This window comes from Oncorhynchus masou, chromosome 13 (genome assembly GCF_036934945.1).
Source record: "Oncorhynchus masou masou isolate Uvic2021 chromosome 13, UVic_Omas_1.1, whole genome shotgun sequence".
NCBI classification, from domain to species: domain Eukaryota; kingdom Metazoa; phylum Chordata; class Actinopteri; order Salmoniformes; family Salmonidae; genus Oncorhynchus; species Oncorhynchus masou.
This window is the reverse complement of record NC_088224.1, coordinates 40,475,425-40,619,603: the sequence shown is the minus strand read 5'-3', so window position 1 is coordinate 40,619,603 and position 144,179 is coordinate 40,475,425. Positions and strand designations below refer to the sequence as shown.

Sequence of the window (144,179 nt, the reverse complement as noted above, 5' to 3'; positions counted from 1 at the left end):
CTCTATTGCACTCGTCATTGCACTCTCCCAATTTGGACAAAAGGAACTCCTACAGTGCCCTCAGAAAGCATTCATACATACCTCTTGACTTATTCCACATTTTTTGCGTTACTGGCTGAATTAAAAATATTAAAAATATTTGTGCTCTCACTCAACTAGACACAGCACCCCATAATGACAAACTAATAACATGTTTTTAGACATTTTATTGAAAATAATGTACAGAAATATCTCAATTTACATAAGTGTTCACACCCCTGAGTCATTACTTTTTAGATGCACCTTTTGGTGGAGATTACAGCTGTGACTCTTTTTGGATAAGTCTCTTTGAGCTTTGCACACCTGGATTGTACAATATTTGCACCATTATTAAGCCCTGTCAAGTTGATTATTGAACATTATTGATCATTTTTAGACAGCCATTTTGCAGACTTAGATTTTCTAGACGATTTAAGTCAAAACTGTCGCTAGGCCACTCAGTGTCGACTCAATTGATAAGCCACTATAATGTAGATTTGGCTTTCTGTTTTAAGTTATTGTCCCGCTGAAAGGTGAATTAATCTCAAAGTGTCTGTTGGATAGCAGACGGAACTAGGATTTCCTCTAGAATTCTGCCTTTGCTTAGAGCTGTAATATGATGCAGCACCACCATGCTTGAAAATGTGATACACATCACAGAGTGGTACTCAGTGATGTGTTCTGTTGGAATTCACAAAAACAAAATGCTTTGTATTCAAGACAAAAAAAGTGTATTTCTTTGTTCCATTTTTTGCAGTATTACTTAAGTGCAGTGTTGTTTTGGAAGATTTGTATTCTGTACAGGCTTCCTTATTTTCACTCTGTCATTTAGGTTAGTATTGTGGAGTAACTACAATGTTGTTGATCCATCATCAGGTGTCTCATATAGCAACCTTTGAACTCTGTAACTGTTTTAAAATCACCATTGGCCTCATGGTAAAATCCCTGAACATTTTCCATCCTCAACAGCAACTGAGTTAGGAAGGATGCCTGTATTTTTGTAGTGACTGGTTGTATTGATACACCACCCAAAACCTAAATAATTACTTCACTACGCTCAAAGAGATATTCAGCTTCTGTTTTTTTGTTTGTTTTTTACACATCTACCAATCGGTGCCATTTTTTGCGAGGCATTGAAAAATCTCCCTCCTCTTTGTGGTTGAATCTGTTCATGAAATTCACTACTCGATTGAGGGACCGTGTGTGGGGTACAGAGACTGGGTGGTCATTAAACAAAATCATGTTAACCACTATTATGTAACACAGAATTATTTAGGTTTGCCATAGAAAAAAGGGTTTGAATACTTATCGACTCAAGACATGTCAGCTTTACATTTTTAATTAACTTCTAAAATGTTCCCCAAACAAAATTCCACATTGACATAACGGAGTATTGTGTGTAGATCTGTCCCACAAAATCTACATGTATTAAATGTTTAATTCAGGCTGTAACACAACAAAATGTGGAAAAGGTCAAGGGCTGTGAATATTTTCTGAAGGCACTACTGTGTATTGATTAACATTCAGCTTTCAACACTATAGTGCCCTTCAAGCTCATGACTAAGATAAGGACCCTGGGATTGAACACCTCTCTCTGCAACTGGAACCTGGACTTCCTGACAGGCCGCTCCCAGGTGGTGAAGGTAGGCAACAACGCATCCGCCAAGCTGACCCCCAACACGGGGCCCCTCAGGGGTGCATGCTTAGTCCCCTCCTGTACTCCCTGTTCACCCACGAATGTGTGGCCACGCTCAACTCTCACTAGTGACTCCTGTGGTGGCCCGGGTGCAGTGCAAGCTGGCTAGGTGTACGGTGTTTCCTCTGACACATTGGTGTGGCTGGCTTCCGGGTTGGATGCGTGCTGTGTTAAGAAGCAGTGCAGCTTGGTTGGGTTGTGTTTCGGAGGATGCATGACCTTTGCCTCTCGTGAGCCCGTACGGGAGTTGTAGCGATGAGACAAGACAGTAACTACTAATAATTGGACACCATGAAATTGGGAAGAAAAAGGGGGTTAAAACAAATAAATCAATAATTGTTTAACTTGGGTCAAACATTTCGGGTAGCCTTCCACAAGATTCCCACAATAAGTTGGGTGAATTTTGGCCCATTCCTTCTGACAGAGCTGGTGTAACTGAGACAGGTTTGCAGGCCTCCTTGCTTGCACACACTTTTTCAGTTGTGCCCAAAAATGTTCTATAGGATTGAGGTGAGGACTTTGTAATGGCCACTCCAATACCTTGACTTTGTTGTCCTTAAGCCATTTTGCCACAAGTGTGGAAGTATGCTTGGGTTCATTGTCCATTTAGAAGACCCATTTGCAACCAAGCTTTAACTTCCTGACTGATGTCTTGACATGTTGCTTCAATATGTCCAAATAATTTGACTTCCTCATGATGCCATCTCTTTTGGGAAGTGCACCAGTCATACATGATGCTGCCACCCCCGTGCTTCACGGTTGGAATGGTGTTCTTTGGCCTGCAAGCCTCCCCTTTTCCTCCAAACAATAACAATGGTCATTATGGCCAAACAGTGCTATTTTTGTTTCATCAGACCAGAGGACATTTTTCCAAAAAGTATGATCTTTGTCCCCATGTCCAGTTGCAAACCGTAGTCTGGCTTTTTTATGGTGGTTTTGGAGCAGTGGCTTCTTCCTTGCTGAGCGGACTTTCAGGTTATGTCCATTTTTCTGTGGATAGGGATAATTTTGTACTTCTTCTGACTTCAACTGTACCAGGCGGTATTAGAAGAAAGCCCTCCAGCCACACAGGTCATAAACTGTTCTCTCTGCTACCGCATGGAAATCCGTAACAATGCACCAAGTCTGGAACCAACAGGACACTGAACAGCTTCTACCCCCAAGCCAAAAGACAGCTAAATAGTTAAATAGTTACCCAAATAGTTACCCGGGTTATCTGCATTGACCATTTTTGCACAAACTTTATTTTACTCATCACATACACTGCTGCTACTTTTTTATTATCTATCCTGTTGCCTAGTCACTTTATTCCTAGTTATATATACACATATCTACCACAATTACTTCATACCTCTGCACATTAACTATATGCTGGTACCCCGTGTATATAGCCAAGTTATCGTTCTCATTGTGCATTTATTCATACTTTTATTATTACATCTAATTACTTTTCTATTATTTCTATATTTTCTTTCTCTCTGCATTGTTGGGAAGGGCCCATATGTACGCATTGCACTTTTAGTCTACTTCTGTTGTATACAAAGCATGTGTCAAATACAATTGTATGATTTGATTTGACAATCACCCCTGTCGCTCTGCCACCTTCCATCACAGAAGGTCAACATCGGCGGTAGCAGAGAGAACAGTTTATGACTTGTGGTGAAATTAGATTTCTATGCGAGTGTGGACATCGAGTGTAACGGCGTTCTTCTTTAGTTGAAAGAGAGTCGGACCGAAATGCAGCGTGTAGGTTACTCATGTTTATTAGAAAGACAAACGAACGAACTATACACGAATAACTAATAAATACAAAAACAACAAACAGAAAGTGAAACCTATTACAGCCTGACTGGTGCACACTACACAGAGACAGGAACAATCACCCACAAAATACAAGCCGAAAACCAGGCTACCTAAATACGGTTCCCAATCAGCGACAACGAGAATCACCTGACTCTGATTGAGAACCGCCTCAGGCAGCCAACCTATTTAACACACACACACCCCTAATCAGCTACAATCCCAGACACTACAAACCCCAATACGAAAACACAATACATAATAACCCCATGTCACACCCTGGTCTGACTAACTAATAAACTAAAACACAAAATACTAAGACCAAGGCGTGACAGAACCCCCCCCCTAAGGTGCGGACTCCCGAACGCACCTCAAAACCATAGGGAGGGTCCGGGTGGGCGTCTGTCCATGGTGGCGGTTCCGGCTCCGGACGTGGACCCCACTTCATAAATGTCATTGATCCTCCCCTTCGCGTCCATGGATAATCCACCCTAACCGCCGACCATGGCCGAATAGTCCTCACCCAGAACCCTACATAACAGAGGAGCAGCTCGGGACTGAGGGGCAGCTCGGGACTGAGGGGCAGCTCGGGACTGATGGGCAGCTCGGGACTGAGGGGCAGCTCGGGACTGAGGGGCAGCTCGGGACTGAGGGGCAGCTCGGGACTGAGGGGCAGCCCGGGACTGAGGGGCAGCCCGGGACTGAGGGGCAGCCCGGGACTGAGGGGCAGCCCGGGACTGAGGGGCAGCCCGGCACTGAGGGGCAGCCCGGCACTGAGGGGCAGCCCAGCACTGAGATGAAGCCCAGCACTGAGAAGAAGCCCAGTACTGAGATGAAGGCCAGCCAGGCAGTTGAATCCGGCAGATCCAGGCTGACTGGCGGATCCTGGCTGACTGGCGGATCCTGGCTGACTGGCGGATCCTGGCTGACTGGCGGATCCTGGCTGACTGGCGGATCCTGGCTGACTGGCAGATCTGGCAGATCCTGGCTGACTGGAGGATCCTGGCTGACTAGCAGATCTGGCAGATCCTGGCTGACTGGCGGATCCTGGCTGACTGGCGGATCCTGGCTGACTGGCGGATCCTGGCTGACTAGCGGATCCTGGCTGACTAGCAGATCTGGCAGATCCTGGTTTACTAGCGGATCCTGGCTGACTAGCAGATCTGGAAGAGTCTGGCTGACTAGCAGATCTGGAAGAGTCTGGTTGACTGGCAGATCTGGAAGGGTCTGGTTGACTGGCAGATCTGGAAGGGTCTGGTTGACTGGCAGATCTGGAAGAGTCTGGTTGACTGGCAGATCTGGAAGAGTCTGGTTGACTGGCAGATCTGGAAGAGTCTGGTTGACTGGCAGATCTGGAAGAGTCTGGTTGACTGGCAGATCTGGAAGAGTCTGGTTGACTGGCAGATCTGGAAGAGTCTGGCTGGCTGGCAGATCTGGAAGAGTCTGGTTGACTGGAAGAGTCTGGCTGACTGGCAGATCTGGAAGAGTCTGGCTAACTGGCAGATCTGGCTGCTCCATGCAGACTAGCTGCTCCATGCAGACTAGCAGCTCAGGCTGCTCTATGCAAACTGACAGCTCTGGCTGCTCAATGTAGACTGACAGCTTAGGCTGCTCTATACAGACAGGAGGCTCCGGCAGCGCTGTAGAGGAGGAAGGCTCTAGAACCGCTGAACAGACGGGAGACTCCGACAGCGCAGGAGAGGGAGAAAGCGTTGGCTGCGCTGAACAGGCGAGGCGCACTGAAGGCCTGATGCGTGGTGCTGGCACTGGTGGTATTTGGCCGAGGACACGCACAGGAAGCCTAGTGCGGGGAGCTGCTACTGGAGGGCTGGGGTCTGGAGGTGGTTCTGTCCATTCTTCGAATAATTCCTCCTCCCTTTGCTGCTCCGGCTGTCGCTGCCTTTTAACACGCTGCTCCTGTTTGCGCTGCTCCTGCCTGTTGACACGCTGCTCGGTCCGAGTGTGGTGGGTGATTCTGTAACGGCGTTCTTCTTTAGTTGAAAGAGAGTCGGACCGAAATGCAGCGTGTAGGTTACTCATGTTTATTAGAAAGACAAACGAACGAACTATACACGAATAACTAATAAATACAAAAACAACAAACAGAACGTGAAACCTATTACAGCCTGACTGGTTTTTATAAAAATAATTTATTATCTTCAGTACCATTCATTCTTTACAAATCATAATTTACATACATACACAAATAATGATATTTTTAATTAAACTAATTAAATTAAACTAAACATAAACCCCAAACAAAACCTCAGGGGAGCATCTTCCCTCCCCGTCACCCTACAAAACACCTTTCCCTATCTCCCCGTCCCTAATCTATCCTCTTACAAATCTAAATGACACCCAGCCCTAAACCCCCCTTCCACCTCTCCCGAGCAGCATGCTGCCCCCACTTCCTCTCCTCCCTCTTCATCCTCCCCCTCAAATCTCCTTCCACTCTCCTCACTATCCCTTCCACCCCCAATCTCTCCCTGTCTTCACCATGTTCTGCCTGGCTTCCCACAGCCCCCGTTTAAAGAGACTCATGAGAAGCCAGAGCAGAAACCTGTCCCTATCCGTCCCTCTCACTCTCCCTACACCCCTCTCTAACCTGGCCCACGTCAATACAAAATCCCCCTTTACCAAACCTAACAACACCCGTGCCCTAGCCCATACTACTCCGGCAAAGGCACAGTCCCAAAAGACATGACGCACAGTCTCCTCCCTGCCACAAGAGGATCTTGGACAGGTGGGGGATTGCACTAAACTAAACCGGTACAAGATGGAACGTACCAGCAAACACTTATGAAGGCTCAACCAATTCAGGTCCTTGAGCCTGTTGTCCAGACCCCGCACCTGCACTCCCTCCCAGACCGCTTCCGAGATGCCTACTACAGGCGCCCGACTCTCTGCCTTTCTGACCTCCTCGTACAGGTGCCTATGATCTAAACCTACTCGGGCAACTTCAACCTCAGGGTGCGCACGCAGCCACTTGGCCGCATGACCAAAGTGCCACGGCAGCTGTTCCGCCCGAGGACCCGTGTTAGACCACACCATTATGCTTCTCGCCTGATACGAGAAAAACACCCGCAGGAAGTAACCGGACGGGTGTATCACTGGCTGAGCAAGCTCTGTTAACAAGAAAGAAACAAAAATTGTGTCCAGCTTGAGGGGGAAATGTGGTACCCCCCTACCTCCCTCCCTGATGGGACAGATCATACGTGCCCTGGCGACCCACTCATACCTGCCACTCCACATAAACTGAAACACAAGCTTCACTAGAGGCCTTCTCAGACAAACCGGCAATGGGTAGATGTATGCCAAATACAAAAGCGACGGCAACACATCCACCTTTAGGACCAGGACTTTGCCCATAAAAGACAAATACCTAGCTTTCCACATTGCTAGCTTCCTCTGTACCACTGCAATACGCATGTTCCAGTTTAGCGTCGCAGAGCCGGAGGTCTCAAAATGGACCCCGAGAATCCTCAGGGCCCCCTCACAGAGAGAGAACCCTCCAGGTACATCCGTTCTACCGCGCCATCTTCCGAAAAACTTGACGGAAGACTTTGCATGGTTCAGAACTGCTCCCGACGCTCGAGTGAAATCCCCAAAGATGGCAAGGGACCTTGTCAGGCACGAGTCCTTGCACAACAACAAGGAAGTGTCGTCTGGCATACTGCGTCATCTTAACACGCAGTCCACCACTTCCAGGGATCAGCAGACCTTCCACCCCTGTGTCTGCCCTAATGGCAGCCCCCAGAGGCTCCATGTACAGAACGAAGAGGAGAGCCGAGAGTGGGCACCCCTGCCTGACCCCAGACGAGAGGTCAAAAACGTCACCCAAGTGACTATTTACACTAACTCGGCACCCCGCTCCGACATATAATGTACGAATCCATCCTATAAACTTCTCCCCAAATCCTAATCGACCTAACACTCTGAATAAAAATGATCTATTCACGCGATCAAAGGCTTTCGCCTGATCTAGCGCTGCTACCATAAAAGGCAGTCCTCTATCTTCAACCCAAGCGATGGAGTCCCTGATTAACTGTAGGTTCCATCTAATAGAGCGGCCCTCTACCCCGCACGTCTGATCCTCATGAACGGCGTAGGGAAGGGCTGTGCGCAACCGGTCTGCTAAAACCTTTGCAAGTAGCTTGTAATCTACACACAGCATGGTCAACGGCCGCCAGTTGCCAAGGTCAATTACTTCCCCCTTCTTATATAAAAGTGACAGCACACCAACAGCCATTGATCCCCACGGGACCCCCGTCTCAAGGATGGCCTTCAAGACTTCGAGGACCACTGGTCCAAGTATACCCCAAAACTTGAGATAAAACTCAGCCGGCAGCCCATCCATCCCAGGCACCTTCCCTTTTCCCATCCTCCTAAGAGCGCTCTCAACCTCTTCTAGTGAAATCTGGGCCTCCATCACTTCTCTAATGTCCTCCGGCAACCGCCTGGACAAGTGTTCTAAAAACACATTTCCCTGCTCTACATCTATTTCCCTTTCCTTAAATAAACCTTGGAAATGATCAGTTGTCACCCTGACCATATCCTCTGGTTCTCTAACTATACTACCATTTTCTTCCCTAACACCATGCATTAACTTCCTACTCTGTCTTGCCCTAACCAACCTAAAGAACATAGCAGAACAAGTCTCATTATGTTCTAGAAAGCCGCTATGCGCACGCTCCAGGAAAGCTCGAGCCTTCCGCTCCTGCAACTCCCTGAGCTGCGCCTTTAGGGTTGAGGATCTCTCCCAGTCAAACGACCCGCCGAGGTTGCCTGCCTCGTATTCGAGTTCAATTAACCTTTGGATACGATCCACCTCCCTCCTCTCCTCCCCTTTTTTTCCTCTTGCAATACCCTATTATAAAAGCCCTAATCCTCACCTTAACTAACTCCCACCACTCTAACACCCCCTCGCACATGGACCGGAGACCCTCAAGCCTCCTAAAGAAAACATAAAACCCGTCAACAAAAGCCTGCTCCTCCAGCATATCCCGATCTAGCTTCCAGTACCCCTTACCAAAGAGGCAGACCGACGACCCCACCTGCAGGAGCACCCCGTCGTGATCTGAAAAGAAAACAGGCAACAGCCGCCCAGACAACTTTCCCAAAGACCTAGGTACAAAAATATAATCGAGCCTCCGCTCAACCCCCCTGTAGTTACGCCATGTAGGACCGTCCATTTTCGGAGTAGTGTGCATACCACCATCTACCAGACCATGGCAAGCCATTAGCCTAGCAATGGCGCCTGCACTGTCATCCCCCCCTCTTCCTAAATCTGTATTAAAATCCCCCTATCACTAATTTCCTATTTGTAACACACAGGGGCGTCAGACAGTCCACCATCTCCTTCCTGTCTGCCACCACCTGTGGCCCATACACCACCACTAATCTAAATTTACAATCCCTTATCGTGACATCCACCCCTATAACCCTCCCCTGCATTACAACAAAGGAATCTTCCACTTTTACCTCCCTGTGCCCACACAAAATCCCTACCCCAGATGAGTGCACCCCCCCCCTACACCCCAAACCGACTCTCCCTTGTCCCACTCCCTCTTAAATCTACTAACATCCCCTCCATCCCTCAGGTGAACCTCCTGTAAAAAAACAAAAATCAAAACCCACACCCTCCAAATAACTAAAAACCACCCTCCTCTTAACAATATCTCTTAAACCACCTAACATTTAAACTAACAAAAGTAAAATTAGACTCCATGAAAAAATTTAAAAAAAATAAAACATGTAATATACTCAAATACTAAACCCAGACAGAAAAAAAACTAAAACAGGAGACTCACCCGATGCTCCCCTGCTCCATATCTACCGGTGAGAACACCATCTGTAATCCCGACATCCTCCCCCTCTTCCTCCATCACACCATCCCAGGATGCAGGAATAGTGTTTGGCTTCGGGGTGCCCTGCACCCTGGGTCTACCCCCACAATCCTCCCCCTCCCCAGTGTTGCAGCTGGTTTGGAAGAAAATTGGGGAGGCTGAGTCCCCAAACAAAAAACTCCCCACCTCCTCCTGTACCCAGTCCTGAGTCTTGTTAGGTGTGTCCCCACCCAAATGAAGTTGAGAGTCTTGGGAAACCAGCAGCAACCCAGAGGTTTCTCCCACCCCCATCACTCTCTTGGCCATCCCCTCCCCCTCACTGTCGGCCAATCGCACCCTCCTCTTCATTCTCTTCTTTGGTGATGGCGGCAGTGGAGAGATACCACCCCCTCCCCCTGCAAGCTCCTCCACCATACCCCTCATCTCTTCCACCATGTCACTTTCCCCCAGTCCACTTGCTCTTCCACCGTCTTTTTCTCTACCATTCCTCCCTCACTTTCTTCTCTCTCATTCTCCTCCACTCGGTTGCCTTCTTCCACCGCTTTTCCTGGTTCTCCTACTCCCGTGCCTTCCGTTTCCTTCTCTCTTCCATCCACAGCTTCTTGCTCCTCTTCCTTCCTTGTGGCCTTCCCCTCTGGACTTGTAGTCTTGTCATGAGGCATGTTTCCTTCCCCTCCTCTTCTTCCCCCATCCCCCGCTCCTGCTCCCCCCCCAGCCGCAGACGCATATGACCTCTGACGGGCCGGGCACCCCCGCCACAGGTGTGCTGACGAGCCACACCCATGGCATGTCTTAGGCTTGTCACAATCCCTCGCCTCGTGATCCTCAGATCCACAAAATCTGCATTTTCTCATGCTGCACGAGGCGAAAATGTGTCCATAGGCCATACAGCGCCTGCAAAATGGGGGCTGACGTGCATAAAACAAAGTCCCCCTGTCAGCCCCAAGGGAGAACATAGCAGGAGGATGAAGGTATCCACCATGTCCCTTTGGGTCCTCCCTGAGGAGGACCTGGAAACCTCTCCTCCCATTCCAAAACCCAAGGGAGTCTTTGAGGTGCCTAGCTGAGGAAACGTTATCCATGTATCTCCCCAGAAAAGCCCTCACCTCTTCATCCTTAACGTAAGGGTTGTACATGTTAACAGTTACAACCCTAAAGTTATTCTTCGCCAGACTTGATATTTCATAGTGGCACATCGGCCTCTCACCTCCCACTGCTCTTGCCCTTCTAAGGATATCATCATGTTTTTCTTCCGTATATAGCGTGACGTCGTATGCTCCCTCCAACGAGTTGCCTTGGAAACAAAACACGTCCTTCACCGTCAGCTTTAGAATCCCCATCAATATAATTCTTCCAAAAGATTCTCGTCCTAACGGCTCCAACTCCTTTTCCTTCCAAGCAAAACAAATCGTGTTAGCCAGCCCAATCCCAGGGATCGACCGTGATGATGTATTTAGCACCATCTCCGCAAGGAGAATGGCGCTCGTTCTTTTCTCTTCCAATACAAGAAAAAACAAAAATCCAAAAGTGACCGCAACTGACTGGTGCACACTACACAGAGACAGGAACAATCACCCACAAAATACAAGGCGAAAACCAGGCTACCTAAATACGGTTCCCAATCAGCGACAACGAGAATCACCTGACTGATTGAGAACCGCCTCAGGCAGCCAACCTATTTAACACACACACACCCCTAATCAGCTACAATCCCAGACACTACAAACCCCAATACGAAAACACAATACATAATAACCCCATGTCACACCCTGGTCTGACTAACTAATAAACTAAAACACAAAATACTAAGACCAAGGCGTGACATCGAGCTTAGTGTCATTTCTTTTACATTCACAGTGATGTTATCCGACAGACGGCTATGTCATTTTCAACAGAAATGGTCTTCTTATTAGGTCTGAGTAAAATAGGTTCTGTCCTGATATTTTGCAGATTTTTACTGAGCAGATTAGGTGCTTTTAAATCCATGAATCTGCCCTGTGTCTTCAAGTTGGAAGGATATTGAATATGAAGGAGAGGTACAGTACGTCTGGATTTAAAAAGATAATTTGATTGATTTCAGAAACATTTGAATCAGGGGCCCTGTTAGAGCCCTGTAGAGACGGTGGTCCAATCCATACTGTATTACAGGATTTGGAGCACACACATACACCTCTGTTTGGCTGTCTGGAGGAAAACACTAATGACCAGCTCCTCCCAGGAGGGGAAAGGATCTGACACACACACAAACACACACAGTACAGACACACAAGAACACCCTCATACACACGCACACATGCAGGCACACACACACACTATTATCCTGCAGTGCTTTAGGCAGACATGTTGTGTTAGGAGTATGGGGTTTATGACAGCTCTATTGTTGACAGTCATCCCCTCGTCATGGCCACCCTCTTGTTAAAGCCCTGCAGCCTGAGTTTAAGAGCCCCAAAACCTGAGACGGCACCCCATGGAAAGTGCTGGGGTTGGACATTCTCCGATTTTTATCACTCTCCATTGTTAATGTTAGCGACTTGTGTCTAAGCCGGGTTCCAGACAGTGGGCCCCAATAAGCGCTTGTTCAGTATCAACACACCCACTTAAAATCTGCTCATATTGGTATGAATTGTGGGTTGTAGAGCTATAACTTAATGAACTCAAGAACCTGCCAGCATTCCTTATAGCGCTATAGAATATCCTTCTGCTTTAAAAGCCACAGTGCGCTCAGCAGTGATTTCAAAATTAATAAAATCAGTATATCTCTCAGTTAATATAAATGTACTTTAATCAAAATAAGACGCATTAAACCTCCGTCACAATACAGAAATCTGATAACGAAAAGCGCCCGGGTGGTGAGTCATGGGTCTGAAGGATTAGTGAGTGTTTCAGTATTGCTTCATAATCAGAGGGGATTACAAAAGGGTACATGAGAGCAATGTGTTATGGGTAAAAATGTACCCGCAGACAGTGTGTCCAGCCACATCTTTCCAATGTGAACCCTTAGTGCCTCATAAGTGTCACCTTCATGACTTCTGCTGTCTCCCCGGGTGATTTACACAAGCCAAGTATTCCACTGCTGATTCTCAGGTAGTGAAATTATATCCCTGGCTGCTACCCTGAACTTTCTGTTCAGCTCCTCTACAGTCAACCCCTCGCATGACCCAAACACCAAGCTCTTTCGAGATATAAGCAGCTTTCTGTGCAACTTATGCAACCCTGTGTGTGTCTGCTATTCAGATTAGCAGTGTTGCTAAATGTTCTATTTATTTTTGATTTGCCTCAATTCAGAGGGAGTTTACCGGTGAATGCTGAATGACCAGTTTAATTATCTATGAGGTCCATCATTGTGACACATACTAACTCTCTGTCCTCATCATACAATGAGGTAGTGTAACAAATGGGGTGGGAAAATGTGTTCCTCTGTCACCTGCTCTACTGAGGATTGAAAGAACCTTTCATATCACCATATAGGTTAGATAAATTCAGATGAATGAGATGATATATACTCAGGCCCCCAGTGTCTGGTCTGGATCGTGAAGTTACAAGCTCTGCTGGTCGGCTGCTGCATAGCAACCTGGTGGTACCAAAATACCTGGTCTGCCCTAGAAAGCCTATGTAAATTAGAATTGCTAGAACAGCCCACCAAAAATTTGTAGATGCACGTTTTTTCAGCTTGTCACGGTTTTCTATAGGTGAAAGAGAGTCAGACCAAAATGCGGCGTGGCTATTGCGATCCATGTTTAATGAAACTGGAGAAACACAAACCAAAACAATAAACATAACGAAAACCGAAACAGCCTAATACTGGTGCAAACTACCACACGACAGACATAAGGAGAGGAAAAGGAACAATCACCCACAAAACCCAATACCAAACAGGCTGCCTAAATATGGTTCCCAATCAGAGACAATGACTAACACCTGCCTCTGATTGAGAACCAAATCAGGCCAAACACAGAAACAGACAAACTAGACACACAACATAGAATGCCCACTCAGATCACACCCTGACCAAACAAAACATTTAAACATACAAAGCAAACTATGGTCAGGGTGTGACAGTACCCACCCCCAAGGTGCGGACTCCGGCCGCAAAACCTGAACCTATTGGGGAGGGTCTGGGTGGGCATCTGTCTGCGGTGGCGACTCTGGTGCTGGACGTGGCCCCCACTTCACCATAGTCTTAGTCCGCCACCTTGTCCGCTTCCTTGGCCTCCTAACTACGGCGACCCTACTACATAACCCCACTGGACAGAGGGGCAGCTCGGGACAGAGGGGCAGCTCGGGACAGAGGGGCAGCTCGGGACAGAGGGGCAGCTCGGGACAGAGGGGCAGCTCGGGACAGAGGGGCAGCTCGGGACAAAGGGGCTCTTCAGACTCCGGCAGCAGCGCCGGACAGGCGGGAGACTCCGGCAAAAGCGCCGGACAGGCGGGAGACTCCGGCAGCAGCGCCGGACAGGCGGGAGACTCCGGCAGCAGCGCCGGACAGGCGGGAGACTCCGGCAGCAGCGCCGGACAGGCGGGAGACTCCGGCAGCAGCGCCGGACAGGCGGGAGACTCCGGCAGCAGCGCCGGACAGGCGGGAGACTCCGGCAGCAGCGCCGGACAGGCGGGAGACTCAGCAGCACAGGAGAGGAGGAAGGCTCTGGCAGATCCTGGCTGACTGGCGGATCTGGAAGAGTCTGGCTGACTGGCGGTTCTGGCAGATCCTGGCTGACTGGCGGATCTGGAAGAGTCTGGCTGACTGGCGTATCCTGGCTGACTGACGGATCTGGAAGAGTCTGGCTGACTGGCGGATCTGGAAGAGTCTGGCTAACTGGCGGATCTGGAAGAGTCTGGCTGACTGGCGGATCCTGGCAGACTGATGGCTCTGGCTGCTCCATGCTGACTGACGGCTCTGGCAGCTTCTTGCAGACTGGCGGCTCTGGCGGCTTCTGGCAGACTGGCAGCTCTGGCGGCTTCTTGCAGACTGGCAGCTCTGGCTGCTCCATGCAGACTGGCAGCTCTGGCAGCTCCTTGCAGACTGGCAGCTCCTTTCAGACTGGCAGCTCCTTGCAGACTGGCAGCTCTGGCTGCTCCATGCAGACTGGCAGCTCTGGCTGCTCCATGCAGACTGGCAGCTCTGGCTGCTCCATGCAGACTGGCAGCTCTGGCTGCTCCATGCAGACTGGCAGCTCTGGCTGCTCCATGCAGACTGGCAGCTCTGGCTGCTCCATGCAGACTGGCAGCTCTGGCTGCTCCATGCAGACTGGCAGCTCTGGCTGCTCCATGCAGACTGGCAGCTCTGGCTGCTCCATGCAGACTGGCAGCTCTGGCTGCTCCTTGCAGACTGGCAGCTCTGGCTGCTCCATGCAGACTGGCAGCTCTGGCTGCTCCTTGCAGACTTGCAGCTCTGGCTGCTCCTTGCAGACTGGCAGCTTTGGCTGCTCCTTGCAGACTGGCAGGTCTGGCTGCTCCTTGCAGATTGGCAACTCCTTGCAGACTGGCAACTCCTTGCAGACTGGCAGCTCCATGCAGACTGGCAGCTCTGGCTGCTCCATGCAGACTGGCAGCTCTGGCCGCTCCATGCAGATTGGCAGCTCTGGCCGCTTCTTGCAGACTGGCAGCTCTGGTGGCTTCTTGCAGACTGGCAGCTCTGGCCGCTTCTTGCAGACTGGCAGTTCTGGCAGCTCCTTGCAGACTGGCAGCTCCTTGCAGACTGGCAGCTCCTTGCAGACTGGCAGCTCCTTGCAGACTGACAGCTCCATGCAGACTGGCAGCTCTGGCTGCTCCATGCAGACTGGCAGCTCTGGCTGCTCTATGCAGACTGGCAGCTCTGGCTGCTCCATGCAGACTGGCAGCTCTGGCCACTCCATGCAGATTGGCAGCTCTGGCCGCTCCATGCAGACTGGCATCTCTGGCTGCTCCATGCAGACTGGCAGCTCTGGCCAGGCAGGAGACTCCGGCAGCGCTGTAGAGGAGGAAGGCTCTGGCAGCGCTAAACAGGCGGGAGATTCCGGCAGCGCAGGAGAGGAGGAAGGGTCTGGCAGCGCTGGAGAGGCGAGGCGCACTGTAGGCCTGATGCGTGGTGCTGGCACTGGGCAGAGGACAAGCATAGGAAGCCTCGTGCGGGGAGCTGGCACCGGAGGGCTGGTGCGTGGAGGCGGTACTGGGTAGACCGGACCGTGCAGGCGCACTGGAGCTCTTGAGCACCGAGCCTGCCCAACCTTACCTGGTTGAATACTCCCGGTCGCTCTGCCAGTGCGGCGAGGTGGAATAGCCCGCACTGGGCTATGCAGGCGAACCGGGGACACCGTGTGCAAGGCTGGTGCCATGTAAGCTGGCCCAAGGAGACGCACTCGACGCTCACTCTAGCCCGGCCGATACGCGGAGCTGGAATGTACCGCACCGGGCTATGCACCCGCACTGGGGACACCGTGCGCACCACAGCATAACACGGTGCCTGCCCGGTCTCTCTAGCCCCCCGGTAACCACAGGAAGTTGACGCAGGTCTCCTACCTGGCTTCGCCATACTTCCTGTGAGCCACCCCCCCCCCCCAATACATTTTTGGGGCTGACTCTCAGGCTTCGTACCGCGCCACCGTGCTTGCTTCTCCAACTCCATTCTTCTATACACCTCTTCGCACTGCTCCAGCGAATCCCAGGCGGGCTCCGACACTCCTCCTGGGTCGACCGCCCACCTGTCTATTTCCTCCCAAGTAGTATAGTCCAGACATTGCTGCCTCTCCTGCTGTTGCCCGTTACCACGCCGCTTGGTCCTGTTGTGGTTTTCTATAGGTGAAAGAGAGTCAAAATGTGGTGTTGCTATTGCGATCCATGTTTAATGAAACTGAAGAAACACGAATCAATACAAAAAACAATAAACGTAACGAAAACCGAAACAGCCTAATACTGGGGCAAACTAACACACGACAGACATAAGGACAGGAAAAGGAACAATCACCCACAATCACCCACAAGATATTTAATTAAATAGTGATCCATTCTGACCACTACATTGGTCATCACACAGAACCACGTGCTTACACAGACCAATCGTGGGCCGGCAGGGGGGTGTGGTATCAACAAGCCTGTCAAGTGGAGATGGAGGGGCTGACCAATGTCTATATGGCTGACAGAGGATGACAGAGCGGAGAATAGACATGAAGACTGAGGATTGCAATCACATCATGTTTGAAATATCAATTTAGTGTGCAATTATAATTGAATGCATTTTGAATTCCAAACTACATTGTATGTCTGAATTTTTTAATGAAAAATAATGCAATTGCACAAATGATAAAGACAGTCTACAATCATATAAAAACACAGAATCGAGATAAAATAATTATATAATTTATGTATAGTCCCCTTTTTTCTCATAGGGTAATCGAATCCAGCCTAACCGAGTTGTGATCGGTTGATGTGATGGTAGCCCATTAACTTTTGGGTCATATGATATCTAGACTAGATAGGGTTCTCCCGCACACTTAACTTTGCGCAAATTTGAATGAGATTTTACATAGAAATTCACCATGCTCTGTATTTAACTGTGCTAATCATCACTCGAAAGAGTCCGGTAAATCAGTCATAATTCGGATTATCATAGTTCATATTTGCTGTCCATTTTGTCTTCCTATGTTGACCTGGCGAGGTTCTAGGTAATGCTGAGCTTTCAAATTAACATTCAAATCAAATCAAAGTTATTTGTCACACGCGCCAAATACAACAGGTGTAGTGTTAACACCTTAGTGTTAAGTATTTTTTTTTTAAAGTAACATAATCAAACAGAAGCAGTAAAATAACAACAACGAGGCTATATACAGGTGGTACCGGTACAGTCAACGTGCGGGGGGCACTGGTTAGTCGAGGTAATTGAGGTAATATGTACATGTAGGTAGAGTTAAAGTGACTATGCATAGATAATAAACAGAGTAGCAGCAGCATAAAAGAGGGGTCTGGGTAGCCCTTTGATTAGCTGTTCAGGAGTCTTATTGCTTGAGGGTAGAAGTTGTGAAGAAACCTTTTGGTACCGCTTGCCATGCGGTAGCAAAGAGAACTGTCCTTGACTAGGGTGGCTGGAGTCTTTGCCAATTTTTAGGGCCTTCCTCTGACACCGCCTGGTATAGAGGTCCTGGATGGCAGGAAACTTGTCCCCAGTGATGTACTGGGCCGTAGTGTCTTGCGGTCGGAGGCTGAGCAGTGCAACCAGGAAGTGACTGATGGAGAAAACCATGACAAGAGAGGAAAGTAAATTAAAATGTTTCATAGATTCACCAATAATCTATGTTCCAGGGAAAGCCAGTCGTTTTAGGATGATGCCATGACATTTTTCCATAAACTGCAGCGCTGAGCTGAATATAAATATACATCTGAAGAGCTCTCAGTGATGTCAGTTCCTGCCACAAAATTGTTGGCTTTATCTCCAGGAAGCCACAGTAAACAGTGAGCAATTCCTAGTGATGTTGACATTCTTACCCGCTGCAAGAATATGATATTATCACTTGACTGTGACAAGCTCTATGGTTTCCCTCTCAAGGCCATACTCCACAACGAATGGCTTATTGCAGTGTGAGAGTGGGAATAAAATCCTGTTAGGCATATAAAAACAGGGTGAAAAAAATTTCATATCAAGTCATGTCGGCCTTCACATAGCCTTCAGGAGCAGCAAAGAATGAAGAGATATGATCATACTTCTACAGATATTCTTTAACCCATAAGAGGCTAAGCCCTGTCTAAGCCGAGGGGCGGTTCTACAAAGCTATATGGAATTGTTTTAATAAGAAGGTCATGCCAATAATCATTTTGCTATTTGATTTTGAATTTTAAGACCCCTTGAAGTATCAATTATGAATAATTTTGTATTATTTGATTACATTTTTTATTTGGCCCATACAATCGCATTGAATAACAGATTCACTACATGGGACAGACAGTCCCCCTCCAGACAAATCTAAAGGAAGTTTGTTCTGATGTGTCTGTCCTATATCTGAGAAAAAAAAATTTGTTAGACAAAAAAGTATTTAGTCAGCCACCAATTGTGCAAGTTCTCCCACTTAAAAAGATGAGGCCTGTAATTTCCATCACAGGTACACTTCAACTATGACAGACAAAATGAGAAAAAAAATCCAGAAAATCACATTGTAGGATTTTTTATGAATTTATTTGCAAATTATGGTGGAAAATAAGTATTTGGTCAATAACAAACGTTTATCTCAATACTTTGTTATATACCCTTTGTTGGCAATGACAGAGGTCAACCCTTTTCTGTAAGTCTTCACAAGGTTTTCACACACTGTTGCTGGTATTTTGGCCCATTACTCCATGCAGATCTCCTCTAGAGCAGTGATGTTTTGGGGCTGTTGCTGGGCAACACAGACTTTCGACTCCCTCCAAAGATTTTCTATGGGGTTGAGATCTGGAGACTGGCTAGGCCACTCCAGGACCTTGAAATGCTTCTTACGAAGCCACTCCTTCGTTGCCCGGGCGGTGTGTTTGGGATCATTGTCATGCTGAAAGACCCAGCCACGTTTCATCTTCAATGCCCTTGCTGATGGAAGGAGGTTTTCACTCAATCTCACAATACATGGCCCCATTCATTCTTTCCTTTACACGGATCAGTCATCCTGGTCCCTTTGCAGAAAAACAGCCCCAAAGCATGATGTTTCCACCCCCATGCTTCACAGTATGTATGGTGTTCTTTGGATGAAACTCAGCATTCTTTGTCCTACAAACACAACAAGTTGAGTTTTTGCCAAAAAGTTATATTTTGGTTTCATCTGACCATATGACATTCTCCCAATCTTCTTCTGGATCATCCAAATGCTCTCTAGCAAACTTCAGACGAGCCTGGACATGTACTGGCTTAAGCAGGGGGACACGTCTGGCACTGCAGGATTTGAGTCCCTGGCGGCGTAGTGTGTTACTGATGGTAGGCTTTGTTACTTTGGTCCCAGCGCTCTGCAGGTCATTCACTAGGTCCCCCCGTGTGGTTCTGGGATTTTTGCTCACCGTTCGTGTGATCATTTTGACCCCATGGGGTGAGATCTTGCATGGAGCCCCAGATCGAGGGAGATTATCAGTGGTCTTGTATGTCTTCCATTTCCTAATAATTGCTCCCACAGTTGATTTCTTCCATCCAAGCTGCTTACCTATTGCAGATTCAGTCTCCCCAGCCTGGTGCAGGTCTATAATTTTGTTTCTGACAGCTCTTTGGTCTTGGCCATAGTGGAGTTTGGAGTGTGACTGTTTGAGGTTGTGGACAGGTGTCTTTTATACTGATAACAAGTTCAAACAGGTGCCATTAATAAAGGTAATGAGTGGAGGACAGAGGAGCCTCTTAAAGAAGAAATTACAGGTCTGTGAGAGCCAGAAATCTTGCTTGTTTGTAGGTGACCAAATACTTATTTTCCACCATAATTTGCAAATAAATTCATTAAAAATCCTACAATGTGATTTTCTGGATTTTTTTTCCTCATTTTGTCTGTCATAGTTGAAGTGTATCTATGATGATAATTACAGGCCTCTCTCATCTTTTTATATGGGAGAACTTGCACAATTGGTGGCTGACAAAATACTTTTTTGCCCCACTGTATTTAACACCTTATTTTTGGCACTAAACAGTCTCCATACAGTGCATTCGGAAAGTATTCAGCTTGACTTCTACCTTTGTTAGATTACAGCCTTATTCTAAAATTGATTAAATTAAACATTTTAATCAATCTACACACAATACCCCATAATAACAAAGTGAAAACAGGTTTAGAATTTCTTGAAAAGAAAAACACTAAAAGGAAATACCTTAATTACATACTCTAAGTATTCAGACCCTTTGCTATGAGACTAAAAATTGAGTTCAGGTGCATCCTGTTTCCATTAATAATCCTTGAGATGTTTCTACAACTTGATTGGAGTCCACCTGTGGGAAATTCAATTGATTGGGAAGGAGTTGGAAAGGCACACACCTGTCTATATAAGGTCCCACAGTTGGCGGTGCACGTCAGAGCATAAGCCAATCCTTGAGGTCGAAGGAATTGTCCGTAGAGCCCCGAGACAGGAATGTGTCAAGGCAGCCCATAACAAAGAGGAAGACAACGCAGAGATCAAGGAATAACAAAAATGTATTTTTTTAAATAAAGTAAACTATATACAAGTAATAATTGTGTGTGTAGTCAGTAGTGTAAGTGAGTGGATGCATGCATAGATAGTGATAATGAGGGGTGTTGAGAGGTGCCAAAAAAAAGAAGCCACAAAATGCGACAACGTAAAAAATACAGTATGTCTGCGTGGTGAGTCTCTTCGTTGTATGGGAGGGTGGAGGTGAGGACCCCGGAAACATACTTCCTGGTTAAAGATACCCCACTCCCGAGCCAACCTCATCCTCCCCAGAACTTAGCAACCTTTGTGCACAGGAAGAAACCTTTTAAGAGGAAAGGAAAAAAAACGAAGACAGCAGTGAACAGATGACAGAAGGAACAGGACAACACAAAACAGCCAAAAAATAAACAGTGCCCGGTCACATCTACACGCATACCCCACAAAACATGGGGACAACTCGCATGATAATACACATTTCCACCGATCAATAGGACCAGATACATTCAGGAACAGGTCGCACGAGAGAGAGTGTCAGCAATGACATTATCAGGCGCCCTGATGTGCCGCACATCGAGATGGTGTTTGTTCTTACAGGCAATCCATCTCATTATCCTCTGGTTAGGATACATCATAGACCTCAAGAAGATAAGTTGGTTATGGTCGGTGTAGACCACAATAGGTACTATACCCGAATAACAGGCCTCTCAACACCGGACACATCTTCTTGCAGCAGAACTACACCTGCCCCCACGTGACTTGCATCCACCTGCAGGGTGAGTGACAAATCAACGTGAGGAGCAGCAAGCACCGGAGTTGAGGTAAGCAACTTCTTTGCATCATCAAAAGCCTGCTGACTGAGAGGAGAGCAGACGTAAACTGCCTTAGCTTTCAGCAAATGTGTCAGGGGAACGCCTACGGTAGGGACGTTCCTACAAAAACTACAATAACCAATCATTCCCAAGAAATGCATCTGTTATTTTTTAGTGGTTGGTCGTGGAAAAGCACTAATAGCTGACCAAGATATAGGGAGAAGCCCCGCTGGAGAAAGAAGGCAATATCATTCTCCAGCATGTATCTGATCTAAGCATCCAGATGGCTCAGTTTCTCTGAAGAAACTCTATACAACTGCTGACGGATGGGGTCAGCATCCCCAATGTCAGTCTCGTGTTCTATTAAGTTTGTATGTGTAGGCGTATCAGAAAACGAAACTGGAGAGCTCAGAATCAGACCGACCAACTCACATCGCATAGGCAGGCAGGTAGGTGAGCGAGAAGGCTATTCAAAGCATCCAGTGACTCTGAGTTTTTCAATCTACCCTGCAGTACACAATCGTCGGGACCAGGAACATCCTCCTCACCATGCATGGACACAGCATGACAAAAAGAAAATCCCAGCGATGTAACAGTACCGGCCAAAACAACAAGATTAACATCCTCTGCGGACTCACACTGTTCAGCCCCAGAGGAATGTGCGCAATAGGGTTTTAGCAGATGTACACAGCACAGTTTGTGCGCTTTCCTCCATTCCGGAGTGGCAACTAAATAGTTTTGCTCAGTGCACTGGCACACAACCATATATGGACCTTGAACCTTGGCTTGAAATGGAGAACCAACAATTGGCAGCAGAGCAAGAACATGGACTAAATTGACGACGCTCAGCTCGCCGATCAAATATTCCTCTCATCCTCCCGTGAAGACTACAGCTTCTCTTTAGCCAAATCACACACATAAGATAACAATTACTGAGGTGGCTTGGGAGACTTCCAGTCATCCTGGAGCACTGCTAGAAGCCCACACACACTATGTCTGAATACTAGGTCATTTGGACTGAAACCTGTGCTCTCCTGTGAAACCTCCCTGGCGGCTAACAGTAACCATGGCAACCCCTCCTCCCAAACCTTATCCATCTCCGTACAATAAGCTCTCATCAAAGACGTAAGTGTTTGATGGAAAAGTTCCAGGGTTCCATGACTCCATGACCCAAATCGTGTTTAATAAGGAGCTGTTGGAGAACCTGACCAAACAGATTAGAGGTGAAATTAGAACCTTCGTCACTCTGAATAACCTTAGGGATTCCAAACAGTGAGACAAACTGAGTCAAAGCTTTTAGCAGGGACTTAGTTGTGATAGAACGGAGAGGATAGGCAGCAGGAAACCTAGCGGTCTGATACATCACAGTGAACAGGTTACTACCACCATTCTTAGACTGGGACTTTGGGACTTTCACATGCACCTGGGCATAAGATGGCGTGACAGGAGTGAACGGATGTGGGATCGGCGCTGCGAACGCCGTAGGTTAAGATTTAACGTTAAGCGCGAGTACTAAACTTACCTTTAGCACTGAGAACAGGACATTCGATTTTTTCCAATGACCTGAACCCTGACAGTAGTGACACTCTTGACTGAAGTTAGCTTTACCACGGTAGACAGGCTCAACCCTAGAAACTCTGCCGTGAAGCAGAGTGTCTTGGTGGGCGAGGCCTAAATCTCTCCGAAAACCACCACTCACTCTGAATACGGGGCTCTGCAAAGCCACTTTGGTGAGTCAAAACATACTCGTCTGCCAAAATCGCAACTTCACAGACAGTCTTTTCGTTCGTTAATGTACATGGCTATTCGATCAGGGATTCTGTCCATAAATTGATCTATTATAATGATCAGATCACACAGCGCCTGGGTCTTAAGCGCATAGGTGGAACACCAGCGATTAAACTGTGAAGATAATTCTGGTGCACACTCAATACGAGTCTGTTTATCAGACTATTCTAAAGTTCTAAATTGTTGGCGGTATTCTTTATGAACCAATTCGTAAATCTGTAACCGTAATTTTAACCTTAGCATAGCTGACTCTGTCGGCTACAGCAAGAGCTGATTATGCAACGAAAAGAAGGTCTCAGGGTCCTATCAAATGTGTCCGGGGCATGATCGAGTGAAGGGCGAACCCTAGGTAAATCAGGGTCACCTTCCCTAAGCAAAAACTCCCCCGAGAGCTTTCCATTCCTAACCAATTCTAGCCGCTCTTGTGGCAGCTTGATTTAAGCACACTCCAAATCCTGGTTAAATTCCGATTCCTTTTCATACTTAACACAATCATACTCTAGCTTAACGTGATCGTGTTCTAACTGTAACAGAAACCGTTCTTTCTGCTGTTCAAAAGGAAGACTACTAGGGCTAACAGACGGAGCTGGTGGGGGCAACGAGTCTTCGGCAGAGGCTGCCGCAGTGGTAACTACAAGTATACCACCCTCCATCAGATTGGCCTTCAATATCAACAGGATTTTTAAGACGATTATCCCTCATTCTAATCCGATAGTATTCAACAATCTTCAACAGCTGTTCCTTAGTACATAATTCTAACAGTTCCTCTGATGGAACGCGAATGAACCCGTCTGTCTACATTAGACAAAATAGTCAAAAATATCTGCAAAGAAAATCTTGCTCTTTACCTAGTTAGTGCCAGTTTGTGCTGTTCTGTGAAGGGAGTAGTACACAGTGTTGTACGAGATCTTCAGTTTTTTGGCAATTTCTCACATGGAATGGCCTTCATTTCTAAGAACAAGAATAGACTGAGGAGTTTCAGAAGAAAGTTGATGCTCCAGATACTCAACTAGTCTAAAGAAGGCCGGTTTTATTGCTTCTTTAATCAGGACAACAGTTTTCAGCTGTGCTATCATAATTGCAAAAGGTTTTTCTATTGATCAATTAGCCTTTTATAATTATAAGCTTGGATTAGCTAACACAACGTGCCATTGGAACACAATAATGATGGCTGCTGATAATAGGCCTCTGTATGCCTATGTAGATATTCCATTAAAAATATGCCGTTTCCAGTAAAAATAGTCATTTACAACAAGAATGTCTACACTGTATTTCTGATCAATTTGATGTTATTTTAATGGACAAAAAGTTGTATTTTCTGTCAAAAACAAGGACAATTCTAAGTGACCCCAACATTTTGAATGGTAGTGTATAAGGAGCTTCCCCAAATCCTACAGCAGCTCAAACATAGTCTTTGCGGCTTCACAGTGGGTAATTACGCACTGTAGCCCCCTGCCCCTAGCATGGACCCCCCCCAGCACGCTGGCAGATCCTCCTCCCCCCCCGCCCCGAGCCACGGATGTGCACCCAAGACAACTGCTCTGTCCACGGACACCAAAATAACCATGCCCAACGTATTCCAAAGTGGAACACACCTTGTACTCACCTCCTCTGACCAATGTCCCAACAACGAGTAGAGCAAGAGTTTCCATCCTGGGCAGGGGCCTGCAAACAAAGCACCTACAGAATTTATCAATACACTAACTCCACATTTTCTCCCAAACAAAATACACTTACTAGTTAGCTTAACGACACTAGTATTAGGCCTACTGGCATACTTTTCCAGGCAATGCACCTATAAGATGACATCAACGGACAACCAAAATCACTGATACGTCTCTAAGGCACTATACCGACAAGACTAGGCAGTGAATACCAACCAAAGCACATCCCAATTGGCAGTAATCCATCGTAATCCAAATAAATACTATACGCCAAATTGTCAAGGAACCAACCTTATATCCCAGACGAGCCCCCACTTGTTATGAACTGGCTCGAAGCCCGTAGTAAAGAGGGAGACAACGTGGAGATCAAAGAATAACTATATACAGGTTGCAATGGTGTGTGTAGTCAGTAGTGTAAGTGAGTGGATGCGTGCATAGATGGTGATAATGAGAGGTGCCAAAATAAATGAACAAAAAGAAATCCCAAAATGCCACTACAAAAAACCAACAGTGTGTCTGCGTGGAGAGAGTCTCCTCGATGTATGGGAGGAAGGTATATTTATTCATCTGGGGTTGGGTGTGTCCCATTTTGCTGATGACCATCCCAGCTCCACCCACTGATATCCTATTAAGGAAAACAATAGCAGAGAGAAACAATTTGTCAGACATAGTGGGAGGGTCGTCACAGATACCAAGACATTTATGCAGCATTGAAGGTCACCAAGAACACAGTGGCCTCCATAATCCTTAAATGAAAGAAGATTGGAACCACCAAGACCCAAACTGAGCAGTCCGGGGAGAAGGGCCTTCTTCAGGAAGGTGACCAAGAATCCGATGGTCACTCTGACAGAATTCAGAGGTCCACTGTGGAGATGGGAGAAACTTCCAGAAGGACAACCATCTTTGCCGCACACAACCAACCAGGTCTTTATGCTAGAGTGGCCAGACAGAAGCCACTCCTCAGTAAAAGACATTTGGCAGCCTGCTTAGAGTTTGCCAAAAGGCACCTCAGAGCATAAGAAGCCAGATTCTCTGGTCTGATAAAACCAAGATTGAACTATTTTGCCTGAATGACAAGTGTCACGTCTGGAGGAAACCTGGCACCATCCCGATGGTGAAGCATGGTAGGGGCAGCATCATGCTGTGACAATGTTTTTCAGCGACAGGGACTGAGAGACTAGTCAGGATCGAGGGAAAGATGAACAGTGGAAGGTACAGAGAAAAGTATAGTGTTTACAGTGCTGCAGTAGATGTTTATTTTGCTTTCTTCCTGTTCATTATGGAACGCCTGGACTTTCAATGTAAAAACTCTGTTGCAGAGGACTACAAGGTCAAAGTGGCTACTCTTAGAAAACAAGTAGCAAACATACAGAAGCTACTGGGGAATTCACACCTGGCTACTTGTTATTTCTCTTCTATCCCAGTAACCAGACGCCACTCTTGGCCTGATGGAAGTGTTGCCGCCGTGTCGGCTGTGGCCGGTGTTCTGCAGGGATCCCTCCCTGAAGGGGTCTCCACCTTCCCTGGAGAACGGAGCTAGTAGGATGCTCCTGGATGACTTGGTGAATATTCCTGTTCTCAATCCTACCAACTAGCCATGGAGACATGTCACTCGCCGTGGAAGTCGAAAACAGCGTCCTCTGGCAACGGGGGCTTCTACCTTGGGATCACATCCTCAGAGCTCCCATCCTCATCAGACCGTGAGGCTGTCTGAGACTCTGGCACATTCATCATCCATGATGTATACTACAGCTGGCTCGGGTGCATCGGGCCCCATTGCCCTTTGGTCCTCGAGGGGTTTGCAAAACCACTTGAGGCGAAAGAATGGCAGGACCTCCTCAACCATTGCACCAGCTGTCATCATTGGCAGTTCGACACCTTCTGGAAACAAAGATTCTCTACAGGAATGACAGAGTCCATCCAAATGATCTTGGCTTCAGGACATGCATTTCAAGGCTGCGTTGAAACAATGACTTATCAATGACCCGAGAACAGCTCAGTTAATCCCTACCATTGTGTCACTGAGTTGTCATAATGCTGCAGCAAATGTACATTATCCCAGGGGACACAATGTAATGAACTTAATTTTTGTCCCATTAACTTCTCTGGAAGAAAATGGTCCGCATTAACATACGTATATAGCCTAAGAAACAAGGTTCATGAAATGAATAACTTGCTAGTTATAGATTATTCATATTCTGACATTATATATCTGAAACACATTTAGATAATACCTTTGATGATGCAGTGGTAGCTGTATTGGTTGTAAAATCTACAGAAAAGATAGAAATGCCAATGGGGGTGGTGTTGCGGTCTATATTCAGAACCACATTCATGTAAGGCTTCGAGAGGATCTCATGTTAAATACTGTTGAAGTAATATGGCTACAGGTTCATCTGCCTCATCTAAAGCCCATTCTTGTGGGACACCGCTATACACCACCAAGTGCTAACAGTCAGTATCTGGATAATATGTGTGAAATGCTTGATAATGTATGTGATCAACAGAGAGGTATATTTTTGGAGTGATTTCAATATTGACTGGCTGTCGTCAAGCTGCCCACAAAGCTTCAAACTGTAACCAGTGCCTGCAACCTGGTTCAGGTTATCAGTCAACCTATCAGGCTAGTTACAAACAGAACAGGAATCATCAACATGTATTGATATCACATCTTTACTAATGCTGCAGAAATTTGCTTGAAAAGGAACTGACCATTTTTTTCAATTTTCGCCTCAAATGACATACCCAAATCTAACTGCCTGTAGCTCAGGCATTGAAGCAAGAAAATGCATTTTATTGACACCATTTGAAAGGAAACACTTTGAAGTTTGTGAAAATGTGAAATGAATGAAGGAGAATATAACACATTAGATTTGGTAAAATAAAATTTTGTTTTTTTGTACCATCCATCTTTCAAATGCAAGAGAAAGGCCATAATGTATTATTCCAGCCCAGGTGCAATTTATATTTTGGCCACTAGATGGAAGCAGTGTATGTGTAAAGTGTTAGACTGATCCAATGAACCATTGCATTATTGTTTAAAATATTGTATCAAGACTGCTCAAATGTGCCTAACTGGTTTATTAATACATTTTCAAGTTCATAACTGTGCACTCTACTCAAACAATAGCATGGTATTATTTCACTGTAATAGCTACTGTAAATTGGACAGTGCCGTTAGAATTAACAAGAATTTAAGCTTTCTGACAATATCAGATATGTCTATGTCCTGGGAAAGCATGCACCCACTAAGAAAATGACTGTAAAATTGGTTAAATCCCTTTGGATTGATAAGGAATTGTGTGGTTGAGAGGGATGAGGCAAACATAATGCAAAATGAGAAATGACGTGACTAAACTGAATACAAAGAATAAGAAACTACACTACAAACAAAGAAAAATTATATAAAGACTGATAATAAAAGCTTTGGAGCAAAAAGGCAAACTCAGCTCCATCATTCATTAAATTAGATGTCTAATTTATCACAAAACCCACTATTATTGCCAACTACCTGATTTTTTTTATTGGAGAGTATACAACGTATGACATTGCAGCTGGCTAGATGAGTTTCTGGAGTATACAACTAATTACCTTGCAGCTGGCTAGGTGAGTATCTGGAGTATACAACTAATGACCTTGCAGCTGGCGAGATGAGTTTCTGGAGTATACAACGTATGACTTTGCAGCTGGCTAGATGAGGATCTAGAGTATGCAACTTATGACTTTGTAGCTGGCTAGGTGAGTATCTGGAGTATACAACTAATGACCTTGCAGCTGGCTAGGTGAGTATCTGGAGTATACAGCTTATGACTTTGCAGCTGGCTAGAGCAGTTTCTAGTGTAAATAACTAATGATTACATAGCTAGATGTGGTATGACAGTGTTTCGATACACACGAATTTGGACATTATTGATCGATAGTCCCTATGGAAAGATCCCATCCTTAAGACAAATGTCCTTTAGTCCACGATGAACCAAGATGGCCCATATCCTCCTCCTCTCGAGGCGCCATGACAATCTCCCGCATGTAATGTTCAGAGCTTAAGTGGAGGTCACTGTAAGGTCATGACCTCAGGCCAGCAGGAGGTCGTCCCGCTATCCATCCATCTACATGTCCCTTTATGCAGGTTTTTATGCAGGTATGCAGGGGCCAGATGGAGATTGGGTTACCGCAGAGTGCTCATTAGGGTTGAATATTTTCCAGGTATTTTACAAATGTTCCATCCTGAGAATAAATCACTTTTCTCCCAGGTAACCCAGTATTTCCCGCCAAAACCAGAAGTGCCTAACGATGTGCGCCAAATGTCGGGAAGCAAGTTCAGTAAATGAGTGTTTTAATAAATAAACGGAATATAATAAAAAACAAAAAACAGCACACAGACATGAAACAGAAACAATGAAGCCTGGGGAAGGAACCAAAGGGAGTGACATATATAGGGAAGGTAATCAGGGAAGTGATGGAATCTATGTGAGTCTGACGACACATAGGTGCGCGTAATGATGGTGACAGGTGTGTGCCATAATGGACATCCTGGTGACCTAGAGGCCGGAGAGGGAGCACATGTGACAGTATCATTCAAAAGAATTATAAAGCATATAAATATCTGCATTCGACTATAGCTTTGATTAGAATGACAATTCAAAGCAGATGCTACCTGAGCTCAAACACCAACAAAGCCCAAATGATTGTGCCATTATCCAATACATACTGTTTATGATATAGGCTACTGCACATTATGCACTATAGAAAAACATAAAAGCCCATAGATATAGCTAGGTCTATGCTCTATTGGGTAAATAAATGAAACTAGCTCCAGTAGGTTAGTTTTGAGTATGTATTACTGTATTTGTGACGTTCTGACCTTAGTTACTTTTTAATGTCTCTATTTTAGTTTGGTCAGGGAGTGAGTTGGGGTTGGCATTCTATGATTTTGTTCTATGTTTTGTATTTCTGCTTTTGGCCTAGTATGGTTCCCAATAGGAGGCAGCTGTCAATCGTTGTCTCTGATTGAGAACCATACTTAGGCAGCCTGTGTTCCCACTATGATTGGTGGGTAGTTGTTTTCTGTCTCTGTGTCTGCACCAGACAGAACTGTTTTGTTTTCGTTCGTTCTCTTGTTATTTTGTTTTGTGTTCAGTTTAAATAAATATTAACATGGACACGTACCACTCTGCATATTGGTCCGATCCTTCCTACTCCTCCTCAGAAGAGGAGGAAAACCGTATTACTGTACTGTATTATACTCTATTATATGGACTGGAATTAAGCACATTGTTCAAACCAAGATAAAGCAGAAGAGAATGTGATTCTGGTGCAGCATATGTGGCCCACAAAGCTACAAGTATAGGTTAGCGACTTTGATTTAAATGTAGAAATATAATAGGGTCTATTTGTAAAGGCTGACCCATATAGGGCCTATCAAATCAAATGTTATTAGTCACATGCGCCGAATACAACAGGTGTAGGTAGACCTTACAGTGAAATGCTTACTTACAAGCCCCTAACCAACAATGCGGTTTAAAAAATATGAATAAGAAATCAAATTAAAGAGCAGAAGTAAAATAACAATAGCGAGACTATATACTCCGGTACAGAGTCAATGTGCTGGAGCACCGGTCAGTCGAGGTAATTGAGGTAATATGTACATGTAGGTAGAATTATTAAAGTGACTAGATAATAACAGCAAGTAGCAGCAGTGTATAAGACAAATGGAGGTGGGGGTCAGTGTTATAGTCCTGTGGCCATTTGATTAGTTGTTCAGCAGTCTTATGGCTTGGGGGTAGAAGCTGTTAAGGAGCCTTTTGTTCCTAGACTTGGCACTCCGGTACCGCTTGCTGTGCGGTAGTAGCTCAAACTGTCTATGACTTGGGTGACTGGAGTTTCTGACAATTTTTATGGGCTTTCCTCTGACACCACACAGTATAAAGGTCCTGGATTGTAGAAAGCTTGGCCCCAGTGATGTACTGGGCCGTACACACTACCCTCTGTAGCGTCTTACGGACAGATGCTGAGCAGTTGCCATACCAGGCAGTGATGCAACCAGTCAGGATGCTCTCTGTAACGGCGTTCTTCGTCGGACCGAAATGCAGCGTGTTGGTTACTCATGTTTTTAATGAAGAAAAAACGGAACTATACATGAAATAACTAATAAATACAAAACAACAAAACGGAACGTGAAACCTAATTACAGCCCATCTGGTGAAACTACACAGAGACAGGAACAATCACCCACGAAATACAAAGTGAAATCAGGCTACCTAAATACAGTTCCCGATCAGAGACAACGAGAATCACCTGACTCTGATTGAGAACCGCCTCAGGCAGCCAAACCTATGCAACACCCCTACTCAGCCGCAATCCCAATAACTAAAAAAAAAACACTACGAAATACAACAACACAAACCCATGTCACACCCTGGCCTGACCAACTAATTAACAAAAACACAAAATACTAAGACCAAGGCGTGACACTCTCAATGGGGCAGCTGTAAAACTTTTTGAGTATTGGGACCCAGGCCAAATCTTTTCAGTCACCTTAGGGGGAAAAGGCGTTGTCGTGCCCTCTTCACAAATTTCTTGGTGTGTTTGGACCATGATGGTTTGTTGGTGATGTAGACAACAAGGAACTTCCAACTCTCGACCTGTTCCACTACAGCCCCATCAATGTGAATGGGGGTGTGTTTGGCCCTCCTTTTCCTGTAGTCCATGATCATCTCCTTTGTGTTGCTCACATTGAGGGACAGGTTGTTGTCCTGGCACCACACTGCCAGGTTTCTGACCTCCTCTGATCTCATCGTTGTTGGTGATGAGGCCTACCAACATTGTGCTGTCAGAAAACTTAATGATGGTGTTGGAGTCGTGCTTGGCCACGCAGTCGTGGGTGAACAGGGAGTACAGGAGGGGACTAAGCACGCACCCATGAGGGGCCCTCATTTTGAGGATTAGCATGGCAGATGTGTTGTTGCCTACCCTTCACCTGAGGGCAGCCCGTTAGGAAGTCCATGATCCAGTTGCAGAGGGAGGTGTTTAGTCCCAGGGTCTTTAGCTTAGTGGTGAGCTTTATGGACACTATGGTGTTGAAAGCTGAGCTGTCGTCAATGAACAGCATTCTCACATACAGTGGGGAGAACATGTATTTGATAGACAGCCAATTATGCAGGTTTCCCTACTTACAAAGCATGTAGAGGTCTGTCATTTTTATCATAGGTACACTTCAACTGTGAGAGACGGAATCTAAAAAAAAAACATAAAATCACATTGTATTTGTAAGTAATTAATTTGCATTTTATTGCATGACATCATTATTTGATACATCAGAAAAGCAGAACTTAATATTTGGTACAGAAACCTTTGTTTGCAATTACAGAGATCATACGTTTCCTGTAGTTCTTGACCAGGTTTGCACATACTGCAGCAGGGATTTTGGCCAAGTCCTCCACACAGACCTTCTCCCGATCCTTCAGGTTTCGGGGCTGTCGCTGGGCAATATGGACTTTCAGCTCCGTCCAAAGATTTTCTATTGGGTTCAGGTCTGGAGACTGGCTAGGCCACTCCAGGACCTTGAGATGCTTCTTACGGAGCCACTCCTTAGTTTCCCTGGCTGTGTGTTTCAGGTCGTTGTCATGCTGGAGGACCCAGCCACGACCCATCTTCAATGCTCTTACTGAGGGAAGTAGGTTGTTGGCCAAGATCTCGTGATACATGGCCCCATCCATCCTCCCCTCAATACGGTGCAGTCGTCCTTTCCCCTTTGCACAAAAGCATCCCCAAAAAAGTATGTTTCCACGTCCATGCTTCACGGTTAGGATGGTGTTCTTGGGGTTGTACTCAACCTTCTTCTTCCTCCAAACACGGCGAGTGGAGTTTAGACCAAAAAGCATTTTTTTTGTCTCATCAGACCACATGACCTGCTCCCATTCCTCCTCTGGATCATCCAGATGGTCATTGGAAAATTTCAGACGGGCCTGGTCATGCGCTGGCTTGAGCAGGGGGACCTTGCGTGCGCTGCAGGATTTTAATCCATGACGGCATATTGTGTAACTAATGGTTTTCTTTGAGACTGTGGTCCCAGCTCTCTTCAGGTCATTGACCAGGTCCTGCCGTGTAGTTCTGGGCTTATCCCTCACCTTCCTCATGATCATTGATGCCCCACGAGGTGAGATCTTGCATGGAGCCCCAGACCGAGGGTGATTGACCGTCATATTGAACTTCTTCCATTTTCTAATAATTGTGCCAACAGTTGTTGCCTTCTCACCAAGCTGCTTGCCTATTGTGCTGTAGCCCATCCCAGCCTTGTGCAGGTCTACAATTTTATCCCTGATGTCCTTACACAACTCTCTGGTCTTGGCCATTGTGGAGAGGTTGGAGTCTGTTTGATTGAGTGTGTGGACAGGTGTCTTTTACACAGGTATCGAGTTCAAACAGGTTCAGTTAATACAGGTAATAAGTGGAGAACAGGAGGGGTTCTTAAAGAAAAACTAACAGGTCTGTGAGAGACGGAATTCTTACTGGTTGGTAGGTGATCAAATACTTATGTCATGCAATAAAATGCAAATTAATTACTTAAAAATCATACAATGTGATTTTCTGGATTTTTGTTTTAGATTCCGCCTCTCACAGTTGGAAGAGTACCTATGATAAAACAATTACAGACCTTTACATGCTTTGTATGTAGGAAAACCTGCAAAATCGGCAGTGTATCAAATACTTGTTCTCCCCACTGTATGTTTTCCTTTTGTCCAGGTGGGAAAGAGCAGCATGGCATGCGATTGAGAATGTGTCATCTGTGGATCTGTTTAGTCGGTATGCGACTTGGAGTGGGTCTAGGGTTTCCGGGATGATGGTGTTGATGTCAACAACGACCAGCCTTTCAAAGCACTTCATGGCTACCGACATGAGTGCTATGGGGCGGGCGGTAGTCATTTAGGCAGGTTACCTTCGCTATATTGGGCACAGACTACAATGGTCTGTAAACATATTGGTATTACAGAATCGGTCAGGGAGAGGTTGAGAATGTCAGTGAAGACACTTGCAAGTTGGTCCGTGCATGCTCTGAGTACACATCCTGGTAATCTGTTTGGCTCTGCGGCCTTGTGAATGTTGACCTGTTTAAAGGTCTTGTTGACATCGGCTACGGAGAGCGTGATCACACAGTTGTCCAGAACAGCTGATGCTCTCATGCATGCTTCAGTGTTGCTTGCCTTGAAGTGAGCATTAAAGGCATTTAGCCAGTCTGGTAGGCTCGCGTCTATGGGTGGGTTTCCCCTTGTAGTCCGTAATAGTTTGCATGCCCGGCCACATCCGACGAGCATCAGAGCTGTTGTTGTAGGATTCAATCTTAGTCCTGTATTGATGCTTGCCTGTTTGATGGTTCGTCTGAGGGCATAGCGGGATTCCTTGTAAGCATCTGGATTAGTGACCCAGTCCTTGAAAGCGGAAGCTCTAGCCTTTAGCTTGGTGCATATGTTGCCTTTAATCCATGGCTTCTGGTTGGGATATGTACATACAGTCACTGTGGGGACGACGTCCTCGATGCACTTATTAATAAAGCCAGTGACTGATGTGGTGTACTCCTCAATGCCATCAGAAGAATCCCGGAACATATTCCAGTCTGTGCTAGCAAAGCAATCCTGTAGTTTAGCATCTGCTTCATCTGACTACTTTTTCATAGACCGAGTCACTGTTGCTTCCACAGTGTGAAACTGCAACAAACACAAAGTACATGTTTTCAGTTACAGTCGTACAGAGCACAGAATGTCTTACACATAAATGTATGAAATAAGGAATACAAGTACTCAATCTAGAGTCAAATATATAATAAAGTTATTAGAATGCAATTGTATGCTTGATATTGCTAGACATTGCGTCTTACAAAGCTTATGAAGAAGGATGTCACACTTGCACATCTTACACAAAGCTTCACTTCTGAAATGGCTTCCTGTCACATGACACAAACAGGTAAATTCTACGTTGCTTCACTTAAACCACCACTAGGGGGTGCTAAACAACTAACAGGTCCAGAACAGATATCCAGGAGCTCTTATAGGTCATAAGAGACAATAACATCAACATTGTGTACAAAATAAGTTACAAACTATGTGAAAAAACACACAAAATAGAAACAATTGGTTAGGAGTCCATAAAACAGCAGCCATCCCCTCCGGCACCTTCTCAACTGAGAGAGAGTTCTAGTGAGTAATAGGCTGTTTTTAAACTCTGGAGCTGCAATTAAAAAAAAGTATAATCTTTACAATTGAAATAACAAGGTGACCCCCGAAAGCCAGATGGCGATGGGTAAATTAGACGCACATTCGGTCTTTATATTACTGTAACATAGGCTATGTTGCAGCAACCGTAGGCCATGATGAGATGATAGGTCTACTTGCATTGTGAACTGTGCTCCATACTGAGATGGGCTGTCTGTCCCCACACTGAGCATTGATTCATCATGCAGAGGCCATAGAGAAGCCAGATTTCGACATCGCAAATATACTGACAAAAATATAAACGCAACATGCAACGATTTTTAACGAATTACATTTCATATAAGGAAATCAGAATTTCAAGAAATTCATTAGGCTCTAATCTATGGATTTCACATGACCGGGCAGGGGTGCAGCTTTTAGGCCCACCCACTTGGGAGCCAGGCCCAGCCAATCAGAATTAGTTTTTCCCCAGAAAAGGGCTTAATTACAGACATAAATACTCCTCAGTTTCATCAGCTATCCAGGTGGCTGGTCTCAGAGGATCCCGCAGGTAAAGAAGCCGGATGTCCTGGGCTGGTGTGGTTACACATGGTCTGCGATTGTGAGGCCGGTAGGCCATACTGCCAAATTCTCTAAAAAGGAAGTTAGAGGCGGCTTACGGTAGAGAAAGTGACATTCAATTCTCTGGCAACAGTTCTGGTGGACATTCCTGTAGTCAGCATGCCAATTGCATGCTCCCTCAACTTGAGACATCTGTGGCATTGTGTTGTGTGACAAAACTGCACATTTTAGAGTGGCCTTATATTGTCCCCAGCACAAGAAAAGTACTCAACACAAGATTCACAGAAATGCGAATTATAGATCTTTCATTCTCATTGAAAACAAGTCTATGAAGCAGTAGATCTGTTCTATGTGTGCTGTGTAATGATCATGTTGTTGAATCAGCTTCTTGATATGCCATACCTGTCAGGTGGATGGAATATCTGGGCAAAGGAGAAATGCTCACTAACAGGGATGTAAACAAATGTGTGCACAAAATTTGAGAGAAATAAGCTTTTTGTGCATATGGAAAATTTCTGGGATCTTTTATTTCAGCTCATGAAACATGAGACCAACACTTTACATGTTGGGTTTATATATTTTTTTCAGTATAATTTAACAGTTCCTTTTCACGCCATGCTGTTCATATAAATCATTTATTATAATTTACCGGTTTATTTATCCTGGGAAAGGGGAGTGATTTTGGGTACTAAATCCTGGTACATCTCGGTAACCGGGTTTCCGCCATTCATCCCTAGTGCTCATTCATCAGGGCAATGAATAGAGCCACATGACAAACATCAGGAGACACCATTTATCAACCACAATACCAGGCTGATAAAGTCCCTGGGAGAAGCGGGAGAACTCAAACCAACCACATAAAAATATGGAGGAAGAGAAGAAGAGGAGGACACTGGATACCCAGCAGAACGAATGCCTGACCTAAGACTTATTGGAACAAATCAGTGCAGTCATCCCACTGCTAAACTTACCCAGGGGCCAGAAGCAGATTTATGGATTAGGAGTATAGCTTTTCCATGACCACAGAAGCCCCCTGCTCATCAAATCTTGCAGGAGGGGAAACTGTTTAGACAGAAATGTTATCATGGCATTAATTTACTGTCTTAAAAAACAAGATGCATTTCCCTAAGGCCAGGCTGTCTTTAACTCAGATTTTTGCACGCCCTTTCTATAAATAAGTAACACATTATATATAAGCCACATGCAGAGGAACGGTCTTTTATTATAAATGAAGGGTTTCTTTGTGGCCTTTTAAGGCTTAATTCAGTAACTGGGGTGTTATCTTTTGCTACCTGAAGCGCAGCTAAATTGTTCCTTCCTTGCATGCATTTTAAACTAATACTTAAAAGCTGTACTTCTATTTTTGCCTGGTAAGATATTTCATCCTCCAGTCAGATTTACATACAAATATGCAGACACAAAACAAAAGAAGCCAGTGAGTAATGAGTATGCTGAAGATATACAATACACTTCCTGATTCAGTAGTTCTGCCTATAGGGCAGATTCAGACAGCTTCCTTAGAGGACAATAGAGAGATTTACACACTGTTTACTTTTCTGGCTCTCTGCCCACCTCTGAATGGCTTCAGGGGCTCGGATTTAGAATCAAAGATAAAGCAAGAGAAAGGGGGGTAAATAGATAGAACTATAATTAGGTGAGAGAGTGAAATAGAGAGTGAAAGAGAGAGGAAATTGGTATTGGGTGCACGGGAAAGGGAGAGAAAGTTATCTAACACGAAGAGTTATCTATCAAAAACGGAGATGTATTGTAAACCACTTCTCCAATCTTTTTGGCTCTATAACAAGGAACAAACAGTAAAAACCATATATAGTACATAATCGAATACAGATCTTAAAATCATCTAATAAAGAATTCCAGAACCCACAGTATTCTTCAATTACATTGAGGTACAGGACAAAATACAAACCCTCCCACCCAAAAAGGCCTGTGGTGTTGACAGTATCCTAGATAAGAATATGTTATTTAACTGATTTGCCTAGTTAAATAAGGTTACATTTAAAATAAAAAATATATATATATATTGGCAAACTATATTGGCAAACTCTTCTCATCATTTGTTGATTTCAAAAAAGCTTTTGAATCATTTTGATATGAGGGTCTGCTATGCAAATAGATGGAAAGTAGTGTTGGGGGGGAAGAAATACAACATTATAAAATCTATGTACACAAACAACAAGTGTGGGGTAAAAAAAATACACACAGGGCTGTGGGGTGAGACAGGGATGCAAGCTTGAGCCCCACCCTCTTCAACATATACAGTGCATTAGGAAAGTATTCAGACCCCTTGACTTTTTCCACATTTTGTTACGTTACTGCCTTATTCTAAAATTGAGTAAATAGTTTTTTCCCTCATCAATCTACACACAATAGCTCATAATGACAAAGTAAAAAACTGTTTAAATTTTTTTGTGAATGGATGACATTTACATATCAATGAATTGATGAGGGCACTAGAACAGTCTGCAGAACCCTACTAAGAATCTGAAGTCAAATGTCTACTGTTTGCTGATGATCTGTTGCTTCTGTCCCCAACCAAGGAGGGCCTACAGCAGAAGCTAGATTGTTTGCACAGATTCTGTCAGACGTGGGCCCTAACAGTAAATCTTAGTAAGACAAAAATAATGGTGTTCCAAAAAAGGTCCAATTGCCAGGATCACAAATTCCATCAAGACACCGTTGCCCTAGAGTTCACAACAAACTACAGTATCAGTCAAAAGTTTGGACACACCTTCTCATTCAGGAGTTTTTCTTTATTTTTACTATTTCCTACATTGTATAATAGGAGTGAAGACAGAAAACTATGAAATAACACATGAAATCATGTAGTAACATGATTGTTAAACAAATCAAAACATATTTGAGATTTGAGATTCATCAACAGAAGATAGCTCTATTTGGTAAAAGACCAAGACCATATTATGGCAAGAACAGCTCAAATAAGCAAAATGAAACAACAGTCCATCATTACTTTAAGACAAGAACTTGGAAAATTTCTTCAAGTGCAGTTGCAAAAACCATCAAGCGCTATGAAGAAACTGGCTCTCATGAGGACCGCCACAAGAAAGGAAGACCCAGAGTTATCTCTGCTGCAGAGGATTAGTTCCGTTAGTTTAGTTAGTTACCAGCCTCAGAAATTGCATCCCAAATAAATGCTTCACGGAGTTCAAGTAACAGACACATCTCAACATCAACTGTTCAGAGGAGACTGCGTGAATCAGGCCTTCATGGTCAAATTCCTGCCAAGAAACCACTAATAAAGGACACCAATAATAATAAGAAACTTGCTTGGGCCAGGAAACACATGCAATGGACATTAGGCCGGTGTAAATCTGTCCTTTGGTCTGATGAGTCCAAATTTTAGATTTTTGGTTCCAACCTCTGTGTCTTTGTGAAACGCAGAGTAGGTGGTGAACGGATGATCTTCGCATGTGTGGTTTCCTAATGTGAAGCATGGAGGGGCAGGTGTGATGGTGTAGGTGTGCTTTGCTGGTGACACTGTCTATGATTATTTGGAATTTAGGGCATACTTAACTAACATGGCTACCACAGCATTCTGCAGCGATACGCCATCACATCTGGTTTGGGCTTAGTGGGACTATCATTTGTTTTTCAACAGGACAATGAGCCAACACACCTCCAGGCTATGTGAGTGCTATTTGACCAAGAAGGAGAGTGATGGAGTGCTGCATCAGATGTCCTGGTCTCCACAATCACCCAAACTCAACCCAATAGAGATGGTTTGGGATGAGTTGGACCACAGAGTGAAGGAAAAGCAGCCAAAAAGTGGTCAGCATTGATGGGAACTCCTTCAAGACTGTTGGAAAAGCATTCCGGGTGAAGCTGGTTGAGAGAATGCCAAGAGTGTGCAAAGCTGTCATCAAGGCAAAGGGTGGCTATTTGAAGAATCTAAAATCTAAAATATATTTTGATTTGTTTTTTGGTTACTACTTTTTTGGTTACTACATGATTCCATATGTGTTATTTCGTTGCTTTGATGTCTTCACTATTATTCTACAATGTAAAAAATAAAGATAAACCCTTGAATGAGTAGGTGTGTCCAAACTTTTGACTAGTACTGTATTTCCCTCAGATTACACAGACCCACAAAGAATTTGAAAACAAATCCAATTTTAATAATCTCTCATATCTATTGGGTGAAATACCACAGTGTGCCATCACAGCAGCAATATTTGTGACTTGTTGTCAAAAGAAAAGAGCAAAAAGTGAAGAACAAACACCATTGTAAATATAACCCATATTTATTAATTTTCCCTTTTGTACCTGAACTATTTGCACAATATTACCACACTGTATATAGCCATAACTTGAAATGTCTCTATTCCTTTGGAATCTTTTTGAGTGTAATGTTTACTACTCATTTTTCATTGTTTATTTCACTTACATTTATTATCTATTTCACTTGCTTTGGCAATGTAAACATATGTTTCCCATACCAATAAAGCCCTTTGAATTCAATTGAGAGAGAGAGAGCAAATAAGAGAGGGTGATCAAGGGGGGTGAGATTAGCAACCAACTAATGAAAGCTTGGGGAGGGACTGTAACATTGGGCCAGTTAAAAGGGTGCAGGGTTAACCCAAGCACCAAGTGCCCCCCCCTCCCCTCTACTCAATTGGCCACACATGCTCTTCATGGGTTAGTGGTGGGGGGGGGGGGAGAGAGAGAGAGAGAACGAAAGCTCACAAACCCCTATGCATGTTGACCACAGACATGTTACAGGGGCCAATGGCTTCATGACTGTACACATTCACACAATGACCAATGAGCATGGTACCAGCTGTTGCTGCGCATGTAACCACAGTCCTTTCTTGACATGCTTTGCACTTGGGTTTTGTTCACAATACTGTATGCATGAGTGTGTGTCCATACATGTGTACATGCATGCTGATGCTGTATGTATTGTGCTAAATACCCTATACTTCTACACATATATAGGATGACACTGTATAGTGTAGCTGCCAATATCACCTAAACTATGCACACGCTTCAATGGTGCAGAAAGCTAGCAACAGCAATGACATTAAGCTGCCATGTGGGGAGTTGTAGGTGACTCATTTCAGCTCGTTTTATCTTGTTCTTGACACCATGTCTTGAGTTGAGGTGTTTCCGACTGATGTCACGTCTATGCTAGAATTCGCTAGCTAGCTAACCAACAACTGTAACGATGCAATTGAGAGACACCAAGTGCTCATTGTCCAAATGGATTAATGTTTTTTCCGTAAACATTGGAGACGAAATCTAATTTCCATGTTGTGAACAATCTAAGCCAACCCTGTCTGTTTTGCCCCATTGTTGCGAACGCGTCGTTTTTGTTGCTTAACAACCAACCCATCTATTTAGACATGGGTGGGATTGTCGATGGGTGGGAGTGTGTCGGCTATGTGAGCATGTGTGTATATAGTGGGCCTGGGTAGTCTCCGGGCAGCAGTCCCAGCTAGCCTCATTAACTGTGGTCTCTGGCAGGGGGCTGTGCTCATTGCACTCTGGGTGTGGTGACTGGGAGAGAGCTAGGGTTTCAGCCATGATGCCATTCTCAGCTGTGAATGATCCCATAACCATATGCTAGCTCCCTCCGAAAACACGTACACCCAGGCTCCTATAACCAAACATACACGGGCCAGCTCTTTCCACAATGTGCCTGCTTACCGCTACTCCCAGATACGCCACATATTCTGTAGGTCTATGCACACACACACACACACACACACACACACACACTCGCACACAAATACAGGCATTCAAAAATACACTGCCCTGAAAACCTGGACACTGACCTAGAAATATAAAAAACATGCCAAGGCTATTTAAAGCCGGGTGTCTCACAAAAGCACGACAAAAGGAAAATATGTAATACAATTCTTTACCGAGTGTTGTTTTCCAGGTGGAGACATTCAAAGCCCCTCTCTTCTACTCTCCTCCCTCCTTCCTCCCTCCTTCCTCCCTCCTTCCCTTCTCCCAGGGTGGTTCCACCTCAAAAAGCACAATACACAGGACTTCCGATTTGTTCTGAAATCATTTCTGTAGGTAGTAACAGACACGATTAGCATTCCTGAAACATTATTTTGCGGAAATATTAAACTAATTGATTGCACCCAAATGGATATTTACTGAATATTACCTGAATCCCATATAGTAAAATGCCCAATTTTTGGTGCAATCAATAAGCTTAATTTCTCAGAGATAAAATTACATTTCAACAAAAGAATGTTTCAGGAATGCTAATCTGTTTCTAACTACAGAAAGAATTTCAGAAAAATTCGAGATGGGTGTCATGGCTTGCTAAAATGACATGGAACGGCCAGTTCACCTCAGTTCAGGAGAAGTTTGTATTTCGAGCGTAAGTGCAGAGACTGCCACTGTGGCGCTATTTGTTGGGATCGTTTGACAAAACGGAGCGCCCGTGGGTTGAGAGAGCTGTGATGAAGCAGCAGCATACAAAACACATCACCCTGTCACCGCAACCCACACACACACACACACACACACACACACACACACACACACACACACACACACACACACACACACACACACACACACACACACACACACACACACACACACACACACACACACACACACACAGGGTGGATGCAATTACAGAGAGCTTTGACAGGAGGAGCTCAAGATAAACTCTGACAATTTTTGTGGTGAAAAAAGTCACGCCTTTCATCTTTGAGTTGCTCCCTGCTATTTGAGAGAGACACTGAAGTGTCTTGTTTGACTTGGTGATATCCTCTGTGACATAAAGCTCCTAAGTGTGGGAGGAGAGATGGGTGTCTGGGAGAGGATGATGAGACAAAGTGAGGCAATTTAACACAACTGTAAAAAATCTCTCAAGGTCAATGGAAGCCCATTGCTTTTACAGTGACCTCTTGGTTTGAGAGTGAGGGAGGAGGAGAATGCAGGGTAGTGTGTAAGCACTGTATGCTGTACCGTATGCTGTGTACTTTATAGGCGGACCCTATCCTTACTGAAAGTGCGGCTCAGTGTGTACCGGACTTGATGAAACGCCTAATTTAAATAGACTATGTTCTGCTGAAGCTAAAGTAAATATTCATACATTTAAATGTGTATCCATTTAAAGTCAATGATGTATAATCATGGCACCATCACCACCATGTGCACCAGGGCTCAGTGAAAACATACATTGTCCAGGTGTTCTCAGTTGACACATGGTGATAATACCATGTATGACTAATAGACAGACCTTGGCAGAGGAGAATAGGGGCTCGTTTGCCTAGATGGAGGCCTTCATTAAAGGAAAGGTTCACCCATTTTTTATGTTATTGTAATGAAACGGCAGGGAGCAGGTCTCAAACCCTTGACCTTCTAGCCCGAGGTCTGGCGTGCCGCAAAATCATGCTCAAACGGCAGAGTCGATTTCCACGCTTATAAAGGGTTGTGACGTTATATTGTTTTTGTGCATCTCTGAGTGATGTTCTATCGATTCCTTGGGTTATTTCGTGTTTTCATGTGTATTTGAGTTATTGGTGATCAAGCAGGCAGAAATCCGGACGGTATGATGTAGCATTGTGATAAAGTCGCTGTCACTACACTGGAAGATACAACTTTTAGATCGAGAAAACGTCTATCGTACACTTCAATACCGACCGATGTCATAACTCAGGAGAATGTCTTCTCTCGAATGAGCCATTGATCATATTCCTACCTCCAGAAATGTGTAATTTAATGGAAGGTTTACAACATTTTTTCCTATTTGTCTGCCTCTTTAGTCCATGGTGAATTGCATGGTGCCATTGCCAGAGATATTATAGAAAGGAGATAGGAATCCAATGAATGAAGGAACGTATAATGCCCCACAAAGCAGACTGTAGACCAATCGCGTTCACATTGTCATGCTGTGTCACATGGTTGATAAGATAATCTTCACGCAATACCTTCTCAAAGTCAGTGTATATATTGAGAAATGTGCCTATTTTCCTATAAAGTACATAATTAAATGATTCCAAAACAATACAATATTACAGACAGCAAGTTAATTATCTCACATCTCAGAAAAGATTTGCAATGTTGTACTTCTTTTTGGTCGAAATCCGTAAAGAGAGCAATGCATTGTGGATTTTGGAGTCGACTTCAGCTGCAACAGATTTCCACAACAATTTTCCATGTTGCTACCAACCTTATTATAACGCCATCATTAAACATTTGTTCACTAAAAAAATATTGTTCTCACATATGAGTTATGTATTTAACACTGTAAATTAAAGGAGCGTGTTGTTTTTGTTGGACTTTTCCTTTAACACCTAGCTAACAATATTCTGCTTCCTCTCACAGCGAAGAAATCCATGGCTTTGGTAACTATGTTGACGCCTGCCGAGGAGTGGAGTTCTAGGCATCTGAATACATTTGAGACCGCCATTTTCTCTCAGTTCTTCAACAAGCACATTGTGAACCAATAGAGGAAAACATAGATAGAGAAGGTGAAGAAAAAAGGTGTCACATGATCCTAAGGGCATGCTCATTCATCACTGGCCCCATCCCGAGGAATCGTTGCCGAGTGAATAGTTCTTGATAGATGTCGTCCCAATTTCCAGCTCAATTTCCAGCCTTCTTAGGTTCCCTCTTTCATTCTGCCGATCCATGGGATGGAGGATAGATCTAAGGGCTAGTTAAAGAGGCTGGTGGGCGAGCACCCTATATAGAGTAGCCTACATTGACACCCAGATGTTGTCTGTATCATGTGCGGTTAGAGGAGGCATGTACAGGTCTAAAAAGGGCCTAAAATGGACACCTCCATCATGAACGTCTCACAAATGGTTTGTAATACAAATATCAAGAGCATATTAAACACATTCCCTCCCAATTAAATATTTATGTGAAAATAGTCACAACAATCTGAGTTACCAAAAATATTTCCGGGCCTTCCTGGTGTGGAATCGCCCTGCTGTCATTTCCTGAGCAGGCCAGCTTGGATCACTCTAGGTTGCACCAACAGAACAGCGTAGGCCTCACGCAGCTCGATAGCCAGGACAAGGGCACTTTGATCCGCAGTGTATAACGTGAAGAACCTTGAGCTTGTCATTAACTTTGAGTATCTTGTATGCAGGAGTTTTCCTATAAGGTTCAATTCCTGGAAAATGTGTGTCATAGCTAAGAGCTGTATAATCCATTGGTTGATGTATGGAGAATTGTAAAACACACTCAATTACTTTAATTTGCAGTCATTTATGGCCGATATATTCACATACCGGTATATCGTAAGTTACGGGTATGTTGAGCACACAAGGGAAAAGTAAGGGATGGCACTTTTGGATAGGAATCCATGATATCCATGATATTGTGGGTGGAATCATAACCTTTGGCCCTACGTAAATTGAAGTTATACATGCAAGACCTCAAGTCAGAATTGTGCCTTCACTGCCCTGTAAGCAGAGGAAGTAAAAGTACCGAAGCATACTGTATCAATCGCCTCGTATGGTCTTCATAACATCGCATGATGTACTGAACTATTTCACGTTCATCAAGTTGGCATTCACTTAGCCTTCAGGTTATTAATCCCTTTTGTGAGTCAAGCTTCACTGTTTGTCTATTGGTCTCTGTTGATCTGCCTGTACGTAGCTATAAGTTTTGTCACAGTAATTTAATAGCGCAGGTCACTCGTTCCCAACGAGACCACAGTTACCGACCCTGAAGAGGTAACTATGCTAACAGTTAACGTTGTCCCTCATGCGCTTTGTTAGCCAATTTAGGCAAATGAAATCAATCTTAGTGCTCTTCTCTTAGTACTCTCAGTTTTGCTGTCTGTGTTGCACTTGTATGACTAACCACGTCATTTAAAAAAAAAACGGGGTCAAACGAATGTATTTTCATCAAATGATTAGGATTAAGACGGAAAATGGTAAAACAGATAGATTTCCGTCCGTTGTTTAGGTTTAAAGAGTATTTCCAATAGGTAGAGGAATTATGTTTGCTGCAGATTTATATGATTGCCGGGAAACTAGATTAATGATGTAATTTAATAGAGGATTCAGCTCGTTACCGTGGCTGTGTCTAATCCAAGATTCCACTAATGAAGTCATAACTATTTTGATTGCTTGTTTCGAATTACTAATGACAGAACGCCACAGCCACAGTAGCAATAGAGGCGCAATAGGGTACCGCGTGGCAACTCACATTCAATATCCAAGTCCACATTATGATATATCAAATCAAATACATCAAAAGGGAAGACGGGGTTCATAAAACTACATGTGCTCACTCTCTCTCACACTGTCAACACGTTTCCCATTGTGGAGAAAAAGTCTTATGGAGAAATAGAAATAGGAGAGAATTAGATCATGAGATGAGAGAGACAGAGAAAGAGACAGAGAGAGAGAGAGAAACAGAGAAAGTGAGAATATGTTTGTTGGGAGAAAGTCACGGTGTTCTTTGTGGTGGTTGTGAAAGAGGAGCGTAGTGACATGCCAGGTCTGGAGATGATGCCTTCATGGTCCATGGGGTGAGCTAGCTAGCTAGAGATCGCAGCGGGAGGTAGGGTTCATTGGAGCGCCTGACTGTCCCCCATTGTTGGGATGCCTGCCTGCTCACAGATGTGCTTCAAAAGACGACAGGGGGGAAGGAAGGAAGGAACGTCACATTCTGCAAAGCTATCTCTAAATCTCCACCCGCAGCTGCTGCTACCAACCAACATCTCTCTACCCTACCTCCCTCAGCCCCCCCATCTGTCCCACATAAAGTCATTGGAGTCATTTGTCATGTGTGAAACATAGCCTTGATGCGGTTAGAACAAACAAAGCAGGATCCAAAAATGCCCCCCCCCCCCCCCCCCGCCCACTCCCATTGCATGCACAACTATGCACACGCGCACACACACACACACACACACACACACACACACACACACACACACACACACACACACACACACACACACACACACACACACACACACACACACACACACAAACTTTCCCCATTGCCCAGATGTGCTGTATATCAGCACTGCTGGGATGAGCATCAAATCCCCCAAAATCTTTCCACTGACACCTATAACCTTTAACCCCTAACCTGTGTTTAACAGACAAAGGAGGAACAAAAATGGTAAACCACTTGCAGACTCAGACTGTATCCACTCTGTCACATAATAAGTGACTTACTATGTCCCAGGCTGTGTACACAGATGGCATGGACTAATGGACTACTTTTGACCAGGGCACATTTAGGGAATAGGGTGACATTTGGGACACACATCCATTGTGTCATCAGAACCAGAAGGCCATGACATTCCGGTCAGTCCTCTGCTTTAACCTGAACTAAGTACCAATGACAGGCTCTATCTGTTTGAGCAGCTCTGAAGAAACAAGGCTATATATGACAGGCTTTTATTCACTCTTTGGATAATTGGAAACATTTGCATGTGTAATATTATGTCAATTTGAAGTGTTTCAAAGTACACTACACAAAAGTATATGGACACCGGCTCGTTGAAAATCTCATTACAAAATCATGGGCATTAATATGGAGTTTGCTGCTATAACAGCCTCCACTCTTCTGGGAAGGCTTTACACTATATGTTGGAACATTGCTGCGGGGACTTGCTTCCATTCAGCCACAAGAGCATTAGTGAGGTCTCGCATTAACATTGGGTGATTAGGCCTGATTTGCAGTTGGTGCTCCAATTCATCCCAAAGGTGTTCGATGGGGTTGAGGTCAGGGCTCTATGCAGGCCAGTCAAGTTCTTCCAAACCAATCTCGACAAACCATTCCTGTATGGACCTCGCTTTGTGAACAGGGGCATTATCATGTTGAAACAGGAACGTTTCTTCCTGAAACTCTTGCCATAATGTTGGAAGCACAGAATCATCTAGAATGTCATTGTATGCTGTAGCATTAAGATTTCCCTTCACTGGAACTAAGGGGCCAAGCCCGGACCATGAAAAACAGCCCCAGACCATTATTCCTCTTCCACCAAACTTTACAGTTGGCACCAAGCATTGGGTTAGGTAGTCTTCTCTTGGCATCCACCAAACCCAGATTTGTCTGTCGGACTGCCTGATGGTGAAGCGTGATTCAGCACTCCAGAGAACGCATCTGCACTCGTCGGCCCCGTTCTGTGAGCATGTGTGGCCTACCACTTCGCGACTGAGCCGTTGTTGCTCCAAAATGTTTTTACTTCACAATAACAACACATACAGTTGACCAGGGCAGCTGTAGCAGGGCAGATTTTTGATGAACTGACTTGTTGGAAAGGTGGCAGCAATGTTTGTCTATGGAGATTGCATGGCTGTGTGCTCGATTTTATACACTTGTCAGCAACGGGTGTGGCTGAAATAGCGGAATTCACATATAGTGTATGTCAAAGCAAAGTAAGTACTGCATATGTTCAAAGTTGTACTAATCACAGTGTTATGTCTTGTCATTCAACTGTAAGTATGGAGAATATACACTGAGTGTACAAAACATTAAGAACACCTTCGTAATATTAAGTTGCACCCCCCCCCCCCCCCTTTACCCTCAGAACGAACAGCCTCAATAAGTAGGGGCAAGGACTGTAAAAGGTGTCGAAAGCATTCCACAGGGATGCTGCCCCATGTTCACTCCAATGCTTTCAGTTGGCTGGATGTCCTTTCGGTGTTGGAACCATTCTTGATACACACACAAAAACTGTTGAGCTTGAAAAACCCAGCAGCGTTGCAGTTCTTGACACTAACCGGTGCACCTGGCACCTACTACCATACCCCATTCAAGGCACTTAAAACTTTTGTCTTGCCCATTCACCCTCTGAATGGCACACATACACAATCCATGTCAGACTTGTCCCAAGGCTTAAGAATGCTTCTTTAACCTGTTTCCTCCCCTTCATCTACACTGATTGAAGTGGATTTAGTGACATCAATAAGGGAACAAAGGCTGACCAGGTCAATCCAGGTGAAAGCTATGTCATGGAAAGAGCATTTGTTCTTCATTCTTTTTTTTTGTGCACTCAGTGTATATGTACAGTGCATACAGAAAGTATTCACACCCCTTGACATCTACACACAATAACCCATAATGACAAAGCAAAAACAGGATTGTAGAAAAACTAAACTAAAATATTCCATTTACATAACTATTCAGACCATTTACTCAATACTTTCTTGAAGCACCTTTGGCAGCGATTACAACGTCGAGTCTTCTTGGGCTTGACGCTACAAGCGTGGCATACCTGTATTTGGGAAGTTTCTCCAATTCCTCTCTGCAGATCCTCTTAAAAACTCTGTCAGGTTGGATAGGGAGCGTTGATGCATAGCTATTTTCAGGTCTCTCCAGAGATGTTATATCGGGTTGAAGTCTGGGCTCTGGCTGGGCCATTCAAGGACATTCAGAGACTTGTCCCGAAGCCACTCCTGCTTTGCATTGGCTGTGTGCTTAGGGTCATTGTCCTGTTGGAAGGTGAACCTTCACCCCAGTCTGATGTCCTGAGCACTCTGGGACAGGTTTTTATCAAGGAACTCTCTGTACTTTGCTCTGTTCATCTTTGCCTCAATCCTGACTAGTCTCCCAATCCCAGGCGCTGAAAAACATCTCCACAGCATGATGTTGCCACCACCATGCTTCACCTTAGGGATGGTGTCAGGTTTCCTCCAGATGTGACACTTGGCATTCAGGCCAAAGAGTTCAATCTTGGTTTCATCAGACCAGAGATTCTTGATTCTCATGGTCTGGAGTCTTTAGGTGCCTTTTGGCAAACTCCAAGCTGGCTATCATGTGCCTTTTACTGAGGGGTGGTTTCCATCTGGCCACTCTACCATAAAGGCCTGATTGATGGAATTTTGCAGAGATGGTTGTCCTTCTGGAAGGTTCTCTAGAGCTCTGTCGGAGTGACCATTGGGTGCTTGGTCACCTCCCTGACCAAGGCCTTTCTCCCCTGATTGCTCATTTTGGCCAGGCGGCCAGGTCTAGGAAGAGTCTTGGTGTTTCCAAACTTCTTCCATTTGAGAATTATTGAGGCCACTGTGTTCTTGGGAACCTTCAGTACTACATAAATGCTTTGGTACCCTTCCCAAGATCTGTGCCTCAACACAATCCTGTCTTGGAAATCTAATGACAATTGTTTGTGCTCATGGCTTGGTTTTTGCTCTGACATGCACTGTCAACTATGGGATCTTGTGTGCCTTTCCAAATCACGTCCAATCAATTGAATTTACCACAGGTGGACTCCAATCAAGTTCTATAAACATCAAGGATGATCAATGGAAACAGGATGCACCTGAGCTCAATTTCAAGTCTCATAGCAAAGGGTCTGAATACTTATGCAAATAATGTGTTTCTGTTTTCCATTTTTAATACATTTGCTAAAATGTCTAAACTTGTTTTCACTTTGTCATTATGGGGTATTGTGTGTAGATTGCTGAGGGAAAACATTGATTTAATCCATTTTAGAATAAGGCTGTAACGTAACAAATTGTGGAAAAAGTCAAGGGGTCTGAATACTTTCCGAAGGAACTGTATACGCATGGATGTCTGAACTGCACGAAAGGCTAAAATACATTTTTCCTGGTAGGATCACATGGTCAGGAAGAACTTCTGACCCTTCTTCTTTTGTGTAAACACAATGCAGAGTCTATATTAGGATGGAGGTTTTTATTATTTGTGGAATGATGTATACTCTGGCCCCTGTGACTTTAAACCAGTCTTTCAGTGGTTCTCATAATACATTATGGTGGCCTCTGGAGGGGATTAGCTGTACAATAACAGACCCTTAGCTGGGTGTGCATGCACACACACACAAGCACACATAGACACACGTCATCCACTTCCTGCCTTTTCTATCATAATGTAAAGAACAGAGAGTTCTTTTTTTTCTACCACCTGCCCCTGTTCACTCTCAGTCAAGACCTGAACCTCCATCCTGTTCCAATAATCCTCTAGTCACATTGTTATTCTATATGATAGAAATAGAGCGCATGACACCTTGAACTTGGCACCAACCCAAACAACAACGGGTCAAATCTCCCATGTGGTGTAAGGACTGTCCCCTCTAACCAATCCATACACACACAAACATAAAGGCACACACGTGCTTGCATAGACACACACACATGCACACACCACATACTTACATCACCAAACAAAGGCATAGCAGCCCCACCTGTCCTGCTCCATAACATGTGTCCTCTACCTGGTCTGGCATCATGTGAGGTACTGTATATCTATCCTGTACATCAATGACAGACAGTCATGTCCCTGTAAACTACGACTAATGCTGTTTTAGCCATCACCCTATGAGGTCAAGGGGGACACGTGTGTTGGGAGTGGATGAATGTATGAGGCCCTCAGTGAGTGAGGGTCACTAAGCCACCACTATGCTCTTAAAAAGACATGGAAATGAATGAGTCTGCCACATAATCAGCTTAGGCATGGGACCTGCACTTACGTAATGTGCTTCTGAGGGCCTTTCATTTAGAGGGCTGAACAACTGAGACCTCAACTAACTCCCTGCTGCTGGAATGAAATGTACACTGGAGTAAGCAAGCAAGCACATCCGTGGCTGTGGCTGAGAAGGGACCCTGTGTGTGTGTGTGTGTGTGTGTGTGTGTGTGTGTGTGTGTGTGTGTGTGTGTGTGTGTGTGTGTGTGTGTGTGTGTGTGTGTGTGTGTGTGTGTGTGTGTGTGTGTGTGTGTGTGTGTGTGTGTGTGTGTGTGTGTGTGTGTGTGTGTGTGTGTATGTGTGTCCCTCTCTGTACATGTGAGACCTTCAAAATCAAATCAAAGTGTTTTGGTTGCTTACACAGATTTGCAGATGATATCGCAGGTGGAGCAACATTTTTTTGTGTTTCTAGCTCCAACAGTGCAGAAATCGCTGTAAATAAAAAAGCAATACACAATGTCGTGTGAATTCTACACAGGGACACTCAAAGTCTTCAATTAATTGTTGTTTATTAAAAGTTAACTGGAGAGGTTCCAACAAACTTGATGCACCATAGTCCCGTTAGATCTCTTATATACTGCTTACAGACAACTTACATAGGCATGATTTAGCTTATTCGTCATTCAAAATGAATTAATCATTACCGTTTGGTTCATGCATGCGCCAGACCAATACCTTATGAGGCTTCTTCTCTCCAAGCTGAGACCTTGAAATGGAGATATATTTTGACCTCAAAACAAGGTTCTGGGCGTACTGCCAAATTGCAGATATCGATAGTGAGGATTCCTACCAGGCACGATCAGTCACTTGCATGAACACAGAAATCGATTATTAGAAAAGCACAAACATATATTTTCCATCACATTCCCTCCTCTTATCACTCAATCTGTGATAATTATCATTAAATGTTAATGTAAGCAATTCAATTTTAGCTTCTATATCAAAATACATCATTTTAATGAATCAAAATAAAAGGTTGTACTTCTATTAACAGGAGTGAATCTAATTTAAATCATATACATACTAACACAAATCTACAATCAAATTAGTAAGTAAACAAAATCAATGCATAAAACCACAGACACTTTCAAACCCTTCATTCTGGGTTGTACAATCGGATTTGTAAAACCATGGCTTAAGACCGTCACTTCATACAGTTACACATGTGCTTCATTACACACTTTCATTTATGGATTCTGACAATGACATTTCAGCTGGAGCTTTTGTCACCAGTGGCATGTTAATAACAGATTGGTATCTCAAGGCAGTTCTTTGTCTAAATTACTATGAATTTCGCAGTGCATACCTCCAGAATCAACCTGACATAACAAAAAAACTATTTTGGATAAGCCTAAATCAATCTACACACAATACTCCATTATGACGAAGCTAAAACAGGTTTAAGAAATGTTTGCTAATTTAAAAAAATGTCAAACTTAAATATCAGTATTCAGACCCTTTACTCAGTACTTTGTTGAAGCACATTTGGAAGGGATTACAGCGTCGAGTCTTCTTGGGTATGACGTTACAAGTGTTGCATACATGTATTTGGGGAGTTTCTCCCATCCTTCTCTGCGGATCCTCTCAAGCTCTGTCAGGTTGGATGGGGAGCATCGCTACACAGCTATTTTCAGGTCTCTCCAGAGATGTTCGATCGGGTTGAAGTCCGGGATCTGGCTGGGCTATTCAAGGACATTCAGAGACTTGTCCCGAAGCCTGCGTTGTCTTGGCTGTGTGCTTAGGGTTGTTGTCCTGTTGGAAGGTAAACCTTCACCCCAGTCTAAGGTCCTGAGCGCTCTGGAGCAGGTTTTCATCAAGAATTTCTCTGTATTTTGCTCTGTTTATCTTCCCCTCACTCCTGACTAGTCTCCCAGTCCCAGCCTCTGAAAAACATCCCCACAGCATGATGCTGCCACCACCATGCTTCACCGTGGGGATGGTGCCAAGCTTCCTCCAGATGTGACGCTTGGCATTCAGGCCAAAGAGTTCAATCATGGTTTCATCAGACCAGAGAATCTTGTTTCTCATGGTTTCAGTCTTTAGATGCCTTTTGGCAAACTCCACATGGGCTGTCATGTCTCTTTTACTGAGGGGTGACTTACATCTGGCCACTCTACCATAAAGGCCTGATCTGTAGAGTGCTGTCAGAGTGGCAATCGGGTTCTTGGTCACCTCCCTGCCCAAGACCCTTCTCCACCGATTGCTCAGTTTGGCCAGACAGCCAGCTCTAGGAAGAGTCTTGGTGGTTCCAAACTTCTGACATTTAAGAATGATGGAGGCTGCTGTGTTCTTGGTGACCTTCAACGCTGCAGAAATGTTTTGGTACCCTTCCCCAGATATGTGCCTTGAAACAATCCTGTCTCGGTGCTCTAATGACAATTCCTTTGACCTCATGGCTTGGGTTTTGCTCTGACATGTACTGTCAACTGTGGGACCTTATATAGACAGGTGTGTGCCTTTCCAAATCACATCCAATCAAATGAATTTACCACAGGTGGACACCAATCAAGTTCTAGAAACATCTCAAGAATGATCAGTGGAAACAGGATGCATCTGAGCTAAATTTTGAGTCTCATAGCAAAGGATCTGAATACTTATGTAAGGTATCTGTTTTTTATTATTTACACATTTGACCCAAAAATCTGAACCTGTTTTCGCTTTGTCATTATGGGCTATTGAGTGTAGATTGCTGAAGATTTGCTATTTTTTAATTCCAATTTAGAATAAGGCTGTAATGTAATAATTGGAAATTGTCAAAAACATCTCTTATTCAATTATTCATACCTCTGTCCATTACAGCCTGTATGAGTTCAGTTAATATCTATTGTTCCACAAGAAACTTGTCTCTAATCCAAACACACAGGAATTGGTTGTTAGAAAAGCACAAACATAACCATTTCCATCATGACACATAATCACCCCCCCCCCCCCCCCAAAGTTTTTTTTATATACAGTGCCTTGCGAAAGTATTCGGCCCCCTTGAACTTTGCGACCTTTTGCCACATTTCAGGCTTCAAACATAAAGATATAAAGCTGTATTTTTTTGTGAAGAATCAACAACAAGTGGGACACAATCATGAAGTGGAACGACATTTATTGGATATTTTAAACTTTTTTAACAAATCAAAAACTGAAAAATTGGGTGTGCAAAATTATTCAGCCCCTTTACTTTCAGTGCAGCAAACTCTCTCCAGAAGTTCAGTGAGGATCTCTGAATGATCCAATGTTGACCTAAATGACTAATGATGATAAATACAATCCACCTGTGTGTAATCAAGTCTCCGTATAAATGCACCTGCACTGTGATAGTCTCAGAGGTCCGTTAAAACCGTAGAGAGCATCATGAAGAACAAGGAACACACCAGGCAGGTCCGAGATACTGTTGTGAAGAAGTTTAAAGCCGGATTTGGATACAAAAAGATTTACCAAGCTTTAAAGATCCCAAGGAGCACTGTGCAAGCGATAATATTGAAATGGAAGGAGTATCAGACCACTGCAAATCTACCAAGACCTGGCCGTCCCTCTAAACTTTCAGCTAATACAAGGAGAAGACTGATCAGAGATGCAGCCAAGAGGCCCATGATCACTCTGGATGAACTGCAGAGATCTACAGCTGAGGAGGGAGACTCTGTCCATAGGACAACAATCAGTCGTATATTGCACAAATCTGGCCTTTATGGAAGAGTGGCAAGAAGAAAGCCATTTCTTAAAGATATCCATAAAAAGTGTCATTTAAAGTTTGCCACAAGCCACCTGGGAGACACACCAAACATGTGGAAGAAGGTGCTCTGGTCAGATGAAACCAAAACTGAACTTTTTGGCAACAATGCAAAACGTTATGTTTGGCGTAAAAGCAACACAGCTCATCACCCTGACCACACCATCCCCACTGTCAAACATGGTGGTGGCAGCATCATGGTTTGGGCCTGCTTTTTTTCAGCAGGGACAGGGAAGATGGTTAAAATTGATGGGAAGATGGATGGAGTCAAATACAGGACCATTCTGGAAGAAAACCTGATGGAGTCTGCAAAGTACCTGAGACTGGGACGGAGATTTGTCTTCCAAAAAGACAATGATCCAAAACATAAAGCAACATCTACAATGGAATGGTTCAAAAATAAACATATCCAGGTGTTAGAATGGCCAAGTCAAAGTCCAGACTTGAATCCAATCGAGAATCTGTGGAAAGAACTGAAAACTGCTGTTCACAAATGCTCTCCATCCAACCTCACTGAGCTCGAGCTGTTTTGTAAGGAGGAATGGGAAAAAATTTCAGTCTCTCGATGTGCAAAACTGATAGAGACATAACCCCAAGCGACTTACAGCTGTAATCGCAGCAAAAGGTGGCGCTACAAAGTACTAGCTTAAGGGGGCTGAATAATTTTGCACGCCCAATTTTTCAGTTTTTGATTTGTTAAAAAAGTTTGAAATATCCAATAAATGTCGTTCCACTTCATGATTGTGTCCCACTTGTTGTTGATTCTTCACAAAAAAATACAGTTTTATATCTTTATGTTTAAAGCCTGAAATGTGGCAAAGGGTCGCAAAGTTCAAGGGGGCCGAATACTTTCGCAATGCACTGTATATATAGGATGAGCCATGACTAGAACAACAAGCTCTCACAGTTTCACGTCAGAATTAGACTTTTCATCCAGGTTTCTCAAACTCCAAATTTCTAAGTTGTTCCAAACGTGACATTTCAAAGTGTTTAAGGTTAAGTTGAGGTATTATCTCTGCATTTTAAGCTTAGGGTTAAGTTTAGGCATTAACTCAGAAATCTTTAGGTTAGGCATTAACTCTGAATGGTTAAAAGGTAAGTGTTAAGGTTTGGGGTAGGCTTAAAACAAATCACAAAAACAACTTTCTATCGCTGGATTTGAACATGCAAAAACAGAGGCAGATGCTTACGCCCATCCGCCATCCCCGTCCACAATGCTCTAACAAAACCGAAACCTACTTGAAGGCAACAGCGCCTCACTCTTGCCTTTAGTGGCCAGTTCCCACGTCATCTCCCAACGTCCTCACACATGGATGGACGTCGAATACTGACTTGTATCACGGGTGACCTGGCTGGACTAGAATACAGTATATATTAAAGTGACCAGTGTTCAATGACTCAATGTACAGTGTCTTCAGAAAGTATTCGCACCCTTTGACTTATTCCACATGTTGTTGTGCTACAGCCTGAATTTAAAATGGATTCAATTTCGATTTTGTGGTCACTGGCCTACACACAAAACCCTGTCATGTCAAATTTTGTTTTTCATTTTGTTTTACAAATTAATAAAAAAATGAAAAGCTGAAATGTCTTAAGTCAATATGTATACAAACCCTTTGTTATGGCAACCGAAAATAAGTTCAGGAGTAAAAATGTGCTGTACAATTCACATAATAAGTTGCGTCAACTCAATGTGTTCAATAATAGTGTTTAACTGGATTTTTGACTGATCTCTGTACCCCACAGATACAAGTATCTGTATGGTCCCTCAGTTGAGCAGTGAATTTCAAACACATTCAACCAAAAAGACCAGGGAGGTTTTCCAATGCCTCGCCAAGAAGGGCACCTATTTCTAGACCAAAAAAAAAAAAAGAAGAAGTAGACATTGAATATCACTTTGAGCATGGTGTAGTTACAGTATTATTAAGGGTTAAGGTTGAATGTGTCCTTTACTACTATAGCCCATAGAAACATATTGAATAACACATCCATAAATGACAAAAGAAAAAGACAGTTAAAAAATGTCCATTAATTTGTATGGGTTACCTTCAGATGAGTCCAGTAGAGCAAAATGGAGAACACTATTGTGTTCATATTATTTTGCAGGGCAAATCGTTTTCGTGAGAAGACCGATTTTCGGGATGTCTCGTGGTCTGACAAACACTGCTGTAGCTCGCCCACTTTTCACAGCAGATGCGGAAGGCCGACGTAGGAGGATGCGGTGGATTGAGACGCAGCCCATGCAAAAAAACTGATATCTCTAGCTTAAATATGTAAAGTTCGCTGTTTAGGAGACCTGTGTGGTTCTGGTACCAGTACCGACCAACATTTTCACTTATAAATGGATCCATAGATCGAAATGGCTTGCAATAAGCAATAGCCCTGGTTCCCACGGACCCTACGTCACAACAACGGACAAAGCACATGCTTGCAATCCTTAAACCGTAGCGTAGCAGTGGAGTGGTTATATCACTATTGTCACGCCCTGATCTGTTTCATCTGTCCTTGTGCTTGTCTCCACCCCCTCCAGGTGTCGCCCATCTTCCCCACTTATCCCCTGGGTATTTATGCCTGTGTTTTCTGTCTGTCTGTGCCAGTTCATCTTGTTTGTTCAAGTCAGGAAGTGTTTTGTCTCATCTCCTATTTCCCCCAGTCTCTCTTTTTCCTCATCCTCCTGGTTTTTGACCGATGCCTGTCGTGAACCTGTACCGTCCGCCTGACCACTCTGCCTGTCCCTGACCTTGAGCCTGCCTGCCGTCCGGTACCTTTGCTCCACTACTCTGGATTTTCGACCCCTGCTTGCTGTCGTTTGCCTGCCCCTGTTGTTACAATAAACATGGTTACTTCTACACAGTCTGCACTTGGGTATTACCTTGATTCCTGATAACTATAGCACATTCAGTGTCACGCCCTGGTCGAAGTATTTTGTGTTTTTCTTCATTTATTTGGTCAGGTCAGGGTGTGGCATGGGTTTTTGTATGTGGTGTGTTTTGTATTGGGATTGTAGCTTAGTGGGGTGTTCTAGATAAGTCTATGGCTGTCTGAAGTGGTTCTCAATCAGAGGCAAGTGTTTATCATTGGTTTATCAGTGTTTCGTGGGTGATTGTCCTATTGTCCTTATGTCCTTAGTGTCCGTTGTGTATTAGTTTGCACGAGTATTAGGCTGTTTTGGTTTTTCTTACGTTTATTGTTTTTGTAGTGTTTGTATTTGGATTCGTGTTGCTTCAGTTTATTAAACATGGATCGCAATCTACACGCCACATTTTGGTCCGACTCTCCTTCACACCTAGAAAACCGTAACATTCAGAGATTGATTTATATCCATTAATCCAAAACAATGAATTGACAAACAAAAAACCCATTCTGTTTGTCATTGACAAGATTAAAATGAGATGAAAGGCTAGTTCCGAACGAGTTCAGGAAGCTAAACTAGAGCTCTATGAGACGTTCACAGCGATGGGGGCAGACATTTTGATCAAGAGAGACATTTAGAAAACATTAGCAATTATATACAATTATGTATTTTACAGTTACAAGGAAAGTGAAAACTTACAGTTAGTCATTTTATAATTTGTTTATACTATATTCAGAAAGCATATAAGTAATGTCAAGTCTTATTCATACAGTTTTGTTGAATATTAAATACATCATACAAAATATTTCATATTTGTATCATATTTGTACTGTGTAATTGAGCATTCGTCCTCAAAATTGACCTCAGCAATTTAATGACAATTTTAACCAGAAAGGTGAGATTTGAACCTTTCTTGGAGTATGCAGCATTACTAAACTCAGCAAAAAAAGATACTTTCAGGACCCTTTCTTTCAAAGATAATTTGTAAAAATCCAAACATCTTCACAGATCTTCATTGTAAAGGGTTTAAACACTGTTTCACATGCTTTTTCAATGAACCATAAACAATTAATGAACATGCACCTGTGGAACAGGAACAGTTAAGACACTAACAGCTAACAGACGGTAGGCAATTAAGGTCACAGTTATGAAAACTTAGGACACTAAAGGGGCCTTTCTACTGACTCTGAAAAACCGGAAAAGAAAGATGCCCAGGGTCTCTGCTCATTTGCGTGAACATGCCTTGGGCATGCTGCAAGGAGGTATGAGTACTGCAGATGTGGCCAGGGCAATAAATTGCCATGTCCGTACTGTGAGACGCCTAAGACAGTGCTACAGGGAGACAGGAAGGACAGCTGATCGTCCTCGCAGTGTTAGACCACGTGTAACAAGGATCCTGCACAGGATCGGTACATCCGAACATCACACCTGCGGGACAGTGACAGGATGACAACAACAACTGCCTGAGTTACACCAGGAACGCACAATCCCTCCATCAGTGCTCAGACTTTTTGAGAGAGGCTGGACTGAGGTCTTGTAGGCCTGTTTTAAGGCAGGTCCTCACTAGACATAACCGGCAACAATGTTGCCTATGGGCACAAACCCACCCTTGCTGGACCAGACAGGACTGGCAAAAAGTGCTCTTCACTGACGAGTCGCGGTTTTGTCCAACCAGGGGTAATGTTCGGATTCACGTTTATCGACGAAGGAATGAATGTTACACCGAGGCCTGTACTCTGGAGCGGGATCGATTTGGAGTTGGAGGATCCGTCATGGTCTGGGGCGGTGTGTCACAGCATCATCGGACTGAGCTTGTTGTTATTTTGCAGGCAGTCTCAACGCTGTGTATTACAGGGAAGACATCCTCCTCCCTCATGTGGTACACTTCCTGCAGGCTCATCCTGACATGACCCTCCAGCATGACAATGCCACCAGCCATACTGCTTGTTCTGTGAGTGATTTCCTGCAAGACAGGAATGTCATTGTTCTGCCATGGCCAGCAAAGAGCCCGGATCTCAATCCCATTGAGCACATCTGGGACCTGTTGGATCGGAAGGTGAGGGCTAGGGCCATTCCCCCCAGAAATGTCTGGGAACTTGCAGGTGCCTTGGTGGAAGAGTCGGGTAACATCATTCAGCAAGAACTGGCAAATCTGGTGCAGTCCACGAGGAGGAGATGCACTGCAGTACTTAGATACTGACTGTTACTTTTGATTTTGACCCCCCCCCCCTTGTTCAGACACACATTATTCAATTTCTGTTAGTCACATGTCTGTGGAATTTATTCAGTTTATGTCTCAGTTGTTGAATCTTGTTGTGTTCATATAAATATTTACACATGTTAAGGTTGCTGAAAATAAATGCAGTTGACAGTGAAGGACATTTCTTTTTTTGCTGAGGTTAGTTGTTTTTTATGGCCCTCATGCTAAGTAATAACTTTTTGAGATTGTGTAGATTACATAAGTGATTACATTTAGTTACATTTAACTGGTTTAAATGTATGGATTTTGATGGGGATTTGTTTTATTTCGTCACTTAGATTGATGCACGGGTGCGTCAATAGACTCTTAAGGATTAATTACACTTTGGATGCTGTATCAATTCACCCAGTCACTACAAAGATACAAGCATCCTTCCTAACTCAGTTGCTGGAGAGGAAGGAAGATGAGATGAGATGAATTCACCTTTCAGCAGGACAATAGCCTAAAATACAATACCAAATCTACAGTGGAGGTCCTTACCAAGAAGAGAGTGAATGTTCCTGAATGGTTGAGTTACAGTTTTGATTTAAATCTACTTGAAAATCTATCCCAAGATCTAAAAATGGTTGTCTGGCAATGATCAATAACCAATTTGAAACAACTTTTAGAATTTTGAAAAGAATATTGGGCAAATGATGCACAATCCAGGCGTGGAATGCTCTTAGAGACTTATACAGAAAGACTAACAGCTCTAATTACTGCCAAAAGTTATTCTACAAAGTATTGACTCAGGGGTGTGAATACTTTTCTTTAGATATTTCTGTATTTAATTTTCAATAAATGTGCAAACATTTCTAAAAAGATGATTTCACTTTGTTATTCTCGGCTATTGTTTGTAGATGGTGAGAAAAACATATATTTAATCAATTTGGAACTCAGGCTGCAACATAACAAAATGCGCAATGGTATGAATACTTTCTTATTATTATTTTGTTTAAAAAATATATATATTTAACTAAGCACGTCAGTTAAGAACAAATTCTTATTCACAATGACGGTCTACGCTGTCCAAACCAGGAAGATGCTGGGCCAATTGTGTGCCACTCTATGGGCCTCCCAATTACGTCCAGGTGTGATTACAGCCTGGAATTGAACCAGAGTGTCTGCAGGACTGAGATGCATTGCCTTAGACTGCTGTGCCACTCGGGAGCCCACTGTACAGTGGAGAAAGTAGCATCACTGCAAAGACCGAACAACAGCTGGGTATTATATGATGCTCACAAGGATGCTAACTTGAGACCAGTGAAGTCCATTGGAATAGCTGGACAAACACTTCTAAGAGTGAGGGTTCTTTTGAACTCTTTTAGGTTTCAAATGTTGAGTGGAACACTGGGTTCTTATTATGCCATGGATGTGAATCTCATGATTTTTATGATCATCATCATGTCTCCAGCATTTCTTGTTCCTACACATGGTCACAGCAAATGTTTATCCTATCATACAATACATACAATTCAGAACAGAAACAGCCCCCTCTCAAACAGGCACAACATACATGAACTCCAGTAAACCAAAAGCGGAGGTGTACATTGTGACACATCACCCTACTGTTTGTAACACAGAGCGTCCACTCTGAAATGTCCCTGGCTCAGCTCATTCATGACAGGCTTCATTAGTCCAGCACTTTTCCATTTACCCAAAGTGCTTTTCCTCCCATCCCTCTTCATTAGAAAGCATCTCAAGTGACATAACACGTCACAAATCTCCTCTTCCTCCCCCCAACACAGCAATGATTAAAAAAGGCTGAGATGGGAATGGGATTTGTGTCCCGAGAGCTGGTGTGTGTGTGTGTGTGTGTGTGTGTGTGTGTGTGTGTGTGTGTGTGTGTGTGTGTGTGTGTGTGTGTGTGTGTGTGTGTGTGTGTGTGTGTGTGTGTGTGTGTGTGTGTGTGTACGTGAGTATAACAGAAATTCTCTCTCACACACACGCTCATTCCCCAGCATAATTAAAGTACATGTGTGCTCTGTCCTTGTGAGTTGACATGAGAAAAACAAACATATTTTTGCTCTAATTTTCCTCTTCTGAAATGTAGCAAGGTGAGCTACAACAGTAGCTCACCTTGACCCCCCCCTTGGGTTGTGCCGTGGCAGAGATCTTTGTGGGCTATACTCGGCCTTGTCTCAGGATGGTAAGTTGGTGGTTGAAGATATCCCTCTAGTGGTGTGGGGGCTGTGCTTTGGCAAAGTGGGTGGGGTTAAATCCTTCCTGTTTGGCTCTGTCTGGGGGTGTCTCCTGACCCCTCCTATCTCAGCCTCCAGTATTTATGCTGCAGTAGTTTATGTGTCGGGGGGCTAGGTTCAGTTTGTTATATCTGGAGTACTTCTCCAGTCCTATTCGGTGTCCTGTGTGAATTTAAGTGTGCTCTCTCTAATTCTCTCTTTCTCTCTTTCCTTCTCTCTCTCGGAGGACCTGAGCCCTAGGACCATGCCTCAGGACTACCTGACATGATGACTCCTTGCTGTCCCCAGTCCACCTGGCCGTGCTGCTGCTCCAGTTTCAACTGTTCTGCCTTATTATTATTGGACCATGCTGGTCATTTATGAACATTTGAACATCTTGGCCATGTTCTGTTATAATCTCCACCTGGCACAGCCAGAAGAGGACTGGCCACCCCACATAGCCTGGTTCCTCTCTAGGTTTCTTCCTAGGTTTTGGTCTTTCTAGGGCGTTTTTCCTAGCCACCGTGCTTCTACACCTGCATTGCTTGCTGTTTGAGGTTTTAGGCTGGGTTTCTGTACAGCAGATATCAGAGATATCAGCTGATGTATGAAGGGCTATATAAATACATTTTATTTTATTTTATTTGATACATCCTTATCATGGTGAACTGTAGGATGAAGATGCCACTGAGGCCTGATCTAAGATCATTTATGCTTTCTTCCAGATGGTCTGAGTATCTACATAAGTTCTGTAAACTGATCCTACATTTGTCGTTACGGGCAACCTCTACTTTAAACAACTGTAATCCTCATCCACATGAAAATCTAGGAAGGTCGGAGACAGAACCGCAGACTCATCCTTGGTCTCCCTTGTGTAAGTGTGTCTGAAGTACGCCCTTATTGTACAGTTCAAGTCGGAAGTTTACATACACCTTAGCGGAATGCATTTATACTCAGTTTTTGACAATTCCTGACATTTAATCCTTGTAAAAATTCCCTGTCTTAGGTCAGTTAGGATCACCACTTAATTTTAAGAATGTGAACTGTCAGAATAATAGAAGAAATATTGATTTATTTCAGATGTATTTCTTTCATCACATTCCCAGTGGGTCAGAAGTTTGCATACACTCAATTAGTATTTGGTAGCATTGCCTTTAAATTTTTAACTTGGGTCAAACGTTTCGGGTAGCCTTCCACAAGCTTCCCACAATAAGTTGGGTGAATTTTGGCCCATTCCTCCTGACAGAGCTGATGTAACTGAGTCAGGTTTGAAGGCCTCCTTGCTCGCACACACTTTTTCAGTTCTGCCCACAAATTCTCTATAGGATTGAGGTCAGGGTTTTGTGAGGACCACTCCAATACCTTGACTTTGTTGTCCTTAAGCCATTTTGCCACAACTTTGGAAGTATGCTTGGGTCATTGTTCATTTGGAAGACCCATTTGCGACCAAGCTTTAACATGTCAGGACTGATGTCTTGAGATGTTGCTTCAATATATCCACATAATTTTCTTTCTGCCATCTATTTTGTGAAGTGCACCAGTCCCTCATGCAGCAAAGCACCCCCACAACATGATGCTGCCACCCTCGTGCTTCACGGTTGGGATGTTGTTCTTTGGCTTGCAAGCCTCTCCCTTTTTCCTCCAAACATAACGATGGTCATTATGACCAAACAGTTCTATTTTTGTTTCATCAGACCAGAGGACATTTCTCCAACAGGTACAATATTTGTCCCCATGTGCAATTGCAAACCATAGTCTAACTTTTTAAGGAAGTTTTGGAGCAGTGGCTTCTTCCTTGCTGAGCGGCCATTCAGGTAATGTCGATATACGATTCATTTTACTGTGGATATGGATACTTTTGTACCTGTTTCCTCCAGCATCTTCACAAGGTCCTTTGCTGTTGTTCTGGGATTTATTTGCACTTTTAAAAACCAAAGTACGTTCATCTCTAGGAGACAGAACGCGTCTCCTTTCTGAGTGGTATGACGGCTGCGTGGTCCCATGGTGTTCATACTTGCGTACTATTGTTTGTACAGATAAACGTGGTGCAATCAGTCATTTGGAAATTGCTCCCAAGGCTGAACCAGACTTGTGGAGGTCTTCCTTTTTTTTCTGAGGTCTTGGCTGATTGGCTCTTTTGATTTTCCCATGATGTCAAGCAAAGAGTTTGAAGGTAGGCCTTGAAATACATCCATAGGTACACCTCCAAGTGACTCAAATTATGTGAATTAACCTATCAGAAGCTTCTAAAGCCATTACATAATTTTCTTGAATTTTCCAAGCTGTTTAAAGGCATAGTCAACTTAGTGTATGTAAACTTCTGACCCACTAGAATTGTGATACATTGAATTATTATTAAGTGAAATGATTAAGTGAAATAATGTCTGTAAACAGTTGTTGGAAAAATTACTTGTGTCATGCAAAGTAGATGTCCTAACAGACTTACCCAAAACTATAGTTTGTTTACAAGAAATTTGTGGAGTGGTTGAAAAAACAGTTTTAATGACTTCAACCTTAGTGTACGAAAACTTCCGACTTCAACTGTACGTCGAGCTTAAACAAAACCTGACAAAGACGAGCGTTTCAAGTCATGGTGGCGCACCCATGTCTGTCATCTACTGCTAACAAAGGTTCCATTCACTCCCTCCAACAATAGACTCATACCACCAGTTCACCTATGAGACTCAGAAGTTGGCAGACATTTTAGAGACGTAAACTCTACAATGGTACTCTCTGCTGGTTTATGCCCACTGACTGTGGGAAAGGTAAAGTTGTATCACGGGGACCAAGCGGCAATGATGTGTGATGCTATTTCATACAATGTACTTTCTCTTGAAGGTATGGAGAAGCAGAAATCTGTTCTCTGTATAAGCCTCAAATACAGAGACTTACTGGTGTCTTAAGGTCCATTTGGACTTGTCAGAGATACCAGGGATCTTGGTTAACCCAGATGACATCATGGATCTTTGCCAGCTGACCAACCGTTTTCCCATTCTTTCTTAATTTCCTTGAAATAGAGTGTTATGAAAGTAGTACTGCCAGGGCAGCAAGGGTAACCTAGCAACAGACAGACTCTGTCTTAAGGACTTAGGGGTGTCAGCTAGAGGTTACTAACCAATGGTGAGAGTGGGGAGAAATTAAGAGAGAAAGGAGGGGGATAGAGTTTGGAGATAAGGAGGAAGGCGAGGAGAGCGGGGGAGAGAGCTCTGTAAAGTGAAGGAGACAGAGGAAGAAAGAGAGAGGGCAGAGAAAATAAAAGAGAAAATGAGACAGAGAAAGAGAATGGAAAGTGGCCAGCCACCCTCTGCCCTCACCTCCATTTCCTTTGGCAACTCCTGGGCTAGCGCCTCAGACAGCTTGGAGTAACTAGCGGGGTGGCCGGCCTCCCATTCCATAACAATCCATAAAAGCATAATTTGGTACTAATAGGCGACGTTCTGTTTTTATAAGCTGTCGTATTCAGCCGCTGGAAAATTCCATGGCACTTTTTTTTAAATACCTTCGCATACAGTCCAATTTTCTCATTGAGTGAAAAGTTAGTGAAATTGGTGTTACGCTGGGTTCAAGGACCAAAACTTTGCTTCATGACAGGTTGTCATAAACGACAAACAAATATAAAAAAGGATTTTATGCCCTTGGAGTGTTGCGTTAACCCATAACGCATAGGCAGCATACTACTTTACAATGTTTTTTTTAAACGTTAAAGGCAGTTGTTATGCAACATACTATTCCCTGGTCTATAATTTGACAGTCTCCATTTTCTTATGAACCAGACACTAAAGCCCTATGATAGATATAGTGCTGACAGCAGGGATAAAAGTGACTTATGCAACAAGATCACTTTGCTTATCCACTATTACATTACCTTCCCTGACACCACCAGTGAATCAAATATGAATTACACTCTCAAACATTCTCCCTATAAATTTGCTAGAAAATTATTAAGGATTTCAGGCTGTTTTTTCAAAGGAACAATTGGATATGTGCTGATGCGTGTACACTAATCTTTAGATTAGAGCCACACCAGTCAAGAAAAAGTAGATACTCATCTATTTTGAGAAGTGTCTAACATCTCCTATTGACTGTAGTAATATAGTTCTGCTATACATCATGATGAACAGAAATGGGATTGAAAGTATGGATTGCTATATACATACATTCCCCTACAGTGCCTTCAGAAAGTATTCATACCCCTTGATTTATTACACATTTTGTTGTTTTACATTCAAATGCATTAAATATATTTCTCTCTCACCCCTCTACACACAATACCCTATAAATACAAAGTGAAAACATGATTTTTTTTTAAAGTGTGACATTTTATGAAAATGAAATGCATAATTATATCAGTAACAGAAGTATTTACACCCCGGAGTCAATCATTTGTAGAAGCACCTTTGGCGGCAATTACAGCAACTTGGGATTTGTTTTTTTTCTCCCATACTTCCTTGCATATTTTCTTAAGTTAGATGGGGAGCGGCGCTGATCAGCAATCTTCAAGTCTTTCCACAGATTTCTATGGGATTCAAGTCTGGGCTTTGGCTGGGCCACTAAAGGACTTTCAGATTCTTGTTCTGAAGCCATTACGGCGCTTTGCTTTGGGTCGATGTCCTGTTGGAATGTAAAATTGAGCACCAGTCTTAGGTTGTTTGCACTCTGAATCAGGTTTCCATCAAGGATTTGCCTGTATTTGGCTCTATTCATTGTTCCCTCTGTCCTTACCAGTCTCCCTTCCTTGAAAAGCATCCCCATAGCATGAATGCTGCCACCACCATGCTTCACGGTAGAGATGGTGTTAGACGGGTGATGAGCTGTGCCTGGTTTTCTCTAGACATAGCACTTTGCATTCAGGCCAAAGAGTAACTTTTTTGTCTCATTCGACCATAGAATATTTTGCCTTATGATCTTAGTCTTTCCCTTGCCTTTTTGCAAACTCCAGGCGTGCTGTCATGTGCCTTTTTCTCAGGAGTGACTACTGTCTGGCCAATCTCCCATGATGCCCAGATTGGTGAAGTGCTTTAGAGACTGTTGTCGTTCTGGCAGGTTCTCCCATCTCAGCCAAGGAACTCTGTAATTCTGGTCATTGGGTTCTTGGTCACCTCCCTGACCAATGTCCTTCTGCCCGGTTGCTCAGTTTGGCCAGACAGCCAGCTCTAGGCAGAGTCAGGGTAGTTAAATATTTTTCAATTTCCCAATGATGGAGACTTCTGTGCTCTTGGAAACATTGAACACTCTAGAAATGATTTGATACCCTACCCTTCTCATCACAATTATATCTCAAAGATCTACGGACAGTTCCTTGGACTTCATGGTATAGTTTATGCTCTGACATGCAGTAAACTGTAGGACCTTAAATAGACAGGTGTGTTTCTTTCTAAATCATGTCCAAACTATTTAATTGGCCACAGGTGGACTCCAAGTTGGAGTGATAGCTCAAGGATGATCACAGGAAATTGGATGGGCCTGAGCTCAATTTTGAGTGTCATAGATAGCAAAGGTGTGTGAATACTAATGTAAATTACATATTTCTGTATTTCATTTTCAATAAACTTCCAAAAATATTAAAATTAAGTTTTCACTTTGAGGTATTGTGTGTCGGTGTCTGAGAAAAAGATGTAACCAATCCAACACAACCAAATGTGGAATAAGTCAAGGGGTATGAATACTTTATGAAGGTATTGTAAATACTGTTGTGATTTCTGTAGGGAAAGAGAACATTGGATGATTAGGCGACATTATAGTACAATGGGACAAATAGCAGAGTGTTCACTTTTACTCCCACTCCCTCCCACACTAAAACGAAATGAAAAGTTGGCAATTACTTACTGACTTTGCATTACAGAGAATGAGAGCTATGAAATGCATTATCATCATCAAGTGGGTCAGAGTACTAAAGTCAGGACCCAAGGCCAGAGATACACCACTGCAACAGAACACTTCCTATTGAAACTTTCCAACAATATGAGAAATCTAACTGGCGTGTGTGTGTGTGTGTGTGTGGTGTGTGTGTGTGTGTGTGTGTGTGTGTGTGTGTGTGTGTGTGTGTGTGTGTGTGTGTGTGTGTGTGTGTGTGTGTGTGTGTGTGTGTGTGTGTGTGTGTGTGTGTGTGTGTGTGTGTGTGTGTGTGTGTGTGTGTGTGTGTGTGTGTGTGTGTGTGTGTGTGTGTGTGTGTGTGTGTGTGTGTGTGTGTGAGATAAAAGTCACCTTGTCCAAGAGAGATTTGCATGGTTATCAAAACGTCACATCAGGATAATCCTGCACAAAACACAGCCTTTATTTTAAGTGTTTCTAATAAACCCTATGGGAAAAAAAGAGTGGTGGAAAACGATTGGAACCATTTCCCTGTTTGACAACTAGGTTTTATGGGTATTATGGTATTACTCTATTACAGCATCTTGGATGACCATCATTCATATTCCATTCACCCAGCTCAGTGTAACATACAGGTATATGGGTCTAGGCCACTACATGATACTCACATTTTTCCTTTATCCATCATAAGGTTGCTACAACCTAGCCTATGAATGAAAGTTTACAACGTAGGTGTACAGGTCGAGAGAATTATTTGAGTTATCAAGGTGACAGACAGTGACACATTCAATACCACCTTGCTTGCATCGAGCTGATCTAGGGTGTAATCATTAGTCCAGCAGTGGCAAACGAGAGTTTCTATTGGACAAATTCAGGTTTGTTTATCCCCCTTTCATTCAGTTTGCTTCCGTTTAAGAAAAGTTTATCAACAGAATCGGAGGAATGAACACTCCCCTGATCACACACAAACACAGTTTACTTTGCGCGTTATATAATTCCTTTTCGCATCTACGCGTTCTCCTTCTCTCACCTTTTCCCTTCGCTTGTGGACTTCAGTGCACAACAAATCAGCTGTCTGTTATAACCAGGCAAAAAACCTTTCTAAGCCAAACCTATCATAACACAAGGCGAGACCCAGATGCAGACACAGGAGGCAGAGGGTTAGTCTTACAATGTTTATCAATTCAAAAGGAGTAGGCAAGAGAATGGTCGTGGACAGGCAAAAGGTCAAAAACCAGATCAGAGTCTAGGAGGTAGAGTGGCAGACAGGCTCGTGGTCAAGGCAGGCAGAAATGTCAGGCAGGCTGGCACAGAGTCCAGAAACAGGCAAGGGTCAAAACCGGGAGGACTAGATAAAGGAGAATAGCAAAAACCAGGAGAACGGGAAAAACGCTGGTTTACTTGGAAAACATCCAAGACGAACTGGCACAGAGAAACATAAAACACAGGGAGAAATACACTGGGGAAAATAAGTGACACCTGGAGGGGGTGGAGACAATCCCAGGGACAGGAGAAACAGATCAGGGCGTGACAGAACCTTCATATCATAACTGCTTCATTGTTGCCACCACATTAGTTAATGTCATAGTCAACATAGTTACTTTAACTAACGCATTAGTAAACCCGCTAGCTAGAGTCATGTAGTACAGTGTACAGTCAGGAAGCAGTTTCGCATTTACACCAGCGGGTCCTGGTGGCAATCAATTAATAGAACCAAAAGCTTACCTTGACTTGGAAGACTTCCAGTTTTGGATAGCCATAGTCATATCCAGCTAGCTAATATAGCATCCCTCTCTGTTTGAGCTGGGTGTTTGAGTAGGCTAAACTAGCTAACTGCGTTCGCCAGCTAAGAAAGTGAAAGTGAAAAAAAATCTTGCTTCTTCTTCATTTTTGTATAATTTTAAGTCAACTACTGCTAGCTAGCACTGCTAGCTATCAGTAGCTTATGCTTTCAGTACTAGAGTCATTCTCTGATCCTTTGATTGTGTGGACAACATGTCAGTTCATGCTGCAAGAGCCCTGATAGGTTGGAGGACGTCCTCTGGAAGTTTCAGAATTTACGTTTTTCGGAAATTCACTGAGGAGGATGGTCCTCCCCTTCCTCCTCCGTGGACCCTCCACTGGAGTGTAGTAAGTGTTTATACTGCATTTGTGAAATGAAAGTATGAAAGTAGAGGGTATGAAAGTAGAGGGCTTAATGTTGCTAGAACCATACCGCAATTCCCGTTTAGATGGAGTTTTTGGTTGTTTTGGCTGCCAGAGCCAATTTGCCTCTAAACATGTAAGGTCTTGGACTATAAAGAGGAACATTAGGCTCCTTTAGTCCATTATTGGGCTAGAGTAGAACATTATTCTCGCTGTCATTGAACATAGAGTCTCTGTCTAGGTGATTTCCCAAAAGGAGCAACTCCTGAAAATCACACACCAAGTATGGAATGAAGAAGAATGCAGATTTCCCCCTTTCATGTTAGCTTTTAACACTTCTCTTTGACAAAGGTTATGCATAACTTCACAATGCAGTCCCGATTGCCTCTATTTCATACATTCTTTTGACTTGCCATTCAGAGTGCCTAATGTGACTGTTTTTCCTGCACATTTAGATGCAAGCCTGTACTTGTCAGTGCAAGCTCAATCTACATTTGAGATGGGACTTTTTGCACAAACACACACCCTTCTTTGATGTTCATAGTTACTGTGAAATACAAGTGACCTTTGTCTGGCTTCGCAGGGAGGGAACATAACACAAAAAGTTATAAGATACTGGCTTTCATATTCATTTGAAGAAATAAATGGTTATTTAAAGCATTATTGAACAGTTTCTAAACCATTTACAATCATGATTTGTTCATGTTTATCAACTTACATGCATATGAATAAATGTAGAAACCATTCATTGCGAGGACCTGTAATCATCATGAATGACAGTAACACAAAGTTTCAGAGCTGGAGTCCTTACCTTTTATTTATTCTTACCTTTTGTACATTGCTACAGTATTTTACGAACATTTCCTGAAATCCTTCCTGTCAATGTTATTATACCCTGAACTAAAATCAATCCTTTGAGTTTAACTGCCAATATTGTTGATCAGACTTACTTCCTGGTCCTTTAGAAATTGACCTTTGAACTTTCATCCTATGCATTTTACTGGATATTAATGGACGGATTCCATTATGCTGAGCCGCGGGGCACCAGGCAAAGGCACATCACGTCATCGGGTAAAAGCGGGGAGGGAGGAGTTCTATAACCTTGTCGCTCTTTAATTTTGTCCACGAGGCAGCACGGTGCATCTTCCAGAAACATACAACACACATTTTCCATAAAATATGTGTTAAAATGTTCTAACTACATTTCATTCAGAAGGCAGATAAAGCCTTCTTATCAAAAGCAATCACTTTTGCATTGGGAAACACGGGATTCTAATCCTTTCTATGCATACTTAATTACGCCACTTTTGTTTTGAGACAACTTCGCCGTGGGCTTTGAACGGGGCACCTGGCTCATGCCCGGTGGCAGTCCGGATCCAAATCGAATGCAATCAACTTTCAGCCGATGCAAAACACGGCTCCACAGGCGCTCGGGCGAGATTAATCAAACCCCTTTCCTCTCTTGGGCAGAGTGACTTCTAATTGGCCGAAAGTTACTTATGGGAACGTTTCCATAAAACATATGTACCCTCAGGGGTTATCAACACAGTTTTAAAACTTAATTGCTTTTTATTAATGACCAGTGATTCAAGTGACTAAGGACCCACATTTTATAGACAGTCAAGTGTTTTATTTTTAGTTAATTTACATCTCAAAAGACAGATTTTTTTTTAAGTGCGTGTCTTTCGAAATCCACCAAGGCAAACCCATTAAATGTATATTTCAAACACCCATAGTTAAATCACATTGGTGTATTACCAATTTTATGCCAACTTGAATATAAATGCCTGCCGAACTGCTTATTTGATGAATACGTCGTTTAAAAATTGCTTGTTCGCAAAGCATAAGGCAGCTCCACAGGACTTAAAACCCTTTGAAATTGCTTTGGCAAGCTGCTCAATGAGAGGAGCAATAAAAGAGGGAAATAAGTCACTACGGGAAATTCCGCTACATTCAGTCTGAAAACACTTTGGAACAGCTTTTTTCTCTCTCTCCACACTGCCTATTTGGAATAAGTGTTGATCTCAGTCATTATTGACCCACCCAGCCACCTCCTATAGCTATTGCCTGAGCTAAATAGGTGCAGCAGATCATTCACCCAAATTATACTGCTCCCAAAGAACAGCTTTATAGTGTGTTACAAGCAATGTGAGTAAAACTACTTTGAAAAAGTCTAGAGTCACAGAATAGGGTTGTTGAAAAGGAAAAAGCACTAGTCGTAGCAGTTGGGCAGAGGCAATATGGGAATAATAGTCTTATCTAGGGACAATATCGTTAAACTGAGTATCAAGATACTGCCGAGTTACACTTTGTGTGAAACTGCATGTTGAATGTGATTGTTATACTTCTATATATTTTCATACCGTCTATGGATGAAATATCGCAATACCGTTATGAATGCATACTTTACTTCCATCACAGTTATCATCGTCTTGATGATCATCATATAACACATTATGGATGATATCCCTTCTTTATTTAATTATCTTTGGAGGATTCTCACATTCTCCCCTGTCTGGCTGGACGTTAGGTCAGGCTAATTGTTCAGTGTTCCTGGATAGCCAGGAGGTGTGAGGGGTTCCAAACGAGTGCCTAAACCTTCTGTACAGGCACTCATACAGACAGAGAGAGGGAGAGAGAGAGAGAATGCAGAGAGAGAGAGATATACTGCATAAAGAGGTGAGACTAAACCATGCTGCTGCACAAATGTTTTCTTTCAAGACGTTCATCTCTCAATGGGCGCCCTACAAAATCACACAACATTCTAGACCCCTCTCATTCTACACACTGGCCCAGACCCTCCCCAGTCTCCCTTCCACACATCCCTTTTACACATGCCATCCCCAGCCGGTTAAACACAACATCACATGATGATACGTGGAGCCTAAATGGAGAAAAAAGATTGCAGAATCAATTATTCATTGAATTTACTGTATATTTCCATAGAGATGAATTATATAGTTGCCTCTCATTGATAACACATATTTACCTCAGTTCAAATAAAAATAAAATCGTATATAGTATAAAAAAATATTCTTGATAACATGATGTTAATATGCACCTTAGGATAGGAATTAATTGTAGTTCAAAGTATGGGGAGGGGTAATTGGACAGTACACAGAAAAAGAGAGATAGAGAGGAGGAGGCGGAGCAGGGGAGTGATGGAGAGGAGGAGGAGGAAGAGGAGGAGGAGGAGGAGGGGAGAGATGGAGAGAGGAGGTAGTACAGTAAAATAGCCCCTGGACCCCACTTTGTCGAGATAACAAAGTGCCACTGCCGCAGCGCTGTCACCGCAGTCGACGGACAATCGGCAGCACTTTCCCAGAATCCTACGGGGGTTCCATCTCTCTTTTCTGCTTCCCTCTGTCCCAACGACTCAACCCTCTATCCACACATGTATGCACCAAAGTCCTGTAGGTAATTAGATGGGTCCTGCGTGCTTAGTTAAGGCTAACACATGATCCATATCCTGATCACGGGGATAGAGAGAAGGAAAGAGGCGACGGGAGAAGGAGAGAAGGCGATGGAGAGCATAGCATCTTGGGCGAGACGTAGGACCCTTTCAGGGACAGTCATGGCGTACTTCAAAAGCCTTCATCAAAACCTCGCCTGGGAACCAGAAACCCCCTCTCCCTCTATTCTTCTCTCTCCCTCTTTCTCCCCTCTCTCTACAGTGACAGAAGGTAACGAGGGAGTGAAGGACGGAGGGAAAAAGAGGAGAGAAAGAGGGAGATAAAAGAGGAGAGAGATCAGTCAGGCAACGAAAGGGGTCTTCGGAGTGGATAATGTATTTTCTTAGGAACTGTTTTCTCTTGTGGTTGCTCATGTACGCCTCTGAATCCTTTCTCATCGTCTTTTGTTATGCTCTATGGTTAAGTTACAGAAAGAACAATAGGTGTGCATGAGCTTGAGTGAAGAATTTAAATCGGATCCCTGCCAATGGTTAAGGATGGTCTGAGCCTACTGTAGCTTGTCTATGTCATATACGGTGCCTTTGGAAAGTATTCAGACCCTTTGACTTTTTCTACATTTTGTTATGTTACAGCCTTATTCTAAAATGAATATATATTTTTGTATTCCTCTGATGCAGCTGTAGAACTTTTTGAGGATCTGGGGAACCATGCCAAATATTTTCAGTCTCCTGAGCCTCTGCCTGCCACCTGTTTCATAAATAAACATTTGTTATTTTGAACTGTCTACATCTGGGTCTCATCCTGAGGTATGACACACACATGCAGACATCATCCCTTCACCTACTCTGGCGTCTCACAAAGACAAGGTGGTTGGAACCAAAATTCGCAAATTTGGACTACTGTCCATTGCTCGTGTCTCTTGGTCCAAGGAAGTCTCTTCTTCTTATTGGTGTCTATAAGTAGTGGTTTCTTTACAGCAATTCGACCATGAAGGCCTGATTAACGCAGTCTCCTTTGAACAGTTGATGTTGAAATGTGTCTGTTACTTGAACTCTGTGATGCATTTATATGGGCTTCAATTTCTGAGGCTGGTGACTCGAATGAACTTATCCTCTGCAGTACATGTAACTCTGGGTCTTCCTTTCCTGTGGCAGTCCGTATGAGAGTGCTTGATAATTTTTGCAACTGCACTAGAAGAAACTTAAAGTAATGATGGACTGTCATTTCTCTTTGATTATTTGAGCTGTTCTTGCCATAATATGGACTTGGTATTTTACCAAATGGGGCTATCTTCTGTAAACCACCTCTACCTTGTCACAACAGAACTGATTTGCTGAAACACATTAAGAAGGAAAGAAATTCCACAAATGAACTTTTAACACTTGTTAGTTGAAATGCATTGCAGGTGACTAGCTCATGAAGCTGGTTGAGAAAATGTCAAGTGTGTGCAAAGCTGTCATCAAGGAAAATGGTGGCTACTTTGAAGAATCTCAAATCTCAAACATATTTTGATTTGTTTAACCCATTCTACAGTGGTCCCTGTAGCATACGATCACACCGGTGTGATTAGAAAATTTATTTAGAGCGCTTATTTAGAACGGCCAGTTTCGAATGATGCAACAGTCCTTACAATGTTATGTCCAAATGTGAGCAGTTTATTTTTGGATGCATTATTCAGACATTCACAGAAGTATCTATAGCATAACACAATCATCCAAACCGGAAAAATGTAGGCTACATTTTGTCCTAGCACTAACCGAGGAAAGATTTAAGTAACACAAGCGGTCATATTTAGACAACTCTCAGCTGACATAAACTACAAAATGAATTAGCTAATACAAATGGCTATTTATTATTAATCACATCATCAGTAATCCGACGATGGGTATTTTCTGCTCTCTGTCATGTTTTTCTCTCTCATAGAAACCAAAGATAATAAGAGAAGACAAGATGAGTTTGGTCTGTTTATAGTATTGCATGTTGAAGGGGGTGTGTCGTCTATCATTGTACACATCATTCCACCATTAATTTCTGGAAGTTCTCAAAAAATTTGTGAACCCTCACTCACCTCATTTTGTTATAACATCTTTGGTCTAACAGACGATTACGTGGAACCCAGAATGCATTGTATGTCAACAAACATGGCCCCACAAATAGCTAGAATTAGCTAAACTTATCATAATCAGTACAACCTTCAAAAAACTATTTTACACACATAATATGTGCCCTTTACAATCTATGCATGATTTGTCACCGGTAATTGAAAACATGAATAAAATAGTAAATATAGAAACAATTACCACACAAAACACTATATGATAGTGATTTATTGATACTAGTGGTGCGTGCCGGCAGTCAATCACGTAATCTCTGACTCCCACTCTGAGCTACTCAGTGTTGTTGTTTATGTATGTAGCTAAGCTGTAGCATGAGCAATGTCTTTCAAAAGGAGATAACTCACAAATGCTGAAATTCTGGAGATTTTTATCAATTCTGACCATGAGTCTGAAAGTCAGGAATCAGATTCTGACAGTGAGGAGCTGCCCCCTAACCTTGTAGCCATTGAGAACCCTGAATCTGAGGACTCCTTGTCCACTGACAAAGTCCCAGGTCCTTTTGAAAATGCTGGTGGTGATGGAGGCAGACCAATAGTGGATGAAGTACAGGAGGTTTGTGGTAGCTGGAAGGCCGCCAGCCGTTTCACCCCTCCTGGCCCTGCTGTTTGCTTTGATGAGTCCCAGTCTGGAGAGCAACACCCCTTGCCATTTCCCTCTGAGGCAGAGTGCTTCAAGTTGTTTCTGACAGAGGAGCTGGTGGGAGACATAGTATTGGAGACCAATTGCTATGCCTTGGAGCTACAAGATAAGAGAGAGCCAGGAGTGAGGTGGAGACTTGCTAAATGGGTGGCAACCACAATTAGTGAAATGTATTCAGTCCTGGTGACAGTCCTTCTCATGGGGATAGTAAAGAAGAATTCCCTAAGAGAATTCTGGAGCACAGATCCTATGTTTGCAACTCTCTTCTTTGCCACCTTCTTTTCCAAAGATCGCTTCCTAGTTCTGCTGCGATGTCTGCATTTCATCAACAATACTACTGCCATCCTAAATGACCCATTATACAAAAAATAAATGTTCTTACCAGCCTGACATCAGCATTTGGTTGGATCTTTGTGCCATACAACGACCTATGCATTAATGAGTATCTGATGTTAAGGAAAGTTACAGGTTTGGGGTCAAGTTCTTTGTCATGTGCGGCGTGAAGACAGGATTTGTCCAGGACATTATAGTTTACCCAGGGTCCACCACTGACATCCAACATTATGAGGGGCTTGGGGTTTCTAGGTCCACGGTGATGACCATGCTGGCTCCTCATCTCAGCAAGGGACACACTTTGTATGGGGACAATTGTTACAGCAGTCCCACACTCTTCCAGCTTCTGCTCTTCCAACAGCACAGGAGCCTGTGGCACAGTCAGGTCTAACAGGAAGGGTATGCCAGCATTCGGATGCAGGAAGATGGGGGAGGTGGAGTTCAAGGAGAACAGTCAACAGCTGGCAGTAAAGTGGCATGACAAACAAGACGTCCATGTCCTCTCCACTGTCCAGACAGCAACCATGTCGGCCACAGGGAAGGTGGACCACCTGACGAAAGAGAAAAATCAAACCAGACTGTGTGCTTGAATATATGTCCAGATAAGGCAGACATGATAGCTTTGTCGACACGGAAAATGACCAAGGGGTATAAGAAGATATTCTTCCATCTGATCGCCGCTACCCTCAATGTCCACATAGTTCACCACCAACTAACAGGACGTACAGTTCACATACAAATCACATACAGAAACTATTAACGTAGTAAGGCACTTACTTTGATAGAATCACAGCCTGGATTTGAACCAGGATGTCTGTAGTGAGGCCTCTAGCAGTGAGATGCTGTTCCTTAGACTGTTGCACCACTTGGGAGTCGTAAAGCCAGGGAAGCTTCAAAATACAACACAAGCTAATACTTCTCTGACGCAAATAGCATTGTCTTACAGAGCTAATAAAATAATCTAGCTAGCTACATAAGAATGATTGAAAATAACACCATAAAGGTTATGAAATTAAGTTACCTCGCATGGCCGCGTTTATGAGGAATATAAACAAATATGCTATGCTCCATACATACAGTGAGCTACAGTAGAAACAACATACTGAAACTATTATAATGTAATAAGGCACTTACTTTGGTAGAAACACACACATTTCCAAAGTTATTATTGGTAACGAAAACAATGAATGCGATGCGGGCAACAGACAGAAAATGTGAACACGTGTGTGCAGATCCTGTTCTAACTGGAGATGCGCAAATGTCTGCAGACTTGAACTGCACAAACAATTGCAAAGTGCTTGGGGAATTTTGTCCAGGTCAGAAATGTAAAAAAATATATATTGTCCTCAAAAGTAAAAATGACTAAATGAGGAGGCGGAACACACCTCAATTCAAACTGTTCTTAGAAAATAAAAACTTAATAATTTTGAAATTGACAAGTTGGAAACAGCCTATAAATAAAAACAAGCTGCGTGCCTTGGTTGGAGGGCAGCACGGACTAAATGTACTTTTGCATAACAATCACATTCTGGAATGGAGAGAACGTTCTGACATCACGTTCATAAAAAAAACTCACGCTGGGGCGACGGTTAGAGATATTCGGAACTCACGCATGAAAAGGTTTACACTTTTTGGGTTACTAAACGATTCCCCCTTGGGTTGTGCTGTGGCGGAGATCTTTGTGGGCTATACTCGGGCTTGTCTCAGGATGGTAAGTTGGTGGTTGAAGATATCCCTCTAGTGGGTGGGGTTATATCCTGCCTGTTTGGCCCTGTCCCCCCCGGATACCCCCCATCATCGGATGGGGCCACAGTGTCTCCTGACCCCTCTTGTCTCAACCTCCAGTATTTATGCTGCAGTAGTTTGTGTCGGGGGGCTAGGGTCAGTCTGTTATATCTGAAGTACTTCTCCTGTCTTTTCCGGTGTCCTGTGTGAATTTAAGTATGCTCTCTCTAATTCTCTCTTTCTTTCTTTCTTTCTCTCTCTCGGAGGACCTGAGCCCTGAGACCATACCTCAGGACTACCTGGCATGATGACTCCTTGCTGTCCCCAGTCCACCTGGCCGTGCTGCTGCTCCATTTCAACTGTTCTGCCTGCGGCTATGGAACCCTGTTCACCGGACGTGCTACCTGTACCAGACCTGCTGTTTTCAGCTCTCTAGAGACAGCAGGCGCGGTAGAGATACTCTTAATGATCGGCTATGAAAAGGCAACTGAATTTACTCCTGAGGTGCTGACTTGTTGCACCCTCGACAACTACTGTGATCATTATTATTTGACCATGCTGGTCATTTATGAACATTTGAACATCTTGGCCATGTTCTGTTATAATCTCCACCCGGCACAGCCAGAAGAGGACTGGCCACCCCTCATAGCCTGGTTCCTCTCTAGGTTTCTTCCTAGGTTTTGGCCTTTCTATGGAGTTTTTTCTAGCCACCGTGCTTCTACACCTGCATTGCTTGCGGTTTGGGGTTTTAGGCTGAGTTTCTGTAGAGCACTTTGAGATATCAGCTGATGTAAGAAGGGCTATATAAATACTGTAAATGTGATTTGATTTGGTGATTCCATATGTGCTACTTCATAGTTTTGATAGCTTGACTATTATTCTACAATGTAGAAAATAGTAAAAATAAAGAAAAACCCTTGAATGTGTAGGTGTGTCCCATCTTTTGACTGCTACTGCACATGGATGAATGCTTCAAGGCAGCGTGTCTTTTCATTTTGGTTCGCAGCTAGCTGCAGCTTGTTTGGTCTGTTGTTGTGTGAAGTCACTCTGGTTCACACTGACCGTGTGCAGAAAGTAGTCCATCACAACTTTTTCCCACTGATCCTTGTCGATAGCGCCTGCTAAATTCTGGGCAGCAATGTTGTTGAGAGCAGTAGCAAAACTTTTTCAGTTCTCCATGGCTAATGTTATATCTTTCAAAAAAGCTGCGGTAGAATCACGCTACATGGCAGACCAATCCGAACTCATCTCTCAGCATGTCCAGCCCAGCCATTATCTCAGCCAATCATTGCTAGCGGGAAGGCTCCTCACTTTTTCCATGGCTATACCAACTAGGCTCATAATTTAACAATTTATTTGTTTTATGTATTTATTTACAGATGGCATAAACATTTGTTATTAAGGCACATTAACGTTCACATGTTCCAGAAGGCATTTCTGCCAAAAAACATTAACATGCCGAGCTTCTTGAAACGGGTCCCCAAAAAATGATCAGTATGGCTTTATTTCTATTACAGCATATTGGATAACTATCATTCATGTTCCATTCACCCAGCTCAATGTAACATTGATAAGTTTAGGCTACTACATGATACTCAAATGTTCACTATACCCATCATGATGTTACTTTAACCTAGCCTATGAATGAAAGTATACAACATAGGTCAAGAGACAATGGAGTAATCAAGGTGACAGACAGTGACACATTCAATACTGCCTTGCACACACTTGCCTGCATCTATCTGATCTAGGGTGTAATTATTAGTCCAACAGTTGCAAGCATGAGTTTCTATTGGACAAATTCAGGTATGATTATCCCTGTTTCGTTCCGTTTGCTTCCGTTTAAGAAACATTTTTCCTACAGAATCAGCAGAATGAATACACCCCTGATCACACTCAAACACAGTTTACTTACATAGCAGCCACAAGCAAACAGCATGATCCTTTTAATCGTTGTATAATTCATTCTTGCATCTACACACTCTCCTCTCACCTTTTCCCTTTGCTTCTGGACGACACATCAGCTTTCTGTGACTAGGTGAAAAAGCCTTTCCAAGCCAAACCTTCATATCATAACCACGAACTGCTACACACAGCCTACATAATTGTCACCATATTAATTTCATAGTCAATATAGCTACTATAACTAATGTGCTAGTAAACTGGCTACAATCATGCTGTACAGTTTATAGTCAGCATCAAGCAGTTTAGCAGTTACACCGGCAGGACCCGTAGCAATAAATGAATAAATCCAAAATCTTGCCTTGACTTGGAATAGTTCCAGTGTTGGATAACCATTGCCATGTCAGTTCAAGAGCTCTGATAGGTTGGAGGATGTCGTCCAGAAGTTTCCATAATTACTGCGGGAGTCTATGGAAGGGGGTGAAAACCACAAGCCTCCTAGGTTTTGTAATGAAGTCAATATACCCAGAGGAGAACGGCAACTAGCACTCCTCCAGCTACAACATGATGCTTTCTTACAGAGTGCTGTTAAGGCTACTGTAGACCTTCATTGCAAAACAGTGTGTTTTAAAAAATTATTTTGTGACATTTGAATATATTTAGTATAGTTTTATCTAAAAAGTCGAACTTTTTTAATGTTTCACAAAATCACATCTGAAATTCACTGAGGATGGTCATCCACTTCCTCAAATGAGCCATATCAAAAATAACATATCATACTAATTTGAGTGTTTCGGATGTATATTTGCTATGTTACGTCTAGTCTATGATACCAGTCGCTGAAGTTCCCCATGACCAGAATTGAAGAACACTGCTCTATGGTACAGTGTAGTTCCAACACCGCTTCAGATACTAGAACTAGAGGCCTGTAACTTTACTAAACACTGATTACAAAATTACCAAGTTTCAAGTGTGACTTGTACAACAAATTCCCATGGGCTCTAAGCTCAAATCCATGACTCTCTCTCTCTCTCGCTCTCTCTCTCTCTCTCTCTCTCTCTCTCTCTCTCTCTCTCTCTCTCTCCTGAGCCTACGACTTAATTAGAATATAATGATTATAAACGGTCCCATCAGAAAGGCCTTAATCAAAACAAAACTTTCATTTTTCAAAATAGGCCTCCAATGATCTAGTAGTATTAAAAGGAAGCGCACTATCGTGTTTCTTGGTAGGGGGAAGATGAGAATGCTGCCGAGCGTGTTGGGCGGATGATGATTTCTAAATCCTATCAGAGGGAACCAAGGTGGCACATTGGCATTCATTATCAGTCAGTGTTTAATCAAGAGCCGGAGTGATTAAGTAGCAAATTGAGGAGCTTGTCATTTCTCGAAATTGAGTTTGTTGTGTGTGTGTGTGAGCAAGGGTTATTATTCGTTTCCATCTCACAGCAGTTCTATGAGTAAGGTTCTAATTCTGTTATTTTTACGAGACTAAAGACTTGTTTCTTTAACACTTCTGTTTGACATTTGAACCAAATTGGATTGCCAGATTAAAAGCTGCAATATGTAAGATCTGTTATAGATCTGTCATTCTCATTAAAAGTACAGTAAGTCTACGAAGTGGTCGATCTGTTTTATGTGCACTATGCTAACAGTAAATGTAGTTTTTGCGTCTTTTACTTTCAGTTGAAAATACAATATTTCTGGTTATTGAAAGATTTATTCCCCAGTGGTTTAGATGGTTCAATGAGTAAAGGAGTTATAGCCAGGTGTGTGATACATTTACACCGCCCTCTTCTGAGCATCAGAAATATTCTCAACCCTTGTGTAATCAAGCAAAATCTGTAAGCATAACATTGTCATTACCGTAGGTTAATCTGAATACAAAAGCCGTTAAAGATTTCAGAGATCACCAACTGTGTTATTCACAGGGTTCTGACACTAAACGTAGCTTCAAGTAGCTAACTGTTCAAATGATGATGAAAGTCTTGCCTGGAGAAAGACAGTGCATGATATATGTGCTATAGAAATTGTTGCGCAACCTTAGATGACATCATTCACCTTATCCATAAATGTCTTGTGTCTCATTGGTACAATCAACCGGGAGGAAACAGTAGTTCACCTCCCCACAGGGAACATTTTGCGGGGGAAGACTTGCTTTTTTTCCTTCTCCTTTTCACTTCCTCGCCTGTCAAAACCTGAGTCCAATAAAGTGCCTCCAACAAATCAACAGCTCTTTCAACTAATTCCTCGCAATCCTGAGAATAAAGGAAACGTGGGCAATCGAGAGAAGCGTTCAGACAGCATGGGGGACGTGGCAGCAAAAACAAGAAGTACTATTATGTACTTCAATGGTAGAGGCCTTAGTTTGCTTAGTGTGCTTCAGAGAGCGGCTGTGGTGCAATCACACACCTTCCCACCACATTTTCAGCTGACTTTGGTATTAGAACGGTGTGGTCTTTTCGGGTGAAGTATCAGTCCAGTGATGCAGTCATTTAGGTACCTTGCAACTTGGCACAGAACAGCTTCGAACTGAACTCCACTGATGCCTAGTATCCATTCATTCTATCCACCTCTTCTTGGCACAGACGTTTGGCAATGATAGGTGTTGTCCGGTAATGTTCCTGTGGTGTTTGGTATAGACACACATCCAATCCTGTAATGTCTGACCCAGTTTGTGGCCATATAGTACTACAGTGCATTGCAGTGGCCCAGTGGAGTGTCGGTCGGCTGTGTTTGGGTCACTGAGGTGCTACGTCTCCACGCCGGCCACGGCTTAGCCTCCAGCCATGAGTCTTTATGAGGCTTGACAGCATGTTTACTTTGGACTCCATTTCCTAGAAGTTTCTGCATGGTTTGGCGCTCACTAACAGTTGATGGCCGGCCTCTTTATTGAATTAGTTCTGTCTCAGAGCATGAGAGAGAGGGAGAGAGAGACGTAGTGGTTTTTGTCCCCTAAAAAACATCCACCCAAACCCCTTTCCCTAGTCTCTCTCCTATTGAAAGGGTAATGAATTTATGTTCTACACTCTGACATAGACACACACTGACCCTAACCCCAACACAAACATCAACAGAGTCAACCATTCAGGGGGCTATAAATTGTGGTCACACCCAGACACATAGGCACACAAACAGAAGTGGGGAAACTGGATGGATGTGTAGGGAATGGATCGATCAGTGTTGTTGAGCAAGAGTTGGAGAGACATTCTCTTATTGGCTCTGCTTTATCCTATTGGCTCATTGCTTTATCCTATTGAGATGCCTCTCTTTGGAATGTGTCATACATATATCGTTCTTGGGCAAATACCACATACTTACACGTACTGACCTTGTTCTGTATAGAGAAGCGTATTCGTACAGCGAAACAACACGTGCTTCAACTAGTGATAGCATGGGTCTGTTAACCCATTGATCAAGCGAGCAAAGACACACACAAACATGCCCACGCTACCCACTAATGTGCACACACATCCACCCTTTCCTAGCACTTCTTCCAAGAAAACCCCAAAATATGGTGTCTTCCATTTCAACACTTTGAAGCGTTGGGGTCTTCACGACCATTGCTCAACTAAGGCCTTAATAACCCCATTCTGAATGAACAAACCTTGCTCACATGCTACAGTAGCTGTAGTGTGCTGGCGCTCTAGCCAAGATTTTACTTGCTCTTAATCTCACCATCTATAAGAGATCCGGATGCCTCAGGAACACTATGGCACTACTGTATATTTGGGGCGGCAGGGTAGCCTAGTGGTTCGAGCGTTGGGCTAATAACCAAAAGGTTGCAAGTTCATATCCCCGAGCTGGCAAGGTACAAATCTGTCATTCTGCCCCTGAACAAGGCAGTTAAGCCACTGTTCCTAGGCTGTCATTGAAAATAAAAATGTGTTCTTAACTGACTTGCCTAGTTAAATAAAGGTAAAAAATAAATCTCTGTGACAGATATGGAAACAAGAGGCAGGATAATCTCCCAGTTAGCACTTTACATCCCCATTATACTAATCTCAATCCAGAACCCATCAGATTAGTTCAGTACAAATGATAATGCTTCATCCATCATTCATCAACACCGACAAGCAAAGCCCAAAGCTTATTTAATGGTTATCGGGTGGTGATATACATGTGCTAATAGATAAGTAATTGATGCTTTTATGGTATATAGTTCATGTTAATCATTACCGAGATATAAGCATCTGTAAAATGGCATCTTGGGAGACCAGTATACAGTATTCCTGGGGGAGAAGAAACCGTGAAGAGAAAAATACACAGGGATCAATAAAGCCCGCACAAGATCGATATTAGGCCACAATGTTTATTCAGTAGTGTTGTTTCAACGTATAGGTACAATACTGTCTGCTTTTGTAAGACTTAAAAAAAAAAAAAAAAAAGTGGTGACCATTACAGTCATCTGTGCTCACAGAATGCCAGTCTGCCAGTCATTATCATCATCCTCCTGGTGTAACGTATGCATCTCCGAGAGAGCAAGTACATTTCCAAATGGTAGGCACTTTGAAGGTTTAAAACATTTGTGAATATGCATTTATATATATAATATATATATATATCTTTTTGTATACTAATAAGCAATTGGACTCAATGGTCAAGTCTCTAATAAAATAAAAAGCTATAAAAAATAAAATAAAAAAATGAAGGAAAAGAAAATGAGAGAGTAACGTGGCCATAATGGGAATAAGTTCAAGCAATGGTGAGAATACTGTGTCTTTGGGTTTTGGTTTGCAGTTTAGTACCTATCTTTTCTATGATGATAATATGAGAGAGAGAGAGAAAGAGATTGCAGGCAGAAGCTGGAGGGTATAGCAGAAAGGAGGAGGGAATGAGGGAGGAGGGGGTGCAGGGAGGATGGCCTCATGTGGGTGGTTGGGAGTTCAGATGACGTCTGCTTCACATTTGTGTACAGCTCAAAAGGCAACTTCACAACCTGTTGTACCTTTCACGCAGAGGTGACTGTTTCAATGAGAGAGGATGGCAACAACAGGTCAATCCCATGGTGTATTTCTCAGTCTTGCTCCTGGTAACCAAACTCACGCTCTCTGAGAATCGAGGATCTCCGGGCTAAACCATCGACACAGGGGAGACAAAAACACTGGCAACACAGTGGAGTGAGAAAAAGGGGAGAGGCCGACCGCTTACATGGAGGAGATGGAGAGAATACTGAGGATGAGAGGGAGGAGCAAAGGCAGATGGGACAGGCAGAGTAAACTAGGGGAAAACATTGCCCCAGAGCCAAATTTAACCCCAAACATCGTAAACACTCAGAGCTGAACGAGACCAGCAAAGAAGCAATGAGGTGAATGTGCAATATGAGAAGTCGTATGCAATTAAATTAAATGTTAAAAAAACATCCACAAGGCATACTGTAAAGTAAGTCTTGTGTTTTTCTTGAGCCCCTGACACATCTTAGCTTTTTAAGACCGATTACTGTGTTTTAACATGTATGCTGTATGAGAAATGGTTTTGACCAAAACAAACATTGAAAGAAAACAAACAAGACGAACAAAGAAATAAAACGCTCAAGTTCAACTAGATTGATTGACATTGTAACCTGAAGGGAGAACATTTACATTGACAGTTATCAGCGTTAATATGAAGATGGAAAAAGCTTCATGAAAACTACAAAAGGCATATATATATATTTTTTTTTACATCTGAGAAAAAAATATAAATGAATGAAATACACCTTTTAAAGATCAACGCCAGACATGCTAGGACAATATTTTTTTATAGGATTGATACAGAATAATTATATTCAATTATTTCCACTTTTAAAACATTTCTTTACAAATACATACTGCTACAGTTAAATAGTAGTCAGCGACTAAAAACAGCTCCTTTGACAGAAGACAGATGCAATAGCTTTTTCTCACCGTAACAGATTTTTTAAAATGTTTTTATATTTTTTTGCCTTTTCAAATAATACACAAAATGTTTAAATACACTGAGATATGCCATAAAATAAGCAATGCTTGGCTTTTCATTAAAAAAAGAAGAAAATGTCTTAATTACAATACTCTATGCAAAAGCTTTCCTTTATGTAATTTTTCCTCAATTAACTTTTTATTTTTTGATGTTACAGTATATTTGAACAGGTTTTTTTCTTGTTGTCATGGACTGCTATAAACTGTCACTCCGATTTGTCAATCTTCTCATGAGGGGGCGGGGCTTTATGCATAAAACTCCTTGGTTGGGGCCTTCTGATAGGCTGCCCCAGAGGGTTTCCTCTCTCCCAGGTCGTAGCTGCCCTCGTCCTTCTTCCTCATGCGGTAAACCAAGAGGAGGATGAGGAAGATGGCGAAGAGGAAGCCAATAACTCCACCCGCAATGACAGCTGTGGACAGAGAGAGGGTGAGGTCAGAGGTTAGAGGTCAAAGCCTATTCAGAGGACATTAAAGCTTATAGCATCTAGAGAGGGAACTTTGAATGCACTGTGCCCTTTCTTGCACAATCCCCCTATCAAGCTACTCAAGATTACTCCCAGGACATGCCCTTGTTTCCTGCATGCTAATTATTTACATAGGATTTCATCATTCTTCCAATTATACTTGTATAAGATTTTTTTTACAGCCCTTAATCTGTTTTAGGGCTCTTGTGGCGAAACAATCTCCCCTCTGCTCCAGTTATATTTCCACATGTTGAACTGGCGCCTCGGCCCCATGGGTAAAAAGATATCTGGCACGCTTACAGCCAGAAAACGTGCGGCTCCTCGGTGTGGAGCGGATAAATGTAAATTAGATTACAGACCATTTGAGTTTGTGGGAGCCATAGGGGACAGGATGAGGAAAGGTAGGAGGGTAGAGAGGACAGGAGGAGGTTAGCTAGCCAGATCTGTTTCTACACAGTGGGCCTGGGCCTCCTGAACCCAAGAGTTTTACATTACTCGAATCCACAGTATATACAGCCCTGTCAAGGCCAGGGTTTTAGTGGATGTGGCCAACATGACTATAATTGAAAACAGAAAAAAGTAGTCTAGCTAGCAGACAGTTCGAAAAGTCAGGGCCTCACATGTCTGTCTCCATGACCAGTAATTTGAGCAATTTTGAAATACAATAGTTAGACCATGTTTTCTACGTTGCAAACTTTGGAATAAACAACACAATCCAAATGAGCAAAGGTGGCTAAACTGGTTGGATGTTTGTGGGATATATTTCCAGCATGACTGTATTGACGTCCCCTACTTGTCCTCATTCATGTCACTTTTTCACAGTAACCATCAGACGGATGTCAGAACAAAGGGGAACTGAAGTGCCAGTCCATTTGTAACACTCTACATGTTTATCGCCGACACTGAAAGGAAAACAGCATCAGTGAGTGCGATTGGCAGTCAGATCATTTTCCTAGTTTGGATTTCATTGGAAGTGAATTAATTAATTAATTTGCGCAAAGTGCGCTATGAACTCTGGAAGGTCCCACTGACGGGTAGAAATGTATTTTATACATTATTTTCAGAAGCTGTAGAGAGCATGAGAGACGTGGGCAGAACATCATGATTAAGGAATGTGGATCTGATCAGGAAATAAACACAATGTAAACTGAGTATATAAAACACTAGGAACACCTGCCCTTTCCATGACATACCGACCAGGCGAAAGCTATGATCCGCTATTGATGTCACCTGTTACATCCACTTCAAATCACTGCAGTTGAAGGGACAATTGAGACATGGATTGTGTATGTGTGCCATTCAGAGGGTTAATGGGCAAGACAAAAGCTTCAAGTGTATTTTGAACGGGGTATGGTAGTAGGTGCCAGGCGCACTGGTTGGTGTCAAGAACTGCAACGCTGCTGGGTTTTTCACGCTCAACAGCTTCCCGTGTGTATCAAGAATGGTCCCACCACCCAAAGGACATCCAGCCAACTTGACACAACCGTGGGAACCATTGGAGCCAACATGAGCCAGCATCCCTGTGGAACGGTTTCGGCACCTTGTAGAGTCCGTGCCCCGACGAATTGAGGCTGTTCTGAGGGCAAAAGGTGGTGCAACTCAATATTAGGAAGGTGTTCCTAATGTTTTTTTTTTACACTCAGTGTATAACAGCAATGTTATAGCAATTATATTACAGATTATTAGGTGTTATATGGCAGAGGATATATGAAGTTGCTACATATGCTAAAGATGCAGCAAAGATCCAACCAACAAAACTCGCCAGACATCCAAACGCAGATTTTCTTGTCATCAATCTGGGCAGCAGACACACTTTAGCGTCGCTCCAGACCCGCCACCTGACCTACTTCATAATCAGCGTTGTAATCAAGACATTCAGAAATAACATGGCAGTGTAATTACCTGATGTGACAGAATGTCCCATTCAACAGCTCAACAACCCATAATCAACATTTCGATGGGTAGACACAGGTGTAAAGACTGCACACTGTTGCCTGCGACGAGTGTGGAAAATGGTGATCCCCTGTGCTGCTGTTGCCGTACATACCTGCCAGCACCTCCGTCCTCTGGAAGAGGTTTTCCGAGCGAACATCGATGGGCTCCAGGGGGGAGCTGGGGGTGCTGGTGATCTGGTTCTTGCGTACATCCTCGGTGACGGGTACTGGGGGCTGGGAGGAGAGAATGGAAGGATACGATGGTGGGATTCCGTTTCTTATATTTTTTTTTTACAAACATAAAAGGCCAGGAGAATGGAAGCTAGGGGTGGAGGGATATAGTTTATGTACTAACATAGATGCCTGGGTCCATATTTGGGTCTCGAGCTCTGAAACCAGGGCCGAGTAAAATCACCTGCCCTACACCTTCCGTGTTAACAGATCTGAAAAGACTGGATAGGTGAAAGCAACATGGCAGAAGCCAAACTAAAACTATTGGAGGGGTTGGTGGAGTCGTCACTGTATTGCTGTCACCTCCCTAGTGTCTTCATGTGTAAATATTGAACGGTAAGGGATTAGGGGAAGGAGAAAGGGACTACAATGGAACCAGGTCAGAAAGAATCTAGGCCATCACCCAACAAGAGCGGATTCTGTAGTGTTCTAAAACGGGAGATTATGACTGTTTGATTCAGTAATCCAGCATAACGTACAACAAACCAGAGCAACATCAGGAGCCTAGATGACTGCTTGATCCTTATCCCCAGAGGAACCTCTTGGCGGGTATTACCATCACGGCATTAGAGGGATTTGATGACATTCCATGTCAACGAGTTAAGACTTATGGCTGATGGTTTATACTCTTCATCTGTGGCGAGGTCAAAGAGCATAGATCACCGTCTAGCAAAATGCCATAATATTAGTGCGTTATTAGGGCTCTATTACCAATGACTACTTTTATGTATAGCATTCCAGCATCGGGGTCAATGCATGTTCAACTGTTATTTTGGGAGGGGAAAGGCTCCCACAGACTACCAAACAATTTCCAATCTTTCAATATCTACCATACGGGGGAAAAAAGGGACTGGTCCTAGGGCAGTTTGGGCAAATGCCCAATGGGCCGGTCCATCGTTAGCTTAGTGGGCCGGTCAAAAAGGTTGTCATGTTCCCTCACCTCAGTTCTGACTGGCTTCCAGGGCGTTTCCCCAGGCAGGTTCTCTCTGGGCGTGTCTGTCTCCACTCTGGGAGTGAAGTCTTTGGTGGAGTCCTGGGTGGGTTCTGCTTTGGGCGCAATGTACAGCGTGCTCACGGTCACCGCCTCCTCGATCACCTCCTCAGCAGTGCCTGCAGAGCAAGATGAGGAGATAGCATTGTTTGTACTACTTCACCAGCACTCAATTACGTTCAGTTGCTTGTCAGTCTATGTTTGAGTCTTGTACCTAAGAGAAATCAGGCTTTTCATAAGTACCTCACGTTCACATTCAATCACAATAGACAAGGCCACCTCCTGATATTCTAGAATGGGATCAGGTGAAGGTAAAGTGAGTCTGGTTTAATTTTTACCCGGGAACAGTGTTCGCCACAGTTATCAAAGCTCTTTCTCACAGCCTGCTTTGCTTTGGCCATCTGCATGTTGTTAAACGTTTTGTAAAAAGGGGCTTCAATACCTAAGTAAGACCTCAGTTCTACAGACATGCCCACTCTGGGTGAAAAGCCAGCCTGCCGACCCAGTCGAAGGCTACTGTGACCAGACTCTTACCTGATCCTGACCCCGAGTTAAAGTCGTCGTCATCCTCAGGGTAGTAACCCCCGGACCCTGTGTCGTCAATGAAAAGTTCATCCACTTCGGAGGACGACTTGGCCGCCTCCGCTATCTGAAACGGAGAACAACAGAAATCTAGACAAAGTACTGGGCATTTAGACTGTTCCCGAGACCACTTTTCAATGCGCAAGTCCAACATAACTTTCCTATAGTCACCACTTTTGTCTTTGAAATACTTCTAGCAGCGAACAGGTTGCTGGATACCACGGTCTGATTGTTTGGCAGAAAGCACAGAGTTTCAATGAAAAGTGAACACCAAAAGGGCTTATCACTTGACTCAAAGCCATAGTTGACCCAAAGATAGTTAGTCGTTACAGCACTCCAGTATGTTCTGCCAGGTAGACCCATCGTTATGTGCTTGAACATCGTAGTCCATGTACCACAGAGGGCACTTGTCTCAACAAACCACACCGGACTATATCACTGTGTATCACTAAACGTCTAGCTCCTCCCACCATCGTTGCCGGGGTAAAAGTTCGTAGAAGCGCGTGCGTGCGTGTGTTTGTCTTTACAGCTTAACGGACTGGCCAATAGAAAAGCTGAAATTGAACAATGCTGTTCGTGTGACTTGCAAAGACATCAACCCCCTCAAGACTATAGAATGCTAGTAAATAAAAATGTCATCCATCCACAATTTCCTTTACAAACAACAACTTCGTACAAACTCAGTGAAATTACTGCACAATGGGCAAAACACTGCTATCATTGTCGTGTGTGTGTGAGTGCGCACCTTCGTGCGTGTGTGCATTAAGTGGAATAGCTAGGTAGGACCCATGGCAACCTCCATTCAACCTCAGTCTGAGTCCGAGCGTGATGTCCCCTCCATACTGATGCTGCTTTAGAAAAAGGGCCACAAAAGAGGGCCAACAATAAATCATCCCTGCTTTGCTAGTGCTTGTGTGGTGGCGGTGGTGCTCGTTGGTTTGGTGCACCAATGTTTTTGTCACGTTTCAAACCTGCTCTTGTGCTGTTCAGCTGATATACCTGGAAATAAATGACCTGGGATCAGTTTTACACTCGTTGCTTTTGCAGAAAAGGCAAAGGAAAGAGAGTGAGGACATAACATAAGGGATGACACATTTCTCAGAAGGAAGCTGTGATAAGTAGGTTTGTGTTGTTTTGTATGTGTGTGTGTGTGTGTGTTCTAACCTTGTGAGGGACCATTTCCCACATCCGCATGAGGATAAAGGCTATTTTAAGGTTAGGGTTAGAATTAGGGTTTTGAATGGAATTTTTGTTTCGTACCTCACCAGGATAGAAGAACAAAACCTGTGTGTGTGTGTGTGTGTGTGTGTGTGTGTGCGCGTTTGCATATGTGTGTCTGTATCTATGCCTGGTTGCCTGTTTTACTTTGACTGCAATAGGTGTACAACTGACTGTATAAAACTGCAAACTGAGCCTATGGGAATGAGTGAACATAGCCCCTAAATGCCTCGGGGTGTGGGGGTAAAGTGTGTGTTTTGAAGGTCTGTCTGCCTGACACTCTCCGCCGTCACAAAGGGGCAGATCTGCGGCGGTGAGCGCTTGGTGAAAAGGCAGGGGATGATAAAACAGAACGATATCTGCCTCCCCTCCAAAAAGGAGCAATGACTTTCCAACAGAAAGGCATTCAGGCCAGAGCTGGCTGATCAAAGGCTGGATTTGATCAAAGCAACTTTATTTTAACCTCGCTGCCTATTCTGTTTCACTAACCCCCCCCCCCCCCCATTTCAGTTCACTAGCTGGGCCTACACATCAGTAATAATACAATTAATGAACCAAAGGGTGGAGCCCACAAATCAAGCCACAAAAAACAGAGCCTAATGAGATAGAGGCAATTGAGGCCACACGTGTACCCACATTATTCAACACAGCACAAATCTAAAGAAAGTGAAACTAAACAACTGTAGCGTGCATGGCACAAAGAGCAAGACAAGGAGTGAATCAAATCAGATGTTCATTCTGGAGAGGAAATGGTCCGTAAACTCCTGCCTCTTATCACTATTGACCTGTTTAACCTTCCAGGAGGACTTGCCTTTGAATCCTTATCACAAGCTGGGAGTTCAAGCCTGGAACCCCATAACAAAGGAGCACCCTCCTCATAGAAATATAATTTCGAGAATTAGGCTACTAGTAATTTCATTTCTATGGCCATTCTCCCGTGCATGAAAAACCCTCTTCTCCTTCCAGTCCATGCTATCTGTTTACTTTCCTTCCACAGAAAGTGAGAGGCCAGACAGTGCGTCGGGTTCTCTTTCAGCTCGTCAACGCCACTCGTGTAAATGGCAATTAGCCTATTATAGCAACTGACGTTCAAGATGTGGTAATCGTGTAGTGGGACTCCATAAAAAAACAAAAAAAAAATCACCCTCTGGGTTCTCTTCCCAAACAAAGCCTAATCTACACATGCTTTGACTACTACGCACTGGCATTATTTGAACTCAAGTGATAAAGGGTTTCTTCCGAGCGGGCTATTAAAATAACTCCTTCCTTTAGAAAGACAAGGGCTCTAGAGTGCGGACAGACATCTGTCAATGCTTCAAGCGCACACACACACACACACACACACACACACACACACACACAAAAACCTTGTGCTTGTAAATATACACCCCCCAAAGTGTTAATGACTACGTCCGGGGGTCATTGTCCACTTCCAGGTATGACCCTAACTAACACAGAGCTGGCAGATACAAAAAAATACAATCCCTCTTCACTGGTTTGAATGGGAGAAAAAAAGTCCATGAAGAATCCAGCCAGTCAGAGCCTTAGCTGCCTAATCCTTACCCGAGACCCTAACAAGCAGCACCTAGCCTAGCGCCTGACTGACAGCGAGACTGCGATAACAAGCAGCACTGTGGCATTTATTAGAACAGAGCTACGGTCTGTCTGCACCTAATGAACAACTAGTGACCAGCAGGAGGCTTGGTGGTGAATGCAGTCAGTCTCCATGGAGAACGCCTATAGGGGAAGAAATATAATACACAAGAGGAGGAAGAAGAGAGGAGAGGCCGAAACGAGCGAGAGTGACAAGGAGGGAGAGTGACATAGAAAGAGGAGAGAGAGACTGGTAGGAGGGCGAGAGAGAGAGGGAGATTATGCGCTGCAGTAGACAATCTGTGGCCTGCAGGTTGCTTTGCTAAAAGCTTGTTAAACCGCCAAGCCCATGGCTGGCGGTGTCAGAGAAAGTCAAAGAGGCTCTCTTTATGGCGTGTGCAGTTAGCAGTAAGCTAGCTCTATTGTGAGAGGGGGTAGTTAGAGTAGGGTGGGTGGCTATGGGTCATGGGGGTAGTGTAGGGTAACTTGGGTGAGCCATCTTGCCCCGTCTCTAATCCGTGTAGACCTATTGCATTCACTTCTTACACGGTCAATATTATCCCACCCCAAAACAGGGGAGGTAAAAAAAAGACACACACGAAAAAGCTCACACACGCATGGGCTCGTACACACAGTACAGCTTACATCATTGACAGGAGTGGAAAGCAAGAGACAGAGGGCAGACAGTGCCTCAGACATTCCTTGTCCTTCTGTTGCTCTGTTCCCGCTCAAAAACTTGAGTTAACCTGAGAGAACACCTCAAGTTAACTACGAGGGCGAGAGAGAGAACCATTACAACATAAAGCACTTGACTTGCTATGCTGTCAATTCATCTTTCTTAAGGATATTCACTGATGCCAGTCATTGTACCTCACAGTACAGTTAAGCCTACAGTCCGCTTCTGCAAGAACATTGGGTACCACTGTACAATCAAAAGGAATCGGTCTCCTCTCCCCAGGATTGGGGAAAACAAACGTGAATCCTGAAAGTCAACGATTTCTCCGAAGGAAAAAAAGCCAGTGTCTCTTTGTTAAACAACAAAGTAGTGCAGGTAGATGTGAGTTTATCTGTAAACTCAGCGAGCCACGGATCCATACGGTGATCAATACTGCCACCACTCTGGCCTGGCCTCCTTCCCATCTCTCTCCCACAGGCACATTTACAAGGTGGCTTTTATTGGCCCTGAACGGATGGATGGCTACGGCTTTTCCCGGTGCCGGACCTGGCTGGGAGGAAAGGATTGGAGGTGACTGAGTGAGAGCAATTGGCTTGAGTGGGCTAGAATGGCTGGATTCGAGATGCAGTGTTTCAATAGTGAAGATTTTACTCTTATTATCGGTTCTGTGTGGTGTTCAGTGTGTCACTTTTTGTCTTAAGAGATAATGACAACAGCAAATGGACTGCTAGGTTGGCACCTGTTGGCGGCCATTTTGTAGGCTAACGCTAGCACATGCTAATGCTAAACAAAACAACCGGCAGGAGGAAGCTGGCTTCATAATTGATGTTTGTTGGTGAGGATTTGTTTGTCGAATGTAATTGGGGTTGAGAAATTAGTTTATAAAGGCTACAAGTCTACAGCAACGAAGTGGGAGTTCAAACACTGACCCCACAAGCTAAGCAAATGGTTGTGGTGGTAAAGGAAAGGAGGGGGAGTAGGGTGGACGGATGTCTCTTCACGCTCTTCAGAACCTTCAACTTTTATTGCCCTCCTGGGATCATAATAAGAAACAAATTGATGGTCTTTGAGACACTGGAGGGGAGGGGCTGTTACTGCAGGAAGTTGACACAAATCAAACTCTCCCTAAAACCAGACTGTGTGCCCTGGAGCTATTCCCGGAGTGCGGGGGACAGCTTTGTAGCTTGGTGTGAGTGTGTGTGTGTTGACATTTACCACAAAATCCAGGAAACAGAATCTGTTCATCTGGCTCTGTTGCTAGTAGCTCACTTTGCCACATGTTCCTTTTTCATCATGCATAACAGCATAAATAATGCATCCACAACAGGGCTTTCTGGTTAATGATAGATTTTTTTTTTAAGTATATAAAGCCTTTATAATCCTAATTGGAATACAAAGACACAGTTAAGAAGAGCTACACAGATGAGCGTTGACAGTATATCTAGGACTAGCTTTTGAACAATTGATCGGTGGTTGATCTGAGATTCCAAAACGGTCACCACTCGTAATAAACTGAATGATGAACACTGAAATGAACCCAGTTGAAGTGCTCCTTTGGAGAGTTCAGGAAGTAATCTAGATGCTATGGCTCCTTCCCATTTCAAAGCAGTGCCACGCTTGGGTTGACGCGGAGAGTTTATAGGTGGATTTGTTACCTTTTCATTCCGGGGCGCAGTTTGGACTCCATCATCAAATTAATGGCAGAGAGGAGCCATTTACGGGTGCATTAGCTGATCTTTATGTCCTCATAAAGATTGAGTAAACTGTCTGGGACTGTGCTAGAATTAAAACCAGCAGACCTTGCTGATCTATGGAACTGGATCAGCTCACCACATACTGCTGGGTAAATATGCTCAGTACTTTGAGAACCGTTTGACAGATAGGTTTCTTTAGTTCTTCCACAATGCTAGGACATTCTATACCCCCAAAAAGGCCATCAAGTTCTGATGCATAAAGCTTTGCTTTAGTCCTCCAAACAAACAACATGTCAAAGTTCGGTCAAGCAGCTCAAAGTACCTTAAACTACATCCATATGTGAACAAACACAAGCTGCATAAGCTGGCTGGGGGAACCTTTGTTACAGTTTGACCAAAATAATACCAGGCTCAGGAGTTTTCGCAAAAAAATGTCTCACAAAAGAGAACAGAGCGCTTGACTAATTCTGTCCTCACATACACTGACGCTCAATCTACCTCAGACTGCATAAATATAACACGAGGCAAGAATCATAAAGAACCTGATAGTACAGACTGTGCAAAATAAAAAAGTATTTAGTCAAAATACTTTTATTTTGCGCCTGTGCCAAAAAAAATCAAATGTTTTTCCTATAGACGCCCAATAAGAGACAACATCCTGGGAGGAAGAAAGTCAATTTCAAGGTTTCCAATGAAAACAGACGCTCACTGATAGCCTGGCTGTGGGACAATAGAGTAAACCTACCTGCCTGTGCAATCCTATTTACGCAGTTCAGCAATATAAAATAAGGCAAGAAATATGTATTCTAATGGTCTGAATGTAAACCTAAATGAGACCATGAATCATAACAAGCCATAACACGATTCATAAGACACAATCATTTTTGCAATGTTGCAATATACCATAACATGCGACATATGTGCCAATTTCACTCTGCTAATTAACTTCACCTCGGACCACTAAATATTTTACTTGCATACCAATTAATGCCTGTCTGCTTGACTCATTCGCTAAAGTAAAGTTAGATGTAAACCTTGAGTGAAACAATAAGAAGGAAAAGGTGGCTCACGAGGTTTCAACATGTAACGTTTTTAGTGAAGACCTCAGCTCTATTGCATCTAAGCCCGTAGAAAGTGACAGTTCCTCCCAGAGGCGTTCCCCTCTCTGGAGCACCAAGTTTACCATTTGGAATACTGCCCCCCCCCCCCCGGGGGGTTGGGAATTGGGAAATTCCTCGGCCCCGTTAAACATCTTTTGATACGCACAGGAAACCCTAGATTCTTTGTCAGCTCGGAAACCCAATATGCTGGGAAATGGGCTTCACCTGCGAGTCATTTTTGTGAGGAGGGAAACTGAAAGATTTGCCGCAGCACGGCAGGTTTCTTCCCTCAAGTCACAGTGGAAATAGGAAGCTGTAACAGAGGCAAGGCTGAACAGAAATGAGCACAGGGTGGTTTTAAGTGCTTAGGCCTGTATAAAAACAGGTCTAATGTTCTATAACCTGAAAATCTCTTGCTATAACAAAAAGTTCAGAAGCATCAGTAATCTAGAATTCCCACATCCAGGAGCAACATTCTTACTTGACTACCATATATAAAGTCCATTATCCACACAAGTAACACTGGCCCAGTCAAAATGGTGCCCGTGTAAACATGAACGGTAGGTCTCTTCAGAGGGCAGATCTGTGAGAGGAGGGACGTTGCATGTTCAACACGAGTGGGGAGAGAGGGGAAGGGGCTTAGAAAAGTCTCAATCCTCAGCAAACCACTGACCTCCTAATTGATATCGTCTGAAGAGGAAAAGTACCACGCCATGTTCGCAAATTCACCATTTTGACCGGTTCTGACTTGTCTGAATGTCGTTGGAGACACTCTGTTCTTTCACCCTGCCTTTGTACCTGCTTAGCGTTCATTTCATACATCCCTGACTAACTCAGCAACATGCACTTCATCACAAAGAAACTTTTCACTAAAGGTCTGGAACAGACCTTTCCAAAGCCACATATCATGCAACAAAATTACTATGAGGATGATAGTGGAATAGCGGTTGACAAAATGTAATCTATTCAGGTTATAGGCACTGAATTACTCCTCCAGCCAGTTAATCATTGACCTTATAAATCATGGCTCATATCACCTAAAAGAGAGGTTGATGAGGGGAGGGGGAAAGTGAGAGAACGTTAAAAAAGGAGAGCGCACAAAAGAGAAAGCACAAGGGGGCATTTGAAAGCCTCAGGTAAGAGCAATTACTGCAGCCAACACACACACACACACACACACACACACACACACACACACACATTCCAACGGCGTCATCAGTTTCACCTTTAATTAATAGCCGGACCAAAACTGTCTCACACGGTAACCTCTATTGAAGCACTTTTGGCTAGAGGCACATTAAAGCAAGATGAGGCCATTTCAGTCATGGTGAAAATGAGCAGGCCTGCCCCGCGGTCGGCTCCATACAATCACGCTGAAGAAAATTAACACTTTCCCAAGAGCTCATTCTCCAAGTCCGAGTAACTCTACCGTGACTCATTGATCTTAATATAACACAGACCGGATTTCCATTCCTGTAGTAAAATCCCTGGTGGCCGTGTGGAGGAAAATGTTTAAATGTCCTTATGGCCACAAGAGTTAGAGTCCACCTTTCTGACTTCACCTGCAACATATTAATAATCTCTTAGATGTTTAGCCCACAGGTGGAAGAGAGGCCTGCTTTTTCTAGGAAAAGGAAATTAACACTTTTGCTCCCAGTATGCTTGACTATTCTCAATGGGGCTTGTGCACATTAGGGAGAGTATGAAGGATGGATATTGCAGGAAACAGGCCTTGGGTTCTGTTCAAAGCGCTCATCTCTTTGGTTTGATATGCAACACTCGGGTACGATTGGATTCTTCCTGAACACAGGGCTGGCTTACAGCGTGTGGTCCAGATTCGTACCGTTCCGCCGGGAGCTGTCAGTGACTGAAAGGCATTCCTGCCTGATGAAAAGCTATCGGTGGAGGAGGAATGCCGAGAGGATCTGCCAAGTCCTCTTCTTGGAGAGAGAAAACAGGCCTTTGCTTTTTCCTTATATCTTAATATGAGCCAGAGGGAGGGAATGGAGGAGGGTGGAGACTTTTCACCAAAGATGTATCCCCCGATTACTGCATTGTTTGAATAAGAAGAGCAATGTATAATTTGACTTTGACATGGACAATGAGTGAACCAAATCCTCCTTACAGTATTCAGTTTCGTATTACAAGGACTCGATTCAATGAAAACAAGTTACGTAAAAACAGCAACAAACACCTGGTTCACGGGGGAAGCTGCCCGGCAGACCTACACTGCCTTGGCACACAAACCTAGAGGCGTGCAGAGAGGCACAAACAAATGAAGCGGCATGTGTTCTCACAGGCACACAGACACAGGGAAACATGCTCCCTCGCATGTCCCAGCCCACCCCCCTTTGACCCCTCTATTAGTCGGGGTGTTTCAGGTGCTCTGCAGGGCTCAACAGCAGGAGATGAATGCACCCTTTCAGTCCGCAGCCTGTAGGCCATCTCCACCATTCCTCTACAAACACAGGTGCTGCTAGCTAGCTACCCCCTGGATGAGTAAATTGGGGGGGTGGGGGGGGTCATCCCTCTGCTACGGCATATATAAGCACTCAAGGGGACTATATGGTATCACCCGGACCCATGTTCTGCACTGCTGACTGCACTTTGTAAACAAAGCGTGGGCATGCGCGTGAGAAATTCATTGTAGAATATGTATTTTGATGCTTCCCCCCATACTGCCCACACAGTAATACAGATTTTTACATTTCTTTTCATTGCCTCTCCCACTCCAAAAGGCATACAGAACATTTCAAACTGTAGATGAATCTAATACCTTCTCAAGGCTGACCTATTTGTATTGTGGGGCTGTATCCCCGTTCGGAGCCTTTTCAACATGCTTGGAAAGAATTTCAGGCACAAAGGCGACCAAAGAAGTCACCAGTCACCTCAACCCATGTCCTTCAGCCTAAGCCAGCTATACTAAACCACTATGCTAACTAGCAATACCTCTGATCCATGCCACTGTTGCCATTGTGTCACAAGGCACTTCTCATTCACACTTCAAACAGTCTGCTATCCCCTTCAGCGTGTCAGGATAAAGGCATGGCTTCAATCAGCATCGCTCAAAGCCTTTGTGTTTGGTTCCCCGGGCCTCTAAAGGAGCTATGGCATCCAGGGAGGGGGGGGGGGGGGCGTGATGGATAAATTAGCTTCTGGTTCAAAGTTTAATTTAATCCAGATTCTAAGCCTCGGCTAGAGTGGTGAAAAAAGTTGTTGTGTGGTGAGCCTTTGTCCGGCTTCCATCCAGGCTTTTAACCCTTTTCTTAACAGGAAACTCATGAGTATTTCAGAGCCAGCTCATTAACCCCATGCAGCCTGGAAGGGCTGTGACATGAAAGAGCTCCTAGGAGTGGGGGGGGGGGGTCAAAGGTGACCAGACCACAATGTCGTGTTGTCTTTCTCACAACATAAAGCAGAAAAGTGGCTCGTTGGGAGGGGGCTTCCGTTGTCTCTTCATAGCCAAGGCGCAATGTGACTTTTGAGGATTTGTTGTCATTTTATTTGATAATTTATCCAATTTTACAGGCATGGACAGGCAAGTTGAGTTGTCGTAACAAGATTCTTTTCCAAATGTGTTAGGTCATAGTATTTAGAGTTTGCAATCTTATTCCTTTCATTTACAGGAAGAAAACTTGAGAACGGACCGGTGGGATGCGAAAATGTTCATGCTCTTTCACCCACACTCAAGCTCATTTATACATATGGCCTTTTCCCCACCCATTTATCTATTTGTGCAGAAAAAAATATGACCTGCCAAATTCCTCCAAAGCTCAGTTCATCTCTCACTGCCCCACTGCTGCAAATGGGCCCTTATCTGGACAGATATGGGCCATGTGTATGGGGAGGGTGATTTCACCGCTTCAGTGGCTGATCTGCTTCAGTCTTAACAGTGCAGCAATTGAATTCCCATCCAACCCTTCCCTTAAGAGGATTTGCGTTCACGGGAGTCAGGAGGGCACTACACTCTGGTGGTGGGGGGTGGGGGCGACAGTAGGAAGAGGGTGGACTGTGAGAGATAGGGAGGGGGAAAAAAAGAGAGAGATTGGCCCAGATGAAAGAAATAACGACGAGGGAGAGAGGTAGTGGAGATGGAGTTGCCATAGCGGTGATGACTTGTTCCTCTGAGAGCAGTGTGGACCTGTTTATCTGTTAGTGTACCTGAGGGCATGACGATGTTGACTATGATGCTGACAATGAAGAGGAAAATGAATGTTGAGAGGTTGATGAAGGGAGCGACACAGTCAGTACCGGCAGGGGGAGGAAGAGAGAAGCAGGTGGTGATCCCTGATCCCATTATCCAAAGCTAATCCAGCAGAGCACAAAACCAACGCTAGCACAAGATAAAATAAAATGACTGGAGCACCAACCCGGGTCTCAGCACAACCTGCAGGGACTGTGATCCAGGACCAGGGGGGTTAGCCATTTTTTGGGGGGGTGGGGGGGGGGGGGTAGCCATGCCCCGTCGCTTCGTTCAAACACTGATTCAGAGACAGGTCTAAAGTTTCACACTGGGGCACTTAGCCCTCACCGCAAGCTACATACACTGTCCGCACTACGGAGGTAAGATCGAAACAATAACAGCCCTAAAGGCATGCTCAAGCCAAGTGGCAACATATGAAGAGTGGGAAGCCAAGAGTCATCTAATAGCCAATTAATGAGACAAGGCCCTGGGAGCTGGGCTAGTTACCTTATAGGTTTGCACAGTCACATACTATTCAACAGTGCATCATGAAGACATATTGAAACATTGACCTTAACCTCAGATTCTCATAGAACAAAGCTGCTCTGAATGATGCCACAGCTTTAAATATGTGGCCTCTTCCTGTTTTGTTAACAAGAAGGTGCGGGGGGGGGGACACACACTTACAGTACATACTAACCTTTCACACAGTCACACAATTACTGGGAGGATTATCAGTTTAGGAAGTGACATATGCTGAAGATTAGCTGCTATAGCCGGCGTTCGGGGAGCGATTCAGGCCTCGTACACAGGAAGGGATCAAACACTACTCTACAGAGAGGAAGCCAGTTGAGTTTGTGTGTGTGTGTGTGTGTGTGTGTGACGCTTGACAGAATACCACCGCTCCATCCGATTTGGTTTCCATGTTTGTTGAAACAAACCACTCCACAACAAAGGGAAAATCATTTTCCACTCCATGTTTTATGCATGCCAGCTGCTGGGATTGCATTCCTAGCTAATTAACAGAAAAACAAATGTAGCCACAGTTAGCTCACAAAGCAAGGGTAAACAACTCACACGGTTCTGGACAATATCATCTCCAGCACATTATGTGGACAACTTTTGTAAAACAGCTGTAACAGACCAGGATTTCCCGGTCTCTGTTTTCTGTATTCAGCGCAATAAAGTTATGAAGTCACAAAACCCATAGGCATATAAGCTACCCTCTGAATATAAATATCAGGGCTTTTACAAAAAAAGCGGGTTTGCTTGGTTTCTATAGAGCTTTTGTCTGACTGTTCAAAGCAGTGCTCTAGCCCTGAGCTCATATTTGAGAAAGAGGAGGCAATTCATATTCCATTCTGTGGAAACAGAAATAGGTCCTTTACCAGTACCACGTCTTGGCTGCTTTCTCCATCTTTAATGATTGTGTGGCAGAAGGAGCATCTTCCCCCCTCTGGACCCTTGGAGAAGCCAACTTTATCAACACAGAAAATACACTTTCGACCAAGAGGCACACACACACGGCCAGAACCTCCTAAATGTACCGTTTTGTCCTCCGTCAAGAACCAGCAATTGTGATCGCTCACAAAACTGTGAAGCTAAAAACAGCTTTAACGTATCTGCCAAATCTTACTCTCGCTACGCAGCCCAATTCTATCCCTCTGCTGTAATTCCTGAAGAATATGAAGTTATGAAATCTGCCGCCTAGCTTTCCCTGAGTTCCTGAAACAACACAAGGCCACCCTGTGCTCCACCATCTGTCTCACTGCCTCCATATGGATGGGCAGAAGATGCTTAGGATCATGTAGAAGAAGCATTCTGATTGGTCCCAGAGACACACCAAGCACCTAGCCAGTGTTTTCATTGGTTACCGGAAACTTCAAGACAACTTTAGAGCCTTTGAATAGGTCTCAGTAGCAGGTACCCGGGAACTCTATGAAGGGCGGACCTCTAAGCAGGAACAGAAGAGACGTATAGCGCCTTAAAGCTGGACAGCAGAGATTGTGGTGGTACGTACACAACTCACTAAAAGGGGAGATGCTACTATACCCCACACAAGTTCTGAAAACTTTGTACCTAATATCTAAGTCCAGGCACTGGCTGGTATGGTAGATCAGGTCTGGTATTTTACCAAGCCTTGGCACTGAGGATGAATTATTGGAGACAGCCATGAGGCTTCAACTGTCTCTGCAGGACATCCTGGGTCTGGAGTCAGGGCAGTCTGCCCTCATTCCAGCCAGCCACTGAATCACTTGATTTAAACAAGTTATCATCATCAAAGTCATCAAGCCTCCCTCCTCCGTTACGCCAGGCTAACAAGTTTACGCATAGCGTGAAAATGCCCAGATTCAAATAGCAATGACCTTGGCTCAGTCTCTCCGAAGTCAGGGATAGGAAAAAAACAACAACAACGGGGAGCCGATTATATCAGAGATATGATATACACACTATCAAAAGGTGACAGATTTGGAAATGCACTTTCACATGACGTCATGGGGTGGGGGGCAAAATTCACCCGACTGTGGAACGCCACCCATTCGACTCTTGTTTGTTTGGAGGTTCTCCCTGAAATGTTCCTCCCATTAGGACTGTGCAGTCGCCTCAAAAGGACAGCGAGAAATGAGCGTGTCAGTGGCATTTGCATTTCAAATCAAAATGGATTCCATCCGACACGGTTCCCTAAAGCCTCCTCCCCTGTTGAATAAGAGTGCCCTCGTTGTTTCTCTCTGTTACGGGAGCGCTACGGGACACTGGACATGGCTATCTGGCTGCGCCAGGTTTACAGTTGGTGTTTAGCACGTAGATGGGTGTTAACAGAATGCATTAGTAAAGATTAACGGGCTCGCAGGACCGGTGCATTAATGCGTCTGAGCACGCCAAAGACTTGGTTGAGGTCCATTTTGACCTGCGCTAATTAAAAGATCCACCGAATCTCTTTCGGTCTCGTCTGGCCGGGCTTTACATCTGACCTGTACTATGTTTATCCCATGCCATTGATTACTGTTGGTTTGCCCTTTGCTGAATGACGCGTTGTCGGTCTTTGTTTGATGATGTGTTGTCAGGGTTTAGGGCTTTGGACAGTGTGCCTGCCACCGCTGCCCTGGAGAACCAAACTACAGAATATTTTGAAAGAGTCTTCAAATCAAATAATAATATATAATAATAATAATAATAAATCAAATGTTATTTGTCACATACACATGGTTAGCAGATGTTAATGCGAGTGTAGCGAAAGGCTTGTGCTTCTAGTTCCTCTCAATCATGACATCATGGTTATCTTCTGGATCCAAATTAGAAGACGCAGGAAGCTGTATTCTAAACATGGCTAGGATTATGGATAATAATGTAGCTATTTTACAAAACACAAAAAGGTGAAAATGTCTTTGTACAAGTGAACCGAAACTGAATTGGAGGCAATTTTCCTACATGCTAGAAGGAGAGCAAAATAGTAAAAAAAGAAAATAGCTGTGCCTTAGAGAGCAATTATTGGTTTGAAAAGTATTTCCCTACGGTACGGTGTAACTAGACAGAGAACTAAAGTACTTCCTGTTTTTATAAAACTGTTCCTATGACAACCACTACTCTGCTGAATATTCATGAGTGCGCCATCAGGGAGTTTAAATGCAGTACCATTGAATAAAAGAGAAAGGTTTACACATGACCACAGCATTCGAATGAGAGGTGTCATTTTGAAAGCCCCTAACAGATTTCTATCCATTTCATTACAGAAGTTCCTCAAATGCCTGTGGAATCTGGGAGATTCCTCATGAAAACATTACGAGATTATAAGGTAGAATGTGTGGTCCCTAACACACCCTGATTAGAGTGCAAGATGTACACCCGGCAGCTGATTCAGTGTTGCATAGAATCAAGCCATGGAAAATAATGGAAACACCAGACATTAAAGTACATTCTTCTGCTTCGTGGAGCACAGTACAGGTTTCAATTAGGAGCTTTTTAGAACTGATAAAACGGGCTCATAAATATGAGTGAGCACAGATGTGTTAAATGCACCGTGTCGTTTTCCAGAGCAATCTTGAGAGAGAGATGGAAAAAGTTAAACTGACGTCATGCCTTCATATATCCCCCATTCTTTGGATAACACCCCACAGATGGAGCACATTCCCACTCAGATCCTTGTCTATACAGCAGAACAGAGCCAAAAAGGGACAAGGAGAGGCCTCCAAGCAACGTTTGATTTAGCAGGCAGCAGATATACAAACGGCTGACCAACAAGCTTGACCACAAACGATGAAACTGTGAACCAACAAAGATCTCTGTAAATTGTGAATTCTGGTGTGTCGTGCATGTGCCCAAGTCTGAGCAAGGAGTTGGAGAGTGTTGTTCAAAGTATCAGTTGTGACTGAATTCACTTGAGAGTCATTTCGTGGCACCTAAAATATGATTTGAGTGTGAAAGGAGGCCCAGATTAAAGAATGTCCACCCAGATGTATTCCTCTTTACTGAACCTGGAAAACCAAGGAGATGTCCTTTCTTTAAATGTGGCAACAGTAAAAACACACTTTTACACAGAGTGCATTTGTTAAGTATTCAGACCTCTGGACTTTTCCCACATTTTATTACTTTATAGCCTTATTCAAAAATGGAGAAAAAAAACTACACACACACACACACAATACCCCATAATGACAAAGCAAAAAATGTTTTAGAAATGTTTGCACATTAAAAATAAACAACTGAAATATCACATTTCCATAAGTATTCAGACCCTTTACTCAGTACTAGGTTGAAGCACCTTTGGCAGCGATGACAGCCTTGAGTCTTCTTGGGTATGACGCTACAAGCTTGGCACATTTGTATTTGGGGAGTTCCCTGCAGATCCTCTCAAGCTCTGTCAGGTTGGATGGGGAGGGTCGCTGCAGAGTTTATTCATGTCTCTCCCTATGCTTCACCATAGGGATGGTGCCAGGTTTCTTCCAGACGTGACGCTTGGCATTCAGACTAAAGATTTCAATCTTGGTTTCATCAGACCAGAACAAGCACCAACTGTCAGAGCAGCTCACATATTACTGCACCTGTACATAACCCACCTATAATTTAGCCCAAACAACTACCTCTTTCCCTACTGTATTTATTTTGCTCCTTTGCACCCCATTATTTTTATTTCTACTTTGCACATTCTTCCACTGCAAATCTACCATTCCAGTGTTTTACTTGCTATATTGTATTTACTTTGCCACCATGGCCTTTTTTTGCCTTTACCTCCCTTCTCACCTCATTTGCTCACATCGTATATAGACTTGTTTATACTGTATTATTGACTGTATGTTTGTTTTACTCCATGTGTAACTCTGTGTCATTGTATGTGTCGAACTGCTTTGCTTCATCTTGGCCAGGTCGCAATTGTAAATGAGAACTTGTTCTCAACTTGCATACCTGGTTAAATAAAGGTGAAATAAATAACTAAAATAAAGACCAGATAATGTTGTTTCTCATGGTCTGGGTCCTTTAGGTGCCTTTTGGCAAACTCCAAGCGTGCCGTCAATGTGCCTTTTACTGAGGGGTGGCTTCCGTCTGGCCACTCTAACATAAAGGCCTGATTGGTGGAGTCCTGCAGAGATGGTTGTCCTGGAAGGAGCTCCCATCTCCACAGAGGAACTCTGTCAGAGTGACCATCGGGTTCTTGGTCACCTCCCTGACCAAGGCCCTTCTCCCCCGATTGCTCAGTCTGGCCAGGCGGCCAGCTCTAGGAAGAGTCTTGGTGGTTCCAAACTTCTTCTTGAGGACCTTCAAGGTTGCAGAAATGCTTAGGTACCCTTCCTCAGAATCCTGTCTCGGAGCTCTACAGACAACTCCTTCGACCTCATGGCTTGGATTTTGTCTGACATGCACTGTCAACTGTGGGACCTTATATAGACAGGTGTGTGCCTTTCCAAATGCCCAATCAATTGAATTTACCACAGGTGAAATCCAATTAAGTTGTAGAAATATCAAGGATGATCAATGGAAACAAGGATGCACCTGAGCTCAATTTAGAATCTCATAGCAAAGGGTCTGAATACTTAAGTTATTTTTTATTTATTTAAAAAAAAGAACTGTTTTCACTTTGTTATTATGGGTTAGTGTGCGTAGATTCATGAGGAAAATGTTTTATTCAATCAATTCTAGAATAAAGGATGTAACATAACAAAATGTGGAAAAGGGGTTTGAATACTTTCCGAATGCACTGTACATTTTTACCTCACTCAACACAAATGTGTTTTTACTCATCTAAAATCATTGGCAGATCATTTAGCTATTTATATTTTTTTATTTATACATTTTATATATGTATTTATCATTTCAAGATATTTGACCTTAAGGCTTGCTCAGATTTCACTACTTGCAGTGAAGTATTTAGTGCATTGGATGACAGTAAGGGCTCTATTTAATCTGTATTGCTGAAGCGTTGCAGATTGAAAGATAGACATGTAAAAGGTAATTTCTGATTGAGCCGACACATGCAGCGTTTACCGCTAACGCGGGAACATTGAAATTTAAAGGCAATCACGCTGCAATGCTGAACATCCGCGATATGGATTGAATAAAGCCCTGAGTCTAAATAGCTTTCAAAACAACATGAGATAATAGCATGCAATCGATTGTTGGATCATACATTTTTCATTTCAATGAGGGAAAGCACAAATTGCTTTTTGACACAATATTGCCGTTATTACTCTTGGCAACACAGATTTCTTGGGGATAGTATCAGGCAGATCTGTGATGCTGTGCTGTAGCCAAACACTTAACTCTCATTACTGTCCTAACTAGCCCAATCCAGTGCCATCCTGCTCGGCACATGGATCTGCCGCCCCCCCCCCCCCAGCCAAGTCAGACGGACTCACGCGTTCCCCCGCAGTAAAGCACCAGATAGAGGGAGATTTGTTCGCCAAAAGGGAAACCAAATTCACACTGTTCTCTTCCATGAAAAAGTGTCACCAGGCTGCATGCAGGGTAGTAAATTGAACAAGCAAAGAAAACAGGGTTTTCCCCTCTTCTCTTCGTCACAACCACAGAACCTCCACCGCAATCCGCTGAAGGAACTTTCCATTTGCTATGCTAATCAAGAGAGTGTGGAGAGACTGCTTTATAAACAAAAGCTGCTATGAGTTACTGTTTTCAACAAAAACTTGACATCCATGTTAAGAAAGATGAGGGGTCACTAGTTTGTCAAATTGTGGCTCCTTACTGCCCCTGCCACAAGCATGGTGGAAGGCGCCAAAGTTAAACCACTGTCCATGTGCTGCCTCTCCCCAATGTGTTTTCCCCATTCCTAGAAGGCTGGACTGACTGTCTTTTGGAAACACACAACCTCAGCCTCATGAAAGAATCCCTTCCAACCAGTCAAGGGGCGTGAGGGGGAGAAGCTGTTCCTTTCAAACAAACACACATACGTCCTGCAGATGTTCGCGACGCTGACACAAACACTCGCTTCTTGAGTGTCCACAAAGCAGTGTGTTGCTGCATCGCTCTGTTATAAAAAAAAAAAACGGAAAAAAATTTTGCCTTCATTTTTTTCAGCTGTCTTAAAGAGAATATTCATGCAACTGTTCTCAGCACAACTCAAATAGACAGCGGTAATGACAAGCAGAATCTTAGCTTCTGAGTTGCGTCGACAAATCAGGGCTGCGTGGCTGATGACGAAGCAAGAGCACAAGGGATGGACGCCTTCCTTCAGAGACCAAGGAGCCTCGGCCTGTAGAATCCATTAGAGATTACATAATGTTTGTCAGATAGGGAGCACATGAATACACCCCCGGAAGGGGCATGAAGTAGATTCTGCACACAGCAAGACATGACTATTCCCACTGGTCACTTTAATAATGTTGACATACTTTTTTACCCACTTCACATGTATATAGTATATTCTAGTCATGGCTCATCTTATATAACCACTGCTGTACACACCTGTTCTATTCACATACAGTCCATACACACCATTCACATACATATGTATATTCCAGGCTCTGGTCTGGAAGCTAAATTCCTGCAATTCTATCCATTTTGCCATGGGGTTTTGTAGTGTGTAATTAGATACTGTATTCTATTATTACTACAGTATATTGCATTTTAGTTACACTGCTTACACACACCACATTGATTTATTTCCTGGATTCTTCGAAAATACTGTATCTACTGCTGTACATATCATTCTTAGTATAGATTGTGTAATTTTGATATGGTGTATATATATGCAATCTAGTATTCTAGTATTACAGTTAGTATAGTATTACAGTTAGTGCTATTTAGGTGAATAAAATGTTCCGATATTTCAAAATTTCTTGTAAAAAAAAATATTATTATTATTTCTGTACTTGTTGACATTTTACTGCATTGTTAGGAGCTAGTAACATAAGCATTTAGCTGCACCCGCTATAACAGCGGCTAAACTGTGTACGCGACCAATAAACGTTGATTTGATTTGTGGTAGGTTTATAAAAACACGGTCCACAAACTTAGCCCTGGTTTCTATGTGGCTGTATGTACCTAAAAGGCTTGCTCCCAGATAAAGACTAGAATGTTCAAGATGGGATGGGAGGCTAAGGAAAGTGAATATTTTGTCCACTGCAGACACACATTTTATTTATTTATCATGCCTTAAATTAGAGATGATGCTCTTCTTAAAGAGCTTACTTTTATAAAAAAAGGATGGATAAAGCCCTCCTCTACTCACCTTAAAAGAGCCTGGTTCTAAAATTGCACAATAGCAGGGTGTACAGATATTCTGGTCAAAATTTTCAAAAAAATACGTTGCAAGAATCTACAGGAATATCGATAAAGTTGTTAAAATTTAATAAAATTGTATAACTATGAAATAAAAAAAGGCCTGGCATCTGTTGTTCTGAGCCTGCTAGCGAATGCAGTTTGTGTATCGATGTTGTTACCCTCTTCTTTATGCCGAAGCCAAAGAGCCTCAGGTGATGAGCTGTCAGGGGTGTGGGGTGATCCAGCGGTCAGCTAGCAGCTTGTGCTACTCGGGCACAACATTACTTAAATCAGTGAACAAAAAAACAAAACGGCCAACAAATGAAGCTCTGATGTGCTGTGTAGTACATCTCCCCTGACCCCCTTGATTTCATGTTATTTAAGGGCACGGGATAATAAAGCACACAATACACATTCCTAAGCACATCATAAACATTTCTTTACAGCTACATAATGTAAGTATTCATGCATTTATGGTGTGCTTATAGATGTGTAATGCTTCATGATATACAGTTTGTAAACAATCACCTATTGTTGTTGATTCCAAAGTCCCTCTAAGTGTATAGAATGGAATTTCAGTGGTTCCCCACTCATTGTCCTTGAGTGTCCCAAGATTCCAAGGCCAAGGCCATTTCAGAGTTATTCATTTGAGGTCCTGCATTGCATGACACTAATGGCTCTGCTTAATCTGTATCGCTGAAGCGTTGCAGATTGCAAGATAGAAATGTAAAAGGTCATTTCTGATTGAGCCGACACATGCAGCGTTTACCGCTAACGCGGGAACATTGCCTTTAAATTTCTATCACGCTGCAATGCTGAACATCCGCGATATGGAGTGAATAAAGCCCGGAGTCTAAATACATTTCAAAACATCAACATGAGATAATAGCATGCAATCGATTGTTGAATCATACATTTCAGTGTAACGAAAAAGTAGTGCGCAATACACTGAAAAGGGTGGTGTGAAGCGAATCTTGCCCTGGAGGCAGCTCTCCAGAGTGGCCACTAGCTGGCACAGTCATAAAGTCGTAAAACCTTATTTGAAACCTAACCCTAAACCTTAACCACACTACTAACCATAATGCCTAACACTAACCTTACATTTAGACCAAAAAGCTCATTTTGGTTTTCATGAATTTTTTACGATATCTGACTCGTTTCAATAAACTAGGTGTATGTCGTGTGTCACTACTTCACAGGAGAGCCACTTGAAAGTAAATAGTTTATCAAAATACGTTTTTTGGAAGAAATGCCTTCTGGAACATGTGAACGTTCATGTGCTTTAATAACAAACGTGTATGCCATTTATAAATACGATCTCAATTGTCAAATTATGAGCCTAGTTGGTTTAGCTATGGAAGAAATACAGGAACCTTCCCGCTAACCATGATTGGTTGGACATGCCGAGAGATGAGTTTGGATTGGTCTGCCATATAACATGAGCTGCTCAGTATGTGTAGGTAATCCTTTCTAACGCAGCTTTTCTGAAAGAGATCACAAAGAACTGCAAAAGTGTTACTATTCCTCTCCACTTTCTGGAGGACCGAGTTTTGAAATCAGCGGAATGTCCGGTGGAAGCAGAGTTTGACCGCTAAGGAGATGGAGAAAATTGTGGCATTTGACTGCAAATATGTGGAGGGAGTCGTAAGAGAACACAGAAGGATGTTGTATAAAACACCTGTCTTCGGATTACATCTTCAAACTAAGGGCAACTATGGCATCCATGACAGAGAGGGAAAAGCGTTCATCCATGTATACAGGTAAGAGAGTCTAGCTCACTACAATTTGTCAGAAAGTAGTTTTCATTGCATGTTAAAGAGTACTGTTAGCTAGCTAGCTAATATTAGCTGGCTGGCTCGTTAGCTAACGTTATATGTATGATCTGTGTAGTAATATTATTTGTATATCAGAGCCATTTGCATTGCTAGTTATAGCTTGAACCTAGTTGGTTAGATTTAGCTACCTGGAGATTCATGCATTATGAGTTGGGATTTTGGTTAATTGTTTAGCTAACTAGCCACTATACAAGTAACCATTTCACTGTACGTTTTACACATGTGCATGTGACAAATAAATGTAGATTCTATTGGATATAATGTGTGTTTACCAGAGACGGTAATGTGAAGAACAACATGAACTGCATCAAAGTTAAATTAGGTTATAACGTTAGGCCAACGAGACAGTGTCCAAGTTCTAAAATTGCTTTAATTTCGTCACACTCATAACCGTAATCTATATTCTGTAATTATCTTATTTAAATTGTAAATAATGATCTAGCTGTGAGTTTATTTTCCTGTAATAAGACGCTGTCAGCTATATGATATGGTCATTATTTGAACTGGCTAACCGGCTAACATAACGTTAGCTAGCTAACAAGCTAAAAAAGAATCAAAACATTTTTTGGAAAGTTTATTTTAGTTGCCTGGTTAGCTAGATTGACATATACTAAATACATTTTTTTGAGTTAATACTTTTTCATAATGACAACAAGTTTGATGTCGGACGAGAATAGAATGTTCAAAGGGCCTCCCGAGTGGCACATCATCGCAGTGCTCAAGGCGTCACTACAGATCCGGGCTCTATCCCAGGCTGTGTCACAGCCGTCCCTGACCGGGTGACCCATGAGGCAGCGCACAATTGGCCCAGCGTCGTCTGGATTAGGGGAGGGTTTGGTCATCCGAGATGGCCTTGTCCCATTGCGCTCTAGCGACTCCTGTGGCGGGCCGGGTGCATGCAAACTGACATGGTCGCCAGTTGAACGATGTTTCCTCCGACACATTGGTGCGGCTGGCTTCCGGGTTAAGCAAACAGTGTATCAAGTAGCAGTGCAGCTTGGCAGGGTCGTGCTTTGGTTGCAGCGACAAGACTGTAGCTACCAATTGGTTAGCACGAAATTGGGGAGAAAAAAGGGGTAAAAAGTCATTTTTAAAAACAAAATATAAAACAATTGAATATTCATGATGTCAGTGTGACAACTGTCTAAAGACATGTCAATAGACGTACCATAAACAAGCCTTTAGTCTTGAAATATTTGGTTGTTTAGTACACTACTGTACTCACTCTGTTTAGCACATGGCCTCACATGTGAATCCTTAAAGAGATGGGTGGGGCCAAGGGTTAAGAGGGTGTGAACGATGCTGAATGGATGTAGACAAAGTGCTCTCCAGTAGGTGTAACAAAACATTCAAGGGCCATTTTCTCAAAAGTGGGGTTACAAGTTAATCAACATTCAAAGCAGAATTACTTACCTAATGTTCCTCAACTGTAAGGTATGATATTACATTTTATAGCTCTGAGTCTCTAGTTTTATCAGAAATACCATTTCAAATTTTACTACATAAGACTGTGGCAAGCCGGTCGGTCACTTATAGCCAATTTTGACTTTCCAGCCGGCACATCTAGCGGAAATCTCTAAGTTCTACCTCCAGGGCAAGATTCATGACAATAAACGTCAACCTTCTAATTAATACATAGATTTTTCTGGTGGTTATAAGCCAAACCACTTGATTGCCATGTCAACATTGATAATCAATGCCACGTGACGAGTTTCATTGAGGCGGATATCTACGCCCCTCACTGCAAGAAGGGAAATACAGATAGAGAGAGAAGTGATAGATTGATAGGGGAGGGGGGTTATGATAGTCAACCATACATGGTTCTATAGAAATTAATGTGTGTGCAACGTCTGCTTCCAACTCACACCCTCAAACACCTAGATCCCCTGAATGCAGCTCACTCTCCAGATCCCAATCACCTGAATTCTAATCACCTGTTCGTCATTATCACACACTATTTAGTTCAGTTCTTTGCACCCCATCATCGTTATTGTTTGTTTTGTGACACACGTCTTTCGGAGCTCTGTGTTTTCCCGTAATTTACTCCTCCCGTTTATGATAGTGAGGCATGCAAAAACTAACAACGCCTTTTGCCTATTTCCTGTTATCTACCTATTGTCTGATCTCCCGGACTACGTTACTAGCCTGTTCCCTGCCTGTACTGTTGCCATTTTGGACCCTTGTGTATGACCTTCAGCCTGCCCCTGGATCCAGCGACATGTCTCCTCATGTGGTCCTCTGCGATAAACACCTACTGCGCCCTGCGCTTGAAACCAGCTCTCTGTCTCCCCTCGTGTTCATTACAGTGTGAGCAGTTGGGCCTGTAGATGTCATGCCCACACAACCATGGATCATAACTGGGTAGGCTACATGCAACCCAAAGGGTCAAAGAAAATGACAGGTTGGGAGGCTCTCTTCACAATTGCCTGATCACAACATTCTTTGAAACAACAAAAATGCACAGTAACATGACCACTTGTGTTTTGAGAGCTTTGAGCTTCTCCCCAATCATATCCAATAGAGTGAGACTTCTCCCCAATCACATCCAAGGGAGTGACACCTTTGAGTCAAGCAGACATAAGGGCTTCAGGTTAAGGCTAGTCTATTAAAAAACGTGCAGTCTGGGAGTGACCTCATGCCAAACTATGACTCATTAAAAACACTGACGTCTGAATCAGCTAATTGGACAACCATTCATAGAGGAGCAGAGCCAAGTGACAAGTCTGTAAGCCACAGAGAAAACAGTGGGACACTCGGAATAAGAGTTCAGTTACAGCACCAACTACATGAGACACAAATGCTCACGGATATCCATGCTGAAATTTTAGACAATGTATGGGATAAACAGTGTGCCAGTGTGCCCCAATTGAATGACTAATCATGATGATATAGAAACAACATAATCACATAATAGTAAGTTTGGACTTTATCATTTAAAGCATACTATAAATATTTCTAATAGGTTGGACAATAATGCTGCTTTTCGACTAACACCAGTGTGTACACCTTTATATAGGGAAATTGTTTTCATAGCTAATGGTGACAGTGAGGACCTGTGAAGAGCAGAATCAACCCTCTGCATAATCAAAACAGTTGCTTTCTGAAGTGTTAAAGTTCACAATTAGCCATTGTTATGTAAGCGAAAGCTGAAAAGTACCAGTGGCCTGGCGTTTGGCCCCTTAGTAAGAGGTGCACCAGAGCCAATGGCATAGTGACTCGGGTGAGGCCCGTGTAGATGGAGACAGAAATGTCTGAGCCTTTAGGGGGGGGGTACATCCTGTAATGGAAATGCGTCAAACAACTTATTCAGCCCTCACTAAAGTGAATGTAAACATCACAGTATCTTGTTGGGTTGCCTGGAGTTATGTCTGACTCTGATAACCAAGCAGTAAACCAAGCTGAGCAACGCAACATAGCATAGGGATAGGACTATAGCTAGGTTACTTTCCCGGTTAAGTTTATGAACAGGTCCATAGCCGCGGGTCAGTAGTGTTGGGGGTGGGCGGTGGGCAGTTCAGCTTAGCCTATTGTATGGGTGTGTCGAAATATACCCACCAGTTGAAGCTCATTTACTGTACTTCTACACATTTTTAAAACACTAAAAATCCTATTTGGAGAACAGCAAAAACAAACAAAAACGTCCCCCGGTCTACAATTTATATTAGGTTTAAAGGGTCTGTGGAATATCGTCTACAATGTACAACTCAACCTTATCATACACAGGCTACATTTACTCATTTAGCTTACTTATGGAACAGTGCATACATATACCGTGCAACGTGAAACAGATGCATAACACACACTATCAAGGCCCACTTCAAATGCCGACATCAATGCGAAGGTAACCAGAGCGAAAAACAGCTGACGGCAAAATGAAAACTATGCCAGATGCATCGACATAAAAAGGCATACATCGAAGGAATTGCTGAGGCTTTCAACAGACCAGGACGCACAAAGACAAAGAAACTCGACCAAGGAATCGACACATTAAGGACGCACCCGTGATTCAGCAACGCTGAATCGACAACGCCTCGGTACAGGCAGGCGTAGTGGAGCTCCGTGGAGTGTCGCTGAATGAACAGCGTCTCTGTCTAGTAGGCAGCTGGAATTAGGCTATTCAGTTTGTGGGCAATTAGACATTTTCTGGGCACAGTTGAGTAGCCTACAATGCTTATCTGAAAATCATAACTGGCACGCAGACCTTAAGAAATCGTAGGATCAATTGTAAATTGCCACTCCTATGAAAAAGGATGCAGACCCCCTGCTATAGGCTATATGAAGTCACCCTCGTGGAACGGTGCCTGCAGTGTACTATGACAGTGTCATTGTTTTGTGCGCTACCCACCAAAAGTGTTCCTTATGTATGCACCCAGCTCATTTTTTGTATTTGCCTGTCTGCATTATTCACCAGATAAGGGAAACATTCTGCGAATATTGAAGCATTGCATCAACGAATGAGGCTGCACTGAGAATATTGAAACATTTTTGAGCAACCTAGTAGCCAACATTGGAAATGTTTCACCGGGCCAGCCTGTCTCTGTCTGATATTGTGTTTTCCTACGCAGCATCTGGGTGCTCATTATATACACACACAAAAAACAGCCCTACATCCACACTATATCTAAATAACCTTGTAATATTTTATGATTTGCCAACAAGATTTGATATTCTAACAAATCAATGTTTTAATTCAGGAAGATGGACAAGGAAGACTGATATAGTGTGAGGTAGAAATGTATTACACCAGAAACAGGTAGATTACAAGTAGGGATGCGGGTGGGCTACAGGTAGGGATGCAGGTAGGCTACAGGTAGGGATGCAGGTGGACTACAGGTAGGGATGCAGGTGGACTACAGGTAGGGATGCAGGTGGACTACAGGTAGGGATGCAGGTGGACTACAGGTAGGGATGCAGGTGGACTACAGGCGGGGATGCAGGTGGACTACAGGCGGGGATGCAGGTGGACTACAGGCGGGGATGAAGGTGGGCTACAGGCGGGGATGCAGGTGGGCTACAGGCGGGGATGCAGGTGGGCTACAGGCGGGGATGCAGGTAGGCTACTGGTAGGGATGCAGGTGGACTACAGGTAGGGATGCAGGTGGACTACAGGTAGGGATGCAGGTGGACTACAGGTGGGGATGCAGGTGGACTACAGGCGGGGATGCAGGTGGACTACAGGCGGGGATGCAGGTGGGCTACAGGCGGGGATGCAGGTAGGCTACAGGTAGGGATGCAGGTAGGCTACAGGTAGGGATGCAGGTGGACCTCAGGTAGGGATGCAGGTGGACTACAGGTAGGGATGCAGGTGGACTACAGGTAGGGATGCAGGTAGGCTACAGGTAGGGATGCAGGTAGGCTACAGGTAGGGATGCAGGTGGACTACAGGTAGGGATGCAGGTGGACTACAGGTAGGGATGCAGGTGGACTACAGGCGGGGATGCAGGTGGACTACAGGCGGGGATGCAGGTGGACTACAGGCGGGGATGCAGGTGGACTACAGGCGGGGATGCAGGTGGGCTACAGGCGGGGATGCAGGTAGGCTACAGGCAGGGATGCAGGTAGGCTACAGGCGGGGATGCAGGTAGGCTACAGGCGGGGATGCAGGTAGGCTACAGGTGGGGATGCAGGTAGGCTACAGGTGGGGATGCAGGTAGGCTACAGGTAGAGATGCAGGTAGGCTACAGGTAGGGATGCAGGTAGGCTACAGGTAGGGATGCAGGAAGAGGATGATGATGATGATGTTGGCATACAGCAAGAAGATAAAAAGTTAACCTTAATGATTACCTAGTTGGGCTATCTCAATTATCGTTCTGTCAATGCATGACAATGCAAATGTGTTATAGCAATTGTTGTCTTTGATGCCAAAAACATGACATGTATTTTGGGGAAATGCTCTAAATAGAAAATTGTTCAGTTGTTTATTTTCATACCAATAGACATACACTAAACCAAAATTGCACTAGCCTACTGGGAGACTAAATAAAAAATAACAATTAGGGTTACAGCTATCAAAGCCTGTATTGTAATAGAAATAAAGCAGCTTTTGGTTTCGAATGGTCACCAAAAGGGAGGGCTCCCCACCTCCCAATTAAATCAACCCCTGGCTATAAGATTACAACAGGGCTTACAAGGCCAAGTTCAAATGCCAAAACCAAATTCAAAGCAATCAGTGCAATGCCTAAACAGCTGACAGGCAAAGGAAATGTCACTCTCTCTGCCCTCTGCTTTCTAAAAGTGACAGAAAAGGTGCACTACTTTTCGAATACTTTCATGAAAAAATTTTACCCCCCCCCAATTTGTGTGTGTGTGTAATATATATATATATATATATATATATATAGTACCAGTCAAATGTTTGGACACACCTACTCATTCAAAGTTCTCTTTACTTTCACTGTTTTCTAAATTGCAGAAAAAGAGTGAAGCACTCCAAACTATGAAATCTACATATTTAAAGAATCTTCAATGTAACCACCCTTTGCCTTGATGACAGCTTTGCACACTCTTGGCATTCTCTCAACCAGCTTCACATGGAGTTCTTTTCCAACAGTCTTGAAGGAGTTCCCACATATGCTGAGCACTTTTTGGCTGCTTTTCCTTCACTCTACAGTCCAGCTCACCCCAAACCATTTCAATTGGGTTGAGATTGTGTGATTGTGGAAGCCAAGTCATCTGATGCGGCACTCCATCACTCTCCTTATTGGTCAAATAGCCCTTACAAAGCCTGGAGGTATGTTGGGTCATTGCCCTGTTGAAAAACAAATGATAGTCCCACTATGCTCAAACCAGATGTGATGGTGTATCACTGCAGAATGGGGTGGTAGCCATGCTTGTGTGCCTTGAATTCTAAATAAATCATTGACAGTGTCACCAGCAAAGCACCCCCCCCCCCTCCTCCATGCCTCACGGTGAGAACCACACATGCGGAGATCACCTATTCTGCATCTCACAAAGACATGGCGGTTGGAACCACATATCTCAAATTCATCAAACCAAAGGACAGATTTTCACCAGTCTAATGTCCATTGCTTGTGTTTCTTGACCCAAGCAAGTCTCGTATTTTTATTGGTGTCCATTAGTGGTTTCTTTGCAGCAATTTCACCATGAAGGCTTGATTCACAGTCTCCTCTGAACAGTTGATGTTGAAATGTGTCGGTTACTTGAATTCTGTGAAGCATTTATTTGGGCTGCGATTTCTGAGGCTGGTAACTCTAAGGAACTTATCCTCTGCAGCAGAGGTAACTGAGTCTTCCTTTCCAGTGGAGGTCCTCATGAGAGCCAGTTTCATCATAGTGCTTGATGGATTTTGCAACTGCACTTGAAGAAATGTTCCAAGTTCTTGAAATGTTCTGTGTTGACTGACCATGTCTTAAAGTAATGGACTGTTGTTTCTCTTTGCTTATTTGAGCTGTTCTGTCCATAATATGGACTTTGTCTTTTACCAAATAGGGCTATTTTCTGTATACCACCCCTACCTTGTCACAACACAACACAAATTCACACCTATTAATTGACTACCTCATGAGGCTGGTTGAGAGAATGCCAAGAGTGCAAAGCTTTCAAGGCAAAGGGAGGGTACTTTGAAGAATCTCAAACAATGTATTTCGATTTTTTTAACACTTTCCTGGTTACTAAATAATTCCATGTGTTATTTCATAGTATTGATGTCTTCACTATTATTCTACAATGTAGAAAATAGTACAAATAAAGAACCCTGCAATGAGTTGTATCCAAACTTTTGAATGGTACCGTGTGTACATACACATATATATACACACACACATATATATACACACACACACACACACACACACACACACATATATATATATATATATATATACACATATATATATATATATACACACATATACACATTATATATATATATATATATATACACAATATATATATATACACCTTATTTTCAGGGGGTGCTGCAGAACCATCCGCACCCCTACTTCCCATGGCTATGAATAAGCTAGGCAATTTGGATAGGCTATATGCAGCAAAAGTGTTTATTTGCATTTCACAATAAGATAGAATTAATGGCCAATTCATAGGTTAACGACGAAAGCCGCATAAATGGAACCAGACTGGGTTTTATTACCCCCCAAAACCAAATGATAACAGATAGCTTATAAGCACTGATTTGTAAAACTATGCTAGTTGACATTTCCGTACAGAAAGGGTTCCTCTATTTTTGACCAGCAACCTGCCACGTACATCGAAATGTGTTTAGGAGATAAAATACTAAGTACTGACATTAAACTAAAACTCTAAAAACAATGTGTATCTGTTCAAAGCAAACTCTGAACGCTGAAACATTGTCAACATCGACAAACTTGACGTGCAAGTACAGTAACGTTATGGTTCCCAGACCAAGAAAAACAATTAAAAATAATATTGACTATAGTTTTTTTTTAAATACCTCTGGCCGAAACTGAATTGACATTGCTCTTAAGTTATATGATAGGCTACAACGTGTCAAATTCAGGACAAGAATAGGCTACATTTACAATTGCTCCGAGTACTCTAACGTTACAATGCAACAATCAAGAAAGAGTGGAGTGGTCAAAGATTCGAAGTTGTTCGCTCTCCCAGCTACCCCCTCAAACAAATCGACATGGTTCGCTTTTAAAACTTACCCTTTCCCCCGAGAGAAAGGCTGTTATGCCGAGGGTCAAAATTATCCAAATGTTCCTCATTATTCCTTCAATAAAATGTGTCGATACGGCAAAAACATACAAAATCGTTCTCCTTCTCTCCCTTTCCTCTTCTGTTTGTGACTAACCCCCTCTCCCCTTTGCACCCTCGCGTTTCTCTACTCTAGAATGGAATCCCACCGGATACGTGTTGCGTTTTGTTATTCCTCCACGCACTTTTTCGTCCAAAGAAAATGTAGTTCGAGTCAAATTGCTGCGTAGGACACTTGACTTGGATGTTTCACAGTTGAATCTGGACTTAATTATACCCTGTATTCACTTGAGTATAGTAGAAACGCAAGTCAGATGTTCCGCTATAACGCGCTAAGATTCGGCCATGTCACACGTTACACAAACTCAACCGCATTGCTGTATGCAGAGAGTCGGCAAGAAAATACAGGTCATATGAGGGAGAGCTCGTCCAATGATTGACAGTAACTCCGACCATATGGGAGCATTGTCCAAGCCAAGAGCTTCGCCTCTCTGTACATCATACAGTATCAACGGACTGCCATCAAATCAACTGTCCTGTTGCTTGCATCTACATTTATTTTAAAACACTTTGACGTGATATACCTTTTAATAGCCTACACAAATGTTCCAGAAAAGTCCAGTTGCCATTAGTCAAAGATAACATTTATCTTATTTTGTGGGTTATAAATATCTGCATCTTCTGTCCAATGGAGAGGCAAAAATAACCATTAAATCACTGCATACATATCATCAGCTATTATTTCCCTGTAACAAAGTATTACTTTACTGAAATGACTGTGACAGCTTGACATTGTAATTGTGCTACCAACTGTTTTTCCTGAGGGCCTCTATAGTCCAATAGAGCAAGTCTTCTTGAACTCGGTCCTGGGGCACCTGGGTGCACACATATTTTTTTTGTTTGCCCTAGCGCCACACAGCTGATTCAAATAATCAAAGCTTGATGATGAGTTGGTTATTTGAATCAGCTGTGTCGTGCTAGGGCATGGACCGAATTTGGGAAACCCTATAGCAGAGGATCATTTCAAGGAAATTTCCGGTCAGTCCATTTCTATGGTTCATTTCGATGCAAAGTCTCCCCCTACTGGTATAATTCACTCCTAAACGGTAGAGTGATATTATATGGGGTCCAGTGTTAGTCGGCCTACTTTATGAATCCTAGAATCACATCACGCATAGAATGTCAGTAAATGACCGTTTGAATCTTAATAAATTAGCACTATGTTTAAATTGTGTTACATTCTCATACTGTGAATGGCAAACATTGTTTATACCTTACAAGTAACCATGCATTCAATCTTTGTATCAGGTTATATGCTTATATATTTGCCATCCTCGCTCAAATCAAATTACATTTCATTTCTCACCAGCCGCCAAACACAATGGGTGTAGACTACCGTGAAATGGTTGCTTACGAGCCCTTCGCAACAATGCAGTTTTCAAAAAATGTATAAAAACAGCAACACAAAAGGAATAAAATACAAAACAATTAAGGTTTATACAGGGAGTACAAGCACCAGATCAATGTGCAGGGGTAAGAGGTATTTGAGATGCCTTCTGGAATTATTCACACCCCCTTTTTCCACATTTTGTTGTGTTACAGTCTGAATGTATAATGGACTCACTATGTATGTGTGCAATAATGTTTAACATTATTTTTTGAATGACTACCTCACCTCTGTTCCCCACACATACAATTATCTGTAAGGTTCCTCAGTCGAGCAGTGAATTTCAAACACAGATTCAACCACAAAGACACAAAGGTTTTCCAATGCCTGGCAAAGTAGGGCACCTATTGGTGGATGGGTACAAATCAAAAAGCAGACGTTGAATATCCCTTTGAGCATGAAGAAGTTATTAATCACACTTTGGATGGTGTATCAATACACCCAGTGGTTGTCTAGTAATGATCAACAACCAATTTATCAGAGCTTGAGGAATTGTCAAAAGAAGAATAGACAAATATTGTACAATCCAGGTGTGCAAAGCTCTTAGAGACTGACCCAGAAACACTCACAGTTGGAATCGCTGCCAAAGGTGATTCTAACATGTATTCAGTCAACGGGTTAAATACTTATCGAATCAAGATAAGTGTTTTATTTCTCATATTTTCACTTTGACATTCAAGTACTTTGTGTAGATCTTTAACATAAAAAAATGACATTTAATGACATTTTAATCGCACTTTGTAACACAACAAAACGTGGAAAAACGGTGTGAATTCTTTCAGAAAGCACGGTATAAAGTCTTGTTAGTGTGCATAGAGTCAGTGCAAGACAGGATCAATGCAGATAGTCTGTTTGACTAATTAATGAACTACTTAGCAGTTTTATGGCTATTTAGCAGTCTTATGGCCTGAGGGTAGAAGCTATCACGGAGTCTGTTGGTCCGAGAGCCGATGCTCCGGTACCGTTTGCCCAGACCGTAGCAGAGTGAACAGTCTGTGGCTTGGGTGGCTGAAGTCTTTGGCAATTTTTCAGGCCTTCCTTGCCGCCTGATATAGAAGTCCTGGATGGCAGGGAGCTCGGACTTGGTGATTTACTGGGCTGTCCGAACCACCCGCTGTAGTGCTTTGCGGTCGAGAATGATGCAACGCCATACCAAGTGGTGATGCAGCCAGTCAAGATCTCTTTGCAGCCTCCTGAAGTGAAGCGGCACTGTCATGCCCTGTTCACGAATGTGTGTCTGTCTGTGGACCATGTTAAGTCCTTACTGATGTGGACATTTCTGACCTCCTCTCTGTAGGCTGTCTAATCGCCATCGGTAGTCAGGCCTACCACCGTCATGTTTTCAGCAAACCTGATGATGGTGTTGGAATCGTGCGTGGCCACACAGTCGTGGTTGAACATGGAGGTGACTAAGCACACATCCCGAGGGGACCCCATGTAGAGGGGTCAGTGTGACGAAGGTGTTGTTGCTTACCCTCACCACCTGGGGCCGGCCCGTCAAGAAGTCCAGGATCCAATTGCAGAGGGAAGTGTTCAGCCCCAGGGTCCCGAGCTTGAAGAAAAATAAATATTGTCACATACACCGGAACGCTGAGCTGTAGTCTATGAACAGCCTTCTCACATACAGTTGAAGTCGGAAGTTTACATACACTTAGGTTGGAGTCATTAAAACTCATTTTCAACCACACAACCCCAAATTTCTTGTTAACAAACTATAGTTTTGGCAAGTTGGTTAGGACATCTACTTTGAGCATGACACAAGTCAATTTTCCAACAATTGTTTACAGACAGATTATTTCACTTATAATTCACTGTATCACATTTCCAGTGGGTCAAAAGTTTACTAAGTTGACTGTGCCTTTAAACAGCTTGGAAAATTCCAGAAAATTATGTCATAACTTTTTGACGCTTTTGATAGGCTAATTGACAAATTTTAAGTCAATTGGAGGTGTACCTGTGGATGTATTTCAAGGATTACCTTCAAACTCAGTGCCTCTTTGCTTGACATCATGAGAAAATCAAAAGAAATCAGCCAAGACCTCAGAAGAAAATTGTAGACCTCCACAAGTCTGGTTCATCCTTGGGAGCAATTTCCAAACACCTGAAGGTATCATGTTCATCTGTACAAACAATAGTATGCAAGTATAAACACCATGGGACCACGCAGCCATCATACTGCTCAGGAAGGAGACACGTTCTGTCTCCTAGAGATGAACGTACTTTGGTGTGAAAAGTGCAAATCAATCCCAGAACAACAGCAAAGGACCAAGTGAAGATGCTGGAGGAAACAGGCACAAAAGTATTTATATCCACAGTAAAATGAGTCCTATATCGACATAACCTGAATGGCCGCTCAGCAAAGAAGAATTCACTGCTCCAAAGCCGCCATAAAAAGCCAGACTACGGTTTGCAACTGCACATGGGGACAAAGATCGTACTTTTTGGAGGAATGTCCTCTGTTCTGATGAAACAAAGAAAATTTGGGCCATAATGACCATTGTTATGTTTGGAGGAAAAAGGGGGAGGCTTGCAAGCCAAAGAACACCATTCCAACCGTGAAGCACGTGGGTGGCAGCATCATGTTGTGGGGGTGCTTTGCTGCGGGAGGGACGGGTGCACATCACAAAATAGATGGCATCATGAAGAAAGAAAATTGTGGATATATTGAAGGAACATTTCAAGACATCAGCCAGGAAGTTAAAGCTTGGTCACAAATGTGTCTTCCAAATGGGCAATGACCCCAAGCATACTTCCAACATTGTGGCAAAATGGCTTAAGGTCAACAAAGTCAAGGTTTTGGAGTAGACATGTCACGGCTTTCGTTGTGGGAAGGAGGAGCGGACCAAAATGCAGCATAGTTGTGATTCAATTTTATTTAATAAGGAAACTATACACGATAAACTAACAAAATAACAAATGTACGAAAACAGCCCTGGTGCAAAACACAGAGACAGGAACAATCACCCACAAACACAGTGAAACCCAGGCTACCTAAATATGGTTCCCAATCAGAGACAATGACTAACACCTGCCTCTGATTGAGAACCATATCAGGCCAGACATAGAAATAGACAAACAAGACATCCAACATAGAATGCCCACTCAGATCACACCCTGACCAACCAAAACATAGAAACATACAAATAAACTATGGTCAGGGTGTGACAAGACATCACAAAGCCCTGACCTCAATCCTATAGAACATTTGTGGGCAGAACTGAAAAAGAAAGCGTGTGCGAGCAAGGAGACCTACAAACCTAACTCAGTTACACCAGCTCTGTCAGGAGGAATTGGCCAAAATTCACCCAACTTATTGTGGGAAGCTTGTGGAAGGCTACTCTAAATGTTTGACCCAAGTTAAACATTTTAAAGGCAACGCTACCAAATACTAATTGAGTGTATGTAAACATCTGACCCACTGGGAATGTGATGAAAGAAATAAAAGCTGAAATAAATAATTCTCTCTACTTTTATTCTGACATTTCACATTCTTAAAATAAAGTGACCTAAAATGGGGAATTGTTACTCGGATTAAATGTCAGGAATAATGAAAAACTGAGTTTAAATGTATTTGGCTAAGATGTATGTAAACTTCTGACTTCAACTGCACATAGTTATTTCCCCTAATGTCCAGGTGGGAGAGGGCAGTGTGAAGATGAATTGAGATTGCGTCATCTGTGGATCTGTTGGGGCGGGATGCAAATTGGAGTGAGTCCAGGTTGTCTGGGATGATGGTGTTGATGTGTGTCATGACCAGCCTTTCAAAGCACTTTAATAAATACAGATGTGAGTGCTACAGGGCGATAGTCATTTAGGCAGGTTACCTTGGAGCTCTTGGGAACAGTGACCATGGTGGTCAGCTTGAAACATGTTGGGATTAAAACGACTGGGACAACAGACGCTTTGTCACCTTGCTTTCAGAATGTTCTCTTACCTCAGTCTCACTATCAGCTGAGAAAGGACTCTGGCAAAACTTCTGAGTTTTACATAACACTCTTTAAATTAGGTGTGTGATAGTTCTATACTCTTTAACAGCCAGCACTGTATAACCTTTAGCTTTATGAAACAGTTTGCCTAGCCTCTTTCCTATCATCACAACCAGGGTGCTCTGCTATTGGTTGTCTGCCTCAAACAGAAATCCCTTGAGATCGCCTGTCATTGTTGAATATGGATTGTAATTACAGGCATGGCTAGTCCTTTACAAGAGGTGACATGCTTCAACTGCAAACTATTTCAGAGGGCATAGACTTTATGACCGCAACATTCTAAAGAGCAGGGCAGGGGCCCTAGTGCATGGAGAATAAAGGAGACTTGAGGCATTGTGGGAATTTATTGAACTATGAGTCAGAAACATTTAATGAGAATAGATCAAGTTGGTGGTGCTGTTCTTGAATGTGATTTTGCTTTTTTCTCTAGCAAAACTAAGATGATGTATTGGTTCAGGACAAAGATTTTCTAAGATGAAATGTTAACTATAGCAGCAGCAACAACTCTGAGTTAGTATACTGAACTCATAATGTTTACCAGAATTTACCAACTTAGGTTTTTCTTTTTTTTGTTGATAGCTTTGCATACAGCCATGCAACTTTTTGGCCTACATATTGAATAGATACTCTCTATACTTATTACCTATACCGTGTGTCATTTTCTCTTTACTACTATCTCAATAAAACTCAGAATCTTTGATAACCACTATGTCATCACTTAGCTATACGTGGTATCTGCAGAAGGGCTTGAAACAATGACTGAATTGTAAAAAATAAAGGTCCCCGTTCCCACTGTGTAACTTAATATAAAGTGTGACCCTCTGTCACTTTGCCAACTGTGCCAATCTCCTGTCCCATGCTTACTTCTTATTAAGGGGATCTTCTGACTTCGGAGTCTGGTGCGCGGCGTAACCTGGCCCCTGCCAGGGCTGGTGGAATGAAATCTGTAGGGGGATTTGACTCCTGCCATCCTGCCTTTCTGGTCAGATCCAGCCCTTATAAAGGAGGAGCCATGGAGGAATCACGCTCCAGCCTCTCTCCAGCGTCCCCCTCTATCCCTGTCCCCTGTGCCCCATCCCCCAGTCTCCTGAGCAGGCTTAGCTCTCGCTCTGGCATCCGAGATTACCCAGCCAATTAGGGTGAAGGTAAAGCCCCTTCTGCCACAGCGGCTGGTGCTGCTGCAGCATGCTTAGTAGCTATGGCCCTTTGCTATGGGAGGTTAGGATGCAGGCAGCATTGACTGGAAGGCTTGCAAGTCACCCTGGGGGAAGAGTCCTGGAAGGGGTCTTACGTCAAAGAGGATGTACTGTCTATGTCAATGTGACAAATGATGCAGGATTTACATATTGAAGCATGAGATTTACTTAGTAGTTGCAAATGTCATGAACGATAGTGATGCATTGAATACATACAATGGTATTTTGTGATCCTTGTATATTTTCCCAAGCATTGAGTTGAATCTGAACTGTATACAATAATGGATTGATTGTACCGTCTGTATGAGGAAATCCAATTTCATTATATCTCAGACAACAGCGCCACATGGTGACACATAATAATAGTTCCAAACACATTTTTACACAGTCTACTGGGGACACTGAAAACACAGGATATCAAAATGATGTTTCAAATGATAGCCCAGAGATGACAGACAGACAGACAGACAGACAGACAGACAGACAGACAGACAGACAGACAGACAGACAGACAGACAGACAGGGTGTGTAGGTAAAATCACTGGGGAAGCCAATTCTGGAAAAAAGCCATATTACAACCTATGTGTTGTGATAATTGCGTTTTCTGCTCTATAAATCATTTTAGTTCAAACCCCACCGTGATATACATTGTGAACAAAACATTAGGAACACCTTCCATTCTATTTCCATGACATAGACTGACCAGGTGAGTCCAGGTGAAAGCTATGATCCCTTATTGATGTCACCTGTTAAATCCACTTCAATCAGTGTAGATGAAGCGGAGGAGACAGGTTTAAGAAACATTTTTTTAGCCTTGAGATCATAGAGACATGGATTGTGTATGTGTTCCATTCAATTGTAGTCAACATGGGCCAGCATCCCTGTGGAACGCTTTCGAAAGCTTGTAGAGTCCATGCATTGAGGCTGTGAATGAGGGGTGAATGTTATGTACACTCAGTGTAAAAGGCAGAGACAACAAGAAGACAATAGTCACACAGTGGGCAGAATCAGTGGTGGAAAAAGGACCCAATTGTCATACTCGAGTAAAAGTGAAAGTCACCCAGTCAAATCTATTTGAGTAAAACTCTAAAAGTATTTGGTTTTAAATATACTTAAGTATCAAAAGTAAATGTAATTGCAAAAATATATTAAGTATAAAAAGGAAAAGTATAAATAATGTCTAATTCCTTATATTAGGCAAACCAGATGGCACAATTTTCTTGTTTGTTTTATTGCTAGCCAGGGGCACACTCAAACACGCCAATACTCAGACATAATGTACAAACTAAGCAAACTAAGTCTGCCAGATCAGAGACAGTAGGGGTAAGCAGGGTTGCTCTCTTGATAAGTGTGTGAATTGGACCATTTTCCTGTCCTGTTAAACATTCAAAATGTAACGAGTGCTTTTGTGTGTCAGGGAAATACATGGAGTAAAACGTACATTATTTTCTTTAGGAATGTAGTAAAGTAAAAGTTGTCAAAAATATAAATGGTAAAGTGCAGTACAGATACACCAATAAACAACTAAGTAGTACATTAAAGTAATTTTACTAAAGTACTTTACACCACTGGGCAGAATAAATTCAACCACGCATTTGTTTCATCACAAAAGCAGAGAGCCATATTTGTCTGGTGAAGTCCACAAAGCATATTGCATGTAACAAACAGGTAGATGACCTACAGCAGGGATGGGCAACTGGCGGCCCGTGGATCAATAAAAATAAATCATTAAGAACTCAGTTGGGGTTAGAACAGTAGAATATACAGGGTGCCATTTTGAAAATGTAGTTGTGCATCGGCAGTTTTTCTCTTGTTATGTCAGTCACTGACAGTCACTCAATAAGTCCATGTCAGCTAACATTTTTTGTTAGTCTAATGTCCAGCTTTCGAAACTTGTAGTAATCATGGTCGAATTACCAACTGGGGGGCCCCCATTGATTTAATTAGTCACTCTCACAAAAAAATATAAAATATTAACTGCAAACATTACTCTCCAACCTATGGAAAAATGTGTAGAATTGCAGAAAATGTGATGTAGAACTGCATAATCTTCTCTACACCCCATGGGAAAATGTAAAGAATTGCCTGAAATTTGTAAATCTTCTCTTTGGCCCTTGGCAAAATGTGTATAATTGCAGCAAACTTGCTTTAAAAATGTTTTTTTAAAACGCCCCATGGTCAAATTTGTACAACTGCAGGAAATGAAATTTAAAACTTGATGTTTTGCTTGCAAAATGTCTGACTACTAAACAATTATTGATTGACAACCACAGAGTTATCACAAGTGGCAAAAAAAACAAACAGGAGAGGCCTCTGCTAAAGTAAATCCACCATCATTTCAACTTCCAAATCATCAAATCACCAATGCTTATTAGTCTAACAGAGTAGCAACTTAAATATCAGGACCAAAAACAATTTAGTCCAATCAACATAAGGTAAATTACATGTGGCTGTCCATGGTCCTGATTGTGTGTGGTGTGTGTGCGCAAGTAGAAAAACATAATGATTTACCTTACTTGTAGAGGAACGCCAATGCAATCCTCTTCTCTGTCATACAGTAGCCTACACACTTTTAGTTTTTGTTGTCCTCGATTAGGCTACATGGATTGCCAGCTAGCCTAATTTAATGATGAGCCAGCTAGTTAACGTTAGCCTACAACATCTAGCTACATATTGAACTTCCACCCTCTCAGGCCAGGAGCACAATGTATGAATTTATGGTTGGATCTGAATCACCGTTATAATCACTGGCCGCTACAGTAAGTCCACAAGTCCAAATCCTTATCTCCATCCAATTTTTCCTTTTCCCCATCCAAGCTCATTTATAAACGGGTCGATTTTAGCTAGCCACCGGAGGACAACGACACAACGAGATGCAAAAATGCACCTTTTCTCGTCAATGCTTTTGATGCAATGTGATTGGTGTGAAGTCACATCCAAACTAACTTCCATTGACACTTTTTTGGTGCAACAGGACCATTCACAATTGAGCTCACACAGTTTAGCTCAATGCTGATTGGTTATTTTTTTTTATTTAAACATTATCAAGGGAGGCAAAATGCTTGCTTGCTTCCCTTGCTATTAAATTCAATGCTACGGGCAGCAACAATGGCATACTCTTTTTGGCCAGACAGCATCAGATAGATGGGCTACATATACTGAGACAGAGGGGTGCCGTTTCGCTCGATCGGATGCTTTCTCTGGTGAGATACATTCAGCCACATGCGAATTGAAGGCCAATTATGAAACAAAGTGACTAAAGATACATCATTTTATGTTATTTTTAATTTTTTTATTGGTCAAATTTTGGGGGACGCACACATACTCTCACTCTGTGTCTGAGGACACTCCCTCTGTGGTGGCCCGTGAGATGACTGTATTGGCGCGGCTGAGGCTGCCGCGTTGGTCCACTACTGATGCGACAGGTCTCTGAGCCATGAAGGTGTTCTTACTGCTTCGAACATGGACGCCGGAGTCTTCATCATCGTCATCCTCCTCGTCATCTTCCTCCTCCTCCTCGTCTTCGTTGTTGGCTCCCTGGGGCATAAGGGTGGTGCAGCTGAACTGGCTCAGAGGCTTCCCCAGAATCCCAAAGCTAGAAAAACAGATTTCAAAGTTCAAACATACACTCTTAGAAAAAAAAAGGTGCGATCTAGAATCTAAAAGGAGAACCCGTTGAAGAACCCTTTTTGGTTCCAGGTAGAAGCCTTTACACACAGGGTTCTACATGGAACCCAAAAGAGAAAAAATGGCTGTCACCATAACTTAGAGTGTTGCAGACATAAGTTCAGGGGTGTGAAAATACAGTGCTGTGAATGTTAACTTCATGTACAAGAGATATTCATCCATTTGAGGGACAATTAAAGTTCAATAGAATGTTTGTAGTGTTATATTATCAATCTCTTACACATATAGTTTGTTATTTTCATTCAACCTTCTGACATACTTTCTATCACTCAAAATGTCATGCTTCTGCCTCTAACCCAATGAAACTATTTTCCACCTTCTCCTCCCTCCTTAATCCTCCTCGGTTTTTCACCCTCTTCTCTTCCCTCTAAACACCAAGTCACTCGGCTCCGTCATATCCTCACGTGTTCTCTCCTATCACTGCTATGCAGATGACACAAAACTACTTTTCGCCTTCCCCCCTTCGACATTCAGGCAGATATCTCAGCTTGGATGTCGGCGCACCACCTCAAGCTCAACCTCGACAAGACGGAGCTGCTCTTCCTCCCGGGAAAGGCCTGCCTGCTCAAACGGTTGACAACTCAACAGTGTCACCCTCCCAGAGTGCAAAGAACCTTGGCGTGACCCAGGACAACACCCTGTTGTTCTCTGCAAACATCAAAGCAGTGATGCAGGTTCATGCTCTACAACATCTGTAGAGAACGACCCTATCTCACACAGGAAATCGGTGCAGGTTCTAATCCAGACACTTGTCATCTCCCGCCTGGGCTACAGCAACACGCTGTTGGCTGGGCTCCCCGCTTGTGCCATCAAATCCCTGCAACTTATCCAGAACGCTGCAGCCCGCCTGGTTTTCAACCTTCCCAAGTTCGTCCACGTCACCCCGCTCCTCCGCACACTCAACTGGCTTCCAGTCGAAACTCGCATCCACTTCAAGACCATGCTACTTGCCGACAGAGCAGCAAGAGGAACTGCCCCACCCCCCACACACACCTTCAGGATAGGCTCAAACCCTACACCCCAACCTGAGCACTCCGTTCTGCCACATCTGGTCTCTTGGTTCACCCACCCTTCCAGGAGGGCAGCTCCCGCTCAGCCCAGTCCAAGTCATTCTCTATCCTGGCACTAAAGCTAGGACAGCAGATTGTACTTACTATGCCTGTGATATGTGGTTGTCCCACCTTGCTATCTTAAGAATGCACTACCTGTAAGTCGCTCTGGATAAGAGCGTCTGCTAAACGACTAAAAATGTAAAATGTATAAAGCAAACATATTCCTTCCCGAGCCTGGTCCCAGACCTTGCCAACAGTTGGTGTGACAATGACCATAGGAGTTGGCAAGACAGTACATACAGATCTGGGATGGGGCTATTCCCTCCCTGTGCTGTGACTGTTAGCTACCTGACAGAGGCCAGCTGCTCTTTGAGTTCCTCCATCAGGGTCTCTGGGTTACACAGCTTGGCCTGGCTCTGCTTCCTGGGTCTGTAGCGGCAGAACAGATGAGGAGCCTCCTCCCGCGGATATGGCAGCAGGGACACCATGACCGGGGAGCGCTGGGTCACCATCTTACTCAAGGCCGGACGACGCTGGGACTTCCTGGGGTCAAAGGTTAAAGGTCAAAGGACGAGAAGCAGAAGACTGAGAACCAATTTCAAACTGGCGCCTATTCCCTAGGGCCTAGGCACTAGATATTAATTGATTTAGATGTGGGCATTAGAGTGAAGGGGAAATCCTACAGCAGGAGGACAAAATCTCACAAGTCAAACTGTAGAATTTCCTTAAGCAGGGAAAAAAATAAATGAAATTAAAATGCCAGCGGATGTCATTCTAATACCAAATATTATAAAATATATACAGCTGTACTATTAATCATCAAATATGTAGACAACAGCTGTGAAGATATCAACAAAATAAACTCCCCACATTTGATTAATTTGGTTCTACTTATGGAGTACAGACTTCAAGACCAACTTGGCCTGGACTTGACAGCATAAGAGCAAGAGACCTGAAACCGCTTACAGAACTGTCAGCCATCTGTCAGATGTTGGGAGCTGACATAAGAGTGACAGGCCATTTTATCTGACAAGTCATGAATCTGTCTCAGTCAATCCTATGTTCTGGGAGTTAGATAGACAGCATTCAAGCAGAGATGGCTTTGCAGCCTAAACCATTTTGTTCTTTACTGCAACATATCATGTCAGTCAGTCACTTAGGCTAGTAGAAACTGTTGTCCGGAAAAACATTTTAAAAAATGACTCAAAATGGGAGCTGATAAGATAGCCACGCGTACACCACCCCAGCCTTCCACCACTCCCCACACACCTTTGCTCTGGGGCATTGTGGCTCGGTGTGTGCACTTTGGGCTCAGTCTGTCCCTCTTTGGTGGAGGAGTCCTGGGCCAGGTTGTCCTCTGTGGCATCTATCCTGGTCCTGAGGGCGGGGTTGAAGGTGTCAGAACGCAGCAGGCGCCCCACCTCCTCCTGGATGCCCCTCAGGTCCTTCCTACTGAACGTCACCCACGCCACGTAGCAGAAGAAGCTGTACAGACACTGGTGTAGATAGGACAGATTACAGAGATGAGATGCTACAGTTGCATTTGATGTAGTTCCTTTGTTAATATCCAATGCTGATGGCTCCATCCTCTGGAGATAATAATAATAATAATAATGTTTAGGCCTGTTCATTCATTTAATCATTCATTTATTCATCCAGCCAGTCAGCCAGCCAGCAAGCTAGTAATTAATTCAAGGTGCTAAAGCTGCATCTGGGTCTGTGTCACATCATCATTCTTTTTTTCCAAAATACATTTACAAATGTCAAAAAAGCTTTTCTGGTACTAGATGCAGACACACAGGGTGCTGAGTTACCCTATAACACCACCTCTGGTTAAACAGTACTGAGTCAACATCTCCTCTGGAATACACAGTCGCAAAGGTCAAATCACAGTTCTGTGGGGATTGGTACTAACCTCATACAACTGCCTGTCTTTGTAGGTCAATGACACACGGCTCCTGTAGAAACAAAGCACTTAAAGTGATAGTTTAACGCGGCGAGTGAAATGTTTTGCGCATGGAGATAAGGCCACTACTCACAATTTCTGGATGTATTAGATGTTGTGTATAATCTACGTAGATTATTCTGAATATAGGCTTTAACTGTCAATCGCGTTGGATCTAATGTATCTGCTTAATAACCAAATGAGTATCTATTCCCTTGACTCTTGTCACTTCCCCTCCTTGCCGCTGCAGAGCCAAAATGGCGGCGAGGTGACTGACCTGCCACAGGCCATGTGGTGCTGCTGGGATAGGCCCAGGCCCAGGACCAGGCTGGAGTAGCAGAAGGCCAGCTGCTTCTGGGCCAGCTCCACCTTAGCAAGGGTCTCCGCCATCACCTGCTTCTCTGTGATACTCTGCTCACTGACACAAATCAATACATTATAGAGATGCAAAGTCATGAGAAACATCAATACATGCGAATGAAGAGTCTCGAGTCTATATAAGATGGTAATTAATGTAAACACACACATACATACACACAAACACACACGGCACAATGAGTATGGTACTGACGCCATGAGAGGCTTGGGCTTCTTCTCCAGAGACTTCCTCTCAAAGTAACAGGACAGGTAGAGCAGGAGGGCAGCCAGGAACTCATCCAGCTCTCTGCTCCTAAACACACACACACACACAGGGCAATGTTTAAGAACAATCATAAAGCCTAAGCAATATACACTACCGTTCAAAAGTTTGGGGTCACTTAGAAATATCCTTGTTTTGGAAAGAAAAGCAAAACAAATTATCCATTAAAATAACATCAAATTGATCAGAAATATAGTGTAGACATTGTTAATGTTGTAAATTACTATTGTAGCTGGAAACGGCTGATTTTTTATGGAATATCTACATAGGCGTACAGAGGCCCATTATCAGCAACCATCACTCCGGTGTTCAAATGGCACGTTGTGTTAGCTAATCCAAGTTTATCATTTTAAAAGGCTAATTGATCATTAGAAAACCCTTTTTCAATTATGTTAGCACAGCTGAAAACTGTTGTCCTGATTAAAGAAGCACTAAAACTGGCCTTCTTTAGACTAGTTGAGAATCTGGAACATCATCATTTGTGGGTTCGATTATAGGCTCAAAATGGCCAGAAACAAATTATGTTCTTCTGAAACTCCTCGGTCTATTCTTGTTCTGAGAAATGAAGGCTAGAAATTGCCAAGAAACTGAAGATCTCGTTCAACACTGTGTATTACTCCTTTCACAGAACAGCGCAAACTGGCTGGGAGGCCCCGGTGCACAACTGAGCAAGAGAACAAGTACATTAGTGTCTAATTTGAGCAACAGATGCCTCACAAGTCCTCAACTGCCAGCTTCATTAAATAGTACCCGCAATACAACAGTCTCAAAATGATTTTCTAATGATCAGTAAGCCTTTTAAAATGATAAACTCGGATAGGCTAACACAACGTGCCATTGGAACACAGGAATGATGGTTGCTGATAATGCGCCTCTGTACGCCTATGTAGATATTCCATTTTACAAAATCTGCCGTTTCCAGCTACAATAGTCATTTACAACATTAACCATGTCTGTACCACACTGTATTTCTGATCAATTTGATGTTATTTTAATAGACATAAAAAATGCGCTTTTCTTTCAAAAACAAGGACATTTCTAAGTGACCCCAAACTTTTGAATGGTAGTGTACGTAAATGGATGTAGCATGGATTGAAAACATAGCCATAAAGAATGGTTTGTGTGTGTGTGTATGTGTGAAAGAGGGATTGAGAGAGAGAGACAGACAGATGGACAGACAAAAGAGGGAGAGAGAAGGAAGATATACTGTGCAGTGGGTGCTTCCTTACTTCAACACAGACAGGAAGCAAAGTGGAATGGGGAGTGCATCATTCTCCTGCAGCAAACTGAGTGCCACCTCTGCAACACAGACAGACATACATACAGTGCCTTCAGAAACGATTCATAACACTTGACTTATTCCATAATGACAAAGTGAAAACATAATTTTAGAAATGTCTGCAAATGTATTGAAAATGAAATACAGAAATACCTATTTCACAGTATTCACACCCCCGAGTCAATACTTTATAGAATCGCCTTTGGCCGCGATTACAGCTGTAGATATGGCCTTATGTTTTAGGTTATTGTCTTGCTGAAAGGTGAATTCCTCTCCCAGTGTCTGGTGGAAAGCAAACTGAACCAGGTTTTTGTCTAGGATTTTGCCGGTGCTTAGCAGCATTCTTATCCTAAAAAACATCCCAGTCCATATTAACGATTATAAGTATACCCATAACATGATGCAGCCAACACTATGCTAGAAAATATGGAAAGTAGTAGTAGTAATGTGTTGTAATGGATTTGCCCCAAACATACCACTTTCTATTCAGGACAAAAAGTGAATTGCTTTGTCACATTTTTTGCAGTATTACTTTAGTGCCTTGTTGCAGAAAAATATGCATGTTTTGAAATATTTTTATTCTGTACAGGCTTCCTTCTTAAAAAAAATAGAAAAACATATTTTATGGGGTATTTGTGTAAACCAGTGACAAAAAAATTGGGAAAAAGTCAAGAGGTGTGAATACTTTGATGGCAAAATCCTAGAGGATAACCTGGTTCAGATACTGGGGGACAAATTCACCTTTCAGCAGGACAATAACAAAAACACAAGGCCAAATATACACTGGAGTTGCTAACCAAGACAACATTGAATGTTTCTGAGTGGCCTAGTTACAGTTACGACTTAAAAAATGGTTGTCTAGCAATGATCAACAACCAACTTGGCAGACCTTGAAGAATTTAAAAAATAATAATGTGCAAATAGTGTACAATTCAGGTGTGCAAAGCCCTTAGAGACTTACTCAGAAAGACTCACAGATGTAATCGTTGCCAAAGGTGATGCTAACATATATTGAATCAGGGGTGTGAATGTAAATGAGATATTTCTGTATTTCATTTTCAATAAATGTGCAAACATTCATAAAAACATGTTTTCACCTTGTCATTGTGGAGTACTGTGTGTAGATGGGTGGGAGAAAAAACTGATTTAATCTATTTTGAATTCAGGCTGTAACACAACAAAATGTGGAGTAAGTCAAGGACTGTGAATACTTTCTGAAGGCACTGTACATATTGTACATACAAACAGACAGACAGACAGACGGAGAACATATATTCAACTAATCTGCTGTAAAGGATGTGTTCTATAACATAGATCCGTATTGTGTATGACGACCAACACCTACGTTTCACATCCTCGATGGTCACATAGTCCCTCTGACCCCGTTTTACTGAGGACTTGTAGGCATTGAGTTGAGCAGGACCCACAGTCTTCCTGCTGCTTTGTCCCCCCCTCTTGGCCGATGACTGCGTTTGCCTACAAATAATAGACAGAAAAGTATTTGTTGAAAGAGTTCAGGACACAGTAATGCCCTTAATTATGTGTCAATCAAGGATACATATCACTTGTAATATAATGAATGCTCTATCTATTAATATCATTGCTAGTTGAACAGCATGGATAGGAAAAGTGCTGTTGGCTTAGGCTAGGAATGAATAGCTAGCTACCTCTCTGGACGCTTGCTGGCAAGATCTTGAAAATTGACAGGTTTAGTCTTTTTTCTCTTTTCTTTTACCTCCACAGATGTACTAAAACTGAAAATAAAAGGATGAGAACATAGTTCAATACTTATCAACAGGTGCATACTCAACGATACGTTAATTAGATAATAAAATACATCCATATACACCCGCAAATAATAGTGAGAAAACGTTTGCACAGAAATAGGTCCAGAAAGTATTGTAACATCTGCGAATGCTATAGCTGCCCATTAACGTTACCTGGTGAACTCGAGGGCTTGGGTTTCATCATTCCAGTTCCATCGCCCAGGTGGAGGTATGCTGATCTGTCATATGAAGTAACCATTGTCATTACTTCAAAAATGAATCATTGACACGTTCACGATCGAGCGTCACTATTGCAGCAACAGGTGTACACTTGTTAAAATGTTGCACTCGATCTCTCTCAGGCAGCTGCAACACCTGCATCTGTTTTTGTCGTTCTACTTGTAGCACACCATACAACTGCTACATTGTGACATTCGCTAAAACTCAACGGCCACATTGGGCCAACCTTGTCACATTTAACAAACTTACCGTTTCTTTTTGTGGTTTCGGCATTTCTCCTTTATACAATTAAGCTCATCTTCCTCCCTGCTACCCTCGATATGTTTACTAAAAATGTAGGTCTAGTATCTAGGCAACAGCCAATCGGGTCTATGTGGCAGCCCTTGAAAAGAGAGACGCGCAGAATTCAATGCAGTACCTTGGTGTGGCTAATCGAGTGTTTGCAATGAGGTGGCCTATGCATTTCAAGACAGTTCAGAATCATCATAACAATTACTAGGGAGTATCTAATGTATCTAGAGTATCTAAAAGTTCCTTGCCTTCACTATAGAGAAATGTTTTCAATAAGACAAAATATCTATGATACCAACTAACAATAAAAAGGAAAGACAATATGTCTGCAATTTTATATTAAAATGGCAGACGTTTCAAAAACACTGGATATTCAGTTAATTTTCCATATGAAAGAATTGACGTGGCATATTTCGACATTAGGTCATTTCCAAACTGTCAACAAAGCAAATAACAATACATCAAATATAATAACAGAACACCAAATATCCTGACAATCATTTTCAATGCACTATATCTCTCAGATATCTCTCCCTGTAGTCTCAGAGAAGCCCATTAAATCAGGTTTATGAGGCCTTTGGTGTGAGGAGATGAACTCTCTCTATTAAGACATCCAAGCCCCATTCCTTATCCTTAACCTCTGGGAGAGCATTTGAATACTGTATAAGCTTAGTACCACAACTCCTCCCTGGAATACATTAAAAGAAAATACCATTAAACTACCTTACCACAATTCTCTCGTACAACATCTTCTTATATTCCATTCAATTGGTTTCTGTGTTAAATATCAATTTCAGTTCAATGATAGATATTTTTTTAAAGGCAGTAAGAGTAATAAAGGTATTATCAATGACAAATGTAATTGTGTTAATAAAACTCACTGTAAAGTCTGTTTAACTTCCTCATCGGGCACATCAAATGGAGAACCTACAGAGAGGTGTTAAAGAATGATAATGGAAGGTTAATTACATACATGCATACTGTACTGTATGTTTGAATCAATGTGTTACACTTGCATGAATCTAGAATGAATGGAAGACAAATAGAATTTCCGCTGTTATTTCAGGAAATATCGTACCTTTGAACAATACAGAATTGTATAAAAAAAAGTGTCCAAGTGGTATCGGCAGTCCTTGTCCATTAACAACATGATCAGTGCTACACACCTGTAGCATACAGTGAAACAACAGACAGAACTTATTATGTGTCAAAGCAATCTGGGCTTTCTTGTTGAATCACAGAGGGAAGACCAGTTCATGTGGTCATACTTTTCTCTGTCCCGTGGGTTGATGGCCACCAAGGAGCCTCTGTCCAAAATCCCTCCAAACTGACCCTCAATGACAGCGTTAAAAAGCAAACATTCATTTTTTTTTTGAAAACTTGAATGTTACTGTTTAACAGGTAGCCTAGTGATTAGAGCGTTGGAATAGTAACCAAAAGGTTGCAAGATCAAATCCCTGAGCTGACAAGGTAAAAAATCTATCATACTGCCCCTGAACAAGGCAGTTAACCCACTCTTCCTAGGCTGTCATTGAAAATAAAAATTTGGTCTTAACTCCCTTGCCTAGTTAAATAAAGGTATACATTTTTTTTAGGAAATGGGTTACTGTTCAAATTATCTTTAGCTGGAGAATTTGTATTATTATATTAATTTGTAGAGGTCGCACTGGTACAAGGATATCTTTCCATCTGAGCCCTGTGAAGGAAAGACACATATTCAGTGAAGGCATAATCAATATGAAGTGATTACGTAGAGGGACAATCAAAATAGATTAGTCCTCAGAATGTCAACTGAAGAGCATCGTCTTCCTCATACCTTGTAAACCTTGGCAGTAGGTATAGCTGGGACCACTTCTTCACTGTAGGTCAACTTCTGATCTCCATCTAAGCTATATCCAACAACTGAGTGTCCCATGTCTGCAAGCATATGTATCAACAGGTAGGAGAAGATAATTCAGTCATGTGCAAATGCTTGCCAAATACAAAAATAGAGCAAAAATATTATTATTTATTTATATTTTCTTGTTGAATTTCACCCACCTACCATTTCATATCAACAGCTTTCCCACTGAGGGAAGAAAAAACAGACTCCCTTCTGTCCACATAGAACCTTGTCAATAAACTCTCGAACATCCTATTAGAGATGCGTTCGTAAAATTCACTCTGGCTATCGACTCCGATTTCAGAGCACTCTCGTCTGAGTATGCTAGAGCGCAGAATAATTTATGAATTTATGAACGCACAACGCCAGTTGAATATGATCGGTGTCATTAAACGTCGGCAAAACAAAATATTGCCAGCCGCACAGTGACAGTCATCAATGCTCTAGAAAGCATGAAATCTGCCTAACCAGTTCTGCTATGGCGAGTAAAGTGGTCAGAGTGAGGTGTTCTCTCATTTGTGTTTAGAAGTAGCTAGCAAGCTAGCCAGCTTTACCAGTTAGCTTGGGTGTTTGACTATCGTTGTGAGGTCAGAACGCTTGGATCAACCCCTACTCCTCCGCCACAGCGTCCAGTGTACGCTTTGAACGCTCAGAGAGTGAAACGCTCTGAATTTACAAACGGACAATATGACAATGCTCTTAATTTACAAACGCCTAGAGCGCACTCTGGAATCCCAGAGTGAATTTACGAACAAAGAGCAATGTTGTACCACTGAAAAACGAAGTGAAAGCCATCTCCGTAATTTCACATATTTTAAAATCACAGTCTGTAATCCCTTAGGAACTACTTGAGAGATTCAGTAGTAGACAATACTGTATTTACTTGTGCACGGGGTACTGATCTCCCCCTCCTTACTCCCATTCTCCAAGAGTCCTCACTATCAGCCGAGCTTCCATTCTATAATACCTTCCACCCAATCAGACATCAAGAGAATAACAAATGGATGGAATTCCTGACCCAATCACTCTACCGAATGAACGGAAACTTTACTGCTGATAGACTACACTACACAAACACATACTGCAGGCAGCCACAAACAAAGAATGAGTCACCCAGATTCCATTAAGCCATACAATATTATTTATTCATTCATAGTGTCTCATCAAATATTGCATGTGTGAAGCTGGATGATAGTACTATTGACATAAGACAGGAGTAGCTGTATACATGATGAATGCAAGAGTAGAGAAATATATTTAAATTAAAATGAATGTTCCTCTGCACCTGTATTGAAACATGATTTTGCCAGAAGGAAATCTTCGGAACCAGAAGTCTTAGTGACCCTGTTCATTATTCATGAACTACTGCAATATAAAATGTCTACTCAATCTTTTTTACAGTATATTGTACTACTGATTCATTCAGGTAAACATATTTCTAAACATTTTTTACAATTACTTTTTCCCCTAATCAAAAATGAAATCCTGGATCAGTTATATTAATTCAGTCTGGAAACGTGTGACTTTTAAAGTTTACTAATGAGTAAAGGATATGAGTTTATTAATTAAAAAAAATGTTTTATCTATTCCTGCATGAGAAAAATGTATCACCCTCTTCGAGGTACAGCGTGACACTAATCCTCCCCTATAGAACCATCCAAACCAAATGCAAAATGTGAAACCTATATAAGAGTCATAATTGGTTGATGAAATGTTCCATAATTGGTCTTTAGAGTGATGAAATGCACTTTCCTTGAAGAAGTCCAGGCCCCAAGCCTTCTCGTCGTCTATCAGGACGTCCATGGACTGTAGCATCTCTATATCACAGGTCTTTCCTGGAATTAAAAACACAATTACCCAAGAACCTCATCTGATCTAAATGTCCAAACACATACAGGGCCTTCAGAAATTATTCACACCCCTTGACTGTTTCCTCATTTTGTTGTGTTACAGCTTGAATATAACATTTATTAAATAGATATTATTTTTGTCATTGGCCTAAACATCAACACTGGTCCCATAACGTCAAAGTGATATTAAGTTTTTATAAATTTTTACAAATTAATTAAAAATGAAAATCTGAAATGTCTTGAGTCAATAAGTTTTTAACACCTTTGTTATGACAAGCCTAAATAAGTTCAGGAGTAAACATTTGCTTAACAAGTCATTAATGAGTTGCATGGACTCACTTTGAGTGCAATAATAGTGTTTAACATGATTTTCTAATGACTGTCTCATCTCTGTACCACACGCATATAATTTTCTGTAAGATCTCTCAGTTGAACAGTTAATTTCAAACAGATTCAACCACAAAGATGAGGGAGGTTTTTCAATGCCTTGTAAAGAAGGGCACCTACTGTATTGGTAGATGGGGGAAAAATATAAAAAGCAGACATTGAATATCCCTTTGAGCATGGTGAATATATTAATTACACTGAATCAATACACCCAGTCACTACAAAGATACAGGAATCCTTCCTAACTCAGTTGCCGGAGAGGAAGGAAACCGCTCATGGATTTCACCATGAGGCCAATGATGACTTTAAAACAGTTACATAGTTGAATGGCTGTGATAGGAGAAAACTGAGGATGGCTCAACAACATTGTAGTTCCTCCACAATACTAACCTAACTGACAGAGTGAAAAGAAGGAACCCTGTACAGAATAAAACATATTCCAAAACATGCATCCTGTTTGCAACAAGGCACTAAAGTAATACTGCAAAAAATGTGCCAAAGCAATTCACTTTTTGTCATGAATACAAAGTGTTATTTTGGGGGTAAATCCAATGCAACACATTACTGACTACCACTCTCCATATTTTCAAACATAGTGGGGGCTGCGACATGTTTTTCAGGATAAAAAGTTAAGTGAATGGCGTAGTCAAAATCCTAGAGGAAATCCTGGTTCAATCTGCTTTTCACCAGACACTGGGAGATTAATTCACCTTTCAGCAGGACAAGAACCTTAAACACAAGGCCAATTCTACACTGGAGAATGCCAAGAGTGTGCAAACCTGTCATCAAGGCAAAGGGTGACTACTTTGAAGAATCTCAAATATAAAATATATTTTGATTTGTTGAACACTTTTTTGGTTACAAATGCGTTATTTCATAGTTTTGATGTCTTGAATGAGTAGGTGTGTCCAAACTTTTGACTGGTACTGTATTTTGGGATACATATTTTACATACATGTAAGAACAAAAATATAAACACAACATGCAGCAGATTCTAAGATTTTACTGAGTTACAGTTCATATAAGAAAATCAACCAATTGAAATAAATAAATTAGGCCCTAATCTATGGATTTCACATGACTGGGCAGGGGTGCAGCCATGGGTGGGCCTGGGAGGGCATAGGGAGCCAGGCCCACCCACTGGAGAGCCAGGACCAGCCAATCAGAATGAATTTCCCCCCACAAAAGCGCTTTATGACAGACAGAAATACTCCTCAGCACCTACAGTACCAGTCAAAGGTTTGGGCAAACCTACTCATTCCAGGGATTTTCTATAATTTGACTATTTCTACATTGTAGAATAATAGTGAAGACATCGAAACTATGAAATAACACATACGCAATCATGTAGTAACCAATAAAGTGTTAAACAATTTAAAATATTTGTTGTATTTGAGATTCTTCAAAATAGCCACCCTTTGACTTGATGACAGCTTTGCACACTTTGACATTCTCTCAACCAGCTTCATGAGGTAGTCACCTGGAATGCATTTCAATTAACAGGTGTGCCTTGTTAAAAGTTCAGTTGTGGAAGTTCTCTCATTCTTCATGTGTTTGAGCCAATCAGTTGTGTTGTGACAAGGTAGGGGTGGAATACAGAAGATAGCCCTATTTGGTAAAAGACCAAGTCCATATTATGGCAAGAACAGCTCAAATAAGCAAAGAGAAATGACTTTCCATCATTACTTAAAGACATGAAGGTCAGTCAGAGTGGAACATTTCAAGGACTTTGAAAGTTTCTTCAAGTGCATCGCAAAATCCATCAAGAGCTATGACGAAACTGGCTCTCATGATGATCACCACAAGAAAGGAAGACCCAGAGTTACCTCCGTTGCAGAGGAAAAGTTAATTAAGGTTAAATGCTTCAGAGTTCAAGTAACAGGCACATCTCAACATCAACTGTTCAGAGGAGACTGTGTGAATCAGCCCTTCATGGTCAAATTGCTGCAAAGAAACCACTACCAAAGGACACCAATAAGGAGAAAAGGCTTGCTTGAGCCAAGAAACATGACCAAATGACATTTGACCGGTGGCAATCTGTCCTTTGGTCTGATGAGTCCAAATATTAGATTTTTTTCTCCAACCGCTGTGTCTTTGTGAGACACAGAGTAGGTGAATGGATGATCTTCGCGTGGATAGTTCCTACCGTGAAGCATGGAGGAGGAGGTGTGATGGTGTAGGGGTGCTTTTCTGGTGACACTGTCTCTTTTTTATTTAGAATTCAAGGCACACTTAACCAACATGGCTACCACAGCATTCTGCAGCGCTATGCCATCCCATCTGGTTTGCGCTTAGTGGTCCTATCATTTGTTTTTCAACTGGACAATGACCAAAAACACACCACCAGGCTGTGTAAGAGCTATTTGATCAAGGAGAGTGACTTGGCCTCCACAGTCACCTGACATCAACTCATTTGAGATGGTTTGGGAAGAGTTGGACGACAGAGTGAAGATAAAGCAGTTAACAAGTGTGCAGCATATGTGGGAACTCATTCAAGACAGTTGAAAAAGCATTCCTCGTGAAGCTGGTTGAGAGAATGCCAAGACTGTGCAAAGCTGTCATCAAGGCAAAGAGTGGCTACTTTGAAGAATCTAAAATATATTTGGATTTGTTTAACACCTTTTTGGCTAATACATGATTCCATATATGCTATTTCATAGTTTTGATGGCTTCACTATTATTCTACAATGTAGAAAATAGTAAAAAAATAAATTAATGTCCTTGAATGAGTAGGTGTGTCCAAA

At 43.0% G+C, this 144,179-nt stretch overlaps 2 protein-coding genes and 1 pseudogene across 2 annotated transcripts; all 3 read right to left on the bottom strand.

Moving 5' to 3' along the window:
- Positions 1-84,240: 84,240 nt before the first annotated feature.
- Positions 84,241-120,190, bottom strand: LOC135552322 (syndecan-2-A-like). Its single transcript, XM_064983876.1, has 5 exons — positions 119,739-120,190; positions 90,035-90,149; positions 89,450-89,619; positions 88,392-88,512; positions 84,241-86,290 (listed from the first exon to the last, which is right to left on the bottom strand). The coding sequence occupies exons 1-5, from the start codon at positions 119,796-119,798 to the stop codon at positions 86,127-86,129; spliced, it is 630 nt and encodes a 209-aa protein (XP_064839948.1). The 5' UTR covers positions 119,799-120,190; the 3' UTR covers positions 84,241-86,126.
- Positions 120,191-127,645: 7,455 nt separating this feature from the next.
- LOC135551437 (protein phosphatase 1 regulatory subunit 36) lies at positions 127,646-137,413 on the bottom strand. The gene is made up of 11 exons (XM_064982654.1): positions 137,275-137,413; positions 136,960-137,024; positions 136,687-136,773; positions 136,365-136,495; positions 134,970-135,039; positions 133,672-133,770; positions 133,378-133,518; positions 133,071-133,113; positions 132,425-132,651; positions 131,504-131,698; positions 127,646-130,011 (listed from the first exon to the last, which is right to left on the bottom strand). Exons 1-11 carry the CDS (start codon positions 137,296-137,298, stop codon positions 129,744-129,746), a joined length of 1,350 nt encoding a protein of 449 aa, XP_064838726.1. The 5' UTR covers positions 137,299-137,413; the 3' UTR covers positions 127,646-129,743.
- A 780-nt stretch (positions 137,414-138,193) lies between these two features.
- Positions 138,194-140,155, bottom strand: LOC135553334 (probable thiopurine S-methyltransferase; annotated as a pseudogene).
- Between the last annotated feature and the right edge of the window lie 4,024 nt (positions 140,156-144,179).

What these genes read in the sequence shown, in the direction of transcription:
- LOC135552322 (XM_064983876.1), bottom strand. Translation starts at nt 119,798, where the DNA reads ATGAGGAACATTTGGATAATTTTGACCCTCGGCATAACAGCCTTTCTC. An exon ending in CCTTTCTCTCGGGGGAAAGG is followed by an intron (nt 90,150 to 119,738) that starts GTAAGTTTTAAA and finishes TCTCCGTTTCAG; the next exon opens with ATAGCGGAGGCGGCCAAGTC. An exon ending in GAGGACGGAGGTGCTGGCAG is followed by an intron (nt 86,291 to 88,391) that starts GTATGTACGGCA and finishes CTCTGTCCACAG; the next exon opens with CTGTCATTGCGGGTGGAGTT.
- LOC135551437 (XM_064982654.1), bottom strand. Translation starts at nt 137,298, where the DNA reads ATGCCGAAACCACAAAAAGAAACG. An exon ending in TGCTTCCTGTCTGTGTTGAA is followed by an intron (nt 133,771 to 134,969) that starts GTAAGGAAGCAC and finishes GTGTGTGTTTAG; the next exon opens with GAGCAGAGAGCTGGATGAGT. An exon ending in CACAATGCCCCAGAGCAAAG is followed by an intron (nt 131,699 to 132,424) that starts GTGTGTGGGGAG and finishes CTTTGACCCCAG; the next exon opens with GAAGTCCCAGCGTCGTCCGG.